The sequence below is a fragment of the Hypomesus transpacificus genome, chromosome 22, assembly GCF_021917145.1.
Source record: "Hypomesus transpacificus isolate Combined female chromosome 22, fHypTra1, whole genome shotgun sequence".
NCBI classification, from domain to species: domain Eukaryota; kingdom Metazoa; phylum Chordata; class Actinopteri; order Osmeriformes; family Osmeridae; genus Hypomesus; species Hypomesus transpacificus.
The window spans coordinates 12,795,352-12,896,907 of NC_061081.1; the positions used below are offsets into that span (position 1 = coordinate 12,795,352).

At 46.6% G+C, this 101,556-nt stretch overlaps 12 protein-coding genes across 15 annotated transcripts in view; 4 read left to right on the forward strand and 8 right to left on the reverse strand.

The window, feature by feature from the left end:
• Positions 1-67, reverse strand: part of LOC124484339 (growth arrest and DNA damage-inducible protein GADD45 gamma-like) — a 2,667-nt gene extending 2,600 nt beyond the window's left edge. Inside the window, exon 1 of the mRNA XM_047045224.1 lies at positions 1-67. This exon is cut by the window's left edge and continues 1,308 nt beyond it. The gene's annotated coding sequence lies outside the window, so the exon portion shown is untranslated.
• A 1,361-nt stretch (positions 68-1,428) lies between these two features.
• LOC124484308 (growth arrest and DNA damage-inducible protein GADD45 gamma-like) lies at positions 1,429-3,561 on the forward strand. Its single transcript, XM_047045182.1, has 3 exons — positions 1,429-2,312; positions 2,425-2,632; positions 2,745-3,561. The coding sequence occupies exons 1-3, from the start codon at positions 1,936-1,938 to the stop codon at positions 2,856-2,858; spliced, it is 699 nt and encodes a 232-aa protein (XP_046901138.1). The 5' UTR covers positions 1,429-1,935; the 3' UTR covers positions 2,859-3,561.
• Positions 3,562-4,316: 755 nt separating this feature from the next.
• Positions 4,317-7,513, reverse strand: nim1kb (NIM1 serine/threonine protein kinase). Its single transcript, XM_047045490.1, has 4 exons — positions 7,223-7,513; positions 6,605-6,961; positions 5,903-6,171; positions 4,317-5,583 (listed from the first exon to the last, which is right to left on the reverse strand). Exons 2-4 carry the CDS (start codon positions 6,912-6,914, stop codon positions 4,831-4,833), a joined length of 1,332 nt encoding a protein of 443 aa, XP_046901446.1. The 5' UTR covers positions 6,915-6,961; positions 7,223-7,513; the 3' UTR covers positions 4,317-4,830.
• A 2,047-nt stretch (positions 7,514-9,560) lies between these two features.
• LOC124484442 (coiled-coil domain-containing protein 152-like) lies at positions 9,561-12,614 on the reverse strand. The gene is made up of 7 exons (XM_047045356.1): positions 12,546-12,614; positions 12,298-12,433; positions 11,662-11,726; positions 11,326-11,461; positions 10,707-10,834; positions 10,281-10,376; positions 9,561-9,819 (listed from the first exon to the last, which is right to left on the reverse strand). The coding sequence occupies exons 1-7, from the start codon at positions 12,612-12,614 to the stop codon at positions 9,694-9,696; spliced, it is 756 nt and encodes a 251-aa protein (XP_046901312.1). The 3' UTR covers positions 9,561-9,693.
• A 3,371-nt stretch (positions 12,615-15,985) lies between these two features.
• LOC124484443 (soluble scavenger receptor cysteine-rich domain-containing protein SSC5D-like) lies at positions 15,986-19,953 on the forward strand. The gene is made up of 6 exons (XM_047045358.1): positions 15,986-15,992; positions 16,406-16,741; positions 16,952-17,521; positions 18,978-19,064; positions 19,373-19,708; positions 19,818-19,953. Exons 1-6 carry the CDS (start codon positions 15,986-15,988, stop codon positions 19,886-19,888), a joined length of 1,407 nt encoding a protein of 468 aa, XP_046901314.1. The 3' UTR covers positions 19,889-19,953.
• Positions 19,954-20,765: 812 nt separating this feature from the next.
• On the reverse strand, positions 20,766-30,792 carry ghrb (growth hormone receptor b). 2 transcript variants are annotated; one of them, XM_047045115.1, is made up of 10 exons: positions 30,701-30,787; positions 30,505-30,606; positions 27,978-28,070; positions 25,044-25,179; positions 24,746-24,915; positions 24,063-24,241; positions 23,266-23,410; positions 23,002-23,092; positions 22,772-22,841; positions 20,766-22,472 (listed from the first exon to the last, which is right to left on the reverse strand). In XM_047045115.1, the coding sequence occupies exons 3-10, from the start codon at positions 28,057-28,059 to the stop codon at positions 21,582-21,584; spliced, it is 1,764 nt and encodes a 587-aa protein (XP_046901071.1). In that variant the 5' UTR covers positions 28,060-28,070; positions 30,505-30,606; positions 30,701-30,787; the 3' UTR covers positions 20,766-21,581. The 2 variants fall into 2 exon arrangements, with proteins under 2 accessions (XP_046901071.1, XP_046901070.1); XM_047045114.1 differs by having other exon boundaries at positions 30,505-30,792.
• Positions 30,793-35,377: 4,585 nt separating this feature from the next.
• LOC124484200 (succinyl-CoA:3-ketoacid coenzyme A transferase 1, mitochondrial-like) lies at positions 35,378-44,531 on the forward strand. The gene is made up of 17 exons (XM_047045019.1): positions 35,378-35,483; positions 36,261-36,369; positions 38,830-38,920; positions 39,178-39,313; positions 40,047-40,196; positions 40,556-40,662; positions 40,844-40,904; positions 41,026-41,133; positions 41,727-41,841; positions 42,141-42,235; positions 42,367-42,415; positions 42,562-42,634; positions 43,133-43,208; positions 43,330-43,419; positions 43,733-43,813; positions 43,940-44,041; positions 44,210-44,531. Exons 1-17 carry the CDS (start codon positions 35,385-35,387, stop codon positions 44,243-44,245), a joined length of 1,578 nt encoding a protein of 525 aa, XP_046900975.1. The 5' UTR covers positions 35,378-35,384; the 3' UTR covers positions 44,246-44,531.
• A 379-nt stretch (positions 44,532-44,910) lies between these two features.
• c7b (complement component 7b) lies at positions 44,911-52,129 on the forward strand. Its single transcript, XM_047045018.1, has 18 exons — positions 44,911-45,042; positions 45,297-45,352; positions 45,515-45,590; positions 45,855-45,996; positions 46,247-46,391; positions 46,855-46,993; positions 47,195-47,323; positions 47,436-47,679; positions 47,874-47,987; positions 48,179-48,345; positions 48,858-49,086; positions 49,512-49,683; positions 49,878-49,965; positions 50,254-50,383; positions 50,636-50,824; positions 50,981-51,083; positions 51,300-51,481; positions 51,646-52,129. Exons 1-18 carry the CDS (start codon positions 44,935-44,937, stop codon positions 51,822-51,824), a joined length of 2,592 nt encoding a protein of 863 aa, XP_046900974.1. The 5' UTR covers positions 44,911-44,934; the 3' UTR covers positions 51,825-52,129.
• Positions 52,130-52,138: 9 nt separating this feature from the next.
• On the reverse strand, positions 52,139-61,549 carry c6 (complement component 6). Of its 2 annotated transcripts, XM_047045017.1 has the most exons (19): positions 61,357-61,549; positions 60,425-60,628; positions 60,055-60,226; positions 59,096-59,240; positions 58,667-58,814; positions 57,603-57,747; positions 57,130-57,336; positions 56,710-56,950; positions 56,322-56,447; positions 55,889-56,055; positions 55,444-55,669; positions 55,095-55,263; positions 54,499-54,613; positions 54,091-54,223; positions 53,569-53,772; positions 53,313-53,400; positions 52,736-52,971; positions 52,383-52,594; positions 52,139-52,339 (listed from the first exon to the last, which is right to left on the reverse strand). In XM_047045017.1, exons 2-18 carry the CDS (start codon positions 60,595-60,597, stop codon positions 52,419-52,421), a joined length of 2,871 nt encoding a protein of 956 aa, XP_046900973.1. In that variant the 5' UTR covers positions 60,598-60,628; positions 61,357-61,549; the 3' UTR covers positions 52,139-52,339; positions 52,383-52,418. The 2 variants fall into 2 exon arrangements, with proteins under 2 accessions (XP_046900973.1, XP_046900972.1); XM_047045016.1 differs by having other exon boundaries at positions 52,139-52,594; positions 60,425-60,749; positions 61,357-61,548.
• Positions 61,550-62,082: 533 nt separating this feature from the next.
• On the reverse strand, positions 62,083-65,784 carry rgs7bpb (regulator of G protein signaling 7 binding protein b). The gene is made up of 6 exons (XM_047045020.1): positions 65,493-65,784; positions 64,879-65,051; positions 63,909-64,039; positions 63,555-63,699; positions 63,079-63,149; positions 62,083-62,871 (listed from the first exon to the last, which is right to left on the reverse strand). The coding sequence occupies exons 1-6, from the start codon at positions 65,640-65,642 to the stop codon at positions 62,780-62,782; spliced, it is 762 nt and encodes a 253-aa protein (XP_046900976.1). The 5' UTR covers positions 65,643-65,784; the 3' UTR covers positions 62,083-62,779.
• Positions 65,785-67,981: 2,197 nt separating this feature from the next.
• LOC124484278 (glycerol-3-phosphate acyltransferase 4-like) lies at positions 67,982-76,100 on the reverse strand. The gene is made up of 11 exons (XM_047045139.1): positions 75,955-76,100; positions 75,134-75,447; positions 72,770-72,839; positions 72,320-72,611; positions 70,308-70,382; positions 69,668-69,757; positions 69,193-69,286; positions 68,837-68,952; positions 68,581-68,636; positions 68,365-68,450; positions 67,982-68,169 (listed from the first exon to the last, which is right to left on the reverse strand). Exons 2-11 carry the CDS (start codon positions 75,299-75,301, stop codon positions 68,032-68,034), a joined length of 1,185 nt encoding a protein of 394 aa, XP_046901095.1. The 5' UTR covers positions 75,302-75,447; positions 75,955-76,100; the 3' UTR covers positions 67,982-68,031.
• A 134-nt stretch (positions 76,101-76,234) lies between these two features.
• LOC124484816 (calcium-binding protein 1-like) lies at positions 76,235-85,577 on the reverse strand. 2 transcript variants are annotated; one of them, XM_047045926.1, is made up of 8 exons: positions 83,477-85,577; positions 81,847-82,006; positions 80,573-80,603; positions 80,241-80,384; positions 79,759-79,868; positions 79,155-79,229; positions 78,619-78,691; positions 76,235-77,447 (listed from the first exon to the last, which is right to left on the reverse strand). In XM_047045926.1, exons 1-8 carry the CDS (start codon positions 83,680-83,682, stop codon positions 77,422-77,424), a joined length of 825 nt encoding a protein of 274 aa, XP_046901882.1. In that variant the 5' UTR covers positions 83,683-85,577; the 3' UTR covers positions 76,235-77,421. The 2 variants fall into 2 exon arrangements, with proteins under 2 accessions (XP_046901882.1, XP_046901883.1); XM_047045927.1 differs by having other exon boundaries at positions 76,237-77,447; positions 81,851-82,006; positions 82,794-83,557.
• Positions 85,578-101,556: the final 15,979 nt, after the last annotated feature.

Here is a 101,556-nt window from a genome sequence, read left to right on the forward strand (position 1 = left end):
TCAATGATTAGGAAGGTATAAGTTGTGCTAAGCTTTGAGCTACTTTGCATTAACACAAAGAACAGCAGGCTCTGGGTTAATGTGCAGCTTGTCATCCGAGCAGCCCGAGTTTAGCAACACCTGTCACGCGCTGGGCAGGGGCCCCGGTCCGGCAGATGTGTTGCCAGAACAATGCACTGATATCGACTTGCACGCGCCTGCCCTGCTGCATCCATCTAAAAATATCCTCGCCTTTGAGTCACTATCAGCTGAATAAATCAATCTTAGATTCAAGAACTTTGGTCTTAAACTTTATCAGTCAGTAAAATTAGCTGCAAGAGTGAGGCTAGCCTATATGTATGTGTTACTGTTGTTTGAGATGGGCTGCGTTTCTAAACTCAGCATAATTTATCATGAAGATCTAATCAGAAAGTGAGTAGCCTAATGAAAGGCCCAGAAATAGTTCCCTAACTATCATAAATGCCTCTAGCCTTTCCATATTGTTTGTTTTGTAGCCAAAGAAACCTGTTTAATCAAAACAACAACTTTCTAAACAGCCTTTGTTTAAAACTCATTTAAATTAACAACCTTGTGCTTCAGCAAAACACTTGTTCTTGTTAAGAGATAAGATTATTTGTATTAGAGACTCTTATTCATCAGTTTCGACCATCCGCTTGCTCTATTCGCATTTAAATTAGATAAAAACTCAGACAACAGACTTTTTCGTCCAGCGAATGTAAAGACTTGCGGACAATAGCGCGTCGCGCCTCGGGGTCGGGGTCGGACGGGGCTACAGAGGAGGGAAGGAGGGTCCTCATAGCGACAGTCCTCCATCTGCTGCTCTGCTATCCACAGAACAATGGTGTTGCATCAATCACCGCCATGCTATCTCCCCATCTGACATTACAAAACAGCAGCAGGCCAAACTGCCTCTAATTGCATCTAAACACGATCACATGTAAAAGGTGCAGAATAAACTGCACCAATATATTTAGGCTATCCAACATAAGCAAAGTAAGAGATGCAATATAGCAACAATTATCATGCTGTTAACGATTTTTATGTTTGATTCTTGGCTGAAATATCTATTGTATAATGGTCACGGCAGTAGTTGTCCAGCCTCTACACTAGAATACAACTTTATCTTTTGCAGTAAGATTTTGTGTGTGCAGGAATTGTCATACCAGAAGTAAGAAAGTGAACTTTGAAACAGCAGCGTAAGCAAACCATATACCATGTGGGCAAGGCGAGGTAAATAAATAAAACCACGCTCTGGATCTCGGACAGCTGACTGCAATCACGTGCTCAGCAGAGACCAGCAGTGCAGCTTGTGCTGCACGCACAGCGTCCTGGCACGCGCTGACATTTGCATTTGTATGGAGACCGTGAAAATAGGAGTTTCTGCTCGCACAATAGGGGCCGTTTTTTGCCAGGCTCCACAGATGGCCGTCCTCCACCTGCCTTTTACACAGGGGGGGATGGGGCACCTTCTGCGTACTTTACTTTCTCTAACTTATTGTTAAGCCACTTCACTTTCATCTTCCAGAATAGAACGTAGAAGCTAAATAAGCTAAGCCTATTTCTATATGCGATTCCCCCTACAAGATGACGGGTTTAAATCCTAACTCTATGGATTAAATTGGTACCGCTTAAAATCAAATGCATTTAAATGTAAAAGCTTCTGCGGGCTAGAACATGTCAATTGACAACAACTCCTTTAAAATATTGCAATGATGTCCTGCCAGGCATTCAAACATTTACGTTTTAGTTAGTTGGATTTACAACTACATAAAACAATATAAAACAGACGCAATAACCCAATTTGGTTCATTTGAATAGAATTTGGAAAGAAAATGGAGACCAGTGGAAACATGAACCGAAACACATTTGATATGAAACCGATATTCATTATTTTGATTTGGGGAGCATGCCTGACTCAGAAAAAGACATGCCTCGATGACCCCTATCAATCTGCCACGAGCCGAGAGTAACTACTACAATAGCATTAGCATACCAATGCTCCATTCAGCTCAGCCAATGAGAGCGCTCCCTATTCATAGGGGCCACGAGCTAGAGAGTATAAATACGCCGCACAGTCACTGTTTTGACACTGCATTTCGGACTTACTTTCCGACAACACAACCTTCTTATCTTCTCAATCTCTCTTGTGGACTATCCTGCATCATCATCATGACTCTTGAGGAAGTTCTGACCCAGAAGCCCACCGAGCATGCCCAGTGCACCGGCAAAGCCCTGGAAGAAACATTGGTTTCCGCTAAAGACAGCGACTGCCTGACCGTTGGTGTCTACGAATCTGCTAAAATTATGAATGTGTAAGTACGATTTTTCTGAAATGTTGAGACTACGGACTGTGCTTAAAGATTATTTATTGCAGAGTTTTTAAGGCTATTGGACTTGTACTAATAATGCTTTATTTATTTACAGTGACCCAGACAGTGTGTCTTTCTGCGTCCTGGCTACCGACGAGGAGTTTGAGTGTGACATCGCTCTCCAGATCCACTTCACCCTCATCCAGTCGTTCTGCTTCGACAACGACATCAGCATCGTCAGAGTGAGCAACATGGACCGCCTGGCTGAGATTGTCGGTGACAAGTCTGGTCAACTGGAAGATGCTCACTGCGTCCTAATCACGGTATGTACCCCAACCCCTACAAGCCTATCCAACCACAACCGTTTGCAGTCCAGTCTAATAGTAAAGCCTGTGGTTCCATGTGACTAATGTTCCCTTCCCTCTTGTTGAACAGAACCCAGCTGATGGTACTTGGGAGGACCCGGCTCTGGAGAAGCTGCACCGGTTCTGTGAGGAGAGCCGCAGCCTGAACGACTGGGTTCCTGAGATCACCCTGCCTGGCCGCTGAACTGGGACCTTACACTTCTCTTCTGAGATGCTGAATACCCGTTCTACAAGGAAATACTCATCCTACTCTACAGGATGACCCTGTTTTCTCATCCCTGGATCCTCCTGAGGAGAATTCCAATCCAGGCAGCGCGTGGCCGGCTCGAGGGGCCCCCGCGATCCGTCGTCTCTTGTACCGTCCATGCCAAGGTGACTCTCATTCTTTATGTGAATGAGGTCAGGTATGCCACGAGAGCGACAAAAGGACCCTCATTCTTTGTGCGGATGAGGTTTGGAGAGAAAGGAGAAGCGAGTTCTGCATCCTGTGGTCCACAGAGCGAGAGTCGCACGTTGAAGCACGCGCAGTAGGAGATGAAGCGGTGCTGAGAAAGAAGCGTTCTTAAAAAGGGACTTTTTAAAATGTCTTCTTGCTGAGCAACACTAACACCGTTGCTGCCAGCGAAATATTTCCCACTTTCCAAAATTGTCTTAATTCTCTAAAGGTTTCACTTTAGAAATTTAATAATGACAACACTAATATAAAAAAAAACTTTTATCAATGCTCTGAAGGTTTCACTTCAGAACATTTGAATAGGCATGTTAAAGTTAAATGTTAAGTTATTATGAGCTTAACATTACACATGTCCAATATAAATGTAAAAAAAGACAAGAAAATACTAAGAAAAATGACAAATTCTTTGAATGTTTCACTGGAAATGTTATTTGAGAAGAAAACTAACAACTTAATAAAACAAATTAAATCTATTGTTTGTGTCATGTGATTTTTGCACACGCTTATGGAAAGTATATACGCTACTTGATAGAAATTGTTTGCACTGCACAGATGGCGGGATGGGGTGAGGTTATGAAAGTATGACTAAAGCTGTACTCTTGGAAATTTGGATAGCAGGCACAAAAGTCTGTCATCTGCTCGCTGTTGCCCCTCCAGTCAACAGTCTGCCGTCCCTCCCTCCTCTCGGTGCTAATTTGCATATGTATACCGCGGACACAATAGCAGCGCGCGCTCGGCTGTCACATCCAGCGGTCCGCACAGAAGCTTCATTGTCCGAACGGCAGATGTCTCCCTAGCCACGCTGCACCATCTGCCGCTTTCTGCAGGTGGGGGTCGGACGGGGAGGAGTTGAGTGGAGTGGCCTGTAATTTGGGCCTAGGGGAGGGATGGTCTTGGGGATTGGGGAGGGGTATGGCTGTCATCTGGTACTGCGCCAGCTGCTGTGGTCTATTGTTTACAAGTCCGGCAGAGATTGCATGGCGGAGCAAGTAGGCCTACACTTTCCATATAGGATTCGCAGCACGGCAGTGTCCAAACAACTTTTCACGTACACTTGCAAACTTGATTCAGGGTTTTATCAAACATCACGTCGAATCATTCGCGACTGGTTAAGATCCCTTTATTTGTAATAGTGTGTAGCCTATTTTGCAAGTCCACTTGTATAAAACTAACTACGGTGAACAAATATATAACACTGTGCAAAACGTTTGCAAAACTCTTTTCTTAATAGAAAAAGTAGAAATGTAACAGTCGAGGTTTGATGCAAAGAAACTGATTGCTGGTGTTACACTCAATGTGCCAAATCAGGATCGAAAATTACATGTTAAGATGTCTTCTTTCAGTTTTGATTCTGAATAAAACAAGATAAAACAACACTTTTATATTTCTGTTCTTAAGTCTTCACAGGCACTTTTCACACCTTAACGTTAAACGAACATTCGATATTCCATATTAAAGAAAAACATGTAAACTATATTCATGATAAGTAGGCTATATCTTGAACTATATTCAAGATAAATAGGCTACAACTCTTTTGTTGTCTGTGAGCCAACAATTTGTCATAACATGATCCGAAGACCCCATGAATTATTTCAGAGAACTACAAATCCTAAAGCTATAAAGTGCAATCATGAAAGGTTTGGACATTTTTGAAAACAAAACATTATCAAGGAAAGCACACAGGTTCGTAAACAACAGTCTCTCAGGAGAGGACGCAGAACTTTGAGCTGTGTCTGAGCCCCCGGTAGGCCCTAAGCCCCTCCCTCCGAGGGTCCCTGACCACACCCCTGACCACGGGCAACGTCTCGGAGCCCCGCCTCTTCTGAGCGTTGTGGAGAAGGATCCGGTAGACCCCGGTGATGGGGCTTCGGCAGCCCTTCGTTTGATTGTTACGTATGTGCTCTAGGGTGACCCCCAGTTCCTCCATGATAACCTTCACCTCCTCCTCCTCCTCCTCCAGCTCCTCCTCCTCCTCCAAGAGGCGCAGGGGGCTGGGCGGCACCGGAGGCACCACCGACCACGGGAACTCCACCGGCAGCAGCCAATCGCAGCCTAGCATCTGATCCACCGCGTAGCGGTCCTGGGGCAAGGGTTTCATTATTCCCTTGATTAGGCGCTGGCACGGGCCGGGCACCCAGGGCGGGATGGTGAAGGATCCAGCCAAGACGCTGAGGCGCAGCTTGCCAATGGTCTCGGCCTTGAAGGGCATGGTGCCGGTGACCATGAAGAAGAGCAGGACTCCCATGGCCCAGATGTCCACCAGGGGGCCTTTGTAGTTCTCGTCCTTGAAGAGCTCCGGGGCGGCGTAGGGGGGGGAGCCGCAGAAGGTGTCCAGGGAGACGTTGTGGTTGGAGACGTGCGTGCTGAAGCCAAAGTCGGCCACCTTTATACAGGAGCTGCAGGTGAACAGGACGTTCTCTGCCTTCAGGTCTCGGTGGATGATGTTGTTTTCGTGCTGCATGTGCAGAAATATGGGAAACTTTAGCTACATGTAAACGTTATTTAGGTACATCTACTGGTTGTGCTTTATTTTGTGTTGTTGAAGGCTATTTATTCTGGTTTATAATCATACAGTAATTGCTAGAAGACCCTTGTTTTGCATAATTTTAACCTGCAGAAACTAGTTTAATGTGTCATGTGAAATTCAAGACAATTGATCTAGTATTACCGTATAGAATAGGTCAAGTTGCCTTGCATGATGAAGTTTTGTAAAAAAAAAAAAAAAAAAACATAATCGGATCCTGATCAAATACATTCACTGACTCAATCCTCACCATGTGTTTGATGGCAGACAGGATCTGCCCAAAGGCGATTTTGCTCTGGTCGTCGGACATCTTTCCCTCGTTGCTGATGCGCGTGTGCAGATCCCCCCCGCCGGCAAACTCCAGGACCAGGTAGAGACGGCTGTGTGTCTCCAGCACCTCGTACAGCCTCAACACGTTGGGGTGCTGCAGGCTCTCCATGCTGGTGATCTCCCTAGCCATCAGCCTGTTGGCCTGGACGTCCAGACGGGTCTTCTCCAGCACCTTGATGGCTACCTTGTCTAGAATAGAGGAGGACAGGGAGGAGAGAGGACAAGGAGGAGAGAGAGAGGGTTTCAGTTTTTTGTGTTTGGTTGTAACTCCGTTCACCCTGACTTCCTCCCTCCTCTCAGCCTCCCCTCCTATCACCTCCTCCTTCCACCCCCCCTCCCATCCTATCACCTCCTCCTTCCACCCCCCCTCCCATCCTATCACCTCCTCCTTCCACCCCCCCTCCCCTCCTATCACCTCCTCCTTCCACCCCCCCTCCCCTCCTATCACCTCCTCCTTCCACCCCCCCTACCCTCCTATCACCTCCTCCTTCCACCCCCCCTCCCATCCTATCACCTCCTCCTTCCACCCCCCCTCCCCTCCTATCACCTCCTCCTTCCACCCCCCCTCCCCTCCTGTCACCTCCTCCTTCCACCCCCCCTCCCCTCCCTCTTTCCCCCTCACCTTTGGTGAGTGCGTGGCAGGCCAGTTTGACGCGGGAGAACGATCCACAGCCAATCTCCCCGTACAGCTTGTAGAAGCCAACCCTGCGGCCCGTCACCAGCTCCTTGGTCGTCTTCTCGTCGCTGCACATCCTCTTGGTGAGACGCTCCAGCGGGGTGAGACTGGGGCCGGCATCCCTGGGGCCGGCGTCGGCCCCCTGCTCGGCCTTCTCCTCTTCCTCCGGCCCAGCCACGGAGCTGTCGTCCAGGCTGTAGATGCTGGGATGTTGGGCCTTGGCCACCGTTACCTGGTAATCGCCCCCAGGCATCATCTACCACCTGCCGGTGACAGATGATGTGATCGGGAACGGGCTGCGAACTGTACACAACACACATCGTGAGCGCATGCGGCCACTTGGTCAACAGAACACTAAATAAGATCTCAACACATGAGATCTTACAAAAACAAAGGCATTTCTTCTCAACAAGATTTCAATGGAACAATAAAGAATCAAATCATAGATACATAGACACAGGTTCAATATTTTAAAGCTGAACTCCTCCAGCATTTTAATATTCTTTTGACTATTATTTTGAAAGTCAGGAGGAGCGTAAGAGGAATATATGTTGCAGTACTTACCCATTAAGTTTAAGTTATGGGTCAGTTCTTCCATCATGACTATTTGTTTCCGAGTCTCTTTGCCTGTGATAATCCCAATACAACAGCCATGGTAACGATCCGGTGGGCGACGGACAAAGAGTGCACAAACCTCCTCAATCCCCACCGGAGGCTGTCCCACCCACACCTAACTCCATTGGATTCAAAAGGCTCCGGTTGTCCCAGAGAGCGGCGTCTGTGTGTCCGTGACGTGAGCCTGCCCAGTCGGACTCTTAGTGAGAGGCTGGGCTCCCTCGGTGAGCTGTCTGGTAACGTCTGCCTGGCCTGTGGAGAAGGAGGTGCGGAGATCCGACTGCAAGCAAGACACACACGGAGATGCTCCTCCCTCCTCTGCCTCTCTCTCTGTCGTCATCCTCCCCTCCATCCACCTCCCACCCCCCTGAACTGAGGACATACTGGTGTCATGTCCTTTAATCCATTTATTTTTGTGTGTACCAATCCCTTTAAGTTACTACAGTAGTTGGATGTCTAGGAAGAAGATGAAATGGTTCTACATCAAAAGCAATGTTTGGTCGTGAATCAAACAGACCTCTGCTCTCATGTTTGACTCTGTTGTTATAGTTACAGACCAGTTAGTTAGCATTCTCTGTATCTGAACAAGCGGTTCTTTCCTGCAAGGGAGGATTGACTTTTTGACTGACTGAAAGCTCGGGATCATGTTACGCAACAGGTTTAAGTGGATGAGATTAGCTGTGGGCCCTTGGTAAGTATGGCACACCACAGATGAAGAGATTACAGTTAACTATGGAAATCCCTGGAAAAGCGTTCTCACCCTGCAAACCTTGGCCTTCAGGTGAGATGGAGAAGGTGGCATTGGAAGGTTGCTGTCTGTAGGAACATGATGTCACACGTACTGTGCATGCAAAGTCACACAATGTTACTTACATGTCTATGCAAGGTGCGAGTCAGATGGCTGAGCGGTGAAGGAGTCGGGCTAGTAATCAGAAGGATGCCGGATCGATTCCCCGCCGTGCCAAATTACGTTGTGTCCTTGGGCAAGGCACTTCACCCTACTTGCCTTGGGGGGAATGTCCCTGTACTTACAGTAAGTCGCTCTGGATGAGAGCGTCTGCTAAATGACTAAATAAAATATAGTCAAACAATGTAATGCACACAAATGCAAAGTCACACAATGCAAATCAAAGACATGCACCAACTCAACACTCACATGCAAAGTCACAATGAAATTAACATACATTCAGTCACACAACGTAACGCACACGAGCACAGCCACACAATACGATTCACAAACGCTCATATTTAACACACAGGCAAAGTCACTTAATCACAGGACACATGTGACAATGGCCTGTAATGAGTAGCCATCAAGGAAACAGACGACAGTCAAAGAACCTTCTTAATAGGGTCGTTAACAGCACCCGCTAATAAGCATTGCCAGTGAAGCCCTGATTTAATACCATGAAAGGGGCAGCCTTCCAGGGACATGACACAGCCTGTGTCCTCTCCCTCTCCCTTCTCTCCCCATGTGGTCTTCATCCTGCATGCAGAGACCAAGTGTCCGTGCTGATTGGATTAAAGGCTTGGTGAGGTCCCAGCGCCTGTGTTTACATGTGTGTAGGGGCTCATGCATGCTTGTTCATATAGGCCCTCTCTGGACACCTGGATGGATCCATATGTTCTCATATCTATCCATTTCTTTATCAATCTAATCTATATCTCTCTGCACTTTGTATCTGTGATGCTGTTGTACCACTGTCTGGCAAGAGACTGCACCCACAACATTTGGGTCAGCATTATAAATGTTGCTGCATTGTACTATTGTAGTTTGAGATGATAGACAAGAGCTATGCACTTCTTGTGCATATGTACGTATGTACGTATGTATGTATGTATGTATGTATGTATGTATGTATGTATGTATGTATGTATGGATGTATGGATGTATGGATGTATGGATGTATGGATGTATGTATGTATGTATGGATAGATGTATGGATGGATGTATGTAAGGATGGATGTATGTATGGATTGTATGTATGTATGTACAGTATGTATGTATGTATGTATGTATGTATGTATGTATGTATGTATGTATGTATGTATGTATGTATGTATGTATGTATGTAATGGGTCCTCTGTCACCTGTATAAACTACATCTTGACCATGACGTTTTTCCATCTGTGATTCCTGTTCCTTTCAACGGACAGTTCTGCTGGAATCTATTTACCCAGGAATGAAATCAGGACACAATAAAAACCAACTTTTAGAACATGCTCTATTGCATTAAGACAAACAGAACAAAGACAAAAGGTCAAATTCTGCTAAATAGCTTGCAGATGTCTGGCCAGTGAAAAGCATGGTGAGGAGGACCACTAGGTCTTCTTCATGTCTGGCTGGTAAGAAGCTTGGTGAGGAGGACCACTAGGTCTTCTTCATGTCTGGCTGGTAAGAAGCTTGGTGAGGAGGACCACTAGGTCTTCTTCCTCTTCAGACGTGAGTCGTAGTGTCCGCTGGCATGCTGCTGTTCCAATTCCTTGATTCTCTGACGCAGGGACTCAATCTCCCTGTTCTTTTCCTCCTGGAGGAAATGCAGCTTCTGCCAACCCAAACACAGCTAATCCAGTCTCGCACATGCACTCAGACAAGTAATACAGCAAGACAACAAAGAGATCAAAAAGTCGGGCACACGCACGCGCCACTGAAATTCCCTATTTATTTATTTTTACATGCAATGCTTGACTGCCACCTCCCATTTACATTCTACTTTGATTCATTTAGCTGACTTAAAAAAACAAAGTGACATACAAAAAGCGCATTTGGAAAGTACATAAAAAAAACAACAGAAAAAAACAAAGATCGACACTTCTGGTCTGAAATGATTTGGATGGACTGTAAACCCCCTGATGTGGGCAGGTGATGTGGGCAGGTGATGTGGACAGGTGATGTGGACAGGTGATGTGGACAGGTAGAGGGTAAGGTGGTGGGGGTGTATGGCTGGGGGGCGTGGAGGTGGGTGAGGGTGGAGGCAGTGAGGTGGCATCTCTGGTGCCTCCTTACCCGTTTGAAGATGTTCTGTGCTTGCAGGCCGGAGCCCTGAGGAGGCTGCAGGATCCTCTGAGACGTGCTCTGAACACGGGCCATCTCAGCTCCAAACTATCAGCACAGATTCATCCGTCAGTCAAACCTATACGCCCACTCAGATACAGTAAGGTACGGGCTCATCCTCATGCATCACAGGGCTATACTGATATGTACATGCTAATATGAATACAACAGGGATAAGTGGTTTCATCGATCAGGGCCTAAGGAATTGATATCAATTGACAAATATCCTTACGAATACTTCCTTATGAAATTTCACTCATGAAAATCTTTGAAATTGTAGCATGTTATGTTTATATGTGCATATAAAACACACATACAGATATTTCCTGTCGGTTTTCCTGTAAACATGTCCTGCTCAGCTCAGTCTGCAGGGTTTACCTCCATTTGCAGTTTGAGCATTTCACTCTGCCTTTCCCGCTCCTTGTCTCGGAGTCTCTGCCTCATGTCCTCCAGCTCCCCCTCCTTCCTTTCCAGAAGCTCTCTCACCTCTGCCTCTTTGTCCTCCACTGTCCACCACAACAATAAGGTTTAACACTGCAGCCCAACTCAAATTAAAGTGTGTTTTTCATATGTCTGCCATTAATTATATCTATCAAGATCAAATCTTATTTATAGGTCACGCTTTTAAAACAGCTTGCAGTGTTTCCCACAGATTAGAAATCTAATTGTGGCGTGGAGGGGTGGGGGGGTGTCAGACGGGGGGGGGGGGGGGGGGGGGGGGGTCGTAATAATTCCGGCGGCCGGTGTTGATTCTGTGGCGCACCGCCACAAATTAGTCTATGTGTGGGAAACACTGGCTTGCATCGGCCATGTTTTATGTTTCACTGTACGTCAGACAGCAGTAGAACATGACGAGACGAGAGGTTCGAATCCCTTTTCAAATCCCTTTTCGCCATGGTTCAAATCCCCCCCCCCCCCCCCGAGGGATCAATAATGCTCTAGTCGTTTGGGCAGGAGGGTTAGGGTTAAGTCTGTCTGGAGTCATACAGGTGCTCACGTTGGCTGCGTGTGTCACTGCGAACCCTCTCCACCTCGCTCCCGCACTGCTGTCGCACAGTCTCCAGCTCCCTCTGCTGAGCGTCTGCCACGACTCCCCTCTCAGCCACCAGGCTCCTCACCTCAGCCTCACGCTCCTGTTCCCCAACACAGCCACCGGGGGGCGGTCACCTCAACTCCCCATTTCCAACGAGCGTGTACGTTTACAGGCGATAAAACTCCCAGTAGCCCATGGAAAACAACGACAACAAAAGGAGCCGCACGAAATAAGGGTGCGACACGAAACCAAGACATGCTAGTAGGACTAGTAGCCTACTAGTCCCTCTGCTGTTCTCACCTCCACTGTCCTCTCATGCTGTCTGATCAGGTCTGCCAGCCTGCTTTTCAGCTTTTCGTTCTCCACTGCAAGAAAGGCATTTTAATGTCCCACTTGAGCAGGACTCCAATAAACCCACAATACGAGGGATACTTCAATCATGCTGTGTAAGACAGACTCGATCACACCAAGTCTTTGAAACCGATATGCAAATCAACAACTGAAACTCATAGTCCTATTGGTTACTGAGTGGGGGACAAAGGAGTGCTTCTCAAACTTTTGAAGAAGAAAGGAAGGAAGGTGAGCACTACCTCTGAGGTCACACTGCTGCTGTACAGTCTGCTGGAGTCCCCTGACTGTGTTAAGCATCCCATCTCTCTCTGAAACAGTTACATATCATAACCACAATATTTAATATATATGTCCCTACATTCTTGGGTCTGAAAGTTTATGTAAAAAAGAAGAAACTAGCGTTAAATGTTTGTTGTTGTTGTACATGCAACACATTACCAATTGAGAGACAAATAGGCCTATGTTTTCTTAAATATTTACATACTGTAGCCTACTACTTTCAGAAGAATGAACTCTGACATTAGCCTACCAAAAAAAACAAGGTTGTGCAAATGACTTGTTGAATTTACAAATAACCTAAGCTACCTGTTAAACCCACGTCATCAGACCACTCACCTTCAATTAAAAACATTTCTTTGGTCATTGCGAATTTCAGAACTCTATCGGCCTCGTCTAGTTTAATCTCTAGGATGTTGTTCCTACCCTTGAGTTCTGTAATTGTCTATTAAACAAAAAAAATTACAAGAAAGGATTAATTCAGTTAGGCTAAACTCACTAAACTCAACTGTGAATACATAGCGTAAGCTAAATACATTTTACCAACCCTACTGTACCTGTTCAAGTTGAGTGAAATTGTCGATAAGCTTGTCAAGATTGACGGATGTACATTTGTTAATCTCCATTATAACGGTTCAAAATGATACAAAACCTTATCTATAAGTAAGTGTGATTAGCATTACAACTAGCTAGTCAACTAATTTCAGTATTTTAAGTCGTAATGGCGGGAAGGCATGCGCGAGTCAGTTGTCAATTGTCGCACTTGAAAGTAGGGCAAGCAATTGTGTTTCTCAAACAAGACAGTGTCTCGTCATTCTACCTAAATCATCGAATAAATTAGTGATAACTACCAGCAACTACCTAACATAATATACATTATTTATTATTATAGCCATTACAAAAACACTATAGTTTATTTATTTTTGATCGATTATTGATATTCGGACAAAAATGCCTCGACAGCGACACCTGCAGGGCAATTAAGCAAGACGGGACAGGGGAGTCAGGCCAATGGTAATGAGGCAAAACTGTGTAGATCGATTATTGAGATGTTTCCCTCTTCCAACACACTTGGTTCAAATTAAAAGATTATCAAACTCGGCAGAATCCTTCAGTTTTTTTCTGTTAATCTGTTGAATAAACTTCGAGTGCATCACCTTTCCTAAATTGTATTTTATATTTTATTGTACATCTTACTTAATTCTAATTCCACTTAGTTTAGAAATAGTTAGTCCTCATATTGAAATTTAAGATTCCTATATGTTTAATGTATGCACCTTCCTACCAAAGCAAATTCCTTGTCTGTGCAAACTTTCATGGTGAATAAAACCAATTCTGATTCTGATTGTAGGCTATAGTTAGTTAACATTAGTGATTGTGTTGAATGGACTACCTGAATCCTATTTTATATTGTACATTTTGTATTTAGAAAGGCCCACTGTTATTGTTTTCCATAAACACATACCCATTAGCACAAATCCAAGCCAGAAGCTGTCAGCATACAATGCTCAGTGTCGCCAAAACATTCAAGTAATTGCAGTAATTACATTTGTGTCGAAGTAGCCTACTGCATGTACTGTACTAGAATCCAAGTGAAGACAGCATGTTCTTTTTCATATAATTCTGGGCCTGAATGCTATCAGTTTATGTAGGCGTGTCATCTGTCTAAAGATCAACACACACACCCTTCAGGTCTTTCCAGGATCAGGATTCTAGGAACTTTTGGAAATATGAGAGTATGTGTGTCATTTACAGTTCAGACAGGAAACCAATTTCAATGGGCAGGTGAAACCTAGCTGAACATGGATTCATGTTCACCTCTCGAATAAGAAGAACCCCATAATAAACCCATTAAAATGAAAGCCATTGCATTCTAGAATGAACAATGCAACAAAAGCAATACATGGGAATCTAATCTTGCGACAAGAGCTGGCTGGTCACACACTATGTACTGAGATATTGTTTCCTAGTTGTCAGGTTGCCAGGTAGTAGTACCAAGACCATGGCCTCCGTGTCTGCTTTGTGACACAAGCTACAAAGCACCTTATTCAGCAGGCTTGTCACCTACCCCACTTGCCCCATCCATGCCAACAAGGACTTGAAAAAAAGGCATCCCAAACAATGAGCCTGATAATGTAAAACTGTTGTTTTGTAAAAGACAATCTTGCAGCACAGCAGAATGTAAAATAGGCTTCTGTGTTGTGAATACCATTTATGCGGCAAAGAGGGTAACCTTGCTTGTGTCTAACATGGGCAAAATGATAAAATAATAACTTAAAGATATTTGGAATGTTCTGTGAAAGTCAAGTCTTTTTGAGTGGATTTGTGCAACACTAACAAGAAATTGGAAGAATTGAATCAGACTGAAGATTTTGTGATTTTTTTGACACTGTAATAAAAAATGAATTGTAATACACTACTGGCTTTTGGTATATTTGATGAGTTTATATCCATATCAGTTGTTTTTCAAAAAGACTTAGCTTTTCATGGTTCATATGTTTGACTTGAACTTACCATCTCCCTTATTGGAATTGAAATGAAGCAGAACTCTCAACTTCCTTGTCATGTTTGGTTTCCATAAGGCCTAGGAGCTGAACTGTCCCACGGTGTGCGTTTACATCAATGGTTTCAAGTCAGTCACTGCATAAGTCAAGAAATGAATTTGTTTCAGACAAGGTTAGTCAGATGAGTCATCAAACACACATTTTGATCATGGGAATCCCCATGCAATCAAGCAACGTACAACGTGCTGTAATTGGGTTTAATTAATTCTTCCCAATTCGGTCTCAGAATATAATCAGCAATGTAATCATATAACTTGGTAAATCCAGACACAGCTATTCACCTTCCCATTGAGATTGGTTTCCTGTTTAAATGACGCACATGCTCTCAGATTTCCAAAGTTCCTAGAATCAGACCTGATCCTGGACAGACCTGAAGGGTGTGTGTGTTTATTGTCCCCATCAGACAGAGGACTACATAAACTGATAGCATAAGGCGCAGAATGATGTGAAAAAGAACATACTCAGCTGTCTTAACTTGGATTCTGGTACAGTACATGTAAGTACCACAGTATGTTTACATTCCCTTCAAATGTATTTACTGCAATTACTTGAATGTGTTGGTAACACTGATTATTGTATTAATTTACAAGTATGTGTTTCATTAGCAATGTTTGTATACTTGGTTGAACTACATGGTTCTGATGTGGCTGTATTCTGAAATTCAGAAAATGTAAGGATCTACGATCTGAGTTCAATATCAAACTAGCACATATTAGCTGTGTCCTCATGATTTACTAAACTGCAAATCTGGGGAAGGCAACAGGTGCACCAAGTGATTCCTTTGAACCTCCCAAACATTTGAGTCTGAATTACCAAGTAGTTACAGGGCACCATAGTTGGTCGACTCAAATTTGCCTGCTGTGAGAGAAACATATACACCAAAGAGGAAGTATTAGAAACCAACTTCGAATATGCTCATCACCTGGTTTTAACGGCTGGCAAACCTTATGACAGATGATTTTTTTAAATTTTTATTTCCATTTCATATTTCAAAGTTGTCATTTATATGTTGTCATTTTGTCTTTGTAAGCCCAAAAAAACTAAAATTCAACAAACATTTGACAGACATCACTCGTTCCATTCCTCCAGCATTCTTTAATATAGCATATAATAAGTATAGCATTTTTTATTTAATTTAAAGGGGTATCACTTTAACGTACGACAGTGCAGCCATTCTGGATATGTGCCAAACTGAAGGTCGCATTTTAACCATAGCCAATAGTCAACACTTCTTTTTTTTCTATATATATTTTTGCAGTTTTTATGGCTTTATTTGACAGAGTTGGTTACAGAAAGACAGGAAATCAATGTTAAAGAGAGGGGGGAAGACATTTAGAAATTGACTGAGGTGGAATCAAACCCAGGTTGCTGCATTGGGGGTTGCCTTGCATGTGTGGTTAGGGTCAATCACATTAACTGTTGTTATTACCATAATGCTCGGTAAGATTAATAATATTCCCAAAGTATATGAATATTTTCTCAATGCTCTTTAGGTTTATGTCTGATCTGAAGATGAAGAACATAAGGATGTCAGAGGACACATTTTTTAAATGTGTCCCCGGTAAATGTGTTGTGTTAGCTAATGAGGCCCCCTCTGAGAGTTGTTAAGGAACACAAACAGCTCAGTGCCAGTGGAATGTCAATGACAAATTTTGGACAGGCACTCTACTTCCCAGCCAAGGACACTATGTCATTTAGCGCGGCCGGGAATCGAACCGGCAACCTTCTGATTCATAGCCTGATTCCCACACCGCTTGGCTTTCTGACTCCTACAAGTTGTCTTGTTTACCTCTTTTTCTACTGTAGTCAGTTGTTTTACTTCCTGTTTAGTCACCACCTTACTTCCTGTTTAGTCACCACCGCACCAACTCCAGGAGTGGATGGAGAGGTGCGTCTGGCTGCGGGGCCCAACAACTGCTCTGGCAGAGTGGAGATCTTCTACCAGAGCCAGTGGGGGACGGTGTGTGATGACCTCTGGGATCTGCAAGATGCCCAGGTGGTGTGTAGACAGCTGGGCTGTGGCCCTGCCCTGTCTGCCCCCAGCAGTGCCAGCTTTGGCCAGGGCAGCGGGCCCATCTGGCTGGACGATGTCGGGTGCTCAGGCTCAGAGGCCACCCTGGCAGTGTGCCCCCACCCGCCCTTCGGCTCCCACAACTGTGATCATGGTGACGATGCTGGAGTCGTCTGTGGTGTGTAATGTTCTTGCAGTTATTTCTTGACATGGACCAACTCTGGCACACATAATTGTATTTTTATTTCATAATTTATTATTTTCCCTGCATTCATTAAAATCAATAATTGATACATGCATTCATTTGATTTAAACATTTGATTATGTATTATTGATTGATTGTTTCAATTATCATTTATTCACCCATTGGTTCATTTCTTTTTCTAAGGGGTTTCCAACTTCAAAGCTATTGCTCCCACTACAACTACAACCACCACCCCTCCTACCATAACAGCTACCTCCAGATCCACCAAAATCACACCTCCTCCGACCACAACCACCACCCCTCGCACAACCACCAGTCCTCTTTCCACCAAAACTACCACCTCCAGACCCACCACAACCACCACCCCTCCAACCAGAAACACCCACTCCATACTCATCACAACCGACACCCCTCCTACCACAACAGCTACCTCAAGATCCACCACAATCAAACCTCCGACCACAACCACCACCCCTCGCACAACCACCAGTCCTCTTACCACCACAACCGCCACCTCCAGACCCACCACAATCACCAACCCTCCTACCACAACCACCACCTCCAGACCCACTACAATCACCAACCCTCCTACCAGAATATCCCTCTCCATACTCATCATAACCACCACCCCTACTACCAAAACCACCACCCCTCTTCCTTCAACAACCACCACCTCCAGACTTACCACCCCTCCTACCACAACTACCACCCCTCTTAACACAACCACCCGTTCCCAGCCAAATCCGGCCTCGTGAGGTCCCTACGGTTCGAGGTCTGGTCCAGTGGAGAGGTGACCTAAGCCCTCAGTACATGTCATCCATCCCTTTCCCCCGAACATTAAATAAATGCCCCTCTGGGCTAACCAGCCTCGTTGAGTGTCAGCCTCTGTGTTCCACTAGCCACAGTCGTTACTGTTACTATCCTAAAAGAAATACACTAATAGGGCCTACGTCCCTTTTGTAAGCCACCTGGACTTCATCATTGTAAAATGAAGTAGAACTTGATATAATGCTTAACTATCTATTGATCAATCCATGTTCAGCTTTAGTAAACACGGTGTTAAAAACAATGCTTGCTGTCTAGTTTTATCTAATAAATCATTATTCCCCCTCCAACATTTTGGTATATAGACCAGTGTAAAATTATGCATTTTTGTACCACACTCATAATCAAACTTGTCTGGTTCATGTCCAAACATTAAATAAACCTTATCAGCTGTGCTACTATGACGTGGTTTGTTTTTTTGATACGATATGTGATCACTGAACTAGTTTGCCCATCATGTATTTTAATTCAGGTACAACTTAAAGGACGTCTAAAGAACTCTAAAGATTAATAATCATAAAAATCTGCACAATTTTACAGCACCGTTGCTGTGTTTTGGTCTGCTTTATTTCAAACATCAGGCATTCACTACAAGGCATAGGCCTACTCGTGCCATTTTCCAGTTCAAAATTTGGTTCCAGTTCTCAGAAGTTGTGCTTATCTTTTGGCTTGCTTACTATGAATAGACTACGGAATAGAAGCTTGCATTTACCCATAGGCTTTTCACACTGCACATTCTTAGCCCAGAGCTAAAATAACAAAACAAGCATCAATTACAAGAGTATATTTTATAAACAACGGATCATATTCTCTGACATGTATTTGGCTATTTAGCATTAGAACTAGTGGTGTAAACGTAGTCAGGTGTCTAATTACTTGCACCCGTATCCTCTAAAGTGTCTGTGTGAGGGCTTAAGTTTGCTCGTTTGTCATAGTTTGTTTCAGCTGTGTCTAGTTTGGTCTTGTGTGTATTTATGAGTCCTTCACTCCCTGGTCAGTTGTCGTTGGTTCCTTGTCTTGTCGTCACACACGTGAGTAGTCTTTATGTGTTCCTGCGTTTTTGACAATCAATACCTTGGGTTTTATTCATGGTTGTTTTGCTACTGTCCCGCCTGCCTCACCCTACGTTTGGGTCCATCCACCCCCACACTCAAACCGTGACAGACGGTGCTGCCGTTCTGGAAGTCTCCTTTTTAAATGTCCAATGTTGCCGATATTCTACCTTTCTTAATCCAAAACTCGGAACACATCTTATTTTTAATTCATTGTCTGGGTTGCTTTGCGTGTGGGGTTAATTTTATTAAAAGAAGTTGATACTCGGCAATCTTTTCATAAAGTGTACATTTTCTCAATGCTCTTCAGGTTCTTTTCCTGACCTGAATGATGTGGACCTTAATGATGTCAAGTCTGCTGTTGCTGTTGTCCATGCCGGCTTTTGCTCATCATTTAAGTGAAAGTTATAATTTGGAAGGTAAGATTTTCAGTAAAGAATTGGACAGTATACTCCAATAATCGTGTGTGTGTGTAAACTGAGGCCCCCTGATTAAGACAGCTGTGCCAGTGGAATGTAAACAGCCAATTATTTTCCAGCCACCAATAATCCTGTCACCATCGGCAAATTTCTCCTTGGCTTGTTTTTTAAAATGACTGTAAAATCTTCCTAGCTGGTAGAAAGCGCAGATGTTTGGGGGGCAGTTAACTGTTCAGTATCGTTCTTTACACACTGCTACTGTAGTCAGTTTTATTTCCTGTTTAGTCACCACCTTACTTCCTGTTTAGTCACCATCGCACCAACTCCAGGAGTGGATGGAGAGGTGCGTCTGGCTGCGGGGCCCAACAACTGCTCTGGCAGAGTGGAGATCTTCTACCAGAGCCAGTGGGGGACGGTGTGTGATGACCTCTGGGATCTGCAAGATGCCCAGGTGGTGTGTAGACAGCTGGGCTGTGGCCCTGCCCTGTCTGCCCCCAGCAGTGCCAGCTTTGGCCAGGGCAGCGGGCCCATCTGGCTGGACGATGTCGGGTGCTCAGGCTCAGAGGCCACCCTGGCAGTGTGCCCCCACCCGCCCTTCGGCTCCCACAACTGTGATCATGGTGAAGATGCTGGAGTCGTCTGTGGTGTGTAATGTTCTTGCAGTTATTCACTCTGGCACGCCAAGTCATTTCTACATTTAAATTTCTATGTATTTAGTCATAACTTATGATTAATTGAATTAATTTTTTAAAGGGAACTCTGCTCCAACTACATCCACATCCAGACCCGCTACGTCCACCCCACCAACTACAATCACCACCTGATTCCTTGGCACATGCAGTCTATCCCTTTCCCCTAAACATGAAATAAACCAATTTTTTTGCAGACATTTACTTGGGTTTCACTGTTCTCACTGGGTGACTTCATTCCAATTGTGATCTGAGAAATACAGGTACCAAAACCACAAGAAAAGTAATCACCAGCTGCATCACACACTGTCCCCTGACTAAGCGTTCCCTCTCCTTCTGAAACAATAACAACCATAATATTTAAAATGGGTCCTTAAACTATTGAAGATTGGGTCTGAGGCTGCAGTGATGGGAGTTCTATAACATTTTTTAAAATGACCAGTAGAGGGAGCCACACTTCCAGTAACGTGGCTACAACATTCAGGAAACCCACTGACAAGCCCCCCCCCCCTTAAATGGGTTGTGCAAATAACCTGTTATTCAAACAGGACTATCACACACGATCAAAGTACTGATTTGTTGAAATAGTAAACAGGGCCTTCAATATGTAATTACTGGTACCTATACTTGAAACCATCAGGTGACTTGTCTTTGGAGCAGGCTGGGTGAATTTCCAAACTGTAATTCCCATGCTCCTTCCCCTGAGCTCAAGATTCCTATAAAATATGATTGAAAGCATGAATTCTGGTGAATCACTTTGGCCCAGTTGTGCCTGACTAGCGTTATATCGTTACGTTTACCCCACCTGAAACTTCAAGATCGAGATTTTCGTCATCTCCCTTGTAACCGTCAGTCTCCTTATTGCAGGAGAATACATTTTTGGTCTCCAGCGAGTATAGTGCAATAGCCTCCCAACTGGCCAAACGCTACTTGCCGTTCAGAGCGAGGTTGTGTCAACAATTCATTGATCCAGCTAAACAATTTACTTTGCATAAATAGCATTTTGTTTGCATGAAAGCTGTTTATTTGGAAAAGTAATATATTGTACGATACACAAAAATGAACATTAAAACAATTTAATAATTCAGAGCTGGTGAAAGTAGTAAGTTCTCAATAGATGTCATGTTAAGAATAAGAATGTTAATACACAACAGACTACGTGTTTCCTTTCAAAAGGCTGTATATCCATTTTGATCAAATTATATGATCACTTCAAGGAAAATATGATAACTTATTTATTTATAAAGTCATTGTAATTGTTTTTATTTAAGGAGAGCCTATAGATCAGAGTCAATGTCAGAGGCAATACTGTGTGGATAAAATGTTTTGGAATGAAACTTCATGAAGCTCCACAATTGAGTCCTAAGAACATAATATGGTAGGCTTCCTAGGTTCTGATCCACAAATTATTTTCACAGTTCCATCAATCTCAACCATTGCTGGTATAATTGTAAACAACATCAGAAACAAAGTAATAGGTATCCTTCGAGTAGAAGACTTGTCTCTTTATCCTGTTTCATTCTTTCATTCAGTCATGTTTTATATGGCCAGGTTCTGAGAAAATGTCACTGAATGGGAGTTCCCTCTAGTAATGTCCCTGTATTCAGTCTTGTTTGTCGAACTCTTGAATTCAGAGTTCAGGGAGCTCTGAGATGGACTGCTCTACTCCCTTCAAACTAAACTCCAATCCTGGAACAGCAGGCATGTAGCTGAAGTTGGAATGGGACAGAGGTCGAGGGAGGACAGCCACTGACTAACTCCAGAGGAACATGATATCTTGCACTCTGGCACTGAATTTTCATGCCAATAACTATTGACAGGGTTGGAATTACGGTGTAATGTTACCCAATAGTTCAGGGGTCAGATAGCCTTCTGGTGTGGGCATGGGCTTGGTCTGGATTGGCTGGGAGGCAGCTAGGGGGCGGGGCTGCAGAATAAGGCTGTTCTGAGTGTCAACTCCCTCCACTCTTGTGTAAACAGAAGGGGAGGGTGCAGGGGAGGTGGGGGTAGCAGCCAAAACAGGGGGGATATCTGCCTCTAGATAGGGGCTATGCAGACAGCTATATTCTTCCCTCACTGGAGCCTCACTGGATTCCGACTCCTTGGAAATCAATTTCCCAGCATCCAACTCTGAAGTGTAGCCATGCCTGTCAGGATTCACCACAAGCAGCTGAAACTCTTTCCTCGCCGCCTTCTTCTTTTGCTCTTCCTTCTCGTCTTTTACTTCCAAGTCTTTCTCTGGGGTCTCCTCTGCCTTTGTCTGCTCCTCCGGCGCCAGCACCACTTCCCCAGACGGCCTCACTTCACTGACCTGGGCGTAGAGGTCTTCTCTGCCTGGGACCGCCCAGGAGAACCAGGAGGTGGCTGGGACCAGGGAGGGGGGGGAGCTGTGCCCAGTCGTGGCCGGGTCAGGGTGCTCCAAGCTGGGGCTGGTGTTGGAGGGTGGGGGGTGGAAAGACGAGGCATCCTGGTCGGGCAGGTCCGGGTCACAGCAGCTGGCGCGGCCCGAGTCGTCGTCCCTGAAGCCGATGGAGAGAGGCTGGCAGTCGGAGGGCGGCGAGCGGTCCACCAGACACTCTGTGTCGAGGTTGGTGATGCGGTCGTTGGGGTCCTCGATGTCCAGCTCAATGAACTCCACCCAAGGGTCGTCGCTGTACAGCTCTGGCCTCAAGTCAGGGTGGCCACCCAAGATGGAAGTCAGCTCTGCCAGTTTGCCTTTCTATGGAAGGGGAAAGTATGTTTGGGGAAAGTATGTTTGGGGAAAGTATGTTTGTCAATCAAAGTAGTTTTTGATTGACAAACTCTACATAGTACATAAAATACCCTGGTCAAACTGTGCTGGAAATGGCTGTCACGATACACAAGGTGAAATTGGCAGAAGAAAAATCTCCACTTTATACGTGTAAACTATACTACAGGTCGTGAAGTAAAACCATAAACTTTATACTACACCTCTTAAAAGATATGTAAACTTAATACTCTCTCTTTAAGAAAAAATATAAAAACTTGACACTGTACCTTTAAGAGCTCTGGATCGATACCTCTGATTTTCGGTCCAGGAACCGGAGGCAGGAAAACGATCATCAATCTGGGAAAGATGAGATGAGCTACTCCCTGATAATTTCACACAAACATGCACAGCATTCACACAGAGCTACACGCCCTGACTGATGTGCGTTTGTTAATTAAATTCATATGTGGGATGAAGATACATTTAGTGTAGGGAAGTGGAAATGCAGGTCTCTTACTTTTGTTGCTGCGAGACAATCACCAGCATTAAGATGGCCACTAGAAACAAGGAGGCGAACACTAGCAGGATGGCAATAGGAAACCTAGACTCTGGAAAAACAAGAAGGAAATACACATGCATAAACATATAGAATATGACTTGACATGTATATTTAAAATCCTTTTGTTTGAAAAACGTATAAAAAAAAGAGAAAAGGTTCTCTATGAAGGAAAACCAAAACCAGTTTTCTACAAAGTAAATCTTGTCAATGCTCCAACCGTACCTTCCGCAGGAACGCGGATGAAAATGGAATTGCTGAATTCTCCAAAGTTTCTTGACGCTTGCATCTTACACCTCACCCGGATCTCGTATTCCACATTGGTCTTCAGCCCAAACAGCGAACTTTGCGTTTCCTTATCCAGGTCCCCCTGAGGTGAACAGTACAAGTAGAGAGGTCTCAAGACTCATTCCAAATAATTAACGGACAGCAGAGGGAGAAAATCAGCCCAACCCTACTGTCAGTTACCCATAAGCTCTACACTGTGATATACTAAAACATTCTTTGAGGTATACCTGTTCCACAATATTATCTTTGACCCGGTATCTTTGACCCCTGCCCTGCATATTTCAGATGTTTCCCTCTTCAAAAACGTCTGATTCAAATGAACGAGTTGTTATCAGGCTTCTGCTGAGCTTGTCAACGACCTGTTCATTTGAACCAGGTGTGTTGGAGGAGGGACAGGGAAGCATCTAGAACACGCATGTCAGGTCAGGGGGGGTTCAGAGGACCAGGATAGAGAAGAGCTGCTGTGAGGTGCAGACACACACGTCCACCCTCACACACACACCACCCTCACACACACACACACACCACGCTCACACACACACACTCCATCCTCACACACCTCACACACACACACACACACGTCCACCCTCACACACACACACACACACACACCACCCTCACACACACACACACACTCCACCCTCACACACACACACACACCACCCTCACACACACACACTCCATCCTCACACACCTCACACACACACCACCCTCACACACACACACACACTCACCGCCTTCCACAGCGAGGCGTTGACTTCTCGGTGCTGCAGCTCGTACTGCAGCTTCATCCAGCCCATCAGCACGTCAGCCGAGGCAGGCGGCACCCACCTCACCAGGGCGTCGAAGTGCGTCCCGGTCAGGCCCACGTTGAGCAGCGTCCAGTTCAGCCCCACCGGAGGATCAGGGTGCACTAGGAAGGGTTGGATCAAATCCAATGTTATTTGTGCATCAGTTTTGATAACAGTGACTGCTACATGAATAACATGTACATGTTATTTGGCCCTTTCTTTTGCAAGCAGTGTCACATAGGATTTGTCAGATACCTACTACAGTATTTGCATATGAAAGCAGCACTTAGCAATACATTGCTTCTTGTGATCCCTGCAAACAGATCACTTATATGCATGCTGTGAAAGCGGAAATTCACGTAATTGTAGCACTTCAGATGTCATGTTGTTTTTTTTCTGCACTGTGCTATGTGACATGTTGGTGTTGCACTGTAGTTAATAATATATTATTATTGTTCACCATGCCTGTTAGCTGAGGTGTGATTACTCTGCATTGTGCCTGGTAAACACAGACCATTCCCTGACTCTAACCACCGAAATACGTGGCTTGTATGGTATGATGATAAATAAAATGATGCGGTACAGCGGTACCTATGAAGGTTGGGTTGGGCTGGTCTTGCACCCACCTATGTCTTCCACACTGAAGATGAGCTCATCGTAGAACTCGTCCGGGTCATGCGAGCACAGCCGGAGGATGTAAGGGACCCAGACTGAAGTGTGCTCCTCGCTGAAGTAGCACTCATCCAGCGTGTCGGAGCTGTAGTCTGGACACTCGCTCCACACTTTGGGAGACGCACTGGAGAGACGACAGGACAAGCTTTTCTTAAGACTTGCATTTCGTTTCATACAGAGAAATCTGTTTTTTGGGGGGTTTTTAAGGGTGAGACTGTTATGATATACTTGTGGTGTGTCGTTTTCTCATACTTTTTTTTCATGTACACCATGCGAAGGTCCCCCGGCTTTGAGAGGTTCTGCATTGTTCCGACATTCCATTTGCAACGGAAAGTCTCCATATTCCGAGAGATGCAGGCCTTGAAATTGGGGCGTATTTTGGTGAGATCTGAGAGGAGAAGGAGCGAGAGTGAGTGAACTTTCACTTGGTTATAAAATATCTTTCTGGTAGGATACATATCGGCAAATAGGTTAATCTAAGCCTTTTGCGTCAGACCGTAATGAAAGGCATTCCTTTCAATACGGCTAAGCCAGGATGGCGTGTATAACATAGCTCCAATTAGAGCGGCGATCACGGTCACAGCCACTATGTTTCCTGGAAGTATCGCCTCTAGAACGGCCTGTGTGAGCGAAGGTTACTGAGGCTTTCGTGGAAACACTTTCCGTCATTACGTGTCCTCCAAACTAAACTATTTACAAGCCCAACTCCCCCCACCCAGATAAAGCACTTCAGAACACTGAGTACCGGAAAGTTAGTTACATTCATTTATATGGGTTTCATTTATGACTACAACATCTACTACAAGGTGGTTATTAAACCTACAAACCGTTGCTCTAAAGTAAATCAGTTTCACCCTAGACTACGTATCACATTCTGTTGAGTCAACATTACCGTCTGTTCCTAATTTAAAGTGGGCACTCGTACCCGTATTTACCCGACGACAAGCTGTCAGACAGCGACATCGATGCCTCAGATAAATAACAACGCATCAGCAAACATAGGGCCCAGACACACAGAGACACGATGGCTCCTTTGCCGCTCTGAGGCCGTGCAGAGGAGCATATCACGTAGTTAGCAGCTCTTCAGGGGGGACGAAGGTTAAAAATAACTTGTTTACCAGATCGTCTACTCCCAGGAACTGGGGTTCCTCGCAATTAAAAGAAAAATCTATTTGACCCTCGGCTACACTCGAGGGTTTCAGATCAATTTACTGTGACTAATGACAAGTCAAAACAGGTGGCAGGTGTGTGTTTGTTCGTCCATGTGTGTGTGTGTGCCTGTTTTCACCACTCATTTGTTATATCCATTTGAGCTCATTAGAGACACTTAACAGAAGATGTCATTTTTGCCCACACTCACACATGACTGTGCCTAGTACAACGGATCCCCACGTGATGTTCAACTCGAACAATTTGTACAGTATGTGTATATGAGCATGAGTACGCATCAGCAAGCTGCTGTTTGCTTAGTGTCTGCCAGGTTCCTTTTAACATGAGTAGATATCGCCGGTTGTCAAATTGGGATTTCATAAGCATAGTTCCATGAAAGCTAATTCCCCAGAATACCGAAATAAAGTTGGGATCCAGCTGGAATCAGGTGACCAAGTTCAGACACTTTTTGCTCTCCTGCCCCCGCACAGGACTCACAGTTCGGTGTTTTACAATAAAATAGCAATTTCCTGCTACGTCTCACTTGAACTACAGTAATAGAGCTTCTAAATGAGATTTAATTTCCTGACAAGAAAGTGCACGGAGCAATCGGAACGGATGCTTTTAGCAGTAATGTGCTATATAGGTTTTAGATGACTACAATCACAAATCCTTTTTACATTTTGAAATGTGCTGCTTTTGTGATAACATCCGACTACGTCAAAGAGCCCAGACGTAGGACCTTGGTTACCGACTGCATAGACAACGCAGAGAACGCTGGATTCTGTCGGCTATTTAGAGACCGTCACCGGTCGAAGCTTCATCATCAATCAGTGAGCTCTCAGGGAAAACAGCTTCCTCTTACTCCTCCATAACAGGGCAGCCATTTCCATCAGCAACTCAATTACCCAACATGCCCCCCCACAACTACCTTATGAAGCATTACCAATCAAATTAGCATATGGGACTGATGTTCGAGACTGAATGTGCAACGTCCCCCCAAAAAAATTGCATATTGAGCACCAGGCAGAAAAATATGATGAAAATAACGATAAATAAATGCAGTAGTGGAGTTGAGTGAACGTGGCCTATGAAGCAAGGCTTGAGACGAAACGACGCTCGCAATGAGACCACACCTCGGCCCACTTGAGATGCAGTCGAAACAGTCGGCCGTTGAGATTTCTCCGTCGTTTACAAGTGAGTCGGCACGTCCCTCCCCTGCTCACCGCGTGTCTGAATCTCCCTCACAATACCCCCTCCACTCTAGAGCTGCTGATTCTCAGAATATCTTTTCAGAGAACATTCTGGCTCAGTAGTTGCAGTCCTCTCCTTCCCTCTCAGGAGTTTTGATAGTGAGTTACTGTTGTATAAACGTGGGCCATGTGTTACCCACCACATAAAAGCCTTAGAGTAGACCAAAGGGAAGACTACAAGCACCCCCCTAAAGGACTATTCGGCCAAAAAGAAGGAGTTATACAACCTTCTGTAACAGACAAAAACACAGATCAGAAGTGCCACTACTTCATCATGAAGACCAGAATCCGAGGTTTTTACAAAAGAGACTTTCTACAAGCAAACATTTAATGCCCATTATGTGCCTGCTTGTTCCGTGGGGGCCTCTGAATGTTGAAACAGTTTCCCACAGTTCAGCAGTGCCCTCAATGCCCCCTCCAGAATTCCTGGAAGTCCTGTTCCCTAGTATTCCCCAGGTCTAAGGACTTCCCATGTTACTGGGAAGGGCAGCTGTAAAACAGTTGGCCTACACATCTGACAAAGACACATGGTCGACAGACTGACTTTCATATTTCAACCTGCCACTGTCTTCTATAACACGATCAGTAATGACTCCCATTTGGTATTCTGGGATTTTTTCTTTTCTTTCGAAAGCTCTACGTTCCTCGTAATGCAGTAACGCTGCACACGTACATCTGGTTCTCGGTAGACTTTCCCCTAAAAACGGAGAGCCAGATCTTCTAGGAACCACCTCACATGCATCCTTTTCAGAGTGTGAGCTCATGCAAGATGCACAACCTTTACCTTGATGTACGTGGGACTGCTGCTCTGCGGCCGAGGTCAGCATTTTGAGGAGGCAGAAGAAGACTGTCAGGAGGGCGGCCATGGCTCGCGTCTCTGGAAGAAACATATGGAGAACTTTAAGAGATGCAGTCAACTTCGCAGAACCACGAGCCCTAGGCCAACCCACTATTTGTAAAATAGGGGTGCTTTCCTCTGGCCACTAAAATCTACCACACCCATTTCATGCACATTGCTTGCCATGAATTGTCAATGTGTTCTTGTTGAACTTAGGGAGTTTGTTTTACATTTTACATTTAGTAATTTAGCAGAAGCTCTGACTTACAGTAAGTACAGGGACATTCCCCTGGGGCAAGTAGGGTGAGGTGCCTTGCCCAAGGACACAACGTAATTTGCTACGGCCGGGAATTGAACCAGCAACCTTCTGATTACTAGCCTGACTCCTTAACCGCTCAGCTATCTGACCCCCTGTATACACGGGATGGGCAAGGGACAAGGGATGAATAGCTCTTTTGTCAAACAACCATGGAATTTTCTCTTTTGTTGAAGGGACAGTTGTTGGTCATTGGAACTCAGCTAATATTTTATATTAATGTCTGATTCACTCCTCTTTTGAATTTTGTTTTACACATTTAACTATGCTATCATCAGAGACAATGATATAAACAAATAATTACATATCATTCACCTCAGTTTAAGTGTGAGGACATCGATATGTAAAGTGCCAGCATAAATCCATATCTGGTATTTCATAAGATCTCCGAAAATCATTTGGAAGAATTGAGCATGACCGGCCAACCATGTTACAAAATCTCTTAAATAAACAGTTTAACGTTGAATAGAGCATGCATCCACAAGAACACTAGGTTGTGTCCAAGGCTTATGAAAGCTACCCTCCCTTGGTAAGCTAACTTGCTGGCCGCTACCCAGTTATTTTCCCTGCGCTGTATGGAAAATACTGGACCACAGCCTTGCATTTCTCAGTAACAATTTTAAAAAGTATTGGCCGTTTATTGTAATGCACGAAGAAAAAAAAGACAACACTGTTGTTTTACCCATTTAAAAAAAACTGTTGGTCGGACTGAAGATTGTCAACATGCGTTGAATCTGAGGGAGTGGTGTCTGGAAAGCACGAGAGCCATCTCCCATCTGGAGGGAGAGGATGTGGGAGGGAAGGGGGAGGGACGGAGGGTGGTGGGCGGACGTTTGAGGGGGGCACAAGATCATGACAATGGCTTGCAAACAACGTTCTAAAAATATGTTGTTTATGACAAACAAATGAGGCAAAGGTTGGCTGTTTCACAACAACACGAACACATCCAAACATATGATCGTGTTACATGACAGTCGAGTATTTGGTTTAAATAGAGACCTGCAGTGATGTATATTAGGCTTGAGGATACAGTTAAACTCATTAGACGTGTTCTTAAATGGAAGATATTGAAAAGAGGGAAACGGTGAATTAAAAGAGTACCCTTCCAGAATATTCCCTATTCTGAAGTCTGATCACCACCACATTGTGGTAATGATTTTTGTACCCGTTTCTACGTTCATGTTCACTAGAGAGCGAGGACCAGAGCTGTAGCCTCCGTGCACTGTACAGATGTTCCCTTTGCTGATAAGACTGACCAACGGCAAAGTGGAATTGACAAGAAATAACAACCGTAATGCCAATTTACACCACAAAAGCAATGGGGGTGGTAATTTAGCTCTCAGGGGTCATATATAATGGTTCCTAGAAAATGGAGCCATCGTGAGTAAAAAAGTGCATGTCAAGAGCGTGTGTGAGAGAGAAATCCTGTATTGTGGAAAACTGGCACATTCTGTCATGTATTTATCTTAGCCAAAATGAATATCACAATTTTGGTGTGTTAGTTATAAATATATAGCTTGCGACACCAATAGAAAACCACAGGATGACCTCTCAATGGGACAAAATAAATACAAATGGAAGTATGGTTGCTATCCCAAAACTAACGTTCTGGACATAATTTAATTGCTGGGTCTCAGGAGGAAACATACATAATAGCCTAGCAAAATGTATTTGTGGTTAGGATCAAACATCCTATTCATTTGACTGACTTTTACAGATTGTACTATTTAGGGATGCTTTCATGTTCTAGCAGATATGAAAAAAGTAGGGTTTAATTACTACAAACAGATATTAACTTAAATGGTGACCACTGCCTACTGTGTTCGTCGTCTTAGCAATTAAGTAGGCTATTGTTTTTATTATTTAAATAAGATATCGTTTAACACTTGCCAAACAAATATATTAAATTATTTGGCCTGATTAAATTATTTGTTCACATAATGACACTAGCTGCAGACAGAAGTGCCAAAAGTCTGCACTAGTTTCAGGGTACCCCAACAGACCCCTCAATTTAAAATGCATTTTACTAAGGCCCTGCTGTGGAGCACGTAGCATACACCGTACTCCAGACATGGAAAAACCTTAAATTCCAACCAAAGATGTTCCGTTCCACAGACCACTCATGCACCATGAGTGCGGGATATGAGAGGAACTTACCGTATCAGCAAAGTGGCGACAACGTTGTAGTGTTTCCTCGAATGAACCCCACAAAGACGGAGGACAACACTCTTCACAGTGCGACGCTATAAGCTGTATAGCCTAAGTCAGACGAGTTAAAGTTTATTAACTCTAAGTCAGACGATAAAAACACATCTGGTGTAGCCTACGTTACATTTAAAATAACGTATCTTACTCGCAGTTCAAGTCAGTTAACAGTTACCGAGAAGCCCATCTGTCCAGCGCTAGGGTCGGAGTAAAAATCTAATCTATTCCTTTGCAGTCCTCTCTACATGTGCTGGTCAGTGGTCATACGCAAACAGACGGGAAAGCGCACCACCTATTGTCGCTTTATTGGTAGGACAAGACACCAATTAATTGTTTACATTTTTACGTCAGACAGTCCGCCAGTGGAAAAAAAGAATGTGTTTACACTTTGCTCTTGGAACTTTTTGTCTTTGAACTTCGTTCATGATGATATTTCCATTAAGCTATTAGCCTACCCTTGTATTATGCGGTTTTTAGCCTTGGTTGAAAGCCTTGGTTTACAATACAATCTAGGAAGCCTAAGGAAAAACTTTCCAACTAGCACACAACTTTGTTCTGGTTCGTTGGCAGTGATAAGGCCAATCTCCAGGCCTTGAAATAGTTTTGCACACTTCATGTCGCAGTCCATTGACATTTGGGCTACTTTAATTACACCCACATTGCCCTCTCTCGCTCTCTTTCTAACCCCCTCCCTCTGTCTCCCCCCTGACAGTCTCGAGTTAATACATTACATTTTTTACAATGTCTTCATTTAACAGACGCTTTTATTCAAAGCAAAATACAAATAGAGCATAAAGAAAGTAGCTAACTCCTACAGCCGTCCCGGTTTCCGCGGGATTGTTCTCTTTTTTGAGCCGTTGTCCGGAAAATTATTATTCTTTATCAGAACACGAATTTTCAAGTTTTTTTGTGAAAATGTATTTCTTAATTTGCCATCCAATTTTGTGTCCATAACGAGGTAGCCTAACAATATAACGCAAAGTAACTACAACACAGACCAGGCACATGGTGGACAGTAGCCTATATCAGCGAATTGCATATAACAGAGCAGCAATTGTATACTTAAGTTACATTTGAGAACGCTGCATGCCAGCCGAAAATGATTGACGTCAGGGCCGTACGCAGGCCCCAAAAAATACTGAGGTCATGAGTCAGAACTTCTAGGCGGGTTCGGGGGCATGCTCCCCCGGATTTTTTTTAAATTACATTATTTAAATATGGCCATTTTCTCTTATTGAGTATTAAGGAGCAAAAACATCATCATTATGACATTTGAATATGGGGCGGTGTGGAGCTTTTGAAAGTTTGAGGTAAACATGGGGCATTCTGAGGCTTTTTGAAGGACCTTTATGGGACTCATGAAGTAAGGGCAAGTTACCACAATTTTTTTTTAATTATTATTATATGGCAACGACGGTACGAGCGTTTTGATTGGATAACGGGTAGTCACCCCAGCGTGTTGCCCTCCTCGCCGGTCAATACGGATCCGTATTGCCCTCTGACGTCAGCTTCAAAATGAGCGATATCGACGAGTCAGCTGCTGAGTTTTACTATCCAGATGATGCTGAAAAGCTTTGTCATCGAAAGTGAGGATGAAGACCAGACTCTTTGAATCACTTGTGTCGTTATTTTGTGATGAAATTAAAGCCATTTTAGCAGAACCATGTTGTCCGCTTTCTATCAAAAGTAATGAGTTGCTTGGCAACACATGAAACACACCGTGAGAAGACTTAAGAGCTAGCTACAATTAGCCTAAAGGTACCATTTATTTTCGTTTACAAAATGAAAAGAATCTAAAATTGCCATATAATAAACTACTTACTAACCTCGACCGTTCGGTCATGCCGGGAAATATCAAACTGAGGCTGGAACGTATCGACCGAGCGATAGCGAGTCAGTTTGATATTTCCCAATTGCCACTGAATTTCATTTTCAATCAATCACATCAATGACATATCATATCAATCGCAAAATGAATGTTGATTCAACCGGTGGAAATTGATTGACAACCGGTACAGTACAGTACTGACGGAGTTAACCAAACTTTGATTTGATGTTTCCTTATCTGAGTAGTACGCTGCTGCAATACAATATTTCCACATGAAAATGAATCTTTCTTCTCACAGTCATCTGCCACTTAAACTTCTCTTAACCTACATGTTTAGTTTGCTGCGCTCCTCTTCCAGTGACTGTAACTAACATAGGCTATTCACTAACAGTAGCGGTATGTCTATGGCGGAAACATCAGCGTCCGACTTGTGTTTGGTGATTACCATAACGACAGTACGTTTTGTTGATGACGCGCAGCACATATGTCCAAACTCTTGAGCTACTCGGCTCTTCAAGTATAAAATCACGTTACGGTTTGTGGGAGACCAAGATCATCGTCCTGCAGTCAGTTTCACGTGTACTTTATTTTGAGTTTATATACCACGATTTAAGCAAAAAAAAAAACAGAAATACGAAAAAAAATACCGAGGACACGACCTCGGTGTCCTCAATGGTAGTTACGGCCCTGATTGACGTATAGGAAAGTGTTTTAACGGTTCTGGTCGATATGCTAGCCCCGGCGGTTAAGTCAAGTGGGACACGAGATGCTCTCTAGAATGTCAATCTCCGTCCTTCTCTCCTCCATCACTCTCCCCTTGTCAAGGCCTAGTGATGTGTCGTTCGTGAACGATTCGTTCATTTTGAACGAATCCTTATAAGGACTCGGGAGTAACGAGTCCTCTCAACGAGTGATTCGTTCATTTCCCGACTCGGTCTTTCTACGAGTCTTTGGATCATTTTTCACGTGACCTGCATAGGCTCTGTAGCTAGAGGAAACGAACGATTCGTTCCTTTCCCGACTCGGTCTTTCTACGAGTCTTTGGATCATTTTTCACGTGACCTGTATAGGCTGTAGCAAGAGGAAACGAACGATTCGTTCCTTTCCCGACTCGGTCTTTCTACGAGTCTTTGGATCATTTTTCACGTGACCTGTATAGGCTGTAGCAAGAGGAAACGAATGATTAGTTCCTTCCCCGACTCGGTCTTTCTACGAGTCTTTGGATCCTTTTTTCACGTGACCTGCATTGTATTTTTTAGTAGAGGAAACAGTTTCCTTATTCCCTTTCGCGTGGCCGCTGTTTTAGTAAGACGTGAATGAATTATATTCGCTCAAGTCATCATACTGACTGGTTTTGTTATTTTCACTCTACATTTACACTTACAGTTTAGTGCAGTGTTTGACGTGATAATTAAATGCTAGTGTGATAATACATGACCAAATCATACAAACTCATGATACATTATTTTAATGCAGGAATTTATTTTGAAATAGTATTTGCTGGTGCACATGTCATGCACTAACCTACAGTGGACGTATAGGGGCTATACGTCCTTTGCAGTGGACGTATAGCCCCCAACCCCCCCCCCCCCCCCCCCCCCCCCCCTCCTGAAATGAACAAATGACTCGAAAAAAGATTCGTTCATTTTACTGAACGAGATTCAAAGAACCGAATCAGTAAAAAGAACCGAACTTCCCATCACTATCAAGGCCACAGCCTTTGTTGTGCCCCCTTGTTGTTTTTTGGTTTTGCCCCGCCCTAGTGTTTCCTGTCACCGTCTTCACCTGAGTCCACATTGATATGGATACACTATACTCACTAGCCACTTAACACACTGTCACTTTCAGCTACTGGTTGCACTGGTCAGCAATATTGCACTATTGCACTAATTGTACCCAACTTGTTAGTAGGGGTACACTAATTGTTAGGTTAGTATAAGTTATTATGTGTATTTGAGGTTTAGTATACTGTACTGTATATTGTATATTATTTTGTATATTTAGGAGGTTTGTTATATTTTAGCTTATCATAGATGTAATCTATGTTAAAACTGAATACTCATATGTTATGTTATTCCATAATGTTATTCTGTGTATTTAGGTTCCTGTTTTGTGTCCAGTCTTGGACTTGTCTTTACATTTAGTACATTTTACATTTAGTCATTCGGCAGACGCTCTTATCCAGAGCGACTTACAGTAGGTACAGGAACATTCCCCCCGAGGCAAGTAGGGTAAAGTGTGCCTTATCCAGGGACACAACGTCATTTGGTAGTAAAGTACCCTGTCTGTTTTTCCTATTATCAAGAACAAACCCTTTTTTGATGCTCTACCTAGGAAGTTTTAGTATTAGGGTTAGTATAGTCGATTATTTATTGCTATCTGTATATTTAGGAAGTTTCACTTATTTAAGCTCAGCATAGATGTAAATTATGTTCCGTGTACTTATATGTTACGTTATGCCAGGTGCTTGCGTTGTCTTGTCTGTGTACCTGACAAATAAAAGACTTGAACTACCTGGCAAACTCTCCTGTGTTTGGGTCCTACCCCACCACACACCGTAACACCCCAGTCCCTCTCCCACCCCTCCTCTCTTTCCCCAGCTTTCCCTCTATAATCTCTTCAACGAATGAACTAACAACCTCTTTCTTTCCCCCTCCAGTTCTCTCCCTCTCCACTTGTCTTCCCTTCTCTCCCTCGTTCTCTCCTTACCCCTGTACTATTTCAATTAGGTCCACATATCAAATGAGTAAACAGCCATCAGGTGATTACATATGTTCCTGAAAGGGCATATGAAAACAATGCTTGTTTCACTTGCTCATAAGGCAGTCCCCCCCCCCCCCCCCCCCCCCATTACATTCAGATAAAGGGTTCCCACCACATTATTCATATCTGTGTGTTCCATGAAACCGCTTCCTGTGTTGATTTTGCGTCTGTGTAACGGTACCTGCCAGGGGTCATTAACCTCCCTCCTGCTGTCCAAAAAGACACGCAACAAAGCCTACACATGGCGTCCTTCAAAATTCTCTCCAGATCAGAGGAATTATACAGAAATGTGTTCCTGCTCAGCAGGCAGAGAGGACCTAACTTTATCCAAGATGCAAAGGTAGGAAGATATTTTAAGTGCTTTGAATAATCCTTTTGAATAACGGATTACTGTGCCTAATTTGACTGTGGTGCTCCAAGCACATGGCTGTGGGTCTTTCATAACTGTATCTTACAGTAATTGCCAATTGTGAAAATATCCAAGGCTATTTTAAGTGACTGAAGTAGTTGAGAGCTTTTTGTCCTTTTCCTCCTTTGTCAAGGATAAGTGTGAAGTAAAATGCTACCACTTACCAATGGCATAATTTAATTCAAGCTGCCGAGCTTGCGCTCATTACATTTCTAGCGAGAGACAACCTCCATTTCTGGGCATGCATCTGTCTGCAGGGTGGAGGGTCAAGTTAATGATTCACTGGTAAAATATTCACAAACTTTGCTGAGGTGCAAATCTTAGTAAACAAATTGTCAATTTTAGAGACCCAAACGTTAACAATTTCTTAGATTTGGAAGTCTTACTTTTACCAAGGTTTGTATGTCCAAATCCAAAATATATAGTTTGAAAGACCCCCTGCCCTGAAATTCTTTTTCTTATATTGATTTGCCCTAAAATGTCTGACCTTGACTAATCTGAATGGAGATTTTTTTTCTCACAATCCTTTACTGAAGTTGGCAGTCCAGTGTGCACTTCTGAAAAATCTGAGATGGAAAAAGCTCCGATGCAAAGGCGATTTGTTCTTATCGCTAGTCACACCACTAGCCAATCGCTAGCTAATACTTTGTTGCAAACAGCAAATGAACTGCAAAGCTTTCAGTGAGCGGGTGTATCAACCCTCCCCAGGTGAGCACTCGTCACCTGTCTACCTCCTGCACCAGACAAGCTGTCTTCTACTCTGACCCTGCCGACGCAGTGAGGGACATCCCAGACGGCTCCACGCTGCTTGTGGGAGGTAGACCACCCGCCCCACACGCAGCACCCCAGACCACCAGCCCCACACACAGCATCACAGACCACCAGCCCCACACACAGCATCACAGACCACCAGCCCCACACACAGCACCACAGACCACCAGCACCACACACAGCACCACAGACCACCAGCCCCACACACAGCATCACAGACCACCAGCCCCACACACAGCATCACAGACCACCAGCCCCACACACAGCACCACAGACCACCAGCACCACACACAGCACCACAGACCACCAGCCCCACACACAGCATCACAGACCACCAGCCCCACACACAGCACCACAGACCACCAGCCCCACACACAGCATCACAGACCACCAGCCCCACACACAGCACCACAGACCACCAGCCCCACACACAGCATCACAGACCACCAGCCCCACACACAGTAGCACAGACCACCAGCCCCCAAACACAGCATCACAGACCACCCACCCCCACACACAGCACCACAGACCACCAGCCCCCACACACATCATCACAGACCACCAGCCCCACACACAGCATCACAGACCACCCGCCCCCAAACACAGCACCACAGACCACCAGCCCCACACACAGCATCACAGACCACCAGCCCCCACACACATCATCACAGACCACCAGCCCCACACACAGCATCACAGACCACCAGCCCCACACACAGCACCACAGACCACCAGCCCCACACACAGCATCACAGACCACCAGCCCCCACACACAGCATCACAGACCACCAGCCCCACACACAGCACCACAGACCACCAGCCCCACACACAGCATCACAGACCACCAGCCCCCACACACAGCACCACAGACCACCAGCCCCCACACACATCATCACAGACCACCAGCCCCACACACAGCATCACAGACCACCCGCCCCCAAACACAGCACCACAGACCACCAGCCCCACACACAGCATCACAGACCACCAGCCCCCACACACATCATCACAGACCACCAGCCCCACACACAGCATCACAGACCACCAGCCCCACACACAGCACCACAGACCACCAGCCCCACACACAGCATCACAGACCACCAGCCCCCACACACAGCATCACAGACCACCAGCCCCACACACAGCACCACAGACCACCAGCCCCACACACAGCATCACAGACCACCAGCCCCCACACACAGCATCACAGACCACCAGCCCCCACACACAGCACCACAGACCACCAGCCCCACACACAGCATCACAGACCACCAGCCCCACACACAGCATCACAGACCACCAGCCCCCACACACAGCACCACAGACCACCAGCCCCACACACAGCATCACAGACCACCAGCCCCACACACAGCATCACAGACCACCAGCCCCCACACACAGCATCACAGACCACCAGCCCCACACACAGCACCACAGACCACCAGCCCCACACACAGCATCACAGACCACCAGCCCCACACACAGCATCACAGACCACCAGCCCCCACACACAGCATCACAGACCACCAGCCCCACACACAGCATCACAGACCACCAGCCCCACACACAGCACCACAGACCACCAGCCCCACACACAGCATCACAGACCACCAGCCCCCACACACAGCATCACAGACCACCAGCCCCACACACAGCATCACAGACCACCAGCCCCACACACAGCATCACAGACCACCAGCCCCCACACACATCATCACAGACCACCAGCCCCACACACAGCATCACAGACCACCAGCCCCACACACAGCACCACAGACCACCAGCCCCACACACAGCATCACAGACCACCAGCCCCACACACAGCATCACAGACCACCAGCCCCCACACACAGCATCACAGACCACCAGCCCCACACACAGCACCACAGACCACCAGCCCCACACACAGCATCACAGACCACCAGCCCCCACACACAGCATCACAGACCACCAGCCCCCACACACAGCACCACAGACCACCAGCCCCACACACAGCATCACAGACCACCAGCCCCACACACAGCATCACAGACCACCAGCCCCCACACACAGCACCACAGACCACCAGCCCCACACACAGCATCACAGACCACCAGCCCCACACACAGCATCACAGACCACCAGCCCCACACACAGCATCACAGACCACCAGCCCCCACACACAGCATCACAGACCACCAGCCCCACACACAGCACCACAGACCACCAGCCCCACACACAGCATCACAGACCACCAGCCCCACACACAGCATCACAGACCACCAGCCCCCACACACAGCATCACAGACCACCAGCCCCACACACAGCATCACAGACCACCAGCCCCACACACAGCACCACAGACCACCAGCCCCACACACAGCATCACAGACCACCAGCCCCCACACACAGCATCACAGACCACCAGCCCCACACACAGCATCACAGACCACCAGCCCCACACACAGCAGCACACAAACACAACAACACATCACATACCACAATGTGACCGTCTGGAATGTTTCAGGGTTTGGATTGTGTGGGATACCGGAGAACCTGATAGGAAGCTTGTTAAAGACTGGGGTGAAGGGGATCACTGCAGTCAGCAACAATGCAGGGTAAAGACACAACAGTACACACAACATGTGTGTTTGTGTGTGAGAGAGAGAAAGTGTGTGAGAGAGCATGTGTGTGTGTGTGTGTGTGTGTGAGAGAGAATGTCTTGTGTGTGTGATAGAGAGAGATAATGTGTGTGTTGTGTGTGTGAGAGAATGTGTTTTAATTTGGGGTTTAAAAGGGTACTATGCATGCGTTTGTGTGTTGATTAGTAAATGCAGTCAGCTTCATACTGATGTTCTCTGCTGTGTGGATCCAGGGTGGATAACTTTGGTCTGGGACTGCTGCTGAGGACCAATCAGATCAGGAGGATGATCTCGTCATACGTTGGGGAGAACGCAGAGTTTGAGAGACAGTACCTCTCAGGGGAGCTGGAAGTGGAGCTCACCCCCCAGGTCAGACTCAATACATCACATCCTGTTTTACACTGTGTGAGAGACAGTGTGTTTGTGTGTGTGTGTGTGTCTGTGTCTGTGTGAGAGAGTGTGTTTGTGTGTGTGCGTGATAGAGAGAGAGTTAGTGTGTGAGGAATAGAAGGGGTATATACTGGTATACACCGGTGTGCAGAAATTTGAAGCCATGAGGGGAAGCGTAGATTGTCAAATATATAAATATACGTATTCTAGTCATGTCTATACGGACGCTGTTATCCGAAGCGGCATGCAGTGGAACCTGTGATGTGTTGACCTGCAGTCTCACACTCTACCTCAGAGCTATACTCATCCCATAATACTTAGATAATGTCTGTTATTATCTCTAAAAGATCTCAAAAAATTGTGTTAACTACGCACACCAATTTGTGTTTTTGAAGTTGTTTTTCTCTGACCTTTTTAAATGGTTGGCACACCACTGTTGTCATGGTTACATATTCACTCTTTTTCAGTCTTTTTCTGTATTGGTATACGTAGCTTACTTGGCGGTGTACTCTACTTACCAACCATGAGCACAGTATTACACCTAAAGAGAATGAATATGTGGTGTTCACAATACTGGTACCACTACTAGGATATACTGCTTTCATACTATGACTACGTCACTTTGCGTGAATAGAATGAATACCTTGGTTTCTGCCTTTATAGTTTAGATTATTACAATATTGTTGTAATGCTGCTATACCGTCCCCTGCAGGGTACTCTGGCAGAGAGGGTGCGGGCGGGCGGAGCAGGAATCCCTGCCTTCTTCACGCCCACAGGCTACGGCACCCTCATCCAGGAGGGGGGCTCACCCATCAGATACAACCCTGACGGCAGCGTGGCCATCGCCAGCACACCCAGAGAGGTACCGACACCCCCCCCCCCCCCCCCCCCCCCCCCCCCCCCCCCCCGCATCTGTATATTGTATGTAAACAGGGGGTCAGATAGCTGAGCGGTTAGGGAGTCAGGCTAGTAATCAGAAGGTTGCTGGTTCGATTCCCGGCCTTGCTAAATTACGTTGTGTCCTTGGGCAAGGCACTGTAAATGTATCGTGTACAATATACAGAACATCACACATAAACAGTAGTCTTCAGTAAGGACTAGTAGGAGGAGTACAAGTTGGATTGTTGTTAATATTATGGTTATTTAAATTATCGTTTATAATGTTAGCAGTATTATCATTATTATTATTGACTTGAACCTTACATGTCATGTTGGTTCCAGGTGAGGGAGTTTAATGGTGTACACTATGTGATGGAGAGAGCAATCACAGGTGACTTTGCTCTGGTTAAAGCCTGGAAAGCCGACAGAGCTGGAAACCTTGTTTTCAGGTGACACTCCCTGCACGCGTGCGTCACATTGCATGATTAATAAATGTTTCTTCTTACCTGACTGCGATATATTTTGTTAGTGTCAGTACCAATAGTGTCTACAAGAGGTCAGTATTTACCAGACATGAACTGTACCGTTCTGACCTCTGCCTCGTGTGTTTCTGTGGTATTTTTTCCACAGAAAAGCTGCCAGGAACTTCAACCTGCCCATGTGCAAGGCAGCTAAAATCACCATAGTAGAGGTTGGTGTTCATGTAAATCATCAAGATCAAGCTTTCAGTATCGAACTGATGAGGTCCTTGTTGAAGCTGACCTGAATACTCCCAGTACCCCCCCTCCCCCCCGGCTGTTCCATGCCAACAGGTGGAGGAAGTGGTGGAGGTGGGGACGTTTGCGGCTGAGGACATCCACGTCCCCAGTATCTATGTGGACAGGATCGTAAAGGGAGAGGCCTATGAGAAGAGGATTGAGGTGAGACTGGTTTCAGAGGTGAGGCTGGTTTCAGAGGTGAGGCTGGTTTCAGAAGTGAGGCTGGCCACGGAGGTGAGGCTGGTTTCAGAGGTGAGGCTGGTTTCAGAGGTGAGGCTGGCCTCGGAGGTGAGGCTGGCCTCGGAGGTGAGGCTGGTTTCAGAGGTGAGGCTGGTTTCAGAGTTGAGGCTGGTTTCAGAGGTGAGGCTGGTTTCAGAGGTGAGGCTGGTTTCAGAGTTGAGGCTGGTTTCAGAGGTGAGGCTGGTTTCAGAGTTGAGGCTGGTTTCAGAGGTGAGGCTGGCCTCGGAGCCAGCGTCAGAGGTAATTTTCCTTGACTAATCGCTGATTACTCACCCTGATGGACTGACTGGCCCAAAATGTCTATCACACTCACTGGCTGACTCACTGGCTAGCTGACTGACTGAGCCCCGAGCCTGTGGTGAACTGGTCCTCCCAGGTGTCCTTGTCTTCTCTGAGGGTTTAGGTTGGCTCTCTGTATCACCCACAGCTCAATTTGTAGCCCTCCGGGACATGGCTTGTAAAACGGACTATAGAAATAATATACCACCCCGTCTGTCCCTTGTCCTCTCATGCAGAAGAGGACCATCCAGAGGGGCCCAGAGGAGCGCCCCAAGCCCAGGCGGGAGGTGGATGTGGTGAGGGAGAGGATCATCCGACGAGCCGCCCTGGAGTTCCAGGATGGAATGTACGGTATCCTTCTGACCTCTGGACTGTCTGCACGACTGGCTCCAAGATAAACAAACTGAAGCACAGTGTACCAAGGAAGCTACAGAAGATAATCAAGGATCAAGTGCATAGTTCAGAAACTGTGTTTCTGTGGTTAGAGCCATCTAATGTTCTGTATTCATTTATTTCTTCCTGGTTCCATGATAAAATCTATCATATTATGTATAAACAACTGTTCATGCAGTATAAAAATGGCATGCATTGTATTAAGACACGTGAGTTGGGTTTATGGTTTATGGTTCCTTGAAAGTATCTAACTTCAGTTAACCTTGGTATTGGGATCCCCATGCTGGCCAGCAACTACATTAGCCCAGATATCACTGTTCATCTTCAGAGTGAGAACGGCCTTCTGGGATTGGTGAGGAACCTTGGTTTTTGATGATGTCACTGTGTTTGGAGGAAGGGACACTGTGTACCTTTTTCACATTCAGAAAACGACACGCTCCTTGTTGTTGACACTGTGATTGTGTGTGTGTGTGTGTTTTGTAGGGTCCTTATCCTACAGAGAGTGAAGTCGACCCAGACCTCATCAATGCAGGTCTTGCACATCTCACTTTTTTACAGGCTGCTTACATCGAGGGGCTCGCAACAAACATTTTTTTGACGCCATTAATTTCAAGCCCTGCTTACATCGTCCTCTTTATGACCTTGTCCATCATGTGCATTCTACGTGTGTGTTTGTAGGTAAAGAGACAGTCACTGTGCTTCCGGGTGCTTCCTTCTTCTCCAGTGAGGAGTCCTTTGCTATGATCAGAGGGTGAGTGTCCAAACCACCCTCCCCCCTCTCCATCTCACCCTCTCTCACAACCTACCTCTCCTTCCTCCAGGATAACCCAGATGTTCTCCACGTATATCCCAGCTGTTCTCACGGTATAAACCAGGTGTTCTCCCAGTATAACCCAGGTGTTCTCACGGTATAACCCAGGTGTTCTCCCAGTATAACCCAGGTGTTCTCACGGTATAGCCCAGGTGTTCTCACGGTATAACCCAGGTGTTCTCACGGTATAAACCAGGTGTTCTCCCAGTATAACCCAGGTGTTCTCACGGTATAAACCAGGTGTTCTCCCAGTATAACCCAGGTGTTCTCACGGTATAACCCAGGTGTTCTCCCAGTATAACCCAGGTGTTCTCACGGTATAACCCAGGTGTTCTCCCAGTATAACCCAGGTGTTCTCACGGTATAACCCAGGTGTTCTCCCAGTATAACCCAGGTGTTCTCACGGTATAAGCCAGCTGTTCTCCTTTGTGTTCCCAGCGGTCATGTCGACCTGACTATGCTAGGAGCCATGCAGGTGTCACAGTATGGAGACCTGGCCAACTGGATGATCCCGGTGAGCTCTTGGGACTGTCCCAATGCTGAGGAACACCCACTGAACACCACACACAGGCAGATGTGTGTTCAATAACGCGCCAACGTCAAAACACACATTTGACCAATTGCCTTTTCCGCAGGGGAAGATGGTGAAGGGGATGGGAGGAGCAATGGACCTCGTGGCCTGCCCAGGAACCAGAGTGGTCTTGACAATGGAGCACTCTGCCAAGGTAGTGTACACTCTGACAAGGTAGTGTACACTCTGCCAAGGTAGAATACACTCTGACAAGGTAGAATACAGTCTGACAAGGTAGAATCCACTGCCAAGGTAGTGTACCCTGCCAAGGTTTTATACATTCTGCCAAGGTAGTGTACACTCTGCCAAGGTAGTGTACACTCTGCCAAGGTAGTGTACACTCTGCCAAGGTAGTGTCACTCTGCCAAGGTAGTGTACACTCTGCCAAGGTAGTGTACACTCTGCCAAGGTAGTGTTCACTCTGACATGTGTGTGGCGTAGATGACCTAATTTCACCTCTGTCCCAGGGAGGCAAACACAAAATCCTGGAGCACTGCACTCTCCCTCTGACAGGAAAGCAGTGCGTGGATCGCATCATTACAGAGAGGGTGAAGAAAACTGTCAATAAGTCATAGTCACTATTTGAATATCAGAAGCAATCCATAATAACAGTTATAATATTTACAATAAAACACACATAATGAAAACAATTTTATTTTCATTATTTGTTTTAGGCTGTCTTTGATGTTGACAGAACCAATGGGCTCACTCTGGTGGAGTTGTGGGAGGGACTAAGCCTCGAGCAAATCAGGAAATGCACAGGATCAGATTTTGCTGTGAGTTTGTTTTCATTACTGATCACCCTTTTACTGACAGTACCGACCGCCTCGTTCCATAATTCAATGACTGTCGAGATGGAACATGATATCAGCAGAACATTTTCTGTACTGATATAACAGTGCATGACTCACCTTATTTTGGTTTTTCTTTTTGTGCTTTATCAGGTGTCCCCAAGCTTGAAACCAATGCCACAAATCTGAAGCAAAATCCGAGAAAAGAATGTAATTGAAACCAGTAAAAAGAAAACAGTAGAATACTCTACCACAGAACTACACTCACCCCATACTAAGACATTCCTGTCATAAACCTGGAATAAACAAGACACATTGAAAGGCTCATGAATTTACAGTTACTTGCTATCTACAGTACAATAGCAGTGTGTCTCAAAGGGTTGAGTTACATTTAAAATGTTGTAGTATGTATTTAGTAAATTATGAAACAATGTTTTCTGTTTTGGATGATAAAAGCCTGCTTGTTGTTGACTTATCTCGTGTTGCGTCTCGTGCAATTTCATGCCTGAGAATGCATGTGGGTTTATTCACAACGTTCCCAAATGTTATACCAACGTGAAAAACAAAATTGCTCAACTCGCCCTAAACGCACAGACTTGAGGCAACTACAAACAGAACCGCTGACGTCAGTGAAGCTTTCCTTAGATGATCTTCAACCCGCCCATCTCAAAACACAACACTGAATCTCTGACACACTCATTTGACTGTAATAGAACAGATATCCAGTAGCTGAAAGCATCGAGCATTGATAATGAGTGGCCTTGGTGCTGGAACTGTGGCACAACGGTCCCATTCATGATGAGACAAAAGGGGGGCATGGTCAGGAGGAGGGGAAGCGGTTTGGAAATGGGCGGTGGGAACAATGTGTGTCCAGTGGGATGCCAGAACTCTGGGTCACGATGTTATGCAAGCTGTGGGTGGTATATGAACTGGGTCTCTCTGAGAGAGGACAACACACCAGAACTGTCTCTGCGGTCATCATGAAGGTAAGCAAAGCCTTGTTATCGTTAGTTGTCTAAGACTGGATGGACAGTTAGGGAGCACAAAGTATAGCGTACTGTAAACGGAATAATACAACACAGTTGTATTTTAGAAGGACCATATTTTTGGTCTTGACTGTTGGATGACCAAGCTATGTCTCTTTGTAACTCGTCATTTGTAACTTGGTGGACCTTGTAAACATGGCGTTTGGTAGATCCTGACTGTGACCATCACGGTTGTTCCTCATGCTCTCCCGTAGTGGCAAGTGAACGTGGTTCTACCCTGGCTGCTGCTGTTCTATGTCTCACACATCCGGTACGACTGGACATCCCTACTTCCTCAGCTTTGTATCGTACACTGACATACTGTCGCTAACAGCTATCGGACTGTTGCCAACGTAGTGCTGTAGCTAATGTTGTAGCTAGCTAGATGGGAGCTGAGTGCAACTGTGTTGGTCTGTCTTCCTTCCTCCTTCAGCTGTCAGCAGCCTGTGAACTGCCAATGGGGTCCTTTTGGAGAGTGGTCAGAATGTGATGGCTGCTATAGCACACAGGTACCCCACCGACAAATCCACACCGGCTCCCTTCATATCTCTCCCTTTCTCTGTTTCATGCTCCTCTCCCTCTCCCTCTCCCTCTCCCTTTCCCTTTCCCTTTCCCTCTCCCTCTCCCTCTCCCTCTCCCTCTCCCTCTCCCTCTCCCTCTCCCTCTCCCTCTCCCTCTCCCTCTCCCTCTCCCTCTCTCTCTCTCTCTCTCTCTCTCTCTCTCTCTCTCTCTCTCTCTCACTCACACACTCATCCTCAGTGTTGCGTTTCCAGGTGCGGAGCAGTCCTGTGCAGGTGTACGCCCAGTATGGAGGTGCACCATGTTCAGGAGAGCCCATCCAAAGACAAACATGTGTTCCCAAGAAAGCATGTCCCCTGGCCGAAGGCTGTGGAGAAAGGTTCCACTGTGATTCAGGTAGTCTACCCATTCATTAACTTGAAACCAAGTGTTATGGAGCTGTTGTGGAACAGCGTATGTATTGATACTGCTCTTATCAAGGGCGACTTACAGTAAATACAGGGACATTCTCCCCGAGGCAAGTAGGGTTGAAGTGCCTTGCCCAAGGACACAACGTAATTTGGCATGGCCGGGAATCGACCAACAACCTTCTGATTAACCGCTAACCGCTCAGCTATCCGTCTGATGATGCATGCGTGTCTTCCAGGCCAGTGCGTGAGTCCCTCCCTGCTGTGCAACGGGGACCAGGACTGTGAGGACGCCTCCGATGAGAGGACATGCCACGCCAACATCACCCTTGAGGTGTGCGACCTCGACCAGACTCCGCCCAGTGCTGACATCACTGGCAGAGGGTAAGAACAAAAAAGAACGTTCATTATAATACATATAATGTTATTTCATTACAAATGCATGTTTAAAATTGCAGTTAGAGCTTGTCTATGAGGTCAAACTGCAGGGTAGATAGGGTAAATTTACATTTAGTCATTAGCAGACACTCTTATCCAGTGCGACTTACAGTAAGTACAGGGACATTCCCCCCGAGGCAAGTAGGGTGAAGTGCCTTGCCCAAGGACACAACGTCATTTGGCGGGGCAGGGAATCGATCCGGCAACCTTCTGATTAGTAGCCCGACTCCCTCACCGCTCATCCATCTGACTCTGAGCTCTCCTCAGGGTACAGCTCAGTGTGGTAGCGTATTTCACTGCAGATCAAGAGGTTATAGATTGTAAGTCATTATTATTAGAATCAAACAATAGTTGAAGAGCATTTGGGTTGTGGTGTCCCAGTGTGAAGTTGTGCTTTCTCGTCTGCCAGCTACGACCTGCTGTCAGGCCAGCTCAGGGCTCCAGTCATCAACACGCTCAGCTTTGGGGGCCAGTGCAGGAAGGTGTTCAGCGGAGACAGTCAGACCATCTACAGGCTGCCTCTCAATCTCATCAAATACAACTTCCAGGTCTGTCGTGTTAAACCATCGCAATCTCAGATAAATCTCATCCCATATTTGGATTAGCCTGTAGGTGCGAAACATCAATTTGGTCTGTAGGCTATTACCTTTTAAAAATGTTTTACAAGTAATGTCACAGAGGGCTTTACAGATACCTGCAGATCAGCACTGACTGTGAGTTCTGACCTCATGTCCGTTGCCCAGCCTCAGGTGCAGGTAGACCATGACTTCTCCGAGGAGTCGTACGAGAGCTCATGGTCCTACATGCAACACCTCCAGAACGATGCCTTTTGGGGACATGACTGTTGCACCTTCCTCAACGAGCTGGACACGGACAAGGTCTGTCTCCTCTACAGCTTTCACGACTACACTGTAACACACCCTGTTTGGAGACGCAGAGGTATCATTCCTCGGAGTTACACCCATAATCCATCCTTCTCCCTCCCTCCAGTCCAACAAACTAATCATCCTGAGGAACTCGGTGGAGTTAGCCCAGTTCCAGAACTCGGCCCCCCAGTACCTGAACCTGGCAGAGGGGTTCTGGAAGGCCCTGGCCTCCCTGCCGCTCACCTACGACTACCCGGCCTACCGTTCACTCCTGCAGACCTACGGGACCCACTACCTCTCAGAGGGGGCCCTGGGGGGCCAGTACCAGGTCCTCCTGGAGTTTGATAACGAGGCCTTGAAAGAAACCAGTAAGCATGATGAACAGCTCAGCGTGTCTCTTGCTTAGGGCTGCTAGTGCAGTTCGTATTCGGACTTTCTGCTGGTTTAGGATTTCACTTCTGTCTCAGTCCTGGGTCCTCGTAATAACCACAATTAAACTTAATAGGAAACTTCAGTCTAAGAAAGGGATGCAATATGAGCCGTTCTTTTCTTCTACATGAAGGGACCACAGATAGAGAATACCAGCGATGTTGGAGGACTGTGAAACGTCGCCTGCTCAGAAAAAAGGTCCAGACCACTTGTGAAAAACTTGTGGAGGCGCTCAAGTCTTCCAGTGGTGAGTTCCACGATACGATTCATATAAGCACACAATAATACCACAACTGAAGTGTAATAAGCCATTAAACTGCTCTAAATCGAAGTCTGAATTTAACAGGTCTGACTTAAATAGGTCTGATTCGAAACAGGTCTGAATTAAATAGGTCTGTTGATTCGGTCTGAATCAACAACCCACTGCTCTGTGTGCAGCTTATAGCAACAACAAGCTACGTGTGAAGACCAACGTTCTGGGTGGAGCCACGTCCTTCAGTCCCAGTCTCAGTGTTCTGGATCTGGAGAACCCAGAAGCCAACGGAGATCAGTACGACCGATGGGCTCGGTCTGTCAAGGACTTCCCTGTGCTCATCAAACCTAAGGTACAGTAGTCCAGTTACACCTTGGTACTTTACTGTCATTTTTTTAAACTGTCATTTACTGTAGGTAAAGTGTATGTTGTAGACACTGTGTTATAGTCAGGAGTCAGGTGGCTGAGCGGTTAGGGAATCGGGCTAGTAGTCAGAAGGTTGCTAGTTCGATTCCCGGCAATGCCAAAATACGTTGTGTCCTTGGCAAAGGCACTTCACCCTACTTGCCTCGGGGGGAATGTCCCTGTACTTACTGCAAGTCGCTCTGGATAAGAGCGTCTGCTAAATAACTAAATATACTTGTAAATGTAGAGTCCACATCTTGGCCCATGGATGGATAATAGCACCGTTGCATTGCTATAATCGTTATTTATCATGAATAAGACCACACCCACAGAAACTGCTTCCACAATGACGGGGCGCCCTCTAAATCAAATGCTTTATCGTCATGAATATCCTGATTCTCATGGTCATGGAGACGACACTCACAGAGGTGTGTACTCTGGTGCCGTGGTCTCTTGCAGGTGCTCCCGCTCCACGCGCTGGTGAAGGAGGTGCAGTGTGCGGGGCTGAGGAGGTACCACCTGAGGAGAGCTGAGGAGGACTATCTGGCCGAGGAGCACCCCTGCCACTGCCCCCCCTGCGCCAACAACGGCCAGCCCGCGCTGACGGGCACCCGGTGCAGCTGTGCCTGCCGGCCTGGCACCTCGGGCCCTGCCTGTCAGACTGGCACTGTTGTGGGAGAGCAGACTGGTACGCTGGCTGGACCTCGAAGCCGCAGTGCCACTCGTGGCGTGTTGTGGCCGGGCAAAGCCCCCCGCTATTCCAAGATGATAGGCGTTTATTTGTCCTTAACCTAGTTGGGATGGAAAGAACATTTGGGAGTGCGTTCGCGATGTTTGGATAGATTGAGGAGAGGGGCATTACGAAACAGACATAAAAAAATCCAGTGCTTCCACTGTAGAATCTGTTGTTCTGGTTGATAGAGGGGTTTTAACTGGTGATAATTCTATTGGTTGATAGGAGTTCTGGGGATGATTCTATTGATAGAGGGGCTCTAACGATAATTATATTGTTTGATTGAGAGTTCTGGTGAGGATTCTATGAGTTGAAACAGGAGTTCTGGTGAGGATTCAACTGGCCGATAGAAGGTTCTACCATGTGAAGCTTCTCTCCAGGTGTGATCCACGGGAGGTGGAGCTGCTGGTCCTCCTGGGGGTCGTGCTCTGGGGGTCAAAGGTCACGGAGCCGTACCTGCACCAACCCGGCCCCCAGAGGAGGGGGTCTTCACTGCGTGGGCTCTGCGAGCGACTTCAAGCCCTGCCAAGACTCAGACCTGCAGCATCTAGAGTAAGAACTTATACAACAGGTCTTTACACACACACACACACACACACAAGGCATCGACGCACAGACATCTGTCAGTTAGAGATGATTACAAATTCTATATGCTAGCTTAGCCTGTAGCTAGCTAGCTAACAGTGGTCTCTATGTGCTAGGTCAGACTGTGAAACTACTTAACTGTGGTCTGTGCTTGTGTCCAGGAGGATGGAGCCTCACTGTTTCGGCTTGCCTGTCAACACTCCCAAACAATGCGGCGCCCCTCCAGTCCTGAGGAATGGGTTTGTGCTGGTAAGGAGTTATTCAGATCAAATGAAAGAGACCTTGAGGGGATAGAATATGTGATCAGTTGGTGGAGCTGCAGACCAGAGGCTGGAACCGACTTTACAGAAAGAGGGAATAAGAGTTCAACTCTTCTTTTCAGGTCCTTTCTGTACAGTGACAGTCTTTGTCAAACTCTCCCTATCACGTTCAGCTTGAAAACTGTGCTTCGGTTAGCTGGAGGACACATAGACATGTGTCATGTGTTTGTTTGTGAATTGGGCTCCAGAATGATTCATGTGTTTTTTCGTGCCCCAGAACCCCAGAGATAACTACTTGGTGGGCACAGCCATCGAGTACTCCTGCATAGACGGCTACTACATCAGTGGAGACCGCATGGCGACCTGCACAAACCAGAGCTGGGACTCTCCTCCCATGGAATGCAAACGTATGGAAGCGTAGGAAAGCTGAGAGTAAACACGTGTGTGGTGGTCGGTTCTGTGGAACCCATTTTCAGTGTGTACTATGTGTGCACCCCCCTTCACACACACACACACACACCCCTCTACACATTTATTCACCATGTGTTAGCGACCCGCTGACCTGTGGACCAATCCGGCGGCTCCGCCAAGCTCACTCCGCCAAGCTCACTCCGCCAAGCTCACTCCGCCAAGCTCACTCCGCCCTCTTCTTCTCCCAGACGCTGCGTGCGGAGTTCCGTCCCTCGAGAGGGATGTCATAGGCGTGCCCATGAAGGCGACCTATGAGATGGGGGAGAAGGTGTTCCTGTCCTGCCCCTCAGGGAAGACCCTGGAGGGAGAGAGGGAGGTGATCTGCAGCTCCAGCCTCCAGTGGTCTCCCTCCCCCTGGAGGGTGACGTGTAGAGAGGGTAAGACACCGGCCTGACAAGGCTGCTCTCAAACTGACCCACATGCTACTGCCACAGTCTCTCCCCACGACCGCTTATCTATATGGGATTATTCTTCATCAAACGACCCGTTTTTTTTTAAGATATTCATCTCAGCTGTATCTCTCTGTGAAATAGTTACAACAGTGGCTATGACATCCATCTCACCCCAGCTGGGCTGTAAACCCTGGGAGATTCAGATCGATGGCGTGTGTGTATGTAGAATGCCAAACCAGTGCCAGTGAGTACGATCTCTCTTCTCGCATTGGAATCAGATCTGTTTTCTGAAACGAAAGTCTATTTGACATTAGATAACACTGTACATTGTTTACACACTATGGGTTGTATTGTAAAAAAAATATTGATATCTAGACTATTGAAAATCAGCTCGTTGAATCTGCAGTCCAATGCTCTTATCACTGAGCTCTTCCCTTGTGGTTGTGTTTCTCTCTGCCAGGCCATCCTTGCTACTGTGTGCCACCCTCCCAGGAGGACGGAGGAGGTCGCTGGGAATCTGCCAGCTCGGGGCTCTGAGTTGTCTAGGCCGCAGTTTCACGCTTGCCAATGACAGCGATTGTGATTGGCCAAATAGGGAGTTCACTTCCTGCCAAAACTGCCAATCAGGGGAGACGTGCGATGGTGAGTAAATGTTTGAGAGACAGAGAGAAAGAGAATGAGGGGGAAAGATAGAGGAATGGAGAAAGAGAGAGGGAGAAAAATAATTTTAAAGAGAATTATAAACAGAAATAGAGGGAGGGAAATACGGAACTAACCCTACTCAAATTTCACCCGTTTCATTTTAGCATCGGCAACCAAGTGTGTCTGTCAGGATCCTGCAAAGTGCTCGGCAGACTCCAACCACCTCTGCGTCCGTTTGGGAGATGGCGGCGTTGCCGTGACAATGACGGAGTGCGAGGCGGGCGCCCGGAGGTGTAGGGCGGAGCTGATCACTGTGGTCGGCATCGAGGCCTGTCCACCATGACAGGAATCGAATTTACTGCTAAGTGAGTTAACAATGCTAATGTTTGTGTAGCAGGCGCATTTATGCAAAGCGACGTTCATGAGGGGATTTGAACCGACCTTCTTCCCCCATGGTCCTCTAATGCTAACTTCATAGACTGAGAAAGTGAAACAAGCTCTGGGTGACATGCCTGTGTCAAACTGTAGCTCTCATGGTGCAAGATGTGATGTCTTATCCTAGTTCATTTTATATTAACATGCTGTATATAGTTTTTGCTATTTGAATAACTTAAAAAAGTGAAGATAATAAAAAAGTAAATAAGAAAATATTTTTTGGGAATACATTTTTTTAATGTAAATCACATATTACTACATGCATATAAAAAGTAAAGCCACTGTCAAAAATACACCAAATAAAATGACAAAAAGCAATAGACATGTTCTGCAACAGAAGCTCTATGCAGTTCCTGTGATGTCTGAACACATTAGATTGGAGACAGTTATTTGTAATGTCTGAGTAATGTGTTAACCCAACAGAAGCAGGGAGTCTTTGGCACCTGGGAACTCTTGATCTTCAGTCTAAAGCTCCACCCCCGAGCTTCACCCTAGTGTTGTTTTACACACACGGGCCCTCGTTGACGACTTCCATGTCCGTCTTGGCACACTTGGTGGCAGCCATGGCACACAGGTTCATGGTCCTCTTGCGGTTAAACCTCAGCAGATTCACACAAAACATTCGGCCTTCGTCTCCACCGCACTCCTTGAAATCCTTACACACACACCTCTCAGATTCTGAGAAGAGATGAAGAGAACGAGGTTAACATCACTGATTGTGTGTGTGTGTGTGTCGCTAGGTGTTTGTGTGTTTTGGTGTGTGTGTGTCAGAGTGGAACTGACTGCGGCTCCCTGTGAGAGCCCAAGATGTCGACGTACCACAGCTCTCCCACTCGTAGCAGGTGTCCACTCCACAGACCTCCTTCACGGCGCTGACGGCGGACATGTTGGCTCTGAAGCGGGCCCAGGCCAGGCCCGCCTCGTCAGGGCATGGGCCGGCATTCACCAAGAAGAGCGGGTCGCCATGACACGTGCCGGCGGTGAGCTCACACTGGGATAACATCAAGGCCTTGTCAACCACCGTGTTCAGAACGCAATGATCTGGTGTGTATTGGCTGCAACGAAGGAAGCGGGTACACCACATTATACACGCACAGATACACAGAGACACAGAGACACAGACACACAGACACACAGATACACAGAGACACAGAGACACAGACACACACACACACAGACACACAGTGACACAGACACACAGACACACAGACACACAAAGACACACAGAGACACAGAGACACAGACACACAGAGGCATCTGTCAGCTCCAGTTGAGAATGAAGCCAGAGGGAGTTTAGACTAGAAAAACCCCTCTACCCGCTGGCTGACCCCTGCTGGTGGAGGGGGCTTGAGTGGGAAGTGTGAATCTCCCGATACTGGGAGGACAAAGTGCTTACAGGCAGCTTTCGCGTGGCACACACACACATTTGGATCCTTCCATCTTCTGCCCCCTCTTACATTCTAAATCGGGAATAAACGGATTCTCTGCAGGCACAAATGAAAAGGACAAATCTGTCATTCTGCCGGGACATTTTGAAGCTGTTGTTGAAAAGAGAGAATACGCTGAGAGTCAATTTGACGTGGAAATACGGACATTGTCCAAACATCCTAGAGAATCTGTAATTTGCACCTGAAGTAAACATCCGTACCCACCATCTTTGCACACGATATTCGAAGGTATGGGGGGGTCCCAAGTGAACACTGGTCGATTCAGCGTACATGTGGACACTCCTGAGAAGGAGGGAATTAGACCCCTGCCTTTGCAGTTAAAGCCCACGACCTGGCCCTCTTTGTAGATGTCCTTGAGAGGGAACAGTGTCATCTCCTCCGAGACCTCCGGAGGATCACACAGCTTCCCTACGGGGGGGAGAAAGACCACTCTCAGCGGATACTACTGGACTGAGAAGCACACAGACTGGTGTTGATTTGATGAAGGTTAGTGTGACTGAAATGTATCTTGCAAACTCTGTGTTGGCTCGTTTCCAATCTTTCCAAGTCGATAGATGGATACATGCAGGCAGGCAGGCATGCTCGCCCACAGAAACACCCACAGAAACACCCCCAGAAACACGTCACTTGACCAGAAACACACACTAGCCACACTGAAATAAGTAAACGCATGTCAAATGTAATGGAGTGTGAGATGGACAGAGAGAGAGAGACCAGCAGACTCACTGAGGCACTCTCCCTGGAGTGGGGTCCATTCCCCGCCGGGGCGACAGGTAATCAGCGGGTATCCTTCCAACTCATACCCCCTGTAACACAGAACCTCCTCCTCCTCGCCATACAGGTAGTAACGCTTATCTCTCTGTTTGTGGAGGAGATGGAGGGGGGGAGGAGAGATGGGAGCAGGGGGAGGGGGTTGGTAGAGGAGAGAGGGGGGAGAAAGAGAGTAGAGGGTAGACGAGAGAGCGGGGAGAAAGAGATGGAAAGGTAAAGAGAAAGAGGAGGTAGTAGAAATAGAGACAGAGAGAGAGAGAGAGAGAGAGAGAGAGAGAGAGAGAAGGAACCAACTGTTTATTTTAGCTTTTGTTTGTTTGATTCACCCTAATGCAGCTGGTAGCATTGTTAGCTTCTGTTTACCCTGAGGAAGCTACGGTCAGGACTCTTGGGTCTAACGCAGCCCTCCACACCGGGAGGCAAACCCTCTTGACGACCTTCCTCATTAAAGTCTTCGTCGTTGATACAGACATCTTCTCTAAAAAGGGGGGAAAAAAACAATATGATCACAACATCAGACACATGCTGCGTTGACAACCTCATGCTAGGATCAATGCGTGATGGACGAGACGTCCATCGACTACCCATGAGCGTTTGCGTATTATGTGGAAGGAAGTCGCTCATGGATTCTGACCTGGTGCCAGCCATAGCTAACTGAATACCTTAGATGGCTGGCTGGATTGGAACCCAGGCCCCTGCAGTGAGGCCTTAACATACATGGCATGCGCACTTGACCAGTGAGCCCCATATTTCTTTTGATCAAAGAAGCAACAGTTTACTAACTTTATCTTTGAGCTCACTTAGGGTTCTGTTGCTAAGAGTTGACGAGTGTCGAGCTGACCCATAAAATCCAAACATCTGCGTGACGACGACCAACCTCACGTCCGCATCATGCTTCCAACCTCCAGCATTCTACAGGCCATGTTCCTCCAAACCAACAGCCCAAGAGACTCTCTCACCCTGGGAAGACGGAGACATGGCACCCCTCTGTTTGCTTGGTGTCTCCAGAGCAGGGTTTCCCCCCGGCCAAGGGAGCGGGGTTGTTGCAGCGCCTGGTCCGCTGACGCTTGTCGAAGGACAAACAGTGACTCCACGGCCCCCAGCAGCTCCAGGAACCATCCACTCCAACTGGGAAGGACACACAGCCCACACACTGTAAGCCTCCAGTCTGCTGCGTGCGACTTGCTGCGTGCGACTGGTGACGCGTCATTAACATTTGATTTGTTTGCTGGACGCTCTCCTCCCCAAAAAACGACACATGGAAAAGAAGGACGAATCATGAAAAGAAGCAAAGGAAAAGACCGGGACCTGGTTTGTAGTCGGGTGCCTGCTTCTCACAGTTGGGCCCGTAGGTTCCCGTTTTGCAGACGCAGCTGCAAGCGGTGCCCTGGAGGACTGCCAGGGCGTTGTTGGGGCAGGGGGCACATAGGCAGGAGTCAAAGTCCCTCTGGTACTCCAGGAGAGCTCTGCGTAGATGCCTCCTCTTGGTGACGGCACAGGGGATACCATGGACCAGGTCGATGATGGGCGACAGCTGGAGTCACGCAGGAAACACACACGCAGCCATTTAGAAAACAAAAGTGTGATCGTGTCATTCTCTCGCCTCAAAATGATATTACACACACACAAAGACTATAAAATACGTTTCACCAGTTCTTGATTTGAATTGTCACTACATTCTCGCAGATCCTTGCGTCCCTATTCCGGGCGTCCCTATTCCGGGCGTCCCTATTCCGGGGTCCCTATTCCTCACCTCGTAGTCAACCAAAGCAGGGTTGTCTATGACGGATCCCACCCAGTTGCTGTAGGTGTCGCTCGTAGCGGAGGTTCCTTTTCTCTCCCAGGCCAACGCCCCGGCCTCTTCTGACCGGCCTCCACGCACCGTGGAGAACGACTTCTCTGATGCTCGAATGTAGGAACCTGAGACGTAAGTGTGGGTCAGCTACCTGCGATACACCTGGATCATGAATCACAATCATCACTCTGACATGCAGAGGTTGGATGTTTGCCTGTGGATCATCGTCTTTCTCAAAGTTCCACAGTTTTGTGAGCGTGTGTATGCGTTTAAGGATAAAGTGGGAGTCTTGGGAGTTTACATTTGGTGAGAAGCCAAGACTACGACTAAGACATAAGGACTGCGGTGCGCAGAGTCACGTTTATTGTGAAACGATTATATGTGAAAATACCTGAATATTTTTCTTCGAAAAGATTGTTTGAGCATTTTTGAACGTCCGTTTTTTCGGAGTAGAAAATAAGGACGTTCAGGTAGGACTCTTGATTCAGACATCCTTCAATGCGTTCTGTCGATTCACCTGAAGATCACAGAAACACACAGTCCCTAAGTCCGCCACTCACTACATTGACTGGATACACACAGAGACAGACTGTTATGTATAAAGTCTAACCTGAGTAACCGTCAAGTGTTTTCCCCCTGGGCCTCATTGTAAGCCCTTCTAAAATTTTGGAAAATGTGTTTACTGAAGTCTGAGTAGTACATTTGAGGATGCATGAAAAAAACACCCCTCCCACACACATGACATGTCCATGTTTGACCACTAGGTGGAGCTCTCGTACCAGACTCCTTGATCTCCTCCCTGTTGTACATGTAGAGCAAGTCGTAGTGGCCTCCCAGGGTCCCAGCCGTGTAGTAGTGAGTGCCATAGAGCTGGAAGAGCTCGCTGTACAGGGCGTAGTTATAATCTATAGGCAACTGATGCAGGAACTCCAGAAAGGGCTGAGAGAGGAACAGGTCTTTGTCCTTCATCTCGAACCTGGAGATCGGCAACACCTGGTGAATACGAATTAGCTGGGAGTCCTGGTGGGGTGAATTATGACAGATATGAATTATGGTTATTATCTGACATCCAAATCGTTTGTTTTTTTTCTCACATGGGTCGCTGCACAACTATTTATTTATATTTTTTATGAATGACATTTCAGAACATGGCAGAAGGAATTCTATGTATGTGTGCATGAGTGTGTGTGTGTGCTTGCCGTTTTTTTGGAGGACCTAATCGCTTCTTTATAGGATGTCGTCACAGAATTTCGGCTTTTACTGTTTGCGACGAACAAGATGGGGAACATCATAAAGTTGCCGTCACTGGTGTCAGTTTGATCCTTTGACTCCATGAACTTTGCCATGTTGACCACCTGACTCAAAACTGGCTGCGGCTCCTTTTTAAAGTCTTCAGGTACAGACACCTAGTAATCAGAACCAGAACTAAGAGATACATCCACATCATACAAGAGACCACATCATGGACACATCACAGTTTAGGATCATTCAAAAGCCAGTTTTATTCTTAAGTTCAAACAAGATGTTTGTGAATGAAGCATATCCACATAACATTTGTTTATAGAGGTTGGTGGTACTGTTCTCATAAATCAGTTTAGCAAAGATGTGACAGCTGCATGTGTACTTTACCTTGAGCTCATAGTACTATGCTGTACTTGTATGAGTACTTTACCTTGAGATCATAGGACTTAAAGTTGGCTGGGACACGGAAGTAGACCCTGTTGCCGGTTCCAACCGTGTGGTTGAGTACGCATTCACCTCCCATGAACATGTTGTCCAGGACCGCCCCATGGGACTCCCCCGTCAGGAAGTTAAACCTGACCCCACACAGGAAACAGGAAGCACATTTACCTGACCACACCCAGGAAACACATGTAAACTCTGACCACACCCAGGAAACAAGAATAAGTCCAGCAATGAACCTGTCTCCATATCTTGAAAGCAAGTATCAGTCGATGTAAAAGGCCTGTTATATAAGGTCCAGGCCCTGGCTAGGCTGCTAATCCCTTTGTCTTTGGCAGAAGTGGACAGAAGCTTTAGTGGTCTAAGAAGGCTCAAAACCTGGCTCAGATCCACATTCCACGTTGCAGTGTGCCATGCTGCGCTCTCTACAGAATATACTTTGGTTGCTGACTGGTGGCCAGTGGAGATTTAAGACTCTTTTTAAGCTCAAGCACACCACATTTCATCTCAGCATCTTGAAAAATAATAATAATAATAATAATAATAATAAATTTACAAAATTGGATTATTGTTATCTTAAATAGGTTTTAGTGCTCTAACACTGTTTATGTATTGTTGACATATCATTATCGTTTCATTTGATGCTGGTAGTTCATGAAGAAAGGGACTTTCTTCATTTTTTCTTTCATTCAATATTTTGCATAATAATAAATGTATTAATTGTTATCCAGTGAAATTATTGATTTATTAGCAAGGGGGTTTAACACGTATGCAAGGCACTGTATCCATGTCACATTCTCATTGGGGGGTAAGTCCCCCTAAAGGTCTGATCCTAGAATCGCCCCTGCTGGTGGCGATTATCGTATCAGAAGTGCATAATTCTACGATATTTCCGTAGCCACGAGTCAAGCGATGGTCTGTATTTACTAGACGCATCGCAAACTATCTTAACTTCAAACCAACTTTACCACAGTTAAAGAAACCACATCCCTGCTACCATTTAGTGTTTATTTTTCTATATACCGTGGCCTGTGACCTGATGCTGTAGCCTACCCGTTTGCTAAAAGATTAGCTCCATAGGCCGGTTGTAAGTTTGACTTGCGACACACTGGAGTGACTGGTTCATCACAGTCAGCCTCGTCTGACATGTCCCCACAGTCGTTCTGGGTGTTGCACTGTAGTACAGAGCTAATGCAGCGCCCTGCAGAGAGGTGACACATGGAAACACTTATCTGTGAACGTATGTGGGCTACATTCTTTGTACATATTTAGATGTATATTTATGTACATCCGCATAGTTTTATATTAATATTTCCAGATTTCTTCATTATTTGTATATTTTATTTCTAAGCGTGATTTTACATGTAACGGTGAATTTCCCCAGTGAATAAAGTAAATCAATCAATCAATCAATGTATGCATGTCCAGGTGAATAAGTAATTTTACATGTGCGTGCTCGCATTTAAATACGTAATTTCTCACCGTTTGTACACTTGAACTTGTCTTTACAGTCGATGGGCTCAATCCGGCACTTTGTTGACGGGTTGCAGTTTGTTGTTGAGGGAGTATTGTAAACGCAGTCTTCACCTCCAAACTGAGCTGGCGTGTCTAGTGACCGTTTCTTAAACTGCAACAACGGACAGAAAGAAAGTTATATTACCTATGCACCTTTTACATTTACATTTAGCAGACGCTCTTATCCAGAGCGACTTACAGTAAGTACGGGGACATTCCCCCCAAGGCAAGTAGGGTGAAGTGACACAATGTCATGTGCACCGCCCGGGAATCGAACTGGCAACCTTCAGATTACTAGCCCGATGCTCTACCTGCTCAGCCACCTGACTCCCTGTAACGTAGTTGTTATGATCAGTGACCTATGCACTTTTGTAAAACTCTGTCTTGGAAGTCGCTTTGGATTAAAGCGTCTGCAAAATGCATAAATGTGAATGTAATTTTTATGTACGTCGCTTTGGATAAAAACGTCTGTGAATGTAAAGTTATGAAACAACATAAGTTTCGAACGACAACGAAAGAACCAGATATCCATATGCCTGTGTGCGTGTGAGACTTCATCCTGGGTGAGTTATACCATTAGCAATTGAGGTGCATGTTATACGGCGCAGGGCCGTAATCATAATATATATTGGGGGACACAAATGTGCTACGCTACGACAGGCAACCATGCACGCTGTTATCATAACAAATGTCATCATATTCTTAACTAAATGTAAAAAAGTTTTCATGGGGGGGATCCTCAGACTCCCCAGCAGATTTCGTCCCCCCCAATGTTGACTCCATGGCTATGACCTTGATACGGCTGCTAATGTTACATTCATGACTGATGTTACAGAACAAATTAAGTGAACCCCCGATCATTTTACAGCATTTGTCCATGTGAAATGACTCAGGTTGGCTGTGTGCGTGTCTGTGTGTCTCCTTGCCTTTTGTTTACCGCATGGAGAACACTCAGACCAGCCCCCGTAATCTCCGAGTTTACAGTTGATGGGACACATCTGCTCGTTACATGATCTCGTCTCCACGGTGTAACACTGTCGGTGGCACCAGGTCCAAAGCCCCAAAATATTCATCCAAAAGTCACTTTCTGTTGGATTCCTGCAGAGAAAATGTTTGGCCAATATATAGTAAAATAATGGTTGGTTAATTGGTTGCTTTTGTGAAGAAAAGCATTTGATGGGAACTCAGACCCCGTAACTGGACTCTGTCTGACTCCCTCCAAACCCTAATTTACCAAAAACATGAGACTAGACCTAGACAGGAGTTCAAAGATTTGACACTTGACTTGCATTCTACCTCTGATACAGTTTGGCTCTTTCACGCTGCTGGGTCCCATAGTTACAGGTCTTGGTGCATGATGACCAAGGGCTCCAGTCGAATCGTCCACACACACAATCAAAGCCGGGAGTGACGGCAGGAAGGCAGACCAGGAGGCAGACCAGGACCAGGAAGCTCCTCCAGGTGTCCATGAGCAGGAGCAGACAGTGGGGCAGTTGACCTCTGGACAAAGATGATAGTCAGTACCGGTCGCCTCCGAACACAGATGATGATCTGCTCCAGTCACCTCTTGTCAAGGGAGAACAAGAGGAGAGAGAGAGCTGGGGAGGTGGGGGTAGGATGTCTGGGGGCGGGGGAGGAGAACGATGCATGGCAGAATGAGGATTAGGAACAATAACCTAAATATACATCAACATATACATGTTCCGGGAGTACAATGGTACTTAGGAATGGTTTGCTGAACCCAACGCTAGTTTCCTCAAGGATCACAATGACTCTTGCTTAGACTGTTGCTCTTGTTGGTTAGTGGTAGCTGGTTTAAACTGTTGTATTCTATTTTAGTTAATCCTATTTTTATTGCTTTCCTACAGGTACACCTGCACTTAGAGATTAATGTTGTGTAATTGAACTTGTTTAACTACATGCTCTTATGGTTTCTTCCCTTTGGCACTATTTTTTGGTTGTTCACAATATGTACTTCTTGTTTTTGACTACCCCACAATGCTGTGGGGCTATCTTGTTGTTATTATCAGTGACCTATGCACTTTGTAAAGCTCTCTCTTGGAAGTCGCTTTGGATAAAAGCGTCTGCTAAATGAATAAATGTAAATGTAACATGTTTAACCTAAATATGTTTTTCTATTTACAGTATTGAGACCTGGGCTTGAGTTGTTCTATAAAAGAGAATCACTGCAAAACAAAAATAACAATAAATGAATAAAACTAATTTACCTCAGAGTGTTAAGTTCCTCTGCAGCCAGATTCTGTTCTTGTAGAGATTGTGCTTCAGTGTGTGTGAGGAATGAGGGAGGTTATTTAATACCTCCCCGAACATCTTCCCAAACCAATCAATCTCCATAGTCTCATTGGCTGCTGGAGTCTACTCCTCCAGGTCCTGAAGTAAAATACACAAAAAACTAAAAGAGATTATAACTTCCAAGTGACAACCCATAGCTCCCAAAGTCTTTAAAACGCCTGTCCAACCCCTCTCTATTCAAAAAAATAAAAAATGAAATCGGTCCCATTTACGGGAAGAACTGCCTTGTTCTTCCAGAGAAGCAAGCTGTTTTCCATCTGGTAAAAACCCAAAGGACAGGGGGGGGGGGGGGGGGGGGGGGGGGGGGGAAGGGAGGGATGCCATAGTGTTTTTCTACCAGGGTTCTCTCACTGAACCTGAGTTGGTGTGTTCTGCATTGAGCAACAGCCATCAGCCACAAGATGCTGTCGAAGGAGGGCAAGATGGACCAGATCAAGACCCAACACATAAAACTGTCTCGCGTTCGTATAAAATGAGTTGACCTTTGCATGATCAGCACGATCATGCAGGATCACACTTGCAAGCTTGTATTAAACTCGATCGAGCATCAGAACTCTTAGGAACTTAGTGGTATTCAGAGCTGACTCAGTTAACCCAGGAGCCAGACTGACTTCAACATTGCAGAACAAGTGTTTACATACAAAAGTTTATTCACATTATAAAATGGCTTATACAGTACATACAGTCAGCTGTATAACATGTGCAACATATACACTACACATTGACAACTTTAAGCTACAAACATGCTGTACATTTTCTTTTGCCAAGACAAAATGATTCACTGCAACATTTTAGACAGTCTTTAGATATTCTAAAGACAAACAAAACCGGTCTTTGTACAAAAACTCAATTTTGATTTTTTGAGTATTCATATATTTACATTTAATAGTAAATGGCTTCACTATATGGTGCATTGCAAAGCCCTTGTGATGGGAAATGAAGTTATGGACAGATTTCCATTCCATGGAAGACTGCAAAAGAAACCTTGCACAGTGAACCAATAAGAATAACATTCTGAGAAATATGTTTAAAGGCAACGTTTAGCGCAAAGCTATCTACCAAAATGGTCACTTCTGGCATCAGTTCTGCACATGTAAGTTGGAATACACTACATATTTCACTACAGAGGGACACATTGATTACAAGAGCAAAATATGCATATTCATAGCATCACATTTGAATTGCTTTTCTACATTGAATCATGTCAAAGTACGTAAAGTAATGACAGAGACTGACCCAAACCAAAGTACCTTCCTAAATGGCAGTAATAAGTAGTAGGAGAACATGAAGGATGTTGTTGTGTTACGGCTGGCCACGGCTACTGCCTGAAGGACCACCTCAGCCGGACACCACACAGCAGAGTCCAGAGAAGCGCCTCTTCCTCTGTCTCACCAGAGGCAGCGGGGTGAGGTTCAGCAGGCTGCTGTCATCTGGGAACAGGAGAGACACGCGCCACTGTTAGAGCCTCCTAGCTCTCGCACACCTAGGTCGCTCTCCGCCACGCCACACACTTTTACGTAACGGCTGTTATTCGTCTCTCTCTCTCTCTCTCTCTCTCTCTCTCTCTCTCTCTCTCTCTCGCGCTCAGTTTGAACCCATTTGGACAGGGTACCATTTGCACAGCGGGTGTGGTATACCTTGGTTCTTCAGGGGTAAAGGCATGGTCTCCCTGAGTTTGCTGAGAAGGTTTCTCATCTCTCTCATGTCCCTGTGGAGACAGGACATCAGGACTGAGCCCTCTTCACTGGCTCGGGCTCTCTCTGTTCACAACATACACACACCTAGAGACACACACTCATAAGTAGACACTCACACACATCTATGAATGCACACAGCTATAGATCTGCACACACATCCATAGACACACACACACACTTATGGAACAAAACCCACACGTCTGTAAATGCACATGCCTATGGACACACACACCACACATCTATAGACACAAACACAAATGCATAGACACACACATGACCCCTGGGCATCACTTCTCTATGCTGTCTGTGTCTACTCATGATAGACACACACAGCTTTACACACACACCTGTGCACACACACACACCTGTGCACACACACACACCTGTGCACACACACACTCCTCCTGGGGCCTCACCGCTCTATGTTGTCTATGTCGGCGTCCACCAGCCAGGCGTCCGGAGGGCAGTCTGAGGGGGACGGCGAGCGTTCATCCAGCATGGGCGCGTCGGAGCTCTCGTCCACCTTGAAGTCCACCCTCGACTCCGGGGAAAAGTCCTTCCCTGAACGTGGAGGACCAGACAGACACAGACTGGCATCAACAGGGTATGCAAATGTGTGGCAACATTATATAATAACCCTGTCTAGTTATAGAAGAATTACTATGAGGGGGCATGTGACTGCGATCAAAAGTTTACAACGAGCTCCAGCCTTGTTTCACTGGCTATGTCTGCACTACGCTGCTCTCTACTGGTGGAGGAGGGTATCACACCTTTCCTGTGAAGCTGCAGGACTCCCAGCAGACACATTGACTTGAGCATCTCTGTGATGAACATCTCCAGACAGCACTGCAGCTGAATGAAGAGCCTGCAGATCTCCGGCTGGATCTCCCCATCCTCTGGCCTACAGCACACACAGAGCACACACACACAGGACACACACACACACAGAGCACACACAAATAGGACACACATGACACACACACACACAGAGCACACACAAACAGAACACATACAGGACACAAACACACAGAGCACACACACACAGGACACACACACACACAGAGCACACACAAATAGGACACACATGACACACACACACACAGAGCACACACAAACAGAACACATACAGGACACAAACACACAGAGCACACACACAGAGCACACACACACACATGCAAGGCACACACACAGGACACATACAGGACACACTTACACACACACAGGGCACATACAGGACACACACACACAGAGACAGACACAGGCTCATTCCAAGGCACAGCCACACACAACCCAACTGTATGTGCCTGCTTTTATAAACACTAAATGTTCTCACTGATGACTGAGGAATATCCCATTTTCATTTTTTCATTATCAAAATATAAAATACGTATTATTATAGATAATACGCCAAGGTACCTTTGGATTAAAGTGTCTTCGAAATTAACTCAATATAATGTAATATAGGCTATTAGATGACACTGAACATCGATTTACAGATTAAGCTATCTCATCCACAAAGCAGAGACAGTCTACGGGTTGCCATGGCAGACGTGAGAAATAACGCCCGTCCAAGCAAAGCTGCTGCAGACTAACGTTGTCGTTTGTTGATGTGTCGTGACGAGCAGACAACCCTCCGGCTACCAAGGACAGTTCCAGTAAAGGCGTCAATCTGACACGCGTAGCAAAGCCTTTAAATACTACTTTAAATACTAATATTACCCCACCGTTAGAATTCCTTACCCCGAACCGGATATCACGGTGAGATTTTGATGGGCAGCTCGAGCCATCGCACACCCTTTGGTCCGTGTGCGCTGCATCTCCGCCCTTAACGTGGGACAGTCTGCCGTTATCTCTCCGATTGAGATGACCTGTTCTCGGTACAACGCCATGAGCGTGTTGAATTCCTGGACTGTCTGAGGAGCGACAAGGACACCCCGCGTTGTAAATCCCGAGACTATGAGCTTTTAGGTTTACAGGTATAAAACGTATCGATGGTGACATGCTCTGACCAGGCTGTGAATAGCCAACCAGCAAATCATCCATGCACTGTACAAGGCCCACAATAACTCAAGTACCCCTTCAAGAGTAATTTGCAATATCGCTTGAAATAGGCTATGAATCAGGCTATGTCGACTGGAGTGCAGCAATGAAAGCATGTGCAATCTAAATATAGAACTCATTCACCCTTCAGACCTTGGGGCTAGTAAACAAGAACATAGCACGCTTACAAAATGGGAATATGTACTATACGTTTATATTCTAACAATAGATATGCCTGCAAGTAATACAATGTGGCCTACGCCACCCTAAGGCTATCGGCTGTAGCAGTAGAGGCCAAACGACATTCAACTCACCATCCTACTGTCGCCAACGGCCCGCTGCGCTTTACGCGCGCTCTCTGTGCTCTCTCGGCGCTCCGGATCCGTCTGCTGTGGTTTGACGATTTGAAAAATGTTCGCTGCAGATTTATGGCGATTTTTTCGCCCGTTCGGTGCAGAACACATGCATAAACACCCACAGCCGAACACCACTCAAGATAACGAATGCGCTTATGTTTATTATTCAGTTACCCCGTCCCAATTCCTCCCGGAAAAAGCAGCCGAGGTCCAAGAACTAGTCGATGTCCCCGCGGGGTCTTTCTGATTCACCTTGCAGAGAAGCGCGTCGGGCGGATTCCCGCAGCTCGTGACGCGCACAGCAACGGCTGCACATGAGTCGCTGCACAATTTGTGAATAACGTATTAAGACACAGATATGGACGCCAGTATTTTAGGAGGCTAACATAAAATGGCATTATAAATATTGAAAATGTGTTTTTCCCCCCTATATCCTTTATTTGTTTGCGATGGGTGCGGGCGTCGTAAACTGGCGACGTGAGAATATACGTAATATGTCTAAACAATACAACATACGTGACTTGTAACGGATATGGGGTAAATACAGTGGCTGCTACTCACATGTGTGTGGTTGTTTTCATAGTAATGTGATCACGAGATGTCTGGCGTGTTGAACGGGTGTTCCTGACACGTTATGACTGACTATATTATTTTAAGTTGCCCACCCTGTATGTTTTAAGTATATATGATTTCTGAAACATGAAAATTATGTTATTGCTGAAAGGTGTTTTTTTAGCACCCAAACTGGCCCCAATACTACTACTATAGTTTACTCAGGAAGACAGACAGATTAACATATCAAAAGAGCATGTATTCTTCATAGATACAGAAGACTCAGCAGTAACATGTAGATTCAGCCTCGCATTGACGGTTCTTAATCCTCAACAAACACAAGTCAACACTAACATAAACCTTTACACTTCTAAACCTAGACTAATGTATATATAGTACATCAGTAACCTCCTCTCCAACATCTTTAAAGTAACAACACAAATACATAAACGTTTTTAGTGCTAAATGTTTAAATACATATATAAAAAATATTACATTCAAATAGTTCGATGTGTGCAGTGCAAGTCAAAAGTTTTGAGCTCTCAGCCAATAGAAAACCACAGCTTCAGTGGTGTTCCATTTGAAATGTTTGTGGGGATGCACGTCTGTTCCCAGAGCAGTTTACTGATGTTTCAACAGATATCCTGTAGATGTCCAGCTTATAACTAAGACACAGAATGAGACAGCGAGTGTAGCTTTGCAAGATAAACCCTTGATAGTATTAATCGGTCCTTAGCCATCTCTGAGCTTCTCTCTCTTCCTACCTCCATCCTCTTATGTCTCTCTCTTCCTCCTCTGTTCCTCCCTCTATTCTCTCTCTTCCCGCCTCCCAACGTCCTCTCCTTCTCTGTTCCTCCTTCCCTCCTCTGGCTCCATTCCTCCTTTCTTTGCCTCCCTCCCTTTCTCTGCCTGCTCATTTTCCTCCCCCAGACTGTCCAGGGTCTGGTCTCTCTCCTCCACCAGACTGTCCAGGGTCTGGTCTCTTCCCTCCCCTAGACTGTCTAGGATCTGGTCTCCCTCCTCCCCCAGACTGTCCAGGGTCTGGTCTCTCTCCTCCCTTGGACTGTCCAGGGTCTTGTCTCCCTCCTCCCCTGGACTCTCCAGGATCTGGTCTCTCTCCTCCCCCAGACTGTCCAGGGTCTGGTCTCTCTCCTCCCCTGGAATCTCCAGGATCTGGTCTCTCTCCTCCCCCAGACTCTCCAGGATCAGGTCTCTCTCCTCCCCTGGACTGTCCAGGATCTGGTCTCTCTCCTCCCCCAGACTCTCCAGGATCAGGTCTCTCTCCTCCCCTGGACTGTCCAGGATCAGGTCTCTCTCCTCCCTTGGACTGTCCAGGGTCTGGTCTCCTTCCTCCCCTGGACTGTCTAGGATGTGGTCTTCCTCTTGTCCTCCCATCAGGACTCTGCTATACAGTTTCTGCTGCTCCTCCTTGAACGCATCCTTCACCTTCCCTCGCTTCAGCCCTCCATCCCTGGGAGAACACACACACACACAATCACACACACATATGAATATATATATTATATATAGATAGAGCGAGTCAGATAGAGGCAGTGTCTATTATGATGATGATGGAAACCAGAGGAAGTATCCACAGTTGCTCACCAGAGCAGGTCCACTAGCCCACCCTGTATGGCGATGGCTGCTTTTACTCTGTTGGCAAACTGGACAGCGTCCTCTCCTTCCTAGGACACACACACACACACGTATCCCAGTGAGGTGTCAGTCGGACAGTTTGACCTAGCTCACCTCTCTCTCCATGGGGGGCAGGTACCTAGCTCACCTCTCCTCACCATGGGGGGCAGGTACCTAGCTCACCTCTCTCTCCATGGGGGGCAGGTACCTAGCTCACCTCTCTCTCCATGGGGGGCAGGTACCTCGCTCACCTCTCTCTCCATGGGGGGCAGGTACCTCGCTCACCTCTCTCTCCATGGGGGGCAGGTACCTAGCTCACCTCTCTCTCCATGGGGGGCAGGTACCACACGCTGCACACGATGGCCCAGCTGCTCATCATCCTGAGAAGGTAGCTCACCATCCCGAACTTGCTGCTGTTCCAGAACGCATCTCCGAACCGGGGGTCATACTAGCCGGCGTACATGCACACACACACACACACATCAGAGACACACCCACACACACATCAGCGACACAGAGAGAGACACACAGAGGGATGGAGAAAGAAACAAAAAAAAAAGTAAGAGAAAGAAAGCGTTATGGAGGCCAGAGTTCCAGAGTGTGTGTGTGAGAGATTCAGAGGAGGGAGACACAGAAAGTCTACCTTTATGGCCACAGGGTAGACCGTGCAGCCAATCTCAAAGCTGCCTTTTTTAAACATCATCACTGAGGTGTTGTTGATGCAGGTACCTGATCACAAACAGATACAAATGTATACATATTTATATATCTGGTATCAGACATTATCCAAGACTATAAGTGATCTAGAAGATTCCACACGGGCACAGCCTCATCTAGAGTCTAGACAGTTGGTACGAACCCTCAGGGAAGATGAGGATGGGCAGCTTGGTTTTGTCCGACACGTGGTCGTAAAGCCTGAAATCAGACAGGAGAGGAAAGTGCTTCATGGTAAATATCACACACACTCTCACAACTGTGTGATATGCTTGGGTGGTCCCAGCAATGTAACAATCACACATCAATCAACAATCGCATCTAGTAAAAGTAAAAAAAATGATTTATATACATTTAAAAGAGAGATTGTGAAATCTTCTCAAATCTGCTGCCGTTGTTACCTTTTGGCCACCAGGTGGCGGTCTTTGACTTCGGATCTGTCGAACCAGATGTGAGGGGTGGACTTGACCATGGCTCTCTGGACCAACCCCATCAGCCCTCCATGGATCTGGCCCACCTGGAGGAGAGGGGGAGGGGGGAAGGTTGAAATATATGGAGGAGGAGGGGGAGAGGAAAGTTATAATAAAGGGAGAGGAAGAGAGAATGAGAAAGATGAGGAGAGAAGTAGTTCTGACCTAGTAGCATCTACTTCAACAGATCTCCTACTGATCTAAAAGTATATACATCAACAGATGGTAGAATAGACCCAAAATAACCCGATATCGACTAGTGTGATGCTGGGACAGAGCCAGGGTACCATGGAGTAGCAGCCGTCGTTGGCCAGGATGATCACATCTATGGGAGTGGTGTGGTTGGCCACACAGATGCCTCCGTTCTTTGGTTTATTTTCACTGGGAAGAGAGGAAGGAGGAGAGAGGGTGTTATGTGTGAGGTGTGTGTGTGTGAGGTGTGTGTGTGTGCCTGTAAATAAGTGTGTGGTCTGGTACCTTTGTGTATAACAGTGTGTGTATATGAGTGTGTGTGGTCTCATACCTTTAGTGGTATATTGACATTACATTTAGTCATTTAGCAGACGCTCTTATCCAGAGCAACTTACAGTAAGTACATGGACATTCCCCCGTGGCAAGTAGGGTGAAGTGCCATGCCGAAGGACCTTCTGATTACTAGCCCGATTCCCTAACCCCTTGTATGTGTGTATGTTGTGTGGTCCTGTGCCTGTTGTGGTAAGTTATGTGCGTATGTGTGTGTATATGAGTGTGTGTGTTTGGTACCTGTGGTGGTAGGTGATGATGGCGGTGAGGGCTCTCACACAGATCCGGTAGCACATCAGATGCACCTTCTCACTGAGGAGAGACCTTATCCTGGGAGGAAACACACACCATCATCTCTCAGAAACACACCCTCATCCTCTCATCTCATAAACGCACCTTCATCCTCTCATCTCATAAACGCACCCTCATCCTCTCATCTCATAAACACACCCTCATCTTCTCATCTCATAAACACACCCTCATCCTCTCTTATCTCATAAACACATCTTCTCATCTCATAAACACACCCTCATCCTCTCATCTCATAAACACACCCTCATCCTCTCATCTCATAAACACACCCTCATCCTCTCATCTCATAAACACACCCTCATCCTCTCATCTCAAACACACCTTCATCCCCTCATCTCAAACACACCTTCATCCCCTCATCTCAAACACACCCTCATCCTCTCATCTCAAACACACCTTCATCCCCTCATCTCAAACACACCTTCATCCCCTCATCTCAAACACACCCTCATCCTCTCATCTCATAATCTCACCCTCATCCTTTCATCTCATAATCACACCCTCATCCTTTCATGGTGTGTTTTGGGGAGGTGGATGTGTGTGTTCTGGGGTCGTTGGGGAGACCTACTGTCCATGAGGCAGGAACCCTATCAGAGTGGTCAGGACCAGAAGCAGACCTATACCGGTGACAGCCAGCGTTACCCTGGAGACAAACACACAGATTCACAGTTACCATGGAGACACACACACAGACACCTTCACAGTTACCCTGGAGGCAAACACACTTTCAGTTACTCTGGGGACTAACACACACTTTCACAGTTGCCATGGACACAATGTCTGACTGAGGGAATGAGCTGCACTCTGACCCAAGTGAATCTGACTGTGTGGAGGTCTGTGGGAGTGAGTCTGAGTGTGAGTGAGGGAGTCTACCTCTGAGAGAGTCTACCTGAGAGTCTACCTCTGAGAGTCTACCTGAGAGTCTACCTGAGAGTCTACCTGAGAGTCTACCTCTGAGAGTCTACCTGAGAGTCTACCTCTGAGAGTCTACCTGAGAGTCTACCTGAGAGTCTACCTGAGAGTCTACCTCTGAGAGTCTACCTGAGAGAGTCTACCTGAGAGAGTCTACCTCTGAGAGTCTACCTCTGAGAGTCTACCTGAGAGAGTCTACCTGAGAGAGTCTACCTGAGAGTCTACCTGAGAGTCTACCTCTGAGAGTCTACCTGAGAGAGTCTACCTGAGAGTCTACCTCTGAGAGTCTACCTCTGAGAGTCTACCTGAGAGAGTCTACCTCTGAGAGTCTACCTCTGAGAGAGTCTACCTCTGAGAGTCTACCTGAGAGTCTACCTGAGAGTCTACCTCTGAGAGTCTACCTCTGAAAGTCTACCTGAGAGTCTACCTGAGAGAGTCTACCTCTGAGAGTCTACCTGAGAGTCTACCTCTGAGAGAGTCTACCTCTGAGAGTCTACCTCTGAGAGTCTACCTGAGAGTCTACCTGAGAGTCTACCTCTGAGAGTCTACCTGAGAGTCTACCTGAGAGTCTACCTCTGAGAGTCTACCTGAGATTCTACCTCTGAGAGTCTACCTCTGAGAGAGTCTACCTCTGAGAGAGTTTACCTGAGAGTCTACCTCTGAGAGTCTACCTGAGAGAGTCTACCTGAGAGAGTCTACCTCTGAGAGTCTACCTGAGAGTCTACCTGAGAGTCTACCTCTGAGAATCTACCTCTGAGAGTCTACCTCTGAGAGTCTACCTCTGAGAGAGTCTACCTGAGAGAGTCTACCTGAGAGAGTCTACCTGAGAGAGTCTACCTGAGAGTCTACCTGAGAGTCTACCTGAGAGTCTACCTGAGAGTCTACCTGAGAGTCTACGTCTGAGAGTCTACCTCTGAGAGAGTCTACCTCTGAGAGAGTTTACCTGAGAGTCTACCTCTGAGAGTCTACCTGAGAGAGTCTACCTGAGAGAGTCTACCTGAGAGAGTCTACCTGAGAGTCTACCTCTGAGAGTCTACCTCTGAGAGTCTACCTGAGAGTCTACCTGAGAGAGTCTACCTGAAAGAGTCTACCTGAGAGTCTACCTGAGAGTCTACCTCTGAGAGTCTACCTCTGAGAGTCTACCTGAGAGTCTACCTCTGAGAGTCTACCTCTGAGAGTCTACCTGAGAGTCTACCTGAGAGAGTCTACCTCTGAGAGTCTACCTGAGAGTCTACCTCTAAGAGTCTACCTCTGAGAGTCTACCTGAGAGTCTACCTCTGAGAGTCTACCTGAGATTCTACCTGAGAGTCTACCTGAGAGTCTACCTCTGAGAGTCTACCTCTGAGAGTCTACCTGAGAGTCTACCTCTGAGAGTCTACCTGAGAGAGTCTACCTGAGAGTCTACCTCTGAGTGTGTCTACCTCTGAGAGTCTACCTCTGAGAGTCTACCTGAGAGTCTACCTCTGAGAGTCTACCTGAGAGAGTCTACCTGAGAGAGTCTACCTGAGAGAGTCTACCTGAGAGAGTCTACCTGAGAGTCTACCTGAAAGAGTCTACCTGAGAGAGTCTACCTGAGAGAGTCTACCTGAGAGAGTCTACCTGAGAGTCTACCTGAAAGAGTCTACCTGAGAGAGTCTACCTCTCAGGGAGTCTGAGCTTGTCTCTGACCTGAGCGGCAGGAGGAGCCCGTAGCGGATCAGCAGCCCCAGGCCCCACAGCACGGTCAGCCTCAGGCTAATGTGGCGGAAGTTGTAGTTGCTGCGCGTCAGCAGGTTCCAGGACTCCAGCTCCTGGGCGGAGAAGCGCTTGGTCACCTCGTCGTCCACGATGCTCTCCACGCCGCGTCGGGAGAAATACATTATGTCGGCCATCTCAAACTCGGGCACGGAGCCCAGAGCGGCGCTGCCCCTAAACTCCTGGATCTCCTGCTCTAGAGACAAGGGCTCCTTGGCTATGATACCTGGGATTGGGGGAAGGAATAGCAAACAGGCAGCAAACAAAGACGGGGACAAGGAGAGAAGGACAGTAGTGAGAGGAGAGCTACTTCAACAGACGTAGACCCAAACTGGTTGTCTCTCGATGGACCCTTAACAAAGGACCACTTGGTTTGGGCCTCACCGTTACTGTAGGGCTTGTGCAAATGCTGGTTCTTTTCTTTGGCTCCTTGCTCCATTTTCAGGGTGGCCCACTGCAAAGAGAGGATATCATCCTGTGAGCGACATTCGAACGCCATGATCTGATTATGCCCGAGTGTAACAATTCTTATCAAGGATCTACGAGAACATGCTTTATCACCGTGCGATCATCTTATATCTGAGGAACATAGTATGGTGCTAAACTGTGGAATGGTATCGTGGAGGGGAAGATATGTGTGGGTGCATGTTTGTGTGTGTGTGTGTTAAGGTGGGGGGTCCACAAGGAATAGTAACGAGACAACATGCTGTAGCTTTGACACAAAACAGACAGCTTGAGCCCTGAGCTTGTCTCTGGAGGCATGTGCCCTCCCTGGAGAGAGGAGGAGAGGGGAGGGAAAGAAGGGAGAGAGGGAGGGAGGGGACAAGGACAGATAGTGTGAGAGAAGGAGTCACAGAGCACATGGGGAGTGAGGGGAGAGAGAGAGAGAGAGAGAGAGAGAGAGAGAGAGAGAGAGAGAGAGAGAGAGAGAGAGAGAGAGAGAGAGAGAGAGAGAGAGAGAGAGAGAGAGAGAGAGAGAGAGAGAGAGAGAGAGAGAGAGAGAGAGAGAGAGAGAGAGAGAGAGAGAGAGAGAGAGAGAGAGAGAGAGAGAGAGAGAGAGAGAGGAGGGGAGCTGAACACCTCTGGGGCCTGCAAGCTACAGAGAAAACAGCCAACAGCGTTGACTTCACCTCACTACGCCTTTCATGGGCCAGCAATCAACAACCAACAACTAAGTCCAGCCTGCTGAATCTCACCAAATCCTCTATTTATAAACCTGGTGGCTTAAAACGTAGAAACAAGCAGCGCTGGGTAACCCATTCTACTAAACGTTACGCACCGCAGATTAGTATCCACGAGAGGATAGCGTGCCACCTCTCTGAGCAGGCTCATTACTTCCGCTCACATCCCTTCCTCCTCTGATGATGACAATGACATCACTTCCTCTTTTGCCTGAGTCACTTCCTTCACGCCAACCGCGGCACGACTGCAGCCCAACATCTAATTCACTAATGTTTTTCCTTTCAAAGAACCTCAATTCCTAATTTAATTAGGATTAGGCTGTAGCACCTAGACCGATGGTAATCCTTATTGTGAAAATGGAAATGTGCCAGTACCACATGAGTCAATGGCGCTCTTACCCTAAATGCTTATGTCACTGAGATTACGGCCAGGTCTTAGGTTGTTGTCGTGACAGTGGTTGTGAGCAGCAAAGCCCAGGTTAACGGAGAAAAGCAATGTCTAGTATCTCTGGGAAATGCAGGAAGTGGATGTCATGTGGTCAGGGCTGTGGGGGAGAGGAGTATTAGGCCTCAGGGTCATTCAGACCACAGATGACGGTGTCAGAGAGACAAGTGACAAGGGGAGTCAGGTGGCTGAGCGGTTAAGGAGTCGGGCTAGTAATCTGAAGGTTGCCAGTTCGATTCCCGGCCGTGTGAAATGACGTTGTGTCCTTGGGCAGGGCACTTCACCCTACTTGCCTCGGGGGAATGTCCTTGTACATACTGTAAGTCGCTCTGGATAAGAGCGTCTGCTAAATGACCAAATGTAAGTTAAAATTACATTTTATTCAGTTAGGGTTTTTCACTTTTCACCAAAGCGACAAACTTTTAATTTTTTTTTTTTTTTAATTTTAAGAATTTGGAGGGCAGAACGACCTACAAAACTATCAGTTTTCTGACAATGTCATGAAGATTTACATTTCATTTTTCAGATGCTTTTATCCAAAGCGACATTCAAATAGTGCATATAGAAAGTATGTATTCTATGTGGAGGAAGCTGCATTAGCTCCCTGCACTCAACAGAGGTAGGTGTTGACCAAGGACAGGTCTGACACTGGAAACTATGGCGCTAGACATGAAGTCAATAGGGAAGTGTCCCACGCTAGGCCTCACAGTGAGGAAGCTATAACAGTAACCTATACCCCAACAGTTAAAAACTACCGATATCCAAAGTCTCCCAGAAGTGTTCCGGGAGTCTCCCGCATTTCAATAGCGGCTCCCTGACACCCGCAAATGCTATTCAATCTCCCCTGAAATCTGGGATTTTGTATTTAGAGTGAGCAAGAGACTGTCCGAGGTCATTTCTGGTAGAGACAAACGCATATCGCGCGTCCTGATTGTGTTCCGGGGGGGTGGGGTGTACGTGCTGGTTAAGGGGGTACATCGTGCGTCTGGATTGCGTCCTGAGGGGGGTGGGGGGGGGGAGAAGCCACCTTCCTGAAATGAGTCTGCAGGTTGGGATGTCTGAAACTATAACAGTTAGAAAGCTATAACAGTGAACTAAAACACTGAATAAACGAACACTTACCTCAAACACTTTGAGGAGGGCATTCATGTAGATCCTGCGGATCCCAAAGGACACCCCAAGAACAGCCGGCACGATGATGAAGACCAGCAGCAGCGTGAACCACACGGTGATGGAGATACCGAGGACCGTGCACAGCAAGCTGTCCACGGGGAGGACGGCCCAGGCCATGACAGCGACTGAGGACGTGTAGTTAAGTAGGGATGTGGAGTTGAGGACGGGAGGCAGTACAGACTTGGCTTTTACTTAGTCCCTTAATAATAACCTCGGATCCTGAACACTGCGCTGAAACAGGACCCCCGTTACAGCATCAGGACCTAAGAGGACAGAGTGCAGACTTGTCAGACGTCTTTAGAAAGTATAGACTAGTGTCGGTAGCAAGTATGAGCATCGAGCTAGTGTCGGTTAATTGCACGGAAAGCAACCTCTTTGAGTCTATCAGAAAACGTTATTACGGTAGTTGGCTATGATTAAGTGTTATACGCAACAGCAAGCTTGAATGACAGTCAGCAGGTTAACTACTTTGGATAACCAGTCTAATGTGCTACATAATGAGTTAACTAGCCATCTATGGCGCCGTGTTTACTTCAGCATCCACCTGACCTGCCAGGGAAGTATAACAGGAAACCGTTAGCTAGCTAGCTCAGCTGCTAATGGCTAGAGCTAGTATGCTGACGTACAAACAAAGCAGCTAGCCTACGTGTAGTGAAATATATCTGGCTAATTTAGTTAATGTTGGTTAGTAGCTAATAGACCGATTGATTGCATATTAAAATAGGTATTTAAGGTAGCTTAGGTGGTGTATTTGGGATAAAGTTACTCACTTCATCAGAAGTCCATACCAGCTAGCATCGGACGCTGGAGAACTCATGTTGACCATCTTCAACGTTCAGGGATCAGCTACTGTAATCCATTTATTTAGCCAGTTAACTGGGGGGACATAAGACGTGCTCATTCGCACACGAGCGACACCCCCTGTTAATGAAGCGTTCACCCCCAGCAGATTCCCCGCTGAGAAAATACCCACCACGCACCTACACATTTAGAAAAACAATTTCCACTAAAAACAAAAATGTTTGTGTCGCAATAAAATTCTTTATTCTTTATCTAGTCACCTGCTACAAATGGATGTAATTCAGTTTTTGGCATGCATAGAATCACACATGAAATACAAATTAACGTACAATTAAGACAGTTTAGAGTGAACACACAAAAACACGTAAAACACATCATCAATAAACACAGAAGGCCTATCCCTCTGACACATAAGACATCTCTCACACAGGTGCAAATGTTCTGTTTTTTTTTCCCTCATTGGTGCACCATTCCTTTCTATGTGGATGGTAACTTCACTAAAATCATATATGTATTCTTAGTTTACATGCAGGAAAATGTGCAAAACAAGGAATTACATTAATCAGAAGTACATGTTTTATCTCTTCATCTGATCTATGAGTCTACAATTCTCCTATAGCCTAGATGCCCTTCGTTCAAGGAAACCTCTCCTTTGTACGCTCATCATAGACTCTTGCTTGAAATGTGTTGATAATGATATAAATGCGAAGAAGTGCATTAGTGCAAATAGACAACATTTAAATCAAACTGAGACAAACTGGCTATATGCCTTAGGTTTGACATAAACTCTTCACAGTTAGTAGATTAAGACATTAAGACTTGTAAACACTGACACACGCGCACACACACTCACCCACACACACACACACAGACAGAGAGAGTTCATATTTAAAAAAGGTCAAATAAATAATCTATTGACTTTAAAAGTGTATGTACGGTGTCCATTATGCTAAAGACCAGACACTATGTGTAAAAAGTGCTAAAAATGTCTCATTTACTATGCTACTGCCACGACCGACAGTGGCACTGGGCGAGAGTGAAGTAGCTCAATAAAGCACCTCGCTCTTACTACCTACTGTAAACACACACAGTACAAATGGTGTCAGCGCTATTTGAAATATACAAGGTTAATATGTGTGAGGCGTGTGTCGTTGATCTGTTGCGTTGTCAGCAACTACAGCATCATGTCGTCACGGGGACGCTGTTGCCGTCAGCGACAGCAGCGTTATCATCACGGGGGACATGGGGTCCACCGTGGATCCAGTGGCCCCTGTTCTCGATGCAAGATGTGGCAGTGACAGGGCAGGGTTGATATGTCGTGTTTCCTCTTGGTCGGAGGTCGGAGGTCAATAGGTCTGGGCTCGCCGCCGTCTCTGCCCCTCCTCTCTCGTCGGGAGCGGGCATGTTCGGTTCCGAGACGCGTACATCCTCCCCCCTCAGCGAGACATCATCCGCACAAACTCTGACAGGAAGGAAGCAGACAGGCCTTACGTAAGATAACGAGTATGGATGAGAGGGCTTGCCTGCCTTTGAATAAGCGAACAGTGATGATCTCTCGACACAGGGATAGCTGGGAAGGTATGAATCACTGTGACCGCGACGCCTGCTTCAAAACCTCCTTTATACACCTCAAACTGTCAAATGTACAACGGTACAAATTTAGCACCGGCATTCCGATATAAATGGATGGAGTGGATATGAGAATATGGAGGTGTGACCTGTGACAGTGAATGAATAGCAGAACAACCACATGACTCCAGGGTAATAATAGCAACAGTGGCTATTTCTGGCCCTCAGGCAGTATGCTTTCCTTGTTTTTTGATAATCTGTGAGGTGGCATAATCCTTTGGTGTGGAGATAATCTGTCAGGCAGGCCTACTGCCCGCATTCTCCCACCACTCTCTCTGCACGCTGCTGGAATATCATCCAGACTCACACTAGGCTGTAGCTGGAGCCAACACAGCGTGTGTGATTTGTGTGCGTGTATTTCTGTATGTGTGTGTGTCTGTATGTGTGTGTATGTGTGCATTTGTGGACATGCACGTTGGCATGTATGTGTGTTGGTGTGTGTGTTTTGACATTGACACTGTATGACTATGTTTAGCTTGTGTTCTGCTCCTCTCTCCTACCAACCGTCTCTGGAGGAGGGGATCCCTCTCTGAATTGCTCCTCCCAAGGTTTCTTCCATTTTTTCTCCCGGTGGGAGTTTTTCTGGGAGTTTTTCCTTGTCTTCCTTGAGGGTTTAGGTTGGTTGAGGGGCAGTTCTATGGGCGCATGTGAAGCCCTCTGTGACATGCTTGCGTGTAAAAAGGGCTATACAAATAAATTTGATTTGATTTGATTTGTGTGCATGTACGTACATACAGTACATGTGCAGGGGAGTCATCTCCTGTGTGTTTGTACCCTTGTCTTCTATTTGCTGCTCTCTAAACCTCAATGTGTCCTTAAACATATTGCAATTCCCAGCTTCTTTGAGGAAGCTCACAAAATTGACAACCCCATGAAGGAAGGGTTCAACAGGACTAGTTCCATGCTCTGTAATTACACACCCAGGTCTAAAACATAGACAAACTAACACAAAGGATATCACACACATTATCTAAGTTGCTGAGGAGACTTAGAAACCACCTCACCTTCAAAGTCAACATGTCCATCTCCATTCAGGTCAATATCCTGCAGGATGTCCTCCAGATCTCTGTGGCCAACCTGGCGAAGAGACAGGAACAGGAAATGCTCAAGACAGGAAATGCTCAATACAGGAAATGCTCAAGACAGGAAGTACGAGGGCAGAACGACCTACAGAAGTGACTGATTCTATTTCTGACACTGTATGCTGAGGATTTACATTTTAAGATGACATTTTGTTCATTTTACAGACGCTTCTAACTCACAGAGTTAGCTAATGGGACCCCTTACATTAACTGCGTGAGTTAGATAGCTAAACCTGACCTTCGTAATTGCATTTTGTGTTTGAGAACTAACGTAACTGCCCGCTACTAGAAGTGGTTGATCAAGCTTATGCAATATGCGGATGTGATATGAGTATAGTGGATTGAAGCTGCCGATTGCAAGTTAAGGTGGAAATGTCAGTTAATTGGTCTTCTGTCAACGTGCCGTGTGTGGGCAGTGAGTGATTGACAAAATAACACAGACTCTGTTTAAATCTTACTTGTTGGCCTAGAAGTTTCTTCATGGCTTCTCTGAGCTCGGCGGTGCTAATTTGACCGTCGCCGTTGGTGTCAAACTGAAAGAGGAAGGTCAACATGGAACATTTTAATGACTGGAATCCACTCAAATCCCCATCCATTCAGTCTCTCTATTGTCCTTCAGTTGAACTCTTCTCAGTATTCCTCTCATCCTCTTAGAATTATTGTCCATCTTTCTACATTATCCCGTTTCTATATTTAGCTGTCATTCCACTTTCTTTTCTTTCAGTTCCCATCTTCATTTACATTTTACATTTAGTCATTTAGCAGACGCTCTTATCCAGAGTGAGTTACAGTAAGTACAGGGACATTCCCCCCGAGGCAAGTAGGGTGAACTGCCTTGCCCAAGGACACAACGTCATTTGTCATGGCCGGGAATCGAACTGGCAACCTTCACATTCCTAAGATTACGATTCCCTAACCTCTCAGCCACCTGACTCCCATCTCCCTCGGTTTCTTTACCCCCCCCCCTCATCCCCGTCTCCTCTCATTCCCCAGCTCCTCATCCTCTCCTCTCTGCTTCCCCCCCTCTCTCCTATCCCTCCCTCCTCCCTGCTCCTTCCTCACCTCTTTGAAAGCATCCCTTAGCTCTTTCACTCCAATCATGTCTGCCGTTTCAGCCAGAAGTTTGGGCCCCATCAGCTCCACAAAGTCCTCAAAGTCTACATGTCCTCCAACTGCAGGAACACCAGAGAAGAAGAAGGAACCAGAGAAGAAGAAGGATCAGTAACACAGCTAAGTGAAAGTGAAAGTGAAAATATTTGTACTTGTACCTTTCCAACTATTTTTTTTGGTTTTCTTGTCCTTTCTAAACTTTTTTTTCAGAACTTTTCGAAAATATATTGCAAACTTTCTCGAAACGTTCTTTTCGAAAACTTTTACGAAACAATAATTTTACAACCTTTCAAATTTAGTTTTTCCAAAATATCTTGCCAACCTTTCGAAACTATCTAATCAAAAACTTTTTTTAAAGTAAAATAATAATACCAGAAACATTGTACAGTAACAAACGATTTAAACACATCACATCCACACACAGAGTAACTCACGGTTCATGTTGATCTGCTGACTCAGTTCAATCAGCTCCATCTCAGTGGGCATGTATCCCATGGTCCTCATGCAGTTCCCCAGGTCCTTACAGCCGATGAAGCCGTCCTTGTCCTTATCAAACTCCCTAAAGGCCTCGCGCAGCTCTGGGGGAGAGCCACATTTAATTCAATACAATTAGGATGGATTCAGTGCAACAAACGTTAAAAAAATTAAAACACTCCATGAAATGTACACCATGTCTATCACTATTAGCAGCACTGCATTCAAGGTCATGCATCCATCACTGAAATTAACATGTTTTGTGAACCCATCTCCTTTCAGTCACACTCACCATCCATCTCCTCTGGTCGCAGTTGTCTGTCCTGGAAGGTAGACAACCACAGAACCTAGTTAGTCTCAACACGTTTTAACTATAAAAGTAATACAATCTCTTTTAAACCTCTGCAAAACATGTCTGACATTTCAAAGGAATTGTTACTATTAGATATGAACAGGATGGATGAAGCCCAACGACATGGCACTTTGGTATCAGTGACTAATTTAACACCCGTTTGTTCATGAAAGTTTGGTTCAAATGAGACTGAGTGAGCTATCAACCCTCTACATCATTCAGCTGCAGTTACAATGTGTTTCATTCCCTTATTTGGAGGTGAACTATGAAGTACTGAGAGGACACACACACACACATCATCACACCCATAAAAACACACACGCAAGTGCTTATTTTGTGCTGTCTCAACTTCAAGGGTTTCTTTCTCTTTTAAGTCTAACCTGTGTCTGACCTCCAACCCATCTCCTCTCCTTAACAGCATCTTGTCACAGCACATCATGAGGATGGGCTGTTAGGGGAAGCACCTACAGACCACTCACTAATGAAGGGCCCCCCCGGGTCAGAGAGACAGAGGCAGGTGGGTCTCGAATGACAAAGGGCCACCGACTAGAGAGACAAGCAGTCACAGAGGAAGTCAGCTGACCACAGCAGTAGTGCTCCTCACGGATGAGGGAGAACTCAGCCCGTCAGAAGGTCACATTCGAGCGTCGTCAAACACAAACCATCAATGACACATCACACACACACACACACTCATAACACAGTACACACAAGCTGTAGGTCACACACACACACATACACACACAGTATCCAAATGCTGTCTCTCTCTCACACACACACACAAAGTGTGCATTCGCTCTCCCCCCCCCCACATACACCCTGTTATTCTGTAGACATCAACTCATAGTCAGCCATACAACCCTTCAGTGATTTGCTGCTTGACAGAACAACAACATGGATTAGAACTGGAGGAGGACATGAGATCAGAGTACATTTGACTGACGGGGAACTGTGGTCAGAGTTAGCATGGTGTGTCGTACAGTACACTGTACACTGTGCCTGAATGTTGGTGCAGCGTGTAGTAAATGTGTGTATATATGTGCGACTGCTAGTGTAGTATGTAGTATCTGTGCGTGCATGTGTGTAGGTCTTGTCATGTAGTATGTAGTGCATAGGTCTGTTTATAGTACATGTGTGTGTGTGTGTTGGTCTGCTTGTGTACTTTGCAGTGTGTGTGTGTGTGTGTGTGTAGGGATGTTCGTGTCTGGACTTACGTACAGCCTGCCGGTTATCTGCGAAGCCCTTGCGTAGGAAGATGCAGGCAGGGCCCAGCACGTTGTGCATGTGGGCCCCGTTTTGGGCCAGGGGCTCGTGGTAGGCCCCCCCCGAGCCCCCCTCCTCGCCCTGCACGGCTTTGTAGCTTCTCTTCTGGTCCTGGGGGGGGGGGGGGGGGGGGCCCACGTCCATGTGAGGGGGGGGAGGGGGTTGGAGGGGGGGGGGGGGTACAGAGGAGCGCATGGGGGTGGTGGAGACAGTAGTAGAGACCGTGACTCGAGAGAAGTTTGGGAGTTTGTAGCCGAGGGCCGTGCTGAGTGCGTGGGAGGGGTAGAGGGGGGGGGGGGGGGGGGGGGGGGGGGGGCGTTGAAGGGAAGGAGGGGTGGGGGTGGGGAGGGGTCGCAGTGGGTAGGGCTGGCGGGCTGTCAGTCACAATGGAACACCACCCGGGCGGGGCGGACTGTTAGTCGCGGTACAGGACAGCAGCGCAGTCAGCGGTTAGAGACGGTCGAGTTAGTAGACGGATCATGTCAACCCTGAGACTTGGAAAGAGCTCAATCACTGAGACCAGGACACACAGTCTTTTAACCCAGGCATCTCACATGACAACAAAGTGCTAGACAGGGATTGTACCTTAGTGCATGCATTTACAGGTATTTCAAGCATGGTTACAATTATTGTAAGTGGTTAACTAAAACTCCAGACTGCTCTCTCTCTCTCCCTCCCTACCTCCCTGGGCGTTGTGTGCCCCATCTCAGAAATAGATGGCTCATTTGAGCTCATGCTAATTAGCCTTTTCTCCATCTGCTGAAGGCAAATCAAATTCATCCAACCATTACGTTATAATGACCAATTATCTTGCGGTTCAGGGGTAGAAAGCCTCCTGCAGAGCCAGCCCCCAATTACCTGAGGAGCTGCAGGTTAATTAGAGAGGAAGGGAACATACCATCATGAAGACCATCTGAAGTCCTCGTCCAATGAGGGCAGACCTCTCTTGTCAGCAGCGGCTGATTAACAGAGATTGTCTGTTGACAACATAACTGAACGAGACCATGGACAGAAGAATGGAGACACTGCATGAAGGCCTTCAGCACAAGTGTTGGTCCACCTCCTCGTTTTCCTCTCTTTTTAATCTATTTTCTCTAGTGCAAGAAATTACTGGGGCTTCAGAGCGGAAAGCACCTTTTGTCTTTTAGTCTCCTGATCGTTCTTGGAGGTGACTTTGTCAACATCTTGGGTTTAGCTCAGCAGTAGAATAATTGCAAATCCAGAGATCGCAGGTTCAAATCCCCCCTGTGTGTCGCTTTGGATAAAAGTGTATGCTACATGAATACGTTATTAAAAATTCTCTCAGCAGCCCAAGGAAGATCTCAGTCCCACACATACACAAACAACCACCACACACACAATTACATGCAGACACACACACACACAGACACACACACACACAGACACACACACACACAGACACACACATCATACTCACCATACACGCAGACAAACGCACACTTACAATCAAACACACACACACACATACAGTCACACACACAGACATGTACTGTACACACATACACACATGCGTACACGCACGCAATGCACTTACACCCACGCATGCACTCATTCATTTACCCTCTAAAACGCGTGACCTTCACTCTCCATCTGCTAACGCGCCAGCACCAGCCACGGGAAAGCAATGCCTGCTGGGTAATCCGGCCACGTGATCCAGGAAGAGATGCCACGCCATCAAAGGGTCCGCTGATGTCCAGCGCCCCCCAAACGTGGAGCGGGCGCCCCCCTCTGGTGCAGCTGACCAGGACCACGGGACAAACCCCCATCTTAGGACGGGGGAGTCGGGGAAACGAGAAGCAGCCAAGCGCGTGAGCATGGGTGTGCTGGACAGATGGCTTCAACAGTTGCTCGTCATATTGTCCGTGCTCGTGAGGGAGCAGCTGCTGGGGAGAGGTGGAGAATCTATTTGTGGGACTTTGGCACTGGCGGACAGGAGCCTCATTTTGTTTGTCATCTTGTCTTTCTTATGTCGAAACGGAATGTCTGTCAACGCACACTTGTGAGACACTGGGTGGTCTAACGACGTCCAGCCATGTTTCCCTCTCTCTCCCTCCTGGATCTGAAGTGTTACAGTAGCTCGCTCTATCAACAACAATAACAACAACAGCGTCTCCTACATGACGGGTAGATCATCAAGTCAGACCTCCACGTGTGTCAGTGCCGGGCACCACAGGACAGCGCCACCTGGTGGCAGCTTTGGTCCTCAGCCTCCCTTCAGAGGTGAAGTGCTGGTGCGAGGGCTCGGCGGAGTGACTCATGTGGAGGACGCACTCCACAACCAAGCCGGCGCCACGACGACAACGACGATAGAGCTGTTGACGGAGCGCTAGGAGTTGAGAGCCTCTGAAGAAGCAGAGAGACGACTCACTTCACCCCCCACAGACACCCACAGAGCCTCGACCCAATCACAGTGATATCAACACCCAAAGAGCCTCGAACCAATCACAGTGATATCAACACCCAAAGAGCCTCGACCCAATCACAGTGATATCAACACCCACAGAACCTCGACCCAATCACAGTGAGTAATATCACTACAAAAACAACCCAGCCTGATATCACCTGAGGTACGCAAAGCATTTGACATACAGGGTTGATGCTGTACCATGAATCGATTTGAGGATATTTAATCTCGAGTCAGGGACTGGTTTCCATGCTGGTTGACTAACTCTCCTCACTGGGGTTGAGAGGAAGAGCCCAGTGCCTCAGATCCTGGGCTGGCCTGTCGGTTCTCATGAGCGCTGCCCGCCCGCCGCAACACAGCACAGTCCAGAACACCACTCACTAACCCTGCCCTGCTCTGCCAATTTCAATTCCACACGACAACCAACTCCAAGACAATTTAATGCTACACAAACTGCTCCCACTTGACACTAAACTATCCAATACTACACCGACTGTCCCAGCATAGCACACTCACCCCCCCGTACGCCAATTCAAGTCCAGTCCAACACAGTCCAGGCTGGTCCAATAGCCTCCAGTCATGTAGGGAACAGAGAGAGCAGAGGGGGGAGGGGGGGGTTGAGGAAAGAGAGGGGGGACAAGGATTTGCCAACAGTCTGGGGGCTCCAGGCAGTCCACAGGAACGGCACACAGAAAAACCTTACCTTTTTGGAGAAATGTTTAAGCGGAGATTTGACACAGTTTCCCATAGTAAGAGTCCTCTCGGTGTGTGTTTTTTCTGTGTTTGTGTGTCGGTGCGTGTGTGCACGTGTATGCGTGTGTGTGTGCATGTGCGTGTGTATCTGGGCATGCATGTGATCGAGAGAGGTTTGGGGGGGGGGTTGGGAAAGGAGGGGGTTCAGTGGGTCAACAACTTAAACGATTAAACGAGAGGGGGGAGACAGGGAGAGACAGGGGGGAGAGAGAGACGAGGAATACGGGATCAGTAGACTGGCCCGGTGGGAAGGACAGTGAAGGGGTGAGAGAGGGAAGGAGAGAGAGACCGGAGGATATCGATTGAACAAAAGAAAGTCGAAAGAAAGCCAACAAGAGGAACGGAGGGAAGAACCCAGGACGCGAAGACAGGAGAAAGAATGGACGGGATGCGTGTCTTCTAAGCCAAATGAAAGCCCTCCAAGTCGAAAATGCAAGATTGCTTGTTCAGTCGCTCACCATCCCCTCTCTCTCTCCCTTCTCTCTCTCTCTTCCTCCCTCCCTCTTTTCTCTCCCGCCCCTCTCCTTCTCCCCTCTCCCTCCCTTTCCCTCTCTCTCACTCTCTCTCACGCTGTTGCACAGTTCTAACCCATCTATGCAAAGGGAGAATGTGACAAAGAAGCTAGTTCGGACAAGCATATTACCTTCCCCCGAGCAAGACACTAGAGACACTAATCCAAACACACACGCGCGCACGCACACTCGATTAAACACACATGGATATGGGGCTGTGTGGAGCTAAAAATATAACACGCTCTCTATTGCACCCTGTCTCTCTTTCTCTCTCCCTCCCCCTCTATTTCTCTCTATCTCTCACACACACACACAAACACACAAGCAGAGACATAAACATACACACACACGTATGTAAATAGACCCAGAAGAACAGGCTCATCATTAAGTCATAACTGACTGGAAGGGACTGTGCTGAGATCAAAGCCAAAATATGCTAGAATGGAACATAAAAGGCGTTCAGACCATCCGGAATAGACAGGCAGTCACACACACAGATGCAAATGCACAAACACACGCAGGCATACACACACAAATAGACGCGCACGCAGAAACACACACACACACGCGTACACACACGCGTACACAACACAAAACATCCAACCCAGCAGGTGTCTGAGAGTATGGATCACAAATCAGTGTGTGAACATGCATCGCCACAGGGGTGTGTGTCCCAAGGCACACAAGGGTGAGTGTGTAGGAGTGTATGTGTGTGTGTGTGTGTATGTGCGTGTGTGTGTTGAAACTGAACTGTGATGCAGGTGACTGAGAATCCTCCGCCAGATCACCTGCCTGCTGTGACAAACACACGCTTCCTTTTTGACCTTGTCTACTGAAACGGCTTCGTCACGTGGATATCAACCAAGATCCTTTTTTTCTTGCCCGTCTCTCTTGCCTCTGTCTTGTTCACTCTCTCTCTCTTCCTCGTCCTCTCTTTCCATTTCCCTTTCTCTCTGGTTCTTCCTCTCTCTCTGTGTCTCTCTCGCTCTCTCTTTCTCTTGCTCATTCACTCTTCATTCTCACTTTCATGTTCTTTCTTTTTGTTTCCCTCCCTCTCTCTCTCTCTCTCTCTCTCTCTCTCTCTCTCTCTCTCTCTCTCTCTCTCTCTCTCTCTCTTTCTCTCTCTCTCTGTTGTTCTTCCCCTCTTGTTTCCTCTCTTTCTATCAATCTCTCTCTCCTTCTCCCTCTCTCTCTGCCTCTCTCTCCTTCTCTCTCTCTCTCTGTTTGTGTGCTGATGATTCACTCAGCTCCACCGCGGGCTCATTGTGAACTTCAGAACACATCAGCCATCACACACAAAAGCCTTCAGCTCTGATAATGTCAGCACGCTGTGTTCACCCATGTTCACACACGCACACACACACGCACGCATGCACACACATGCATGCGCACACACAAACACACGCATGCTTACACACACACGCTAACACGGAGGAATACACGCACACCCACATGCATGCATGAAACACACATCTAAGCACACACACACATGCATCCATAAAGGCACATATACACATGGATGCAAGCGCATAAAGACACATTCACACACTATCCTATGATGGGAGAGGCACACAGTTCATTCCAAGATTAAATACTAATAATTGCTTTACAGTTTAATGAAGATTTGAGGTCAGAGATAATCCTGTTTGATCCATTCCCATCAAGTGAGATAAATGAGCTGAGATAAGAGCACTGGGAGGACTGGGGGACTGGGGGACTGGAGGACTGGGGGACTGGGGGACTGGAGGACTGGGGGACTGGGGGACTGGAGGACTGGGGGACTGGAGGACTGGGGGACTGGAGGGCTGGAGGACTGGGGGACTGGGGGACTGGAGGACTGGGGGACTGGGGGACTGGGAGGACTGGGGGACTGGGGGACTGGAGGACTGGGGGACTGGGAGGACTGGGGGACTGGGGGACTGGAGGACTGGGGGACTGGGAGGACTGGGGGACTGGGGGACTGGAGGACTGGGGGACTGGAGGACTGGGGGACTGGGGGACTGGGGGACTGGAGGACTGGGGGACTGGAGGACTGGGGGACTGGGGGACTGGAGGACTGGGAGGACTGGGGGACTGGGGGACTGGAGGACTGGGGGACTGGAGGACTGGGGGACTGGGGGACTGGGGGACTGGAGGACTGGGGGACTGGAGGACTGGGGGACTGGGGGACTGGAGGACTGGAGGACTGGGAGGACTGGGGGACTGGAGGACTGAAGGACTGAAGGACTGGAGGACTGAAGGACTGGAGGACTGGGGGACTGGAGGACTGGGAAGGGTTTGGTACTCTTGTGCTGCCGTCATGTCACTGTCCCTCCGTGGAGCGTGTCAGAGTGACTATACTGATCCACCAGTCCTGCCTGGATCGTCTTAAAGACTAACCCAGCTTACTCTGCTTCTGGGAGAAAGCGCATAAGCATGAGCGAGCGCAGTGACAAGTCCCTGCCAGTCTGTGTGTGGTGGCGTCTCTAAACGTTCCATGGTGCACCATCCAAACGGGCCGTCAGGGATGAGAGGAGGGAGGCAGCTACTGAAGCTGAGACCGGGACCTTCCAGGTTTGCATGCCACACACACACGTGTTGAAGTGTGTGTGTAACTTGGAGCTCCGCCCCCAGATAGAGGGGGGAGGGGCCATGGGTGACCTTCATGGTCATTGCCAGAAGAGGAAATATCACCGTCTCTAATTTAGATTTGCATTATTGATTAGGTTAAATAGGTTATGGTCTTTCACTGTAATAAAACTGTCAGGTTTCATTTGAGACAAATCCCTTTTTTGAAAAGTGATCATTTGTTCATTGTACTGTCAGGGTCAGGTTGAATGACGCAGGTTTAGTTAGCTACCCTCCCCTGTTCAAAAGGAAAAGGGAAAAATTCACCAGTGATGTACTATGCACGTAATTAATGAGGCATTTTACAAAGTGCGTTTCATTTTATTGAATTGAATTTACTCTGTTACTACTCTCTCTCCTCTGTCTCAATATCTCATCTCTCCTGTCTTTCTCTACCCTTCAATCTCTCTCCGTTCTTCCTCTCTCTCATTTCTCTTCAACCTCTCTCACTCCACTCCCTCTCTGTCCGCCCTCTTCTCTTTGTCTCTTCTCTCTTCACTCTCTCCTCTTTCTTCTCTCTCCTCTCTGGATCACTGGTACACTTCCTCTCTGGCCAGTCAGACTCAGGTTACCATAAATATTCAGCATGAACGTGCATGCACTCACATGTTTTTACACACACACACACCAAGGCATCCGTGCACACACAAACACACACAAAGGCATTGCCGCACACACACACTCACGCACAAAGGCATTGCTGCACACACAAAGGCATTGCTGCACAGACACACACACACAAAGACATCCAGGCACATCCACACACACAAAGGCATCCGTGCACTCACTCACACACACACTCACACACATACACACACACACACACACACCCCTTTGCACACGTCGGCTTCCACAGTTCATGGTCTAATCCCTCCCGTTTCCACAGCAGAAAGCATCTCATTCTTTCACAATGATCCTTCAGAGGACTGAAATACAGATGTTACTATAAATAGACCTTCGCCATCCTTGAAACAGTCTGAAATGACGTGCTAGATACGCCAATACTTATATCATGGCAGTTTATTCACAGCCCCTCCTCTCCTGCCCCTTCACCACCCTGATACATACGTCTTTCATTCCTTTCTCCAGCTTTCTCTCTCTCTCCTCCGTCATCGATGCATCCTGTGTTTTCTCCTCCCCTTTCTCTCCTTCTCCTTCTCCTCCCCAGACCTCATCAAGGTCAGTCTGACCCCGAGTGGGGGGGGAGGGGGGAGATAGGGAGGAAGGGAGGGAGGGAGGGAGGAGGAGGGAGGGTCAGAGAGCCAATGAGAAGCAGTAACGAAGGAGACTGAATAAGGAGAGCAAAGGAGAGCGCAGGAGAGTGAGAAAGAGAGAGAGAGAGAGAGAGACTTCAACAGAGCCTGGTTCATTGTGAGAGAGATGGAAACGAGGACGGGCAGAGCAGTGAATAGGAGGTGTAGGGTACAAAAAAAACTAAGGAGAGAGAGAAGGGGGAAGAAGGGATGATAGAAGGAGGAAGACCGCAGAGGGCGAACCGAAAGCCTTAGCCGGGATCTTCTTGGAAAAATAGAGTGTTTTTGTTTCCAAACCCAGGAGCTCTGAGAATGAGAGAGCATCCTATGTTTACCTTACATAAGCCTGGCCAGGTTCGCTACCATGCCTACCCACAATCCACCTCCTTCTCCTCCCCCTCTTCCTACCCCTCTTCTTCTCCTTATTCATTCCATTTCTTCACTCCTTCTCCCCCTGCTCAGTCACTTCTGTGCTAATATGATACAGTGTGTGGGTGTGTGTGTGTGTGCGTGTGTGTACACTGTAGCTGAGCTGGTAGACAAGGCTGTGGTGCTGCTAAAGTGTGATTGGCAGATCTATTAACACACACACACATGCGCGCACACACAGGCACCAATACACACACTCGCAAACTCACTCCCTCTGCTGGTGTCCTTTAATTTTTTTACATATGTTTTTGTCCCTTTTATTTATATAAAGACAGTTAGAGAAAGACAGAATATTTGGGAGGGAGAGAGGGGAAGACAGGCAAGAAAAGTCACATTTTCAACTGAAACACTGCTGGACGATACCAGTATGATCCTAAAAGAAATGTTAAAGAATCCACTCCCTGACCCAGTAGAGGAGCAGGAAACAGCGTGTTTCTGTGGGGTATTCTAGGACTCTCTGCTTTGCCCTCGACCAAGGTGTCCACAGTAACTTGGATATCCCAGGGACAGGATAGAGGTCACAACAACACAATGAAGCTGCAAAGCCAACCCATATGTGGTGAGACAAATGCTCTGATTTGCTGGGAGTGAATCTGAGTCATTCTGGGGGGAAATCTTTGTCCCAGAAAATAGACTGAAATGGATAACTCTGATGTTTACGTGTGAAAGTCCGATCGTAAACCCCTAAACACAATTGCTGGTGCTCGCACACACACACACACACACACTCAATGTCCTTCTTACACATTGATTCGTCGAATGAAAATGAAAGCATGGTCGTTAATTGGATTCCTGAGTGAAAAGGTTTATGTATGCTGGAATCCCTGCTTTAGTCATTAATTTGCAAACTGGCGGTGTCAGGTAGTGCGTTAGCCAAGGATTTAAATATTTTTACCAGCATACAAAAGGCTGCTCTTCTCCACTTGCTTATAATCAGGTCTTGGAGGGCTATATTTAGCACCAACTGGCAGAGAATGAGTTATGTGGGGACTGTATGCCGACTGAGGTGTTACATAAGGAAATATGGAATATAATATTGTAGATCATTCTGCTGTATGTCAAAACACTGATTAGAACACTTCAAGGGCCTGATTCAGCTAAGTTCATGGGAATGTAAACAGTATTACTGGCAGTATGAACACAAGACAAACCACAGCGCATGCACACATTCTGAGTATATTCTGACCTTACACACACACACACAAACACCGAGAAATGCGCTGATAAAATATTGTACCTAGCTTTGTAAAAAAAACACACCCAACTGCCATTATGGCATTATGGTGAACGGTGATTGGGCCAAAGTAGCGGTAGGAACAGAAAACGGCAAGGCCCAGATACCCATCCAGGGGTTGTCTACCTAATGAGTCCTGCTTTAAAGCAGTACACAAGTCACCCAGTCATCCCATCTCTCCGCTTCCCAGAGAGCACCAATCAGACCGCTATTCCAACTAGACATCCTTTAATGATCACCCTCCTCCGCTCTTCTCAACCTTGACCTTCCGCTGCACTTTCCACACCTTTTGAATGTCACTTTGGATGGAAAGCGTCTGGTGAATGAATGAAAGTCAGTGAAATGTCAGAAAAGGCTTAGCTGAAGTAGGTCTGCGAGGCTGGCTTCTTCACAGAAGGTGGGGGGGGGGGGGGGTTGTTGTGTGTTACAACAGCAGTGAAAACAACTGATAGGGTCAATACCGTTTACTTCACTTTACAGGGTAAAAGTAAGATATGACAACGCAAATGAACTGTCCAGCCGTTAATCAAATTGACGCTACAGAAAGAATCCAGGTTGTTTGTGTCTTTTTGGATTACACTTCAAAAGCCAGTCGCTTCTACCGGCCATCGATCGAAGGTAATCCAAAATAGCACCCACAGTTAATGCTTTGTCCCACATGTCTACATCCACATCTGGGTTGGAGTGGCACGCCACTGCCTGTGTACTTTCTGGAGCTCCTCTGACTGATTGAAGCTGTGGCCTGGATTGAGTGAAGTTATTTCAGGCTCCTAGCACATGGGGATGTTATTGTCTCCTCCTGAGCTTTCTGGATCTGCCTTGACGCTGCGACTAGAACCACGGACCGAGGGGTGTGGGAGGAGAAACTCAGTCTCCGTTAACACAGACAACATGGAACATGGTCAATCCCTCTGTCCCGTCCCCCGTCCTCCGTCCCCCCCCACAGGGCAGAGAGGAGAGAGATATGCAGGCTGATTGTCTCCTCCTGAAACTTCCGTTTCGTCCTCGACACCGAGGCCGGAACCTCAGGACTGGAGGTGAGAGAGAGGAGAGACCTGTGCTCTGGACCGGTGGGAGAGGAGAGACCTGTGCTCTGGACCGGTGGGAGAGGGGTGCAGGCGTGTGGTGTTAGTACAAGGAGCGAAGGAGACAGGATGCAGGGTGGAGGAGACGTGAGAGAGACACGTCTGATGCTCGCACAACGTTACATCTACCGTACCTACACACACACCTACGCTTCTCTGCTCCACCTAGTATACTCTGGTGGGCCGAAGGAGGTTTACGTTCTTATAGTTGAAAACTGCTCACCAGGGAGGTTGGGTTGACTTACCTGTGTGTGTGTGTCTGTGTGTGTGTGTGTGTGTGTCCCTGTGTGTGTGTGTGCATGTCTGTGACATAATGACTGCGTGTCGCAGTTTATTTTCCACAGGGTTGGAAAGATGATCTCTCTGCTGTTGCTCAGGTGACAGTGTGTTGAGTCCCCGTTTATGGGACCCTTCTAACCCCTCTACCTCACCCCTCCTCTCTTAACCCCCATCAAACTGACGGTTATTAGATACATAGAGGGAGGCTGAATGGAGCCTAAACGATCATTCATATTTAATGGTGTGCACTGGGGTGATAGGGCTTTCAGTCGGCTTGGGTTCCTGCCTCTCTCATGAACATTCTGGAACTGTGAATTTATGAACGTTCTGGAACTGTGGGACTTATGAACGTCCTGGACCAACAAGGCACTGGGATGAAATTCCATATTGTCACAGGGTCCTCCACTGTTTACAACTCAGTTGTCATTTAAAATGTTCTAATGAGGGCGTAGGGTTTAATGTGGCTTGTGTTTCATGTATACATATGTCCAATGCAATCTAAAGAAAATCAAATGATTTGCCAACAATCTTTTAACAGAAAGAACTTGCCCACTGTCCCTGTTGTAGAGGTTTGATTCTTAAATCAAAGATCCACACTGAAGTTCCTTTCCATATTTAAAATACTTGGGTGTGATTTAACCCTTCCCATTCTGTTACACAACAACACCTACGCGTGGACGTTTGCTAGTGAGGCTTAAAATCCACGGTTTGAAAAACGGTGTGAATCAAGTATATCCTATCTTGCATAAGATTTCCCAGAGAAATCGTAATTATTGTAGCATAAGTAATTTGCAATAATACCTAGTATAGGTTACGTCTTTATATGCGGCCCTGTGGTCATTTTATTTTTGCCTAAAGGCATTCAATTGTGAGTAAATTGTGAAATAAAACAACCTAAATAACTACCTGTGACTAATTTCGCTGACTTACAGTGCGTGTTCACTATTCATAAGGGCAATAAGTTTGTGTAGGCACTAGACCCGCTTACCTGCCCGAAGACGGACTTCACAATCGGGTGAAGATTGGAGTCATACTCGGATGAAGCTGCGCTGTGTCTTTTTGAGTTGCGGCTGGGTGCGGGGACGGGAACAGGAACGGGTGAGGTCGAGACAGGTGGGGCAGAGTTCAAACTTGAGGACGACCCTGGATTTATTTTGTCCTTGGTTTCGAAAAAGTAAGCTGCATCATCGGGGTTCTTGGGATACGCCGGGGTTGGCAAGGTTTTCCGGTCCTGCCGTGTGTTGCCGTGGTGATGTGACGGCGGCGGGTCGCCTCTGGAGCTGCTGCCGCGATGATGGTGGTGGTGATGGTGGTGATGTCTGGACCTGGACGGCTTGTTATGGTCCTGCCCGCTCCGAGCAGCCCGCTGTCTCATTTCTTCCTCTCCGTAACCGTCATCTATTGGGCTGCTTTGTCTGTGGGACTGGCTCTTGTGTCCCCGTGCACCACCTCCATTTCGGCCACCGCTATGTCTTGGCTGACAAAGCGGTCTTCGAGCGCTCGCCTCGCACTCATCGGTCCAGTCCGCCTCCTCCGGCACACCGCTACCTCCCGCGGGGCGATGTTGGTGACTGCGGTGGCCACGCGACCCGTGCTCCGTATGATTCGCGGACCTGCGATTGGGAGCCGACGATCTTAGCAAAGATGTGGTAGATTCGCTCTTTGGGAGAGAGGAGCTCATCGTTCGCCTTGCCTGAGTTTGTTACAGTGTGCAGATGCTAAGGCAACACTGCAGGTCGAGTCAAGATCGTCCCTCCATGTGCAGGTTCAGGGCTGAGCCAGGACAGCCTTGCAGCAGCCTGTTGGATCCCCTCTCAGACCGTTCACGTACGGTATAGAAAGCCAACCAACACCCACCTCCTCACGCGCCAACGATAAAGTTATTTTACCGCTACCTGATCCCTCCTGAACGTGAGCACTGACAGTATGTGCCAATCCGAAATGTTTCCTCGCTGAAGGAGGAACGCGCGTAGAAGCATTTGGGTGTCTTTGAGGGGGGATTTATACCAGCATGGTTGCGCTGTCCCCGCGCGAAGTTCATTCGGCCCCGCGTCACGCCAGATAATGACCCGCAGAGTGGTGAATATTCATCACTGCCTTAAGGGGTTCTACTGGTTGCCTCTGGTTGAAGGGTTTAGTTGAGCAGCTCATTTTAACCACAGATGATAACGTGACTATGTGTGGGTCTATTCAACAAAGAAATCATAAAATAAATGTGTTGGGGAACCATAATCGGAATTTCTATTTTTGTAAAAGCTTGAACCCTGAAATCGACTGCAATTTTTGCATGACAGGATGTGCGACAGACTACAAGATTTGACATTTTTATTCTGTCTAAAATGTCATTTTTTTCAGTTTGCTACGTCATCTGTAGCTCATACAGTACCGGGAAGTTGTCAGGCTGGTATTCCAACCAGAAACCACATAGCCTAAATCTAATTCAAATGACCACCAAAACTCAATCGATGTACAAAAGGGTTTTGTGATCAATAATGTTTGTACAGTAGACCAACATAGTGACTGTAACCAGCTGTAACAGGTTAATAGATGTCTATTGGAATAAACCTGGTTTGTGAATCAAGAGAATTTGGATTGTGGGGGTCATTTTCATTTCAAGTTTTGTTCCAGATGACACCGTTTTCCCCAGTTGACAGTCTTTGGATCAGGACTGGTTTGATGCACCGTATAGAAACAAAAACCAGGACACGCTAAAATCTTGAGTCCAGACACATTACATGTACAGAAACGACTTCTAAATAAGACCACTGCTTTTGGCGGTTTGCTCTATCCCTGCCCTCTGTGTCTCTCTGTGTCCTCCCTCTCTCTCTGCTTCTCTCTTCTTCCCCTGTCTGTCCTCTTTCTCTCTCTGCTTCTATCTCCTTCCCTCCTGTGTCTCTCTGTGTTCTGACTCTCTCTCCTCCCCCTGTCTGTCTGTCCTCCTTCTCTCTCTGCTTCTCTCTCCTTCCCCTGTTTCTCTCTGTCCTCCTTCTCTATCTGCTGCTCTCTCCTTCCCCTCTGTGTCTCTGTGTCCTCCTTCTCTCTCTGCTTCTCTCTCCTTCCCCTGTGTCTCTCTCTGTCTTCCCTCTCTCTCTGCTGCTCTCTCCTTCCCCTCTGTGTCTCTGTGTCCTCCTTCTCTCTCTGCTTCTCTCTCCTTCCCCTGTGTCTCTCTCTGTCTTCCCTCTCTCTCTGCTGCTCTCTCCTTCCCCTCTGTGTCTCTCTGTGTCCTCCTTCTCTCTCTGCTTCTCTCTCCTTCCCCTGTGTCTCTCTCTGTCCTCCCTCTCTCTCTGCTGCTCTCTCCTTTCCCTCTGTGTCTCTCTGTGTCCCCCCTCTCTCTCTGCTTCTCTCTCCTTCCCCCCTGTGTCTCTCTGTGTTCTGTCTCTCTCTCCTTCCCCTTTGTGTCTCTCTGTGTCCTCCCTCTCTCTCTGCTGCTCTCTCCTTCCCCTCTGTGTCTCTCTCTGTCCTCCCTCTCTCTCTGCTTCTCTCTCCTTCCCCCCTGTATCTCTCTGTGTTCTCTCCCTCCTTCCCCTATCTCTCGGTGGTGGGACAGTTCATTGGTCTCTTGACATTGGCAGGGACGTGTCCCCACTGAGCGTCCCCAGACCCACGTCTGTGCTACGCTACGTCGCATGCTTGGCGCCGAGCGCTAGTAGCACTCTTCAAAAGTCTCAAACTTAAACCCGTCATCCAATTAAAAGGTCTCATAGTGCACACACAGATGAATGATCAGAACATCAGGTTCACTCTGATGAGTGACAAGTATATGACAAACGATATTGTTTCTTACAACAGTGCAGGGTACAGCGTGTGCAGTCTGGGGGAGACGTTTGACAGGCAAACGAGTGACAAAGCCAAACGTTTACGGCAGGATTACCGTCCGGAGGCAGGCTCCTGTTCTCTGGGATGGGGCTTATCTTCACCACTGCAGTGAAGGCACATTAGTCACTCCCTCTGTCAAGCTCAAGGTCTGCATGGAAGACAAAGTCATCCGTTTGACCACGCAGGGACGTGCTCGAGAAGCTGTGACTGACAGAGGACGAAAGCCGGGTCACTCCACAGAGCTGTCTGCATACAACGCAAACATGTTTGTTTTCAAATGGGGGTAGCTTTTTTAATAACTGAAGATGTGGACATTAAATATGATTTTCTTGATCAAATTGGGGGGGGGGGCACATTTTCTGCTTTCTTAAAGTATGTGGGACATAATGAAACCTGTACTCTGATCTGGTGGATCTCATATAGACACAGTATAGCTCAGTGGGTAGTGTGTTTGACTGCAGATCACAAGGTTGCAGGTTGCGAGTATTTGATTTGTACCTCCCTTTGGCTAAAACTGCTCCCTAAAGAACTGTGGATTGTTCAGATTCACAGAGCTGGCCTGCATCCAGTGGGGAATGAAAAGTGGTTTCACAACCTAAGCAGTCACACTAAAACAGCGTGTCTGTTAAACCCGAGCGTCAATGAATACGGTCAAATGTGATACGTGTCCACACTGCTGGCAACTAAGCATTCTGGGAGATCAGAGACGGAACAGAAGATCAAAGTCAGCAAATTCACCACAGCACCCATGCCAATCTCTTCCCCCGTCAGCCCCCAGAACACAAAAAGGTATTTTTAAATGATTGGTTACACGTATAATGTTCGAGATATTAAAAAGCGCTCAAGTAAGCAAGTGGTAAGCATCTGAGAGTGAGGCAGGAGGGCTGCAGCGACACGTGAGCGTGCTTCTGGCCTCCACGTGCACTGCCCACAGGGTCCTGCCTCTCTCAGCAGATGTCCTGGGACGCAGAGGGGCAGAAGACCACGGACGGATGTTAGCACACAGGCCCAATTAGAGACACACGCTCTCTGGAACCCGAGCATGTGAAGTTGGGAGAGAAGCAGCGTCTGACCCCTCTCGCTCCCTCCCTCCCTCTCTCTCCGCTCCACACACACACACACACACACACACACACACGCACCATACGTCTCTTGGGGGTTTGTGTACTCAGACATCTGTGTCTCAGTCATTTCTGCTCCGGGGAGATGCAGCGTATTTGACTCCTCATCCACCCCCCTCATCTCCTCCCCTCCCTCGCCCCCCTCATCCCCCATTCTGATTCCTCATCCACCTCTTGTTTCATCACCCTGTCACCTTCTCTGTCTCCTCTGCATACCTGTCTGTTTTCTTGTTGATGAATGTCACCCGATGTGAGCTACGAGGTCCTACGTGTGCCCCTTGTTCAGCTGCAGAGACAGGAATGGTTAGATGAAGAGATTTAGACAGGAATGGTTAGATGAAGGGATTTGAACCAAACATAAAAGATCTGTAAGCATGATCAAATATCTGTCTCTTTTCTCTCTCTCCCTCTCCGTCCCTCTCATCCCTCCTGCACTCACTATTTTTTCGTTCAATCCATCTCTCATGTATGTGTGCTGTATTTCACGTTCATCCCCCTCTTTCTCTCTCTTCCTCCCCCTCCACCCCCTTTATCTCTCTACCTCCATCTCTCTCTTTCATTCCCTCCCTCTCCCTCTCTCCCTCTTCCTCCCATCCCCTCCCTCTCTCTCTCTCCCTCTCCCTCTTCCTCCCTCCCTCACCCTCCATTTTCCTCTTCCTCCCATCCTCTCTCTCTCCTTCCTCTATGTAGCAGCAGGGGATCTAGTAGCCTCAGGGACCCTTATGGCCCATTTACAGTCCACACAGAGCACCTCAAACAACAAGAGACTTTCTGCTCAGTAAACAAACCACAGAACATCTATTTTGGTGGATTCAGATCTGAAAACAAATGTTTGGATGTTGCAACTGTAAGGAGAACTTACTGTAACCAGCCTGCGTTTTAAAAGGTGAAGTTAAAGACGGTATGACATTTTTAAACTTCACAGATGTAATTTGAGAGAAAGTGACGTGCTGACATATCTCCCAGCTGGTTAGAAAGCTGCAAGGTACTGTAATAGTGAATGTGACCTTCTGGGACGCTTTCAAACAACACTCTGCCTCTCACTTCTTCCCGGCCTCGCTCATCAATTTGATATTCTTTCCCTCCTTCTTCCTGTCTCTCAAATTGAGGTGAAACTGTGCCTGAAAATGTAACATATGTATTTCAAAATGTTCAATCCCTGACATTATTCCTCAGGGTCGCCCATCTTCCTTAGTCCTCTCAGAGGTCAGAGTTTTGTTTCACCTGATTACATACATGACACATGGCTGCTAATACGGAGATGCACAAATCTTCAAAACGCTGCTGTAACTTTTGGTTGCATTTGCATGTCGCTTTGAACGAATGAATAAATGAATAAATGAATGAATACGGACAAATGTGATACGTGTCCACACTGCTGGCGACTAAGCATTCTGGGAGATCAAAGACGGCACAGAAGATCAAAGTCAGCAAATTCACCACAGCACCATGCCAATCTCTTCCCCCATCAGCCCCCAGCTTTGGATAAAAGCATCCACTAAATGAAGAACATGTTAAATGCAAGGAGAACGTTGTGGTCATGGGGGAATCCAGACCAGACCCAGTGCTTCACAATCAAGTGTGTGCTGTCTGATAATAATAATGTACTGAGTTCAGAGGGATTCAAACCGGCAACCCATTGATCTGCACTTGCTCTGACCCCTGGTCTAACTGCTTGTGTTGTCCATGTGGCTGACCTCCATCCCTTATTCATCTTTCACCTCAATTACCGTGGTCCCCTGGCATCGTTTAGTACCTCTGAAACATTGATCACATCAGCTGAATAATGAAGCACACAGCAGCTTGGATGCTGCGAAGTGAAGACAGACAGACGCTGGCAGAAAAACACCAGGAGCGCATCTGATGTCTCAGGTACAGAGAAATATGCTCTGGGACCAAACGAAACCTTACATCGTGTGAGTTTACATGTGATCACAGACTGGCCTGTCACTGTTTCAGACACTTCAGTCACACTTTTAAGAGTGTTTAGTCAGGAATCGTTTGCTTGATCTGATCCCCATGTTGGACACCCTGCGTTTCCTTCGCTTCTATTCTGAGGCGTCGCATGCAGGTGGATAATAATCTTTTAGAAATAATTTCTGAGGTCTATGTTTAAATTAAAAAAAAACGTGTTCTTATGCATGTTCTTTGCAGAAAGTAAGCCATCGGAAGCAGTGCTGGTCCTAGCCGTTTGTGCCTGCTACCCCCACACACACACACACACACACACACACACACACAACGAGCATGTTCTCATAAATCTAGTTTTGTATGTTTCTGAGCGTAGGGAGAAGACTGAACTCCGGTCCTAAATGTTATTTCAGTCCCAACGCTGCTCAGCCCTGCTCGTCGTCATGCTTGTCGTCGTCATGCGCTTCATCGCCATCATCCATGCCTGTGTTCTCCTCACTGTGCAGGGATGACTCAGGGAGATGAAGATTCTTTTGGAACTTTTCACGCCTGGATGGAGGAAAAACAGCATTAGTTTTTTTTACTCATTCGTCTGGTTTAGTCAGTCGATGTGCCTTCCAGTGTGTGTTTTACCGCCTGGTTGCGTTTAATTAAAAGTATGATGAACAAATAAGAAAAAAACTGGAAAACGGTTTTGATGATTAACATTATTTGATTACACTTTTATAAGCACATTCGCAAGGGACTGAGGAGAATTAACATGACACATTCAATGACAAAAATCAAGATTGTCTTATAAGCATGTAAATTAATACATTCATTCAACCAAAGTAAGTAGTATCCTAAACCGTTAAATTGAACTGTAATACAATAAACACAGAATTACTGAATACTGAGGAGTCAATAAAATCTGAAAAAAAGTCTAAGCAACTCACAGCAGAAAGGGCGGGGTGTCTAGGTCATGTCTGTGGGGGGGGGGGGGGCAAAGGGGTGTAATGACGTAGGGAGGGCGGAATTATACCCTTTGCTAACACTATTTATAGATTCACCAAGACCTCTGTCTCCCTGCAAACTACGCACTAGTCTTCTCCACTATCTCCAACCTCTCTCTTTTCCAATTAAGTGATGTCCTGATTACAACAGTAGTTATCAACCAGCACATAATTAGAGTCGCTGATTCACAAATTAGATTAGCATGCCTGGCATTTAGATGAAACGAGTTTCCATGAACATCACAACCTAATATTTTAAGAACAGTTCTCTCCTCAGCAAACACACTCTCCACAGCCATGGCTCTAGATTTACACACAGTTAGACAGCCATGTTATTTTTATTCTACCGAATCTCAGTGTCACTTGTTTATCCTGGAGCACTGGAGCAAGATGCCAGATGTACAGGTTAAAATTATACAAATTATTATGTGTTCATTCAGCAGAGACTTTTATCTAAAGCAATGTCCTCCATCTTCTTCTCTACTCTCCACCTTCTTCTTCACCTCCTCCTCATCTTTCTCCTCCTCCACTTCCTCCCCATCTTCTCTACATCCTCCTCCATCTCTACTCTCCACCTCTACTCTGCGCCTCCTCCCTTTACCCCTTCTCAACTTTCATCATCTTCTACTTTCCCCTTGTCTTCTTCCTCCTCGTCTTCTTCTTACTCCGCTACTCTCAATGTTGTCATGGTAAAAGTTCTCTGTGAATTCCTTTAAGAAGCTACACAAGGTGAAGGGAAACACAATCTTCTGACATCTGAAGTGTTTGATTCACTTTTTACTTAATGTTTGATGCTGCTGCTTCAATATTTGTGTTCAGGGAAACTAGTCTGCCATTGCAGTCCACCTTTGAAAGTAATTTCAGTCTGATTGCTACATTCAAGCTGTGGATGATCCTCTTAAAATTGGCACACCAACGCCCCCTGTTGTTATACATTTCAAGTTTCAGATTTGTTTGTAATTTGTAAGAGCAAGAACTGGTCCATTGGAATTATTGTTCCTGCTACAGTCTCCTAGCACTGTATCCTAATTCTATAAACAACAAAAAAACAAACAAACCATAGGCCCATGTGAGCAAAACGTTCTTATAAACAATATATGTCATACATTTTGTTTTTTACTCTGTGCTAAAAAAGAATCTAAAAGGTACAGTCCAAAAGTAAAGTATTGAAGCAAATCAAAAGGAATTTCAAAAGGCATTGAATGCTTAATACTGAAATGTATACACCACCAAATTTGTTGATT

Excerpts from the sequence above, each read along its gene's own strand:
- LOC124484308 (XM_047045182.1), top strand. The coding sequence starts at position 1,936 with ATGACCCCTATCAATCTGCCACGAGCCGAGAGTAACTACTACAATAGC. Across the intron at positions 2,313-2,424 it reads TCTGCTAAAATTATGAATGT|TGACCCAGACAGTGTGTCTT; the intron begins GTAAGTACGATT and ends ATTTATTTACAG. Across the intron at positions 2,633-2,744 it reads CTCACTGCGTCCTAATCACG|AACCCAGCTGATGGTACTTG; the intron begins GTATGTACCCCA and ends CTTGTTGAACAG.
- nim1kb (XM_047045490.1), bottom strand. The coding sequence starts at position 6,914 with ATGATGCCTGGGGGCGATTACCAGGTAACGGTGGCCAAGGCCCAACAT. Across the intron at positions 6,172-6,604 it reads CTGCCACGCACTCACCAAAG|ACAAGGTAGCCATCAAGGTG; the intron begins GTGAGGGGGAAA and ends CCTCTATTCTAG. Across the intron at positions 5,584-5,902 it reads TGTCTGCCATCAAACACATG|CACGAAAACAACATCATCCA; the intron begins GTGAGGATTGAG and ends CTGCACATGCAG.
- LOC124484442 (XM_047045356.1), bottom strand. The coding sequence starts at position 12,614 with ATGGAGATTAACAAATGTACATCCGTCAATCTTGACAAGCTTATCGAC. Across the intron at positions 12,434-12,545 it reads ATTTCACTCAACTTGAACAG|ACAATTACAGAACTCAAGGG; the intron begins GTACAGTAGGGT and ends TTTGTTTAATAG. Across the intron at positions 10,835-11,325 it reads CAGTGACACACGCAGCCAAC|TGGAGGACAAAGAGGCAGAG; the intron begins GTGAGCACCTGT and ends TGTGGTGGACAG.
- LOC124484443 (XM_047045358.1), top strand. Across the intron at positions 19,065-19,372 it reads TGAAAGTTATAATTTGGAAG|TCACCATCGCACCAACTCCA; the intron begins GTAAGATTTTCA and ends CTTCCTGTTTAG. Across the intron at positions 19,709-19,817 it reads AGATGCTGGAGTCGTCTGTG|GGAACTCTGCTCCAACTACA; the intron begins GTGTGTAATGTT and ends AATTTTTTAAAG.
- ghrb (XM_047045114.1), bottom strand. The coding sequence starts at position 28,059 with ATGGCCGCCCTCCTGACAGTCTTCTTCTGCCTCCTCAAAATGCTGACC. Across the intron at positions 25,180-27,977 it reads GCAGTCCCACGTACATCAAG|ATCTCACCAAAATACGCCCC; the intron begins GTAAAGGTTGTG and ends TTCTCCTCTCAG. Across the intron at positions 24,242-24,745 it reads CTTCAGTGTGGAAGACATAG|TGCACCCTGATCCTCCGGTG; the intron begins GTGGGTGCAAGA and ends AACCCTTCCTAG.
- LOC124484200 (XM_047045019.1), top strand. The coding sequence starts at position 35,385 with ATGGCGTCCTTCAAAATTCTCTCCAGATCAGAGGAATTATACAGAAAT. Across the intron at positions 36,370-38,829 it reads CTCCACGCTGCTTGTGGGAG|GGTTTGGATTGTGTGGGATA; the intron begins GTAGACCACCCG and ends GGAATGTTTCAG. Across the intron at positions 43,814-43,939 it reads ATCGCATCATTACAGAGAGG|GCTGTCTTTGATGTTGACAG; the intron begins GTGAAGAAAACT and ends TATTTGTTTTAG.
- c7b (XM_047045018.1), top strand. The coding sequence starts at position 44,935 with ATGCCAGAACTCTGGGTCACGATGTTATGCAAGCTGTGGGTGGTATAT. Across the intron at positions 45,043-45,296 it reads TCTCTGCGGTCATCATGAAG|TGGCAAGTGAACGTGGTTCT; the intron begins GTAAGCAAAGCC and ends GCTCTCCCGTAG. Across the intron at positions 46,994-47,194 it reads TCATCAAATACAACTTCCAG|GTGCAGGTAGACCATGACTT; the intron begins GTCTGTCGTGTT and ends GCCCAGCCTCAG.
- c6 (XM_047045017.1), bottom strand. The coding sequence starts at position 60,597 with ATGGACACCTGGAGGAGCTTCCTGGTCCTGGTCTGCCTCCTGGTCTGC. Across the intron at positions 59,241-60,054 it reads CTCCATGCGGTAAACAAAAG|TTTAAGAAACGGTCACTAGA; the intron begins GCAAGGAGACAC and ends CCGTTGTTGCAG. Across the intron at positions 57,748-58,666 it reads GCTAATCTTTTAGCAAACGG|GTTTAACTTCCTGACGGGGG; the intron begins GTAGGCTACAGC and ends GTGTGGGGTCAG.
- rgs7bpb (XM_047045020.1), bottom strand. The coding sequence starts at position 65,642 with ATGTGTTCTGCACCGAACGGGCGAAAAAATCGCCATAAATCTGCAGCG. Across the intron at positions 64,040-64,878 it reads ACCGTGATATCCGGTTCGGG|GCCAGAGGATGGGGAGATCC; the intron begins GTAAGGAATTCT and ends TGTGTGCTGTAG. Across the intron at positions 62,872-63,078 it reads TTTACCCCTGAAGAACCAAG|ATGACAGCAGCCTGCTGAAC; the intron begins GTATACCACACC and ends TCCTGTTCCCAG.
- LOC124484278 (XM_047045139.1), bottom strand. The coding sequence starts at position 75,301 with ATGGCCTGGGCCGTCCTCCCCGTGGACAGCTTGCTGTGCACGGTCCTC. Across the intron at positions 68,953-69,192 it reads ACGACGGCTGCTACTCCATG|GTGGGCCAGATCCATGGAGG; the intron begins GTACCCTGGCTC and ends CCTCTCCTCCAG. Across the intron at positions 68,170-68,364 it reads TCTACCCTGTGGCCATAAAG|TATGACCCCCGGTTCGGAGA; the intron begins GTAGACTTTCTG and ends TACGCCGGCTAG.
- LOC124484816 (XM_047045926.1), bottom strand. The coding sequence starts at position 83,682 with ATGGGGGTTTGTCCCGTGGTCCTGGTCAGCTGCACCAGAGGGGGGCGC. Across the intron at positions 78,692-79,154 it reads AGAAACTTCTAGGCCAACAA|GTTGGCCACAGAGATCTGGA; the intron begins GTAAGATTTAAA and ends TCTCTTCGCCAG. Across the intron at positions 77,448-78,618 it reads TGGACATGTTGACTTTGAAG|AGTTTGTGCGGATGATGTCT; the intron begins GTGAGGTGGTTT and ends CCTTCCTGTCAG.